Consider the following 106943-nt stretch of genomic DNA (forward strand, 5'->3'; position numbering starts at 1 on the left):
GGGAATAATTTCCTACACTTGTCCTTTTTTTTTGTGCCTCTACTGTAAAAAAACAAAACCAAAAAAAAACCACAACATGCATTTTATTTTCAGATTTTCTGCTTGCAAGCTGTTATTCATCCTTCTGTGCAGGGAGAAGGCAGAGGTGTTGGCGTTGGATGAGGGTTCAGCAGTAGGAGGGTTGTGATGAGGAGGCTCTCTGTGCAGCTGAAGGCTATAACATCCGAGAATTCAAATCATCATCACCATCATCATCTGAGCTGGAGGAAAAACTGATCCTTAAACCTCTTCTGCACAAGCCCCTCCTTGTAAACCCTCCTGACTCAAACTTAAAGATTGGCGCTGCCAGTCCAGCTGCAGCGGCGGCGCCTCGGTTTCTTCCAGTTAAACGACTTATATATATATAGAGATATATCTATATCTCTATATATATATCTATATATAGAAAAAAAAAAATGCCTTTGACTTTTAATTTTAAGACACACACGCTGCACCTATCCAGATGGAGAGGTTTTGTTGAGTATCTGCTTTAATGAAATGGTGTAATGGTCGTTAATAATACTCCAAAAACAAGAGCAGCAGCACCACTGGACAGACACATGGACTCGCTGGAACATCCGATGTTACAAGTAAGTTACATTATATTTAAATGTCGGATACATTTCCATTTAAAATGTGTTATAGCAGCAGATCAACTTTAGCTCACCTGTCCATTTCCTCGCTCCTGATGAAGTTCTGATTATGTAACCCGTTTTTTTTTTTTTTTTTTATTCTAAAGGTTGATTTTTTTTATTAAAAATGTCGTCGAAACTGCTGCCTTTAAATGTAACGTATTGTTTTATGTAAGACAGGTTGGTGTCTCAACATCTCATTCTCCTTTGAGCCAGGTATCTAATGTTTTAAAATGATTTCTTAAAAGTTAAAATTCTCTACTTTTTTGCATGTCTAGATAAAAAAAACAAAAAAAAAAAAAAAACATTTTAGTGCAGTGGAAGAAGTATTTGCATCATTCACTTATGTAAAAATAGTGATTACCACAATGTAAAAATACATCATTACAAGTGTCCTACCTACCTTTCAGCAAAGTTTACTAATATCACAAATATTCATAATGTACTCAATATACTGTTTTTTATTTATGTATTGATATGTAAGCAGCTTTTCAATTTAGTAGCTAATCAAGTAAATCTAATTTCAACAAATATAGTGTTGGGTGGTTTCTATTCTAACATAATATCATATTTCAATAACCGGTCAGATGTTTTGAATGAAAAATCATTATCGGCAGAGTAAATGTAGCTGTCAGATTAATGTAGTGTAGTTAAAAGTGTAATATCTCCCTCTGAATTGTTGTAGATTAGAATTAAAAACTAGCATGAAATATAAATTCGCTAGTACTTCAAATCATACTTGAGTAAATGTACTTGTAACTAAGTACAGCCTTAAGTAAAATATTCCAGAGCTCTTTCTCATGCAGCAAAGTGTGTTATTCAACGTGTATCGCGTCATTTCTATTCGGTTTATTGCTCTTAATTAAATCTCATCCTGTTCCTCCAGACTTTATTTGCAGCTCAAACTGTTCTACGCGATCGGCTCCTTAGAAACAGTCAGAGTATTTCTTTATATTAACATGCCACAGGGGAATAAAAGGCAGCTTTAAAATGAATTTCTGTTTTTCAGTTGCCCCTAGCAACACATGCTGTATGAACACTCGAGCTGAGTGCATTGGTTTTCCAGACACTCATCGTATCAGCTTGCATATTAAAGACCACCCACATAATTACCATTGTTTTTATGATACCTGTCATAATATTGCCCTTAAAATAAAACACTGAAAGCCGTACTTAACTAATTGAACTAACAGCGAGGCTCTTTGCCTGCAGTGAGAGGACAGCTTCACTTCTTTATCAAGCCTGTGTTTAAACCATACTCGCATGCCCATAAGTACAGTGAGAGTCAGTTTGCACATTGACAGAGAAATGATTAGTTACTGTTGGCTTACTGATAAATAGTTTAACTGTTTGGATTGCAAAATGCATACAAATTTTCCTTGAGTCCTCGTTGATGTTATGAAATATATTCCGGCCAACAAACAGTCCACAACCCAAAGATATTCAGTTTACCGTGATATTAAAGATACCCAGAAAATCATCAGATTCTAGATGCCAAAATTTTTTTGGCCATTTCTGCTGGAAAAAAAACACAAGTTGCCAATTGATTTGCCAAAAAAAAAGCCAAATATCCTCTGGTTCTCTGTTCTCACTGTAAACTGAATGTCTTTGTCTTTTGGACTGCTCGTTAGACAAAGCTAAACATCTGAAGACGTCACCTTGGACTTCTCATTTCTGACATTATACAGACCAAACTATTTAATTGATAGTAAAAGTAAACTGTAAGATGGACTCCTAGTTGGAAGACAAACACTTGTTTTTTTCGAGCTAAGACTGCTGAAGCCTCAGATTAGTTTCCTCTGTACTAAAAATAAATGTTTGTCTTTCATCTCTCACATTGGATGAGTGTTAGGAAGAGATCTCTTGGAGACCAGTGTAGACAGGAGGAACTTTAATAGCCTCAAAAAAACAGTTTCAATGAGTATATGCATAGGACCTCTTCTTTAACAATCTCACTCTTTCCTCTTTGGCTCTCTGTAGTCTCATGGCAAAGGAGCTCGAAGAAAAGCCAGATTTAAAGGTTCAGATGGCAGCACCTCCTCCGACACCACGACCAACAGCCTTGTTCGCCAGGTAAGGATGGCAGCTCGCTATTCTGAATTATTTAAACTGTGTGGTGCCCCCCCCCGACGCTTAGGGGTTAACTTCAACTCCTCGGTTGAATACAGCTAGGAATTTTTGTTGCCTGTTCTTCCCGATCCGTCTCTCCGTCACTTCTTGATACCTCTGTACTATCAGCTGTCAGGTAAATTAAAAAAAAAGGATAGCAAAGGCAAATGGTTCAACGCTAAGTTACACAAAGTAGAGGTTCCAAACTTCAAAAAGTTGTGTTTTTGACAAGGTCCAAGGGTATCTGATCATTCTGTGCACAATACAAGAACATCATAATGGGTTATAACATTTCCTGGGTACAGTTGCTTCATTCAGGAATGTAACATGCCCCAAGTGTGTGTTAATCCCTGACGGTAAATGCAAACCGACACAAGAGCCTGGCCTCAGTCATCATCATCCATCAGCGATGAGATGTGCATCTCAGCGAGAGCCCTCTGTAAACACCGTTGGGTACAGTATGTTAAGTGGAGGCCTGTCCTCCGCGCTGCATCCTCAGCGTTGACACAGTGGCCTGTTATAAAGCAGACCCCGCAAGGTACACGCTCAATGTGTCTGGTATTTGTTGAGCAGACCTGCAACGGACAAGGACGAGCCGGGTTTAAGGGATGCGCAGCCCCTGCCTAAATGTTTCTGCCTTTTTTGGAGGAAGGCGTGCACGGCCTCGTCTTTGGCACGGCAGCGGGCTGAGCAACGGGAACCTGGAGGAGATCAGAGTCTGCTTCGTCTCAAGGCCGCGGAGAACTTCTGAATGAGCTGCTCATCTTCAGCTCAACTGCTGACGATGAGAAATTGTCTGATTTTTACCACCACCCGTGGGAGCTCATGCCCATTCCCACAGTCCTGTCCCCAAAATGAGGAGTTCCCCTCCAGCCTGAGTCATAGCAGATAAACTCAATTAGGCTGAGAGTGAGCATCATTCTGCAGTGTAACACCACATCCGACAAATGATGGGTCATTAAAGTGAGAGACAGCAGAGGGATGTGGTGAGACCGGAGGAGTAATGTGTTTCGGGGTCAGCGAGGCCCTCGCATGCCGAGCACAAATGCCCTCTTTTAGATATTTGCCGCAAGAGGGCCCCAGAAATAGCAGACCTTTCCAGTAACTTCTCCTCTGTTTGGATAACAACGTAAATACTGTTTATCATTTGCGTTATCATAACAGCAGCTTTGATCTGACCTTATTTCTCTCACCCTCGTGCTCAATCATAGTGCCTGTGATTATTTTCACTTTTCACAGAAGAATGAGGTAGTAATGTTTAGATTGCTAAACTAAGGGAAAGAATGAAGCAAACCTTTGTGTGGCAATTGCACTTCCTATTCATCAATCTGTCATTTTTTGTATTTGTTTTATCGTTTCTCTCCTCACCGTCAGCCGGCTGTTTTCCAAAGAATGTTTGCCTGACTGGATTTTTTTATGTTATCGTTTGCTCTCCCTCCTGTCTGACCTGTTGTGGTTGTGCTTCATAGTCCTGGCATTTCTGTAGGCGTCTTAACAACAGCTAAGGCCCGTCAAGGCCGTCGTTTGATCGATCCGCCGGCGATCCGAGCGTCATAAAAAAACGGCTTTCATGTAAACGCATATAAACATCTCAGAAAAGACATGAATTACTCATGCTGCTGAGGGCAGAGGGCAGACAGAGAGTAGGTTGAGAGAGAGAGAGAGAAAGGATGGGAGACGTTCCCTGCGGTCGTGGCCCGATGCCCGGGGGAGTATGGAGGAGGCTGGGAAGGGTGGAGGTCCAGGCCAGAACAAACTGCTCAGCCGTGGGAGTAGCGAGGTCAGCGTTGAAATGGAGCTCTCCATTGAGAAGGAAGAAGGGCAGAACTGTCATAGATTTGTCAGCAAACTTAAACATCAGGTGGATGCTTTACTTATATTTATGTGTAGATTTGATCTGCAGCGTGAGCAAAGAAACGTCTCACGACATTTGAGGCGCATCGTCCATCTGTTTTGCCGAGGGGCTACAGATGCTAATAAATAGTATCAAGATAGGGATCATGTACTCTAGATCATCGTTTTAGCACTCTTCATGGATTTCCTTTTACAGCGCGGACATTAAAGTCAACCCGTTTCTCATGAGGCAGAAAAACGGATGTTTCAGCTTCCAACAAATGAAAGCTGTTACCTGTTTAATCGCCTCATGCTTATTTAAAGGAGCAGTCTGAGTTTTTGGGGAAACACACTTCCTTGCTTTTTTGAGTTCGATGAGAAGATTGATATGTAAATATCAATAAATATGAAGCAGGCAACCTTGTTTATTTAATCTGTATTAAAAACAATATGTAAATAGGAAAATTTGTAGGTTTTACGAACATTTTTTTTTTAGCTTGGAGCAGTTGCCAGGCAACCAGTGGAGACTCAAAGGAGGTTCCTTCAAGAAAAAATCCAGCACAGAACCACCGTCATCTGTTATTTATACTCTTTTTGATCAAACAAACAAGATATAACACGTTAAGTAGTGAGCTTTAGATGTGATGGCCTGGAAAGAGCCCAGCTAGCAGTCCAGTCCTTATGCTAAGCTAAACTAAGCTTCATAATTGGCTTACAGATATGAGTGGTTGGACTAGGGTTAGGGTGAGCTTGTTTTCAAAACCAGTTTTTTTTTGGGATGAAACACAAACAACATAGTGCTTTTTATTTTCTGATCACATTGGAAACTTAAAACTGCCTATAGGTGTAAATGTGAGTGATGGTCCATCTGTAGACTGGCAGTGTGTTTAGAGAGTCTGCCTTGTGCCTAATGCATCCTGGGATACGATCCAGCCCTCCATGACCCTGAATAATAATAAAGTTTCTTTAAATAGCGCTTCTCTAAAACCGAGTTTACAAAGTGCTATATAGAGAGTGAGACACAAAGAGCAAACAACAGGACTAAACACGAGGGGAAGAGCTGCTTGAAAGCAAGTCTACAAATGTTTTTCCTTAGTAGTGAATTTAAAAAAAGACTTTGTAAACATATTTTCTTATGTCAGGCTGTTCCAAAAAAGTGGTTCCTCTAAAAGTCTGATCAACTTCTTTTTTTTAGATTATTTGGCTGAGAGACTGATGGGCTCCTTTTGAGGATGTCAGCTTGCCCTCTGGCTCTTGTAGAGATATTATATTTAAAATGTGGTCATAGACACCAGGCTTCAGTTCTGTATCTGACAGGTATCATATAAAGTAAAAGCATACATTTGAAGGAAACAAAGAGAAGCAGGTTAAAACATGCCTGAACCCCTTCAATATAAAAGCAAAATATGTTTTTGGGCTCAACTTGAATGAGCTTTTGAAGCATTAGAAACAATAAACGGTAACAATGATGATCTTTTATGCTGTAGTTCAAACTGTGATTTGCATAACTCGCAGAGTATTATGTCATAATTAACCTCCTGCTGCTTCCCACACTCACACTGCTTATGTAAATTGTTGCACCGGGCTCTGAATCGCCTCCACCTCCATTTCTGTACACGACAGTGTGTCCTGATGTCTACGACTGCAGCAGCTTTTCCATTGAGCACATTGTTGCACGTCGACCCTCTGTGTCTGCTCCGTCTGTACATTCAGGGTTGGAGAAATGGATTTGGTGATGGAGGGCCGCCTGAGAGGGCGTTGTTAATGCAGGAAACTCTTTCCAGCTCTCTCCCTGATTGCCGGCATTCTTTCTTTTCATCATCCTCTAGATTTTTTTCTCTCTCCTCCATGTATAGAAAGAGGGAGCTTGTTTTTGGCTCTGATACTTATCAGATCTGGCAACCTTTGAATTCTTAAGTAACAGATACCAGTGCCATACGGTGGTGGTATGGAGAAGCTGCCACTGGAAATCTTGGAAAATTCAAGTGTAACGTCAACCCCGTAGACCTTTGCCGGAATTTTGAGCAACATATGTTGTAGTTTTCCAAGATATTTTTGGAGAGCCGTGTGTGTTTTCTGGCATCAAACTGTATTTATGATGCATGGGGTTAAATACTGTACATGTGGAAACAACTGCCACTCAGACGTCAGACATCACTGAAGCACCAGGCTGCCATCTAGTGGCAAAATAAACAAGTGCAGGTATTTAACTTTGTTAAAGAGCATCGATGTTTTAAAATCTGTATTTGTGTTGTACATTTCTTGATCATGGTAAAGCAGCTATGACTTCTGCCATTTGTCCCTAAGATTTCACATAAAAACCACCTAAATTAATGAATGTTTAAAAAATATATTTTGTGAGTAACAAGCAAATGTGAAAAAGAAGTTAAAAATACTTAAGCAGGTAAAATGTTTTGCTAAAATACTCTTCAGCAGTGGATGCCTTAAGTTCACGGTGACCCGAATCCAAGTTTCTCAGCCTCCACACTCGCCCCACCCTGCTGGGTTACAGCGAAAGCTTAATTAAATTGGCACTGTGTAAAGCTTCTACCCCCCTAGTGGACAAGTTCAATCCTTCCTGCTGTTGTCATGAGTCATCAAAGTCTTCCATTTAAAAAAATGGACATTAAAATGCTCCATCGGACATCATATTAAGTTATAAAGATGCAAGCTGAATGTTAATAAGCTTTTCTTAACCACTGAGGAGAGTCATGCTGCTGATCATTCTCCCACCTTTTGGATTGTTTTTAGTGATAATAAATCATATATCATTTGTGATTCGAGCTTGAAAACGGTGCTGAAATGCACAAGAGTGCTGCTCCAGATATTATTGATGCAGTTGTTTTGTTCATAAATAGGGCTACAACTGAATATTGTTATAATTTTTGTCTGTTCTTTTTTCTTGATTAATTATTTAGGACGTCACAATTTCTTGTCTAAGGTGACTTCTTCAGATAGCTTGTTTTTGTCCAGACAACAAGCCAAAAAATCAAGGATTTTCAGTTTATTACCAAGAAAAAGAAAGTTTAGAAGCTGGACAATTCATAAACTGCATACATACACTAAACATATGGCACAACACATCCTTAACGGTGTACTGAGAATGTTCATATTCACAATACTGCATTTTAAAAATGTAATCAGAAGATGGATGCATTTAATTAGCTCATTCTCATGCCTCGTGAGTTTGCTCCCGTCATCAGGTGTCTGCTTCCTCTGTGATTGATTGAGATTGTCTTCTGGGTAGTGATGGAGACTTAGGAGAAAGAATATACAGTATATGTGTTTGTCTCTCTCTGTGGATTTACTTGCTTCATCACAGCGGATATAACAGATATAAATGCAAGAATTGATGTGTTTTTTTTGATGCAATCGATTTTAAAAGTGCGTCTTGAAAGCATAATGAACCTAAATTAAACAGCATTTGAGTTTGTAGAATTGATCTCCTGCAGTATTTTTCAGAATTTGTCAGGAGGAGCTGAGTGATGACTTCTCAGAGGGAGACAGGCTCTGACAAATGACCCGATAGATAAGATTCCCTTTGAAGTTTAAGGTGCACATCTCTCTGTTTATAATGATGCCTTTCCATCACAGCGGACACATGTCAGCCAGTGAGTTATCGGCAGTGAACCAGAGAAGCTTCAATGTTGATGAAAAGCGGTGCCAGATTTATGTTGGGCTGAGTGTCTGTCGGACCGGAGCAGGAGATACATGCTACTAGTGTTCTGATACTATCGCTGATGAGCAAAGCTTTACAACAGGATGCACACCTTCTGCACCGGGCCACAATGCTGCCTGTCAAAAATATGGAAAAATACAGAATATTTCAAACTGTTTCCCAAGTATTGATACATAACACATGGGTACCAGCTACACTGTTTTGCTTGCTCTTATTTGTGTCAATTTTTCCCTGTGGTACCGAAAATGGTATCAAATATCAAAGTTTTTCAAGGTATCAAATCAAAGTTAGAAATTCTACCATTCTACTAGATCTTATACTCAAAATTGCAGTACGGTGTGATGGCAAAAACAAAATTTAAACAGGAGATTACAGTGACAACAAAAAAAACCTGAGAGTTTGCCAAAATAATCCATTTTAACTAGTTAAGGAAACCACCAGAACCAGATTGTAGCTATGTTTAGGCGCCTTACTATTTTGCATTGCCTTCTTTATCAAACCCCCTCGGTTAAAAACTATGATATATTGCAATACCAGATATTTTGCTTCCATAAGGAGCCTCCGCTTGGTGTTTTCACCAAGACAGATGTGAAGACAGATAGTTGAGTTTGTTTTTATCTCGATACAGCTCTGTCTGACAGCAGAAATCATGTTGTTGTTTTTCCTGATGCCAAACTACAGTCACTGTTTGGCACAAGATACAGAGGAACAACACTGATAGAGTGAATGTTTCAAGAGAAGAGACAAGCTGCCCTGTTCTTTAGAGTCAGCTCTGCACAATATTCAGATGGAGCCCACCGTTAATGACGCTGCAATAAAAGAAGATGACAATAAGGGTGTTATGGAAAGAGCCACAGACAAGTGCTTATACGCAGAGAGACACCAAAACACTGGCCATCTTTTACCCTTAACATGCCATCTTAAAGCTAGGGTTGGTAATGTTGAGAAAAATTTCCGATCCTAGCTTTAATGATCTTAATATCTTAAGAGTAATTCACTTTAAATAACATATGAAAGGTACTAATGTTTTTCAGTTAATCCTTTAATAACAAATCTGTGCCTAATAAATATGAGCAGAACTTCACTCTTGCATGTGGAAAGATTACCAACTGTTTTACTACTCACACCATCCAGTCAAATTACTCAAATGTTATTGAACTGAGTTGAAGCAGACTTCATATTGAATGCAACCCAACTGATGCAGCTTGTGTTCATTAAAAGTCATAATGTGTTTACTGCTACGCCTGATGATTAACATCATTCACAAGGAATGTCCGCTATTATCTTAGTATTCCTAGCATTCACATACGAATTGATGAATAATTTGCAAGACATTTAAATGCCAAAGGGCATTTTAAAATCATTGACATTCAGTCCATCACCCATGCTGTGTGCCCTTTTTGTCCAGATTAGATTAAAAAAACACGTCCACAGTCATGCTGTGTTCATGAATTTATCCTCTGCAGCTCCTCTCCACATGTGTCATTTATCCAACACTGAGGCAGAGGGGCAGAATGTGTGCACTTTTAGCTGACACAGCAGTTTACGACGCAGCAGTTAGGCTGCCAGTCAGTCTGGACTCAATCACCTGAGCGCAGTGGGGAAAGGGAAGGGTGGAGCGGAGGTGTGTGACGGGAAGTTACGATCACGCCAACCTTGCGCTCACGCTCGGCATGACTTAACTGTGGGAGCGACTTCCCGCTGCATCACAGATCTGCTTTGCTGCTTTGCTGCTCTCTGCAGAAGACACAAACTCTCTCTAACATGAAGAACAGTGCAGTTTATTCAGCAACCAGTAGCGATGTGAGCCTCTGTCCTAACCACTCACACAGAGAAAGTCTGAAGGGTAACGTAATGCAAATGAGGACTGCACGACACAAAGGGGAAAAAAATATAAGAGGAAAAAAGGGAGGCAATATGTAAAGAGGACTGTGTGTGTGTGTCTGTGTGTGTGTGTGTGTGTGTGTGTGTGTGTGTGTGTGTGTGTGTGTGTGTGTGTGTGTGTGTGTGTGTGTGTGTGTGTGTGTGTGTGTGTGTGTGTGTGTGTCAAGCTTTTAAAGCAGACTGAACCTTGGCTTAAGGGAGGCGGAGAGTTAAGAGGCGGCGTCTTCCATTAGGAAGCAAGGGACAGCGGTCAATAAAGGACACTCAGAACTCCACCTCCTTCACATGCTGAGGAGGAACTGTGTGTGTGTGTGTGTGTGTGTGTGTAAGTGTGTGACGATGCTGATGAGGAGTGTGTCTAAATCCACCAGCAGTTGAACCAGCGTGCCAGCCTCCAACTGTACCTCTCTGCCACACAGCACAGCAGCACTGCAGAGGATTTGGCAGCCCAGAGGATCTGCTGGAGCGGTTACAGATTTCAGGGGTGGGGTAAACACTCGAGCTCAAGACCTGCACCTCACTGAGAGCTCCCGGACACTCTGCCGCAACAGTCTGGAGATGGGTCGAAGATGAAGAGGAGGAGGAGGGGGGGCATTGGAATTCAATTTTTTATGAATCCTGAGAGTTTCTGAGTCGGGGAGCTTTTGGCGTACACGTGGGGGGTGGGTGGACTGAAGTAGGGGGCTGGTGTGGATCCGTCAGTCCTCTGCTCCCTCTGCTCACTCCTCCGTTAAGGATCTCCTCTGCCCCTCGTCGTTTCCTCTGCGTCTTTTGGCGTCCTGCAGCCCGGCTGGGCCGAGTGTGCCGGCAATGGACCGAGGCTGAGCGGATGCCGCTGCCTGACAGGGAGTCTGTGAGACGGCCGTCCGTTCCTCCCCGCCCGGGTCCCCTTCATGCCGTGCTGTGGGCTGGGCCATCGCCGGAGAGCACAGCTTCCATATGTGAGTTCAGGGCTCTGATGCCGATTTATCAGAAGGGGTGAGAGGAGAGAGTGTGCGTGAGGGAGATTAAGAGAAGGCGATGAAGCCGACAGCATGTGGAGACTAATGTGATTAAATGTGCTTGATTATGATTGTTTCCCGATGGGTTTTACTCAATGAATAATCGATTTGTGCCGGTGTTTCACTCAATGCACAACTTTACTGAAAAATGTCAGTGTTGCTTCAAAGCAACCAGACTGAATGGATCAGTGGACGCCTGCCAGCTTCCCCCCCCCCCTCGCTCTTCATCACTGTTCTCTGCTAGATCTCTATCCTGAACCGATTCTTGAATGCTGCAGGATTTAGCTGAAATATTTCAGCTACGTCGGCCTGACAGTTTTTCTGCAGAGCGCTGTCCCTGCCGCCAGCCAGACACGATAAATCTTTTATTTCATATTTATTCCGGGACACAGCGGAGGTTGTAATGTTATTGAATACAGAGGGTTCACACTGCAGGCACATGCTCGGTTGACAGCTACGCTTTATTTGGCTCTGCTGGTTTATTTCATGTGTCCTTTGTGTTTTAATGCCTGGCATTTAAAGCTGTGTACTATGATAATAAGACCACTGTGGCTGTTTGGTGTAATGAAATGCAGTCAGAGGAAAATGTGGTTATGCTTCTTCTAACAGGTATGACTTGAGATGGGAAATTTGATGATCCATGCGTTTTTTTGTTTTTTTTACTGTCCTTCGCATTATTAATTCTGTCATTCAGCAGCGGTTGTTTTCTGTAGACTCCCTTGTGTATAGCAAACAAGGAAGAGGATTATTTTCTTTTTAGTTTTTTAGAGTTTCTATTTTACTGTTCACAAATGGAACGATGCAAAATTTATGGATTTTCTTAAAATCTCATTCACACAATTTTCCAGTACTGCAGTTACAGGAGGTCCTCCCCAATTTAGTTTTACCACTAGATGGCCATGTTACACCTTTACTCTCACTCACACACACACACACACACACACACACACACACACACACACACACACACACACACACACACACACACACACACACACACACACACACACACACACACACACACACACACACACACACACTCATGAATACATAAACATACCATTTCCATGCACAGAGAAAATGTTTCAACGCCCTCAAGGCTCAGAAATAAAGTTTTCATGAGGTGTAATTTTATTTTAGGATTCCCAAATGCAAGACAGAAGCTCATTGGACAACATTTCCTGAGCCACATCAGCATTAGGTTGACTAAAACAGGGATAGGTCAATACAGGCAGGTCTGTGTGTTTTTGATAGTGTGAAGACATATTCCTATAATGTGACTTCATTATGTTGTATTACGGCTCATATATTAGTACTCAGCACAGTGCAAGGTTTGTATGAAGAGCAGCTACTGTCGAGCTGAAAGAATTAGTCGAACTTCTGAAGTTTAATTAGCAAGTATTTTGATAATCGATTAATCATGTAATCATTTTTCAAGCTTAAATGCCAAACATCTGCTGATTTCAGCTTCTCAATCTTGGGGATTTGCTGCATTTTTTTTTATCCTATCTTATATTAAATAGTAATAGTGAACTAAATATCAATTGGACAGTTATAATCTGTTATAGGAAATAGTGACAGCGAGCCATTTCTCACAATTTTCTTGCTTTTTATGAACAACAAATGGATCAATAATCAGTAGATTAATAATGAAAACAATCCTTATTGGCATGCCTAAGCGTGGCTTTGATGTACATTGTTATATAAGCGGTTTCACCCCAATTTAGGGGCTTGATCTTCCAAAAGACAATTAAGCTAGCTCCCCAACAAAACAAAAACAAGAAGCTACACCAGCACAATAAACATCAGCTGACCTTCATAAATGACACCTTCTGGCCTCACACAGACTGAAACTAATCTGAAATGTTTCAAAGTAGCTCCGTTCAATATGTTTTACCGTTGTGACATTTCACTTAACAGCACATAGTGTACAACTTGCAAACAATGTCAGATAATAATGCTGATTAATTTCTTCATTAACGGATTAATAGTTTGGCCTATACAAATATCATTAAATGGTGAGAAGGTCCCATCACAAAGGCCTAAATTCTCACTATTTAGAGGCTGGAACGAGGGATGTTTGCCGTTTTTACTTGCATAATTACTAAATAGTATCCAATTATTTTTTCTGTGAGTTTTTCAGCTTAAAACAAGATGCTCATGTTAGGTTTCCTGACTTCACGAGTTAACAAGGATCGCCTAAATGTTCAATTAAGCAACGGTTTAGTTCACAACACACTATGTGAGACTCAGGGCTGCGACTGAAGCACCAGTTGTGTAATATCAAAAATTCAGCCAAAATAAAGCTGCTTTTTCTTTTGAGCAGCCTTTGAAGAGGGACCCAGACTTTTCAGGCCCATTATGACGTACTCTGTCTAGAAATGTGGACTTTGAAGGGTCCAGGTCCAGGCCAACTTTGTCTCAGAGAAAGAAAACTGCGACTGGACCTGTCTGGACTACTATAGTTTGGTTACACAATCTGGTTTTATAGGGTGCATTATGCTCAATCAACATTTACTGTTCAACTGAGTAAGCTTTAATTTAACTGAGTGGATTAGTGTGGGACCAGCTGTTGATACTCCGCACCGGACAGTCTAAGCCTCATGTGTAAGGTGTTTGCATGAAAACAAACCAATCACTGTGTGTAGTACAACTGGCAACATATGTTTGTTTTTTAATTACTGTGCTCAAACTAAGCATGTGAAATTAACCAGTACTGTTTAAACCAGAGATTTTGGCTCACCGACGACAGTCCAGCAACTGTAGCCGGTCGCTGACCTTGAGAGGACCTCAGCTGCCGTGAGACGCCACTCTTTCTATGACACTCTTCTCACATGTTTCCAATATGGAGTACCAAACCGCCGTTTTACGTCTGAAATGGGGCAGAACGTCGTTCCGCTCGGGATGGAATGTGGAGCACGGAGACCCGGCCGGATGGGACTCCGTCTGACAGACTGAGTGGCCAGTCTCAGACACTCCTCACGGAAACTCAGCTAATTGAAGACAGAAGGCCCTACTCCATTCCCCCCCCCCCCGTTAGTTCTCTAGACTTTCCTGCTTGCCATGATGCAGCAGTAGTAGCCACTACTAGCGGTGAACTTAGAAGAGTACCAATGAAATGCACGGAAGTTTATCATGTATACAAGTCAGTAAACTGTGCAAAGTATGTGGCACCCAATGCAGTACATTACAATTACTATGATCAATAATCAATTGCAGATGGCTTATAAATATGTATATTTAAAATCCGTTAATTATTCTTATATTATTTAAAAAGTTTGTCACATTCCCTAAAAGCAATTCAAAGTGCTTAACAAACTGAAGGCGAATAAAAGCATTATAATGGCATTCAAAACAATAAAAAAAGATCACTAGAATCATTTAAATTCATTTTTCTGGGACCATGAATATATGCACCAAATATTGGGTATATATATAGATATTTCATGTGTTTCATAAGTTTAAACTTTGACCTGCTGGGGGCGCTAAAACTACCCCATAAAAAATTAGAAATGGCAGATACTGAGAGGTATTACACAAAACTCTTTAATTATTCCCAGAAAATACGGAGCTTTGTGTGTGAGTGGTGAGCTAATCTCCCATGGCAAAAGTGTGACCTGGAATTCCCAGTTTTCTGGGCTCCGGGATGCTCGCCCAGAGAGGAGTGTTGGGCCAGCGCAGAGCAGACTGGAGGAAGGTTTCCTTGGCAGCGGTTGTGCGTTCTTTCACTTTTCAAGAGAATATGGAAATGCCCTGAAACTGAGCAGATAATTGGCCGCAGAGGCCCTGAGGAATGTTTTGGATTTAGGTGGATTTTTACTGCTTTTGCATAATCCATCACCTCACCATGGGGATGGAAAGTGTGATATATATATCTGTGAAGGCCTATGTAGGGTATAGCTTCACTGCAGCCTGGAAACACTGATGTCAGTGGCACAGTTCAAAAGCCTCACTTGTCTAAATTTTCAACGTAAGGCTTTCTGCTTGTTGTCTTCTTGAAAATCCCTTATTTGGGGCTTCTTGGTAGTCCAATGGTTAAAATGCATATCACGTATCCCCAATATACCCAGTTTGATTCAAACGTATTAGGTTGGCTTTGTATTAGCTGTACTTGTGTTGCATATCATTTATAATTCTTTAAGTTTTGTTGTGTACATGTGTGTGTATTTTTTTAAATGTAGGGAAACTTTATTTTGTATTTTTTTTATTTTCTTTATTTGATTTCTAAAATCAATGTACAACAAAAAAGTAGTGGAATTAAAAATCGGAATAATATTTAAAATAGACATGACAAGAAATATTTTCAATCAAACAAGAGTCTTCAGCCACAGCCGGGGCTGATGGGAATATTGTAAGTTTCGCATGTATTTGGTCAGAGGCTAAAATGGAAATTTTTTAACTGATTCCAGAATTTACTAAATGTACAGACACTGTAGGGCCAGTGTCTGTAGCATACTGTATATTATGAAAAATCTCTACTAGTGTGCAGTTTTTTACAACCTGCTGCATGAGATATAAACATGTGAAGTACTTTACTCCCTGCAGTGAATGTTCATTTTATTCCAACGCGTCATATTGGCTGCCTCACTGCTATCAGTGGAAAGCAGCTGCTTTGAAGCTTGGAATTTCTGTGAGGCTTGCAGTTTTTGGCACAATCTATTCAGTAATTCCATTTATTAGCGTTACGTTACACTGCGGCACATGAATTCGGGAAGAAATATGTCAGTAGTAGATTCTCTGCTGTCGGTGGAGCTGTGTTTATTTGCTTCAATATATGAGAAGCTTTAGTTTACGGTTCACTTTAGTTCAATTGGACACCATAACTCCTCATATAGTACTTGCACATCTTTATTTTTCCTCTGTGTCTCCAGTAATGACCTAAAGAAGGTAAAGAATCTGCAGACAAAATTGACAATCATGCGATCATTAGAGAGATGAAGGAGCTGTGTGGGCAAAAAAAAAATGGCACCTCAGACAGGGGCAGCCAGGCCAAACCGAGCATCACTTAAAACAGGAGCAGATGTTGTTTGAGGCTAATTAACAGCGGAGAGAAGCAGACAACCTTGTGCACCAGAGGAGGGCTGCCAGCCCATATGGATACGAGAGACATTTAATTAGAGTGGCAGACGTTAAAAATGGATCAGGAGCTGTTTAAAGTCTTCCTTTAAAGACTCCTGTAACCTAAGATTGGGTTTTAATAGCCTACAATTTGTGTCATTTGCAGATTGTCATTAATGATTGAATTATATGATACTATATACAACTACAATTGTAGCAATTAATTAATAGTGTCAGTCCTTTTTCAAGCAGAAATGACTTGAAGTTCCAGCATTTTAATGTGAAAATTTAACAAATGTCAGGTTTAGACTGTTAAACAGACTAAAAGAGCAAATTGAAGATATTTCTGTGGCCTTTGAGAAATTATGAATGCCAATTTTCCACTGAATGATCAAACGATGAATCAAGAAAATAAGTTAGTTGCAGTCCTAGTAAAGTTTTATTTATTTATGAGTTTGGAAATGACCTACTACTATAAATATTAGCCTCATTTGTAGGGTTGTCTTTTGGTTTGACGTACTGGGAACTTAATTTTCCAATTGAAAGCACTGGTTGTGCTGCTTGTTTATATCCGTAGTGTTTTTTTTACCACTTCTGATCTGGAGATCTGTTTCATCTCTGTGCTTCAATTCCACTTAAGTGCAGCCACTCAAATCAGCAAGGATAGCTTCAAACTCTCCACTGATCTTTGACAAGTAATCCGGATCGACATGTGCAAACAGACGGGCACAAATGTGGAGCTGACGGAGAGGAGCTGATGGTGTCAGAGAGGGGGAGATAGAGCTAAAGTGAGTGAAGGGGGAGAAGATCAGGACAGCATCAAGAGGGTAGATTTAATTTTGGGTCAGAAAGCAATGCCACGACTGAAGGGATGAAAGAAAGAGAGAGGGAATCCCATTTTCACTGAGCTTCTTTTATCTGTCACGGCATTCGTCTGAGGTGAGCGATGAGGTGTCATGACAACAGGTGCCAGCCGGGGCGAGGACGCGTACCCCTGAGAGCGAGATGGAGGATGGAGAAAGAGAGGGAAGTGTGAGGAGGAAGGAAAGTGAGATCAAGAGAGGAAGGGAGAACAGATGAAACAGAAAAGAGGAGGTAACTACGGATGATGAAGACGAGGTCAATTACATGAAGTTCACCTCTGCTACTCCTTGTTTTTTTTGTTTTTTGTTTTTGGGTCTCTGGAGGTGTCATTGACCTGCCATTCAGCAGAGAGAGCCCCCGTCCTCTCCTCCAGAGAACCAGTATGTTCACCCTAATGCTTCTATAAGCTCACCCTCGGGAGCCGGCCACAAAGATCTGCTCCGCGATTGGGCGCGCGAGCTGAGGCTCAGCAGGGCGGGGTTAAACCTGCTGGGATGTTTCATATTCATACTCTGCGTGAATACATAATCAGTCCATCAGGTCACTGTGTGCTGTCAGGAGGAAGGGACTCTGACTATGCCAGATGATTCTTCTGTGATCTTCACTTTTTTTTTTGTGCCACGTCAAGAAAAAACTTTGTCATCGCTTCTCTTCCCCCGTGAAGTGAGAGGTGTGACCTTTGCTGACAGATGCTGGGTTCAGTCAGAGCCGGCGTTTTGGGTTGGCAGGTTTGCAGGGCAGATGATGACCTATGGCTGAGCGCGACGTGCCCCCCGGCCATCACCCCTGATCCCTCTCAGACCTGCCCACCTGACAGGCCTTGGGGCTGAATCCTGCTGAGGACGGGGGGCTCCTCTCTCCGCGTTGCCGGCCTGCTCTCGTTGCCATGATCAAACAAGCCAAGAATAAAAATGTCTCCTGGGTAAGTGAGGTGTGTTGGCGGAGTTTTTATCTTCTACTCTTGAACTACTCACTCCTTCTGTATGTGTGGCTTTTTTCTATCTAGGCTGTGCTACTTTCAAAACTACTGAAAGCATTGTAACATTTTGTGCATCACTATTGATACGATTTTCTGGTTTAACAGATTATGTAGAGACTATTACAGTATATTCCCATTGGTTTTTGATGCTCCTGTGCCCAGTGGCTATTCCAAAGAGAGGCTTAGTGATTTAGGTATTATATAACTACAAGCTACTACATGCCCACTTTATAAAATCTGGTGTGCCAACTCTGCCAGAGTTACAAGGAATGTAACTGATGTTGAGTTAAAATAAGAGACAAACTTAGGGCTGAATCTCCAAGAAAGTGCATAGATGTTTGTTTATACTCTGAATAGCAGTAGGTAAACTAGTATTTTTCTGTCATGTTATCCTAGGTTTCCTTTAACGTGTGTGAGTTTGCTTTCTGATTCTTTGCCAGTGCAGACGGATCAGGGGAGATTAGAGTGAGAGTGGCTTTGCGAGGATGAAATCAGCTACTTGGGGGGAAAAAGGGGGTGGGGGCAGGGAGGAGAGGATGTGATGGAGAATCCACCTTCTATCTGTCTGTGGACTTTAAAAAAACATTTCTCTCTCTTGATCCTTGCAGTTGTGTTACCTCCAATCACTCAGCTCGGCCTCTCTGTGTGGTAATCTCTCATGGTGGAGTCACTGTATGTCAGGTGCAAGTGACACAGTCATGGTGTGATAAACCTGAGGCTTAATTCTCCTCCATATATATATATATATACACCATATGTTGTGCTCTCCTAAACAGGCATTCATGTTTGACACCGAATTTGTATTTTTGTCCAGTATTTTCTACATGTGCACGTGTGCATAAATAGAGATGTACATATGTGTTTTCCTCCGGAGGGAAACACTGCTCCACTTTTGCTCAACTCACCCATATGCTGCATATGTCACGCTGCCACTCTGAGCAGCCCAGCCCTCAGTCCTCACAATGAACCTGATCATTACTGCACACATAGAGCTGGAAAGTTGAGCACCTAAAAGTAACTTAATGTCTGGTGTCATACTGTGACAGTGCTACATCTCAGTCTCAATAAATGATCAATTCATAATTAATGTAGCGTACTGGCAGGTATCAGCAGAGCAGGTCTTAAAACCGTTTGGCCAGTTTCTTATTTGGGGGGAAAAAGAAGAACTAACAATAAAATAACCCAAAAATGTAGTTTTCAAGGAGAAACCCACTGAATATTATTTGTGTAAGGGGGGTACATAGTATTGTACACATATAACATTTATCGTAATCTTCAGACCAAATGTGTCAACACTTTCTACATGGTCAAAGGATCTAAACAGGGAAGGAAATGCTAATTAACCCATGTTTGAACTGCTTATAACATCTAGTAACTCCCTTTCATTTCTCATTTCATATTCTATGCATATAACGAGACTGTTCAAACTGCTGATAATGACTGGTATGAACCTTTTCTTTTAGTGCAGGAAGTTACTAGTTGTGTCTTTTTCACACAGAGAAATGGGGGAAGGGACTGTGGCCATGGTTTTTGTAGGTTGTTCAAGGTACATTTTTATAAGGAAAGTTGGCATGAGGCTATACGAAATTTTATTAGTTGGCCTTTGACGTTGTTGGAGTGTGTCAGGGCTCTTTATGAACAACATACTGATGATGCCTTTTGCTAATAGAGCTTCACCAGCTGAGGGCCTGAAATGTAAAAGATTTTTTTTTTTTTTTTTTTAAAGTTTAACCCCTTGGGAGCATGTGTTCAGTTAATTTAATAGCAATGTACCCATGATATTATGATCATTTGTGTATGCGCCATATTCACTTTTTAGAGTATTACGCATTCCGCACGATTCCATATGTTGGGACGCCGTTTTCAGTGGCATTGTCCGTTTAAGTGCGGTGCAGAGTAGCGTCTATTTGTCAGCCAGTTTGGCACAACAGAGAGACTCAAATGTGCGGCCAGACAAAGTACAGAAAAAAGATCAGATTACAAAACACACAGAGGGGAGAGTGACTTATTTCTCTGCTCTGATGCCATATCCACTATATATTTACATAGCAAATAGTTGTTTGCTGCTATATTAATGTTCTGCCTTTCAAATTAAGCACCTTTTAAAACATAGACAACTAAATCAAGTTAAAAAGCAGCAAAGATGCCACAATGCATATAAGCAGCCTCACTACCTTTTCTTTTTAGCAGAGGAATGTCAACTTTTCCTGCTTTCTTGGACTTCAAAATTGGCCTTCTGTGTTGTTTGGAGAGCAGCGATAACTCCCTCAAAGAGGGCTGTGCAACTTGTGCAAGTATGTACACATTGGTTGTTGCAGACAGTCTGCACGCTGCTGCAGAGGAGACTATACTGAGACCTCTAAGACAACACCTTGGCAGGTTGACAAAATCGTAAGGAATCATATACCTGGGAGAGTAAATATCAGTGAATAATTTCATGAAAAGACAGTCGTTGTTAAGACACTTAGACTGTCCAAACAAAGGCCATACTGCTGCTAGTAGAGCAAAAATGTCCCGGTATGTAATTTAACCTCTTACCTCTCTTCTAAGTCTCGGCTTGCGTATTAAACCTAGTTATAAACATTAGTTGATTGTGCGACTGATATCTTTGCAGAAAGTGCAGATTCGTGCGATGCTGCTGTGGCGCCGCTGCAGAGCACTGATCCCAGGTATCTACTTGTCTATCCAATAAGCCTAATGACTTTGAGGGCCACATTCATAATGACATTGGTAGGCATTGCCAGGCGGATTAGGACTCCAGATGGTGCTGTTACTGCCTGACTGTCTGGCCGCAGATGTACAGCTGCAAGAGGTCACATGTTTTACTACAGCGGTCAGCGCTGCCACTGCAGCCCAGCAGCTCGGCATCACACAGACTCCTCAGTAACGCTAAAGCGGAATATCGCAAGTGTTCACTCACAAAAGTGTTTCTGGAGTTTTTAAGTATTTTTGTGCATGCTGTGTGTGTTTCTTTCCGCTTTTAAAGCGTCATGAAGCTGAGTTGAACATGCAACAGATGTCACACTATCAAATTAAAGCTTAATGCCCGGCCAGCTGAAGAAAACCACTTCAGAGCTGACCATGACACCGCAGAGCTTAAACACCCGATTGTGTGTGTGTGTGTTCGCTCGTGCACGCCTGTGCTATTCTGCTTGTGCCCATGTCATGTGTGTGATCCGTCTGAGAGACTCTTCACTCCACATGAGGCATGACACTAGCTGGTCGAGGAGCTCTTGAGGATGATAACGTCTCATTTCTACTCCTCTAAAAATCACCCAGGAAGTGACACCGGTAATATTTTGAAGAGCAACTGCAGCGAAGCAGTCAGTGTGATCCCTTTTTGACTGAGGCAGAGAGGTTTTTTTTTGTTTTTTTTTATGCCAGGCGTCAGCTGCTTGCACCCCTGGGTCATGGTACTCTGAACAAAAAACAGGGGATTTGCATAATTCATTACAGTCGCTGTGGAACGGAGAGGCGACACAGGTGTCCCGGGCATTGTGGGAGAACGAGCATGTCTAAGAAGCCAAAGGTAAAAAAACTAAACAACACACAACCTGTTCTTGTTTCTGTGTTTAATCAGCAGATTACTTCTCTATCCTGAGCTTGTATTATTAGTTGTAGCGCTTGCTTGTTTTTCAGAAAGCTTTTTGCATCGCTCTTACAGCTTAAAGAGTGATTTTTCTCTGTGTTGGCGAATTCTTTTCGGTGTGCGGTTTTGTTTGTGACGACGTCCAGTGTCACAGTCTGCATCCTGTCTGTGAGGTCGGTCTACGTCGGCCTGTATTGTAGGAAGTAAACCTTCGCATAAGTAGAGCTTAGTTTTTAATCATGGATTCACGGGGGACTGTGTCCGCCTTCTAGTCCTGTAGACAGGCATTGATGCTTGTAGGTGAAAGACAATCTGCTGGGTCATCTTTCTCCCTCTGTGTGTAGAAACCTGGAACAGGTCTGCTGAAAGAGTCTGTTCATGAAGCTAAATCCTATCTCTGAAATTTGATTTAGATGGTTTGGAGCAGCATGATTTAATCTTTGTCATTTTGCACAATGTAGGGCAGTATTTACCAACCTTTTGAACTTGTGATCCCTTGGCATTTGGGAAATTTTTGGTTTTGACTAGTTCTATTTCAAGTATTAGAAGTTTTGAAAATGCCGTCTGAAGTTTTTGTTATCTGCTAAGTAGTGTTAACATTCAGTGTCACTAAAAAAGCATTATGTGTGTATCTTATGCCTGACAAAAGCGTTGAGTGCATTTCCTTATCATAAAATACAGGTTTTTTATATTTTAAGTTGTGTCTTGTTTACATCCATCGTCTTCTTCATTACTGGGTTTGTTGGTGCATTACTACATTTATTTTTGCATTAACGCAAGCAACTGTTGACTGAAAAAAGTTGATGAACTGGCAGCCAGAATATGTATTTTGTGCATGTGTGTCCTCACGTGGGTCCATGATATTGACTAAATAAAGGACCCACTTGTAAAACATTGCTCCATATCGCTTTTAGTGGTCAAAAACTCCACAATGGAGCTTTTCAAGAGGTTATTGATAATCCATTAATTCACTAAAGAAAAGGCAGAGAGAAAAGAAGAAACCCCCTGATTTGCAACCACTAATAAGTAAGTAATAGGAAATATTCTAAGGTATAAAGAATAGATTTTAGCTGTTTTTCTGACCATGTTTCATGTCAGTCATTCTTTCGACTCTAAATCCTGGATTGGTTGGAAGGCAGAAAGCAGATTTAAATCTCCTTACTGAAAGAAGCAATCATCATAAAGTGAGTCAGGGGATCAAGTGGACACAAGCAATCACCCATGTGTGTGTTATTGTGTGCAGCGTGGATCGTTCCCTCCCTCCTGTAGCGATGTACAGTACACAGAGGATCATGTGACGACACAGAAGATGATCGTCTCTCGCTGAACTGCTCAAACTGTATGACTGATCAAGACAGGAGCCCATCAGTGATGTCAGAGTAGCACACCAAAGTGGCTTTGTTAGTCCAAAAGCGTACAGAAAAGCAGGGGAGTATACTGTATGTTGTCTGTTATGGGACAGAATATGTAATGCATCATGTGTTTAAATGCTTGGGTCCAGCGTTTGACTCATGCTTTTAACTATTTATTGTTTTTATATATTTAATGAGACTCTGGTGCATAATCAGCTGCTCCATCCTTCCAATATTTATCTTCATTTTCTATTACTAAAAACATTTTCTGGGCTTTCAACATTGACAGAGGACTTTCTTTACTGTAAACTGGTATATTCCGTCTCAAAAGAAGCAAGAAACAAAACGATGTTTTGATACTCTATTTCTCTTAATGTCAACATATCTCATAAAAACACCAAAACCAACGATGGACCGATATTACTAACAAGTGTTATCTGTGTATCCAAAGCCTGATATAGGTTAACACTCTGTGCCATAGACCTGAGTTTTGGACAGAGCCAGGCTTGTTGTTCCTCCCTGTTTCCAATTGTTATGCCAATCAAGGCTAACCAGCTGCAGGCTACAGCTAGATATTTAATTAACAGACAGGGGAGTTGAATTGATCTTCTCATCTCTTTTATATATATTTTATACTCCAACCAAAAAGCGAAGTCAATCAAATGACAAAAATAAGTTCTTGTTTGTTTGTCAACACAAGTGTATGTGCATGACATGTACATGTGCATCCGTACCCTTACCACTAACTTATCAGATGTGTGTCCGTCCATTAAACTAATTAAAAATGACCCCAGCTCTTTGTCAAAACCACTCGTGTGTACAATCATGCGGGTGTCTCTACTGTTTCGTTGTGTTTCACCACAGGGCAGGCAGTGTAACTAAGTGTGTTTGTCCACAATGTGCAAGTCCTTTGCCTGACCTGTGCACGGCTATATTGGTCACAACGATCCCAATTTGCCGGCTGAAGAGTTTTTTTCCTGTGACTCCATGTGGTCCAGCTGATGTGTTGATGTGCTCAGCGAGCGTAAAGTGACTCAGCGCCACACACTCGCACTGCAGCCGCCAAACGCTGCACACTGTTGGTAGTAAGTCAGCGCTTCAGAAGTCATCAAGTTTTTCCTCCCGTTCGCTGTCCACCAACTCTGAGCTCATGATCTTCATTCCCTTGGGCATGCTTGACAAGTTGTCTTTGTCTCCACTGACAAAACACATCTTGGGAAGGGTAAGCTTTACTCAATTTTCAACTACAATCTTTGTTGTAATGCAATGTTCCAATACCACATAATTAGACTGTGGTTTTAGATATCTATGCTGCAGTTGTACAGAAAAGTACAGCGGTGTTGTACAATGTGTGCAAAGGTTCGGTGCTATTCTCCATTTAAGCACACATGCCTTTTGGTGGAGTGGAGAAAACAGAAGTCGAACTCTAGAGTTGCTCAAAGAGGCAGCAGGAAACAGAACAGCTGGGGCTTCTATCTCTCTTTTTTACATCCTCCATCTCTCTCTCTCCCTTTTTTCCCTCCTTTCCTTTCTCTCATTGTCTGTAATTAGAGATGGTCCCATGGCTCAAGTGGCCTGGCATGTGTTGTAGCTAGGTTACCTCAGTCGGAGGCTGGCTGCCGGCCCCTGGAGGTTTCATTAGATGTGAATCTCGGTCCCAGCGGGCGCAGCATGTTCTCCAGTCTGATCTGCATATAATGCATCAGCATCAGAAGAGTCCTGCTCTGAATTCAAAGCTTGATAGAGTTGGGAATTTTTTAATGTTTTGGTTCTGGTAACAAAACTATTATTATTTTTAATGCCTTGCTTTTTGTAACAAAATAAGCTAAACTTCTTAAATACATTAGTCTTTAAAGGAATAGTCCTACATTTTGGGAAATGTGCTTATTTGCATTCTTGCCGAGAGTTAGAAGATCAATACCACACTCATATCGGTAAATATGTGGCTCTGGTCAGTAGCACATTAGCTTAGCTTTGCAACAGAGTGGCCTAGCTCTGACCTAAAATAAAAATATCCACCAATCAGCACCTCTAATTTAACATTGCATATTGTGTGTTCAATTCATATGAAAACCCAAGTTGCCAGGAAACCAGCAAAGACCGCACAGGATGTTACTGCTCCCTGCTGAGAAGCAGTTTTGCAAATTATAATTTTTACACTCTAGTTTTGGTATGGATTAAACAAACTTAATGTAATGTGTAAATTAGTCTTCTTAAGATGGACTTTGTTACCCTTTTGGAAAGAGCAAGGCTAGTTATTCCCCCATGTTTCTAGTCTTTATGCTAAGCTACGCTAACTGGCTGCTGGCTCTAGCTACATATTGACTATACAGCAGAGAGTGGTGTCAGTTCAGGCATATAACAGACTTGTAGTTTAATTTAAAGCAGGGCTTCTCAACCTTTTGTTAGTTTAAGCCCTCTTATTATTATTTAAAAAATCTGAGGACCACCATCCCAAATAAATGAGAAGAATAAAAAGTAAACTAAGCCTTGAATATGTATTATGCCACTTTCAGCTGTAATGACCCAAATAAATACTCTGCTTGCTCTCACCCATCAATACAAAAAATGACGTTTTGAATATTCATTCTTAACAAACACATTGCTTTTTGCGCATTATGTCCATGGCACCATTTCCTAATTTCCAGGGAAATTATTTATCCACCATCACATGAAGTCGAAAAGTCCAGGTTCATTAGTTTAAAAGGCTTCTTGGCAACGCAAAACACAATTTGGGGGGCCTTTCTGACCGATCTTCAATAATCTTATTGTGGTGTGTTATAGCCCATTAGTGATCTTTCCAGGTTTACTAAACATTCATAACATCATTTGTATGAATCATATAATATCAAATTTGATGGAAAACACAACACTGTTGATGTTGCTGGATATTGTTCCTGTCACTGACGAGACGCTCCGGGTGGGAATCAGTCAACTATCTCTGGTGCATTTTTTCGTCTTGTGTTATGATGTCTTCAGTGTTATGATCTTTTATTGATGTAACACAGATAAAGTCATGATCCTGAGTGCTTTTACTCTGGCAAGTGTGTTTGGCAGAGTAGAGATGTTTTGTTTTGGACTGTTTACTTTAATAGTGGGGGCCAATTTGGAGTCACACCAGCACGAAAGTGTTGGACTTCCTGATATGGAGGTAGAACGGCCTGGTGGCACGAGAGAGTGTCCTCTAACTGACTCTGCACTCCCTCTTGGAAAAAAAAGATAAATCAATTGAACGGTAGTCAATCAACACATCATTTGGCGGCAACAATTTTAACATTCTCAAAGCAAAAATGCCCAGAATATACTGGTTCCAGTTTGGCGAATATAAATATTTGCAGGTTTTCCTAGTTGTCTATGATACAAAAATGAATATCTTTTAGATGTTGGGTTATTGCTTGGACAAAGTATGTTTGAAGGCTTTACCATGCATGGGCTCTGAGAACTACTTTCTTCTACATTTTATAGGCAAATTTGTAAATAAATGAAATAATCTGCAGATTTATCAATAGTGAAAGTAATTGCAGCCCTAATTAATAGATAGAAAAAAAAAAGATCATTTAATCAGGATTAAACTTCAGGACTTATCTACCACAATGTATATGTTGTATTGTTTTGTATTTTTCTTATTGTCAACAAAACCCACGAAAAGACCACAACCAATATTGAAATGATCCTGCAAACAAGTAAACATATTGTTGTCAAAAAAAATTGCAAAATACATAAATGATAATAATGTTGTCGTGCTTGCAATTTTCAGGTATTCTTAGATTGTATCTCAGTTTATTGCACAATGTACACTAATGTGCATGTTTAGTAGATACACCTAAAGAAGTCCTGCAGTAAATCCTGCCTTCATGAAGGTTATAATGTTCAGTTTTTATAGAAACTGTTTCAGAAAAGTGTCGATACAAGGATTTAATGCAGGGCTGTTGCCTTAGGCAAAATGTGAGAGCGGCAGAATCAGAATTGTCTCTATCAGTCTCTTCATATTGCACAAGGTGACTCTTTTAGTTACTACATAATGAAAGGAAAGAACTGTCAGCAATGTCATTCTGTTTTGTGAAACACATTGGGGCGTTGTATTGATCTCCAATTCGTGGTCCAATTACTGAGTGCTGGTTCTTGAAAGCTATCCTGGTTAGCCTTTTGTGTGCCTGTCAGCGCGAATGCCTTCTGACGTCACTGTGTGCATGTGCACTGATCGATAAGCCAAAGGCAACGCCGGCACTCATTTCCCTGCGCTGGCAGAACTGGAAGACATTGATCTGTCAAATCCCGTTCAGAGAGTCCATTATGAGAGAGCTGATAATTGCTGCTGGTAGCGAGGAATGCTATTGTATCATTACATTATAGTAATTACACAAAATGTAGCAACCAATCTGGAGCATAACTTCATCTGCTTTCATATTCACAGTATGCTTATAGAGATGCTAAAACCCATCACATACCTTGAACACATTTAGTATGAGTGGCCTCAAATTATCAATAAACAAACATGTTTTTTTACACATTTGAACAAATTTTTTATATATTTCGTTGCCTTGCAGAGTGTTACTGACTTCACATGCAAAAGTCATTTTTAGTGAACATTCAGAAGCACCAGATCACACTTCTTGATCAACTGTCATCACGCTCAGCATGCAGAGGTTTCTGCCTCCAGGGCTGGACTTAATTATCGTCTGCTTTTCCCCTTCATTTACCTTGACCTCGCGTCGCCACTGCAGGGTTTGAGTTGGACTACATACTGGAATACATTTGATGTCTGAACCAATACTGGACTAAACAAGACTTGTTATTACGTCAACTTGGGCTTTGAGGATCTTGAATGTGAATTTTTGACATTTTGTAGACCAAATGAAAAACTCATCAATCGAGAAGATAATCTGGAGATACATTTTTAATGAAAATAATTATTGTAGGTGCAGTCCTAATATATTCATCAGAACTGTAGACAAAATGTAAGGGACACTCTCTCAGGATAAGAAGACCTTATCTGTATGGTATGGCATAGTATCGCAATATTTTGCGTGCCAATGTATTAATACACGGACGTCAAGTACCGATCTTTTATTATAAACTATTAATATTGCAAATACAAATTAAACCTTTTGATAACAATAGCTTTTTCAGTTCACTTCAGTATGTCTGCTTGACTGATGAACCCATTTTCCTGCAAAAAAAAGAAGTTAAAACCCTTTCTTATTTCATAAAGCAGATGTTGACAAACTGCATAAATTGTAGTTAAAAAAAGGTATAAAAAAAGTATTATTTAAGGTAATAAATTAAAATATATGTCATCGCAACATTCGAAAAGTTCGTATCAAGATATTGTATTCTGGCTTCTGGTGATTCCAACCCCCAATATCATAATGTAAATTTCAATTTCTTACAAAAAGACGTAGATATAGATGATTATGTGAGATTTTCAGAAGAAGAGTTTTTAAATAGTACAGAAGAGTTTTTTTCCCAAACTTCTGCATCAGGACTTGACATCATTGTTCTGGTGAAATGAGGATAACTATCGCACAGTTTGTCACGTGCCGCGCGCACACACACACACACACACACACACACACAGGATGATAATCCTCAGAAAGGGGTTAACCCTGATCAAGCACAATATAATCCAGGATTTAGGATGGGCCGCCCAGAAAAACATTTTCTCCCCACTGAAAAATACAAATCTGGGCTTTACGGGGATGTCAAATAAAGCTCAGAGCTTGTAGTTTTATAGTTGTATGGTCTTACAAGTTGGGCATAAAATGTAACTGTTTGGTTCTCGTCAGTGCTGTTCAGTCGCTCCACAGTGACCTCTGACAGCCGCATTCCTCTGTTATTACTCCTGTTAACAGGAAAATATGAAATAGTCATTTTTGTAAACTCATGACTCAGATGTAACAGTTTCCAACTCGTGTTTTAAGTCATGTTTTACAGCTGTGACATTACAGCAGCGTGGTTACAAAACAAACATCACAGCTTCAGATTGTCCGATGTCAGATCACAAAAAGATTATTTTAAGTGAATGTGTTTTTTGTTTTTTTTTACAGTAACCACTACAGTTTCTTAGATGCCTTACAGCTGGAGCTCTGACTGGTAATAGAAATCCGTCACTTCATTACTAAACCAACTTTTATATGGCTTTAATTTTATAGATGTAAGAGTTAGTGGTGAGTGCTTCCTTTTGTTTAATGTAAGGTTAACGGTGTAGCATCCAATGAACAAACGGAAAGTTTGAATGACTTTGGTCCCCTTGATGATGAAAGCAAATATGGCATTTCGTCGATGTAGTGAAGATAATTACTTCCTGACGTTTTTGGTCTCAACAACATGTGCCGAGACTATACAGTGAGTTCAAATCCTTCAGCGTCCCCCCCCCCCCCCACCCCCTCTCCTCAGAGTGTAACCTCTTTAAGGGAACACATGTAAACTCCCAAGATCACACACACTCACACACAGACAAAAAGCTTTTGCAGCTGCTTTTGGTGCTTTCTGGAATTTTTCAGGCCGGCCCTGTTGGCCAGAGATCTTACTTCCTAACTGGCTGTGTGTGTGTGAAACAGACAGTGTATATGTGTGTGTGTGTGTGGGAGGGGAGAGGGGCAGGGGGGCTTGTTTTTGGGGGCTGGAGGACGGTTGCGGCGCTCTGAAGGAGTGTTCTCCCAGCGTGGGAAAGACGCTGATCTTTTCTCTGCCTCTCAGGGACCAAAGTAGGCCGAAGAAGGTCTGAGAGGAGCTCTAACTTTCTTTCCACCGGCTCCAACTTTCACTGCTCGGACTACAGAGGCAAACCCGTACCCCTCTGGAGCCGGGGACAAGGGGGGGGATTTGTAGGAGCGAGGGAGTCGGGCTGGTAGGAGTTCCTGTGCTCCGAGAGGAGATGGGCAGCGGCTGAGATTTTCTCCCAGCCGGGGCTGAACCACAGAGAGTCGGGTAGGACAGAAATGTATCACTCCGGCAGTGAGGAGTCAGATCTGGTAAGTTTGAGTAAACATGCTTTCTCCTGCTCAAACAGTGTCCTTTTACACGTTTCTGAGCCTAACTTGGCTGTACCTCTCACTCTTCTTTCTCTCTACACTCTGAACAAAGAGGACGGGCTCGCACTACAGGAGAATGGAGGTTATTAGTGCCGGATTTAAAGGGGCGTAATCACACACTTCCTATTTTTCTACCTCGTCGCTGCTTTGCCCTGAAAGTTTGTAAGAGTCATGCTCACAATGTACAACTGTGACTCTCTCACCGTGTGCCGTTTAGAGGCGAAGACGCTCATTTAAAACATCTTGTCTGAATTTGGGAGCACCGCTGTATGACCATTGCTAGCTTAGATGGGAAGCTGAGACATTGGTTAACAAGCAGAGCGAGGGAAAGAAAGTAAACAGCAGGGGTAAGCTTGGTTCTTTATGTACAGACAACAGCAAAGGGCTCAAAACTTGGCTTTGACCTACAGAAAAAGTTTTGTCTTAACCACATGAGCCAAACAAAGATTCTCTGTAGTTTTTTTGTTTTTATATCTGTGTGTGTGTGAGGAATGATATGGTGATGAAATATTTTCCTGTGATAATAATTAATGTAAATGTCATCAGCCACACCCTTGTATTATTGTCTAATCAGCTTCTAAAAGCAAGTAAAAGAAAGAAATGTTTAAATATGCAGTTATCATTTTTAGTCCAGACACCAGATATGTCAGGCCGATTTCAAGGAAACTGGGTCCTGGTTTTAAATATTTAAGTTAGGCTTAAATGAAGAGTTGAAAAGATATACAGAGTATATTTTGTGTGAGACTGTCCGACTGTGTGGAATACGAAAAGGGGAACAAAACGGGTTAACCTGAAACCCGTCTGCAATAAAATCTACTTAGGGCTGCTCGATTATGGCATAAATCATAATCAAGATTATTGAACACAATTACTCATTGACTTTGTATACATCATGCATTTAGAAAGAATATTTTGTCTACATTTTAAAGTTAAATGCATTCATCTGGTGCATTTTGAGAGCAAAATTAAGAGACTCAATCTAAGAAGAGCTTCATGCTTCCTGGAACCAGATCAATTAATGCCATTAAATCATGTTATTTAGTGCCACAGTATGCACTTGTGTCTGTTGTGCGTCCGTGTTTCGAGAGTTTGTATGCAGCAGCTACTGTTGTGTATCTGTCTAGTTTATTTCTATTAAATGAGGAACTACCTGCTGCTCTCCTCTTCTCAATCTATCGCTGGTTGTTGTTCATTTAGTTCTGGAAAACCAATTACTCACAAGGACACATGGAGACTGTTCACAGTTTCCATGTGACATGTAAGGTGGGAGAGAAGTACAACACTATGTTTATTTGGATAATACATTTGGCGAGAGTATTTAACATTTATAAAAAATGACATAACATTGATTCAAGGTTAAGGTAGGATAGACGAGACCTTTGTTTTCATTTTGGGGGCATTGTTTAACTGATCGCTGTCTGCAGTATTGAGCTCGATATTTAGCTTGATTTGGTCCTTCATTTTATGTTAGTTGTCACACAAGCTTTCATGCTGAGGCTTGGCAGCGACCCGCAGCATAAAGTTATTTAACTTATATATGTGCACTTCCATTTCAGCTCACTGTAAGAGTTGCATTTTTGCTGTCATCTATGGTGCATGATGTTTAATCGCAGACAGCAGCGTAGAGCATACAACGCCACTTGCACAGAATGAGCAAAAAGTAATTATGAGTAATTTATTAATCTCATTGTGGCAGAATATATACAGACGATCAAATAAACACTCAATGTAATACAGTTTATTCAGATAACTCCGGCAATGGCTGCAACAATCAATCCATGTATTCATATTGCTGAAACAATGAATCAATTAGTTGATCAGCGGAAAATGAATGAGCAGTTTTGATAATCGATTTTTAAGCACCATTTTAAAAATGTCACTGATTGCTCATTTCTCATCTGTGACTATTTGATGCTTTTATTTGTCATATATGATAATAAACATTTTAATTATTTTGGGTTTGGGGCCTTTTGGATATTGTGAAGAAAGATTTTGAGGTTTTATGGAGGAAGGAATCTCTATTATTACGTTTAAAAAGTTAAAAATGACCTTTTGTTGTCTTTATTTAGAGAGAGGCTTTCATTTTATTTATCACTGAAATCTGGGAAATCCCCATGCCTCTGTGCCAACAAGACCAATTTTGCATTTAAATCACAACTTTTGCCAGAATTCGGTCCAGAGGATAATTTATCTCTATATGAAATAAAATAAATGAAGCTCAAATAATTTAACTCGTGCACAGTCCCATTTGTTGGACGGTCTGTTTTGCTCCACTGAAGATGGTTAGCAGCTCGTTCTGCTCTCTTAGCCAGTTCTCATCAATCATCCACAGCCTGTTCCGTGGACCAGGAAACCGCCGGGATATTGATGACGCAAGCACAAAATAGCAGCGCAGCCCCTGGGCCTCTCCTGCTCTATTCCCCTTGATCAGCCATCATCCTATTATGGTGCTGTGTTTCCACGGAAGGGAAGGAACCACGAGATAAACTGGATGTCACTGTGAGGGGATTCACTGTAAATGAGAGCAATGCCCCTCTAGAGACCGCAGGTGGGAAAGGATTAGCACATATTCTGCGGTTGTAGGGATCTTGTCACACTCCATTTGTCTTGTTATAACGTTAGATTTGAACGGCTCTCTGTGAGGTGCAACACCAAACTGCACATTTTAGTCAGAAGAGCCTAGAAAAAGGTTTAATCTGGACAGGTTTTTAGGGCGGGTTTACCAGTATTAAATCATTAATATTTCATGCCAGAATCTGAAATCTGTGAAGCTGATCACTGTTTAGGCTAGTGATGGCAGTACTTCGGTCCAGACTGAAATATGTCAACAAATAGATGGATTCAGATGAAGTTTGGTACAAACACTAATGATTGTCAGAGGATGAATCCTGTTGACTCTGGTGATCCCCTGACTTTTCCTGTAGTGCCACCAGCAGGTCGATATTATTTGGTTGTTAGTGACATGATGCCACGGCTGTCAAATGGAATACCATTATTTTGGTAGATATTCATGGTCATCATCTTCAGCTGACTTTTTTATAGTTTGTTTAGTGCAAATGTTAGCATGCTAGCCCCATGAATTAAGATGGTGAACTTGGTAAATATTATACCTGCTGAACATGAGCATGTCAGCATGGTCATTGTAAGCATGTTGGCATAATACTAATACTGAAATATTGAAAATACACGTAAATTGTATTCCTCATTTTTGATAATAAGTATTTAAGAATGACTGTAATTGTAATAAACATTGAACTATTTTTACCCCCTTTTTATGATTCTTTTTAGTATTAATAATAATAGGGGTGTCTGCACAAAAAAGCTTACCATGTGATCGGTTTCTGAGTTTCCAGCTAGCAACGGTGCGCTCTTAGATCATGTGATTGACAGCCAGTGAGTCCATCACTTCGATGGGATGATGCACTTATCTAATGCACTGGCATGTGGGATGCTGGGTAAACACTTTTTTCATAGGCCTGTCAGTGTCACCTTGACGTCCATGCGGACAATCCTTCCTTTGCCACGCCAAGGGATCATTACTCCTCCCCCCTCTTCTATCTCACTCCTCATTTCTCTCTCGCATTCAGGTTTTTCTTTCACACATGTACCGACAATCTGTTTCCCTTTTCACTATCTTGCTCACTTGGTTTTAATTCCTCTGTGTTAAATATTCGTAACCATTCCTTGTAGCAGTCACACGTCTCTCACTCTTGGCTGTCAAGTCTGCTCTCATTGTCTCCGTGTGACGCCATTTGTGGACCGATGATTTAATTGACTTTATGTTGCACTGAGGGAAGTGGCAGTGATGGACAGATGGCTGGGGAAAAAAAGAGGCTTTGTTTGCTGCCAAGAATGATTCATGCCAAGCCACAAACTGCGAGCACACTCGCTCAGCCCATTGTCAGCCCTCTGCAGTCAGGCTACAGTCCGTCAGCCAGAACTGAACATGACTTGGCACAAGCAGCAATCTTCATTCTTCAATCATGATGCATAATGTGAGGTATACTGTGCCGTCTGACCACGCTGCCCCATTCGTTACACTGCTGACGCCCGTCTGAATTTTGGCTGCTTTGATCATTTCAAACCCTAGTACATTTTGACTTGGTTTTTAATTCCTTTTATATTACAGGATGATGGCATTGCTTTAAGTTTAATGCTAACATGCTCACAATGACAAAGGCATGATTAGTGATAATGTTTACTATAAGCACCGTCATAGTTTTGCGGGTTAGCATGTTGATATTTGCTCTCTTGAGTTTGAGTCCTTATCAACATATGGTAATACTTCCATCACTGGATAAAGGTGATTGGATGGAGAAGTCTAACCTGATCCGATCTCAAAGATTGGTGCCAATCAAGGCTTTTTTTTACTGATTACTATCGGCTTTATTGACCTGTGGAGGCTGATCTAATCCTTCGTTTTACGTCAGCTGTCACACAGGTGTTTTTACTCGCAGAGCTTAAATGCACAGCAAATCAAAGAGCTCAGTCGCCATCAATTCGTCGCTGCCGGTCTCTCCTCCACTCCACTGAACTGCTGTGTGTGTAAAAATAGGGGCTGAGCGCCGCATGAGGCAAAGCACCATGCAACCATAAGCGACGATAAAACGCAGTATGAGAGTCTGTTCAATTATGTAATTTACCATATTTATGTGCACTTTCAATACAGTAGGAGAGTCTCTTGCGTTTTAGTGTCATCTATGGTGCGTGTTGTTCCACAGCGGTGGAGATCCGACGAAAAACAAACTGCAAGTGCAATAGAAGCACCAACAGCAAAAAGCCAAAAAGAGTAGTTTATTAGTGTAATCGGTGCAAAAGATGCACAGACAACTAAAATAAACAACAGAATACAGTTCATTCAGGTAATTTAGATACCTCAGGCAAAAACTGCAACAAACACATCAAGGAACAGCTTGAAAGCCGACATTATTTTCTTAGTGCAATGCAGAGCTGTTCAGTTGTCAAGCATATGCAGTGGATTGTTTCCAACTTTAATATAGTGTGCACAGTGCAGCTTTATTATTTAGGAAAATAGAAGTATCATCTGGGGACTCTGTATCATCAGATATTTAATATTAAATCTGGATTGTGGAAAAAAACATGAAGTATAACATAGTCATGAAGATAGTCACAAGAACAGAAGTGACTTTCGCCGTTAAAATGCGTCAGTCACTTTATAGTCACAAATGCTCAAGATTATTGTGTAGGAAATGAAAACTAGAGAGGCAATAAGGCCATTTGTAATCTTGAGAGAGAGTAGCATAATAAGGGGTCAGACTGGGATGGGAAGAAATGAGGAAAAAGGTGAAAAGTACTGCGAATGGGAGAAAAAACTTCATGCCGAAAGTGGGAGTGCAGTGTGTCCTGTGTGGAAGGAAAAAAGCAGCAGTCTTTACTGTATGAAAAAACGAAGTCCTGACAAGGACTTCTTGACCATGAGAGCACTTTATAACTTGCACAGCCGTTGTTTTCTGCATGACTACAGCTCTCCATTTTTATAGTGTATATTTATAGAGAGTAGCTCCTATAGCGGCTAAAAATGAAACTGGAAGCTTTCACATTAGGTAGACATTCCTCAGTGTAACGGCTTCATCCACTATAAGTGATTTTGTCAGATGCAGGAGGCAGCAGGGACTGAATCACAGCCTCCTGTTTGTGGTAACAGCCACAGTGATTTGTAATGGTCTGATGTAATGATCGCCTTACCACTGCTGCATGTAGAGGTCATTGGTGGTCTTACAGCAAGGACCTCTGTCCGAAATAATCAATTTGAGCGGTAGAGTTATCACAGGACCATTGCCCTTTAAATTCGCCAGCCTCATCTCTCTTCCTCTGACCAAAGCATGAAGACGGCCAACTCTTCTGTTTGTCTCTTCTGCCAATGTTGCCAGTGCATATTTGCTTTAGGAAGTAAGATTAATAACGGACATGGATTCTGCATGACACAACTTAAGTTCAGTGCCAACTTTTAGCACCAATGCATGAGGAAGTGTGCTGCTCAGGAGTGGATCGGACTTCAACACTGCAACATTTAACATATTAAGTTCACCATTAAGGGAAGGCGTGTTTAAGCAGGAAATTAGAAAATTAGCACATATCCAAAGAGTTTTACTGGCCACAAACAAAGGTGGACAAATACTAATTTTGACCGGATGATGGCGCTTGATGATATGTCAACAATCAGTCAGTAGAATTCACCCTGTGGAGAACAACAATATCAATATCAGTATCAAATGTCATGGTAATCCATCCAATAGGTGTGATAGTTCGCTCAAAATCACAAATGCCGATGTTCATAGGGGCGCTAGAGGAAAAGTCATAGGATATATATCATCTGGGAAGAATGAATGTCCAAATTTCGTGCCAATCCATTAATTAGATATTTCCCAGAATAAGTGAACACTTAAATCTGCTGTTGACCATAGAAAAAGTTAAGGAACCACCAAAGTCATTAGGATTCATCCACTGGGAAACGTGGAATTTTCATGGCAATCCATTTGATAATTGTTGAGACATGTAATTAAAAAACTAAAATATCTTCAAGTCAGTGGGAGTCATCGGTACAAAGTTTTATCTTAATGCTTCAGATAATTGTTGACATCTTTCAGTTTGGACAAAAGTGGTGGCATTTGCAACTTTTTTCCTGACAGGAGGAGCGTCCTGTACCCGGAAGATTTTAAAGTTTATTTTTTAAAGGAATCCATCGTGCAGAGTTGTTTTTAAAAAAAGACACCTAAACGCTGCTACTTTGAATGGAGCTGTGATTCTTAGTCTGCTGGGTGATCCCAAATTTATAGCGCCTCTCCTCACGGGTGTAAGCGTATCATACTGCTGTGAGATTATTATTATTAGTGGCCTGTGTGTGGGTGACACAGTGCTGTCAGTATCAGTGTGGCATCGGGTCCAGAGGTCAGTCCCTGTCAGGCAGCCGGAGGCTCAGTCTGTCGCTCTGATTCTGTGTCAGTGTTGCTATCGGAGGGCAGCCTTCACAGCTCCACCACTCTCATCTTCGGGCTCCACAGCTTCACGTTCAGAGCATCTGTGCTCCGCCCCAAGACCTCTGGAGGCTAGTGTCGACCCAGCTTATTGAAACATATGTGACCATCGCACGATTTCTTGGCAAAGCTATGGATTGGTGTACTTTTTTTCTGTCGTAAACTTCTCTTGAGGTGATTAGAGAGCTTTTTTTCCCTTGTGCACTATTCCCATCATTTCTATCAAAAACATAATCTACCTAAGGTAATTGCCCTACCTGTTAGGCTAATTGGTCTTAATGAGCCAAAATCACATTACCCTCCTTCAGCCTTTCCTTTCATGTAAGACGTGTCATTTTTAAGTGCACATGTCTAGTTGAGAAGACCCTGAGCAGATGGAGGCGTGTCATTGATTGGTTATGATAGGCACCACTGATTAGTATGTCATCCTTTGATCTACATTTAGTGCTCCTCGGGGAGCGACTTCTTGCCATAAACCAGCGAGCCCATTTCAACCGCCAGTCCCACGGGCCGATCCCTGACTCCTCTGACCTCACACAACCTCGTGACGGGTCAGACCGAGAAGCATCGTGCGTCAGTAGTGCAGCAGTGCAAATAAAAGGGACATTTTGAATAATCCTCCCGCAGTGTTTAACTTTGGCTGTTCCTTTTGTGAGGATGGGAAGTTTTTAATTAACGCCGTAATTATTCTCATTTTTCCTGTGTGGCTTCGTTATGCTCCGCTCATATGTAATGAATCACTGCTGTTCTGACAGGAGAGGATTTAGAGCAGCTTTCACCCCAGAAAACCTAATGCTGAGAGGGAACAAGGGATGATTTGAAAAAAGATAGTATATAGTAAATCTCTGTCTTTGTCTCAGACACAAGGATACAGCACACCTACAATACTCACTATTAGGGCTACAACAAACAATTATGTAAATAATCGAATAAGCTAATTGTTTTCTTGACTGATTTTCTAAAATATGTCAGAAAATAGTGAAAAATGCAAGATATAATTTGAGTGTGACCAACAGTCCAAACCCCCAAATATTCTGTTTACTATCATGTATGACAGAAAAACGCAGGTTTAAAGCAATTTTGCTTGCAATGGTAGTTCATTTCAATTAACTCAATCAGGTAGTGATTGATGGATGTAATCGATGCAGCTCTCATTTTCATATTTTCATATTTGCTGCGGATAAATTTCTCATTTTGAAAAAATGCATATTCAAATCACTCATTTTGTCCAACCAACAGTTCAAAACTCAAATATGTTTTTACAGAGATATAAAAGATACAGAAATCTTAAAAGAAACACAAATTAAGAAGCTGGTTGCAGCTAATTTGTTGAATCTTTGCTTAAAACTTACTCAGACTATTCAGCTCTAGACAACCATTTAATCTGAAAAATACAGATACGAATTTATTCAGGTGCAAACACTGCAGTCAAATCCAAAATATGAGAAAGCATATTGTGCTCTAAAGCTCATTGTCAATTTAACTTGAGAGCCTTGTGTGTTTTGTGTCTATTTGAGCAGCGCTGTATGTAATGCATGTATGTAAGCTATTGCACACCAGTAACCATTCAGAAATATGAAAGGAAACATCCAGTCCGTGTTCTAGAGAATGTTGTTGAATAAATCTTTCTTGTTGCTTTACTCTCCCCAATGTTATTACAGGCAGATACAATTTTTGAACGCAGTGGTAGGGGGTGTGCGTAAATTATTTTTAACTTCCAAATGAGGACATGAAAGGAAATGTCTGAGAACCGGTGCATGAATCAATAATGGGAATGATTATCAGCTCAAAAATGATCCACGATGGAAGTGAGCAGATTTTTCTGCAGGAAAAGAAGCCTCTCATCTCTGAGAGCATTTTCGATGTGACACTTATTTGTTCCTATAAACGGCTCATAACGGGGGGGAATGTAGTGCGCAACTAAAAAGAGCAAAACAGCATGCACAGTCGACACATAAACATTAACCATACAGCACATGCACAACCCATCTCTGCAGAGACGCAACGAGCAGATGGACCGACTGTGAGGGCTAAAAAAAAATAAAAAAAACACATGAGGGGGAGTGACAGAGACAGAGGAGAAGGAGGGGTTGGTAAAGACGGAGGTAGAGAGGCAGAATCCCTGAAGGAGTGTGCATGACGTGCACAGACAGCCTGAGACACAGAGAGCGAGATAGATGGAGCCTCCAGCACCTGAGAGGCAGCGGCTTCATTAGCATCAGGAGGAGAGTCGGTCACAGTCAGCCACGCCAGGACTCGTGTGGATAAACTGCTGTTATCCATCGCTTGTGGAGCAGCACGCGGGGAGGCTACCTCGGAGAAGGAGGAGGAGAAGGAGGAGGAGGAGGAGATCGAGGATGGAGCCCAAAGCTTGAGCGAGAGGGCTGAGAAGCGTAGCTGCCACCTGACTCATACTGGGAGCCAGCATCAGCACCTGCAGCGGCAGTCCGAGCACTCAAGGAGACTGGAGCAGAAGGAGGGAGAGAGCTGCTGAGATTATGCGCGGGGCAGAGAGCTCCTGTGGATTCCCCATCTTTGGCAGCAGCAGCAACAGCAGCAAGAGGAGGAGCAGGAGGATCTGTGGCTCTACAGACAGCAGCAGAGCTAACTGGAGCTGCAGCAAAACAAGGAGCCCCAACTCCACAGCTGTTTATTTACCCAGAGAGGATGGTAGCATTTACAGCCAAGGTGTAACGGGAACCAGCTGTCCATGTTGCCACGGTGTTGAATCTACCTGTAGCCAGAGCAGCGACGGCCGCTGCAGCGCTGGTGCAAAAGTGACCACAGCGGTGCAGTCAGGTGTAGTTGTAGCAGCAGCAGGGGGGGGCAGTGGCTCAGGACACTGAATGACCAGTGTGGCTGATGAAGGCCACCTGGATCCGCCTGCTGAAACGAGCCAAGGGAGGTCGCGTCAAGAGCTCCGATGACTGTGTAAGCAGATAATGAGTGTGTTTACGTCGTCTGTGTTTATGTGCATGCGCAAGTCTGTGCGTCTTTTAGTTCATCCATCAGTCCGCAGTGTTGGGGGTCAGTGTGGCTCGGTTATGTACTGCCTGTTGATGATGAGAAGCTGGATGTTGTCATCAATTATGGCTGTCAGTTTCTGGGCAGAGCTCCATATCACCTCCGTCTGACCCACTGGGACGACGTTCTCGATCACGCCCCGTCGTTAGCCGTGACCTGATGGAATAATCATAACAGGTATTTTTCTCCCGCACTTTCTCAAAGCCAAATGTAGCTCGTAAAAGAGAGGCTATAAGCTATGAGAACGTGCAATAACATGCCAATTAAGGTCAATTATATCTAACCAGAAGGTTGAAGTGCTGCATAGTCACACTCAAGCTTGAGCAGCGTTTGACACATAGTTCAGATGCTTGTTGATGTTTTGAAAGCTGCTGGGAGATTAATATGGTCACGGGTGTGATTACAGCAAAAGCGGCACATGGGTTTTTAATGAGCCTGCTTTCAAATGAGTTATTTATATCAGGTACAAAGTCGGGAGGATGAGAGACACAGAGGAAATTGACAAGCAGCAGGGTCTCATTGTGAGCTGGAGGACATGAATATGAATAACCTTGTATTATGTACGCTAACAACGCTCGTATAGTCCCTTTACACCAGTCAGGTAATGTAAGTGGAGACGACATCCTCCTTTGTATGTATGTGATGGCTGGGTAATTCTCATCAGGCACAGAGTGAGGGAGGCTATTTTTAACTCAGACAGCAGAGTGTAATGGTGCAGTGAGATGAATGAAAGACCTTGTGTGGGTGGCATAGTAGCGTGCGAGCAGGTAAGGATAAGGTTCGCACTGCCTTCACTTAGTTAAAAAAAAAATCCCCTCTTTTAATCTGATTTGTGTTTAACTGAAACTGATAAACTGTGCTGTGAAATTATTCTGCAGTCTTTGTGCAAATCTGTTGTATTCATTCCAACATCCACAAATGAAATCATAAAACTTTTCTTTAGTTTTTCATCAGTATTTCATTTCAGTTAGCTGTAAGAATCAGCGCTGTCCTATGTTTTGTTTATGCTAATCAAAATGTTGTTAAACCCAGAATCTCACTTGTTGGTATTTATTTTTATATGTATATACGTTAAGGCCATAAATATGATGGATCAACTTTGGTGAACTAACATCTTGGTAATTTGCTTATGTTTTTCCCACATAAATGAAGTGGTAGCTAAATCTAGTCATAGAGGATAAAAATAGCAACAACTAGTCATGTTATAGGTTAGCTAACAGAATCATAATATTTTAAGCTTAAGCTATCTATAAAAAAATCACAATTGAAAAGTATTAAAATTGTAAATGAATACATGATATAGATGTAAGCCTTAAGAACAGCTTTTGTTTGTTAGTTCTGTGTATTTCCCTCCTTAACTTTCCCAAAAGGCAGAGTTCAGTTTTTAGGTTGTATCTATTATCTATGTCCTTCTTGTTGTTTAATAAGACATTATACATCCAGTAAAATGTCTTATTAAAGACCAGTCACCCAGAAAACTTAAAACCTTTTTCTTCTTTTTTCTCTTTCTTTTAAACTTGGAACTGTTCTGTAGGACTAAACTGTACACACCACTATGGACTATATAGCAATAGCGTGCATGTATTACTTTAACTACCTCAGCAAATATTTATGATCTGTTTTCATGCACTGTATACCACGATTAGTGATGCACATGTGTGTGTGGTGGTGTGCACCAATGCACTGCGCTCAGGAGTGGGTCTAAGGTCGTAATCGTGTGTGTTTTGCTTTGTGTGAGTCTGAGTATAGTGGTGTGAAGAGATCTGTTGCAAAATATCACAGAGAGACGTACTGCGACCTGGTGTTCGCCAACATTTCCCCCCAGTGTATCTCACACAAGGATCACAACAAATCTGTAGATGAGCAGCTGTGAGAGAGAGCTAAGGATAGAAAAAGAGCTGCTGGTGATGTGATTCTATGAAAGACTGTTTGTTTCCTTTGGCATCCTTTCTCAGAAAAAGAGGAAGTGTCCTTCATTTGCTACAGATTCAGATTCCACAAGTTGTTGCAGTGATTGTGATTGATAGTAGAATCACATGCCTGCTTATTTTTATTGACCATAGCCTCTACAGTACATTCATTATTTCACAAAATCAACTGAGATTCCTTTGATGATCAGAGCTTAACACTTCAGTGTGTGTGGGCTTGTTCGCACATTTGTAAGTTGCACATCAGATGCTCAACTTCAAAAAGTTGAACATTTATTTGAAGAGGAAGCTCAGTGCAAAGCAAATGAAGTCCTCAGGATGCTGTGAAGCCCGCTGCTTCTCTAACACCTGTCATTTTTAAAGTGTGAACACCAAATGTATGTAGTGTGTGTGTGTGTGTGTGTGTGTTTTGCTTAAGTGTTAATGTTTGTGTCTGCAGGGTTCGGCCGACTCCTACACCAGCCGTCCATCAGACTCCGATGTGTCCCTCGAGGAGGATAAGGAGGCAGTGCGCAGAGAGGCAGAGCGACAGGCCCAGGCACAGATCGACAAGGCCAAGGTTGGTGTCCGAAACCCGGCAGCACTAATACTAATACTGGCAGTCACTCTGTCCAGTCTCCTACATGCTGAAATGTGCTCTATGGGAGGGCCAAAATTCAAGATTTAGACTGAGAGTGAGAACATTTGTGACAAGTGATGACTTTTTTGTCTGTTTTAGGGTTAAAGGTACTCCTGCAGAGCTTTTGACCACTAGAAGGGCTAGTATGTCTTTACTATTGACAACTGGACAAAGAAAAAAGAAGCATAGCAATGTGCCTGAAAACACAAACATGAATGCAACTGTTGAACAATTAAATGTTTTTTTAAGAAAATGCTCTGCAAAGGTTTTATGACCTAGTATAACACTTTTGTTAGACCTCAAGGATACACCCAATGTGTTTCAGTGGGAACCAAGGAATGCACACAGACTTTTTTAATTTGCAAGAGGCATGTAGTCGTGATAGTGAGGGGCAAGATAATGTGTATGTCAATGAGGGTCCACCAACAAGTATAGAGATGTGTTTGCATAGACTAAAAGTGGTTTATTTTGCTTGAATGAATGATGTCCGGCATCACTCAAATGATAATGTAGACTTTACACTGGTTGGTTTGTTATTGGAAGATTGAAAGCTGCATCGGCTTCCTTTTTGGTCTGATTTTCTTAGCCCTGCATATTTATATCTATTTTTTATTGTTTGTTTCATTCTGGTAAGGGGCTGTTAACCAGTCAGAATTTAGTTGACTTGAGAGAAATGGTCTAGATCATAGCTCTAAGAAGACCAGTCTGATCAAGGTTTCTAAATAAAGTTGGTGTAATTTTCACTTGTATCCAAGCTTTCTTATTGCTGACTTCGCCAGCTTATCAGACATTAAAACAATAATGGTTAATCATATGTTGTTATATGGGTTGAGATTATCGGGAAATGCTGGAGGACTGACAAGGTGACTATGAGAGCAGCAGGAGCCGATTCATCTGGCTTCCTCTTTAGATGAAGGAGGGTCTGTGAGGGTCTTCTGATGTGAGAAGGTTAGGGGCCTCAGAGGGCTCGGCGTCACTGTTTATCACAGCCAAGCCTCGCCTGCTCTGCTCTGGGCCTCAATTAGCAGCATATAAACAAACACAGACACGGCAGAGCAGGCTTGCCTTTGCGCGACAGGAATTGCAATCAGCGCTGGCTTCCACAGAATCACTCTAAATCGCCGGCACTGTTGAGATTTATGCCTTTTAATCTTTGGAATAATTCAGCTTCATCTTCTGAGCACAGTTTGTTCTCTTCCTGCTTTACAGCTCATTGGACAGCTTCTGTTTTGTCTCATATTAATTCAAGCAAGTGTCTGAAAAATTGGTTTATTGTCTAACAGCTAGCGCTCATTAGCTGTATATATGCTAAGCTTTCGGCTATCCATCCATTTTTCTAGCAGACATGTTCCTCCTGCGCTGTGTTTTGAGGTAGCTCAAAGCTGGCAAAGACGGATCATTCCTGCTGATCTATGTTGTTGTTTTCCAGAGTTACCCTCTGCGGCTCACTAATTAAAAAGATAAGTTGGCTTTATAGATAACCTGGCATAGATTACCCCCGCTGGCATTTTTACATGACAGATGACTGCTAAAAAATAGCCTCTCAGTGGGCTGGCCACCAGAGAGAGAGAGAGAGCAAGCTGGGGTCAGAGGAAGTGCAGACTCTCTGACTGTGAGCCTTTATGGGCAGTAACTCACAATGACTTCCGTAACATACCGCAGATACTCGTAAGGAGTGGGGATAGAATTGATGCCTATAATGTTGGCTTAAAATACCTCTTCACATTACATTACATTTATTTGCATATACACACAACAGATATTAAATAATCTCTGCTGTTTCTACTTGAACTTAAACAAGCACTTTCTTAATATAACACTTAGTTCTTGTAGTACTAGTCAGTCTGTGAAAACTGCTGTAAATGTCTTCTATGGCTCTAGAGAAGCTAGAGGTCACTCCAAATTTGCAATGGAAAGGCTGTGCTGCAAACTGGATGAATGAAGTTTGTACTGTGAGGCAATTACAGTTGTTATATGGTGATCAATGTTGTGTATTGTGAGCAAAAGTGGTTCCTTTTCAGGGGGATGTAAACTTCTTCTACAACTACAGCTGTGGCACAAGTTGCTTTAAAACTACAAGGACCAGTGTCCCTTCCAGTCAGCGGTTATTTCAGCTGACCTCTTAAGTCACCTGATAAGTGGCACATATAGACTGATGCCATGAGTAAACACAGAGACATACTGAAAGTGAAAAGGAAGTAGACGTCATTGTGTTGGTCATAATCAGTATCATCTGATCACCAATCAGATTGTTTGATTTGATCTACCTGCTTTATAAAGTGGATAATTTAGGAGCTTAATAACCGGATATTTCTTTTAAGAGTTGGTGGAGACCAAATCAGAGCTAAAAGAAGAATGATAATGCCTCAAATGTTGCATTTACAGGTTGTTTATGCTGGCTACAAATGGCCAAAGAGTCAGTTAATGCAGGTTTAAATTAATTTATTTTTTTGTATATGGGTATAGATAAGTAATGGGTCAGAATATATTACTCTCACTTTGTCTCTCAAGCTTTGGATACCACGTGGTACTTGTTGAATTAGTGCACACACATTACAATTACCATTAAGATATCATAGAAACTAGTGACTAACCGGTAGCTGCAGTGGCCTTCGTTTATAATTACTTACTTTGCATACTTGGTATACTAAAGCAACCTTGGATAATTGTGTAAATATATTCCCACATAAATGAATGAAGGTTATGGCTCCCTTCACACCATATAGTACATTGTACAGCACTCATAACAGCCTAAGGCCAGTTCCCGTAGCTGAAGAGAATTCATTTCAAATCGATCCACAGCATTCAAGGTGAAACAATGTGGGAATCTTGATTCATAGCACGAGATCCTGTGTGTGCTGCTAATGGAGAGGTGGGTGGTATGTTACATAGCAAATCAGCAACAGCAAGGGCAAGTGTTAGTGTCAGTCAATGTAAGCACAGAGAGGACAGGGAGGTATTATCTATAGAAATATTCATGTTGTGATGTGATATTGTGACGTCGTGTTGTGTTAATTGGCTGTGGTCCACGGCGCTCCCTCCCAGGGTTCCCAGTAACATATAGAGCTTCTCTTGAGCTGGTTATCTCTGTCTTATCATTATTTTCTTATCTCCACAAATGTGTCTACCCTCACTTTCTGTCCTTCATTCTTTCCCGCTACATGGTCTGCTATCCTTTAGTCCATCTCCTTTCCTTTCTTCTCTTTTTCCCCCCTCCTCCCACGCTTCCTACCCGGTCTCTAACCCTCCGCCTCCGTTCTTCTACCTCCCTCACAGCAGTCAATATGGCATCCATAATGAAGGCCTGTGTTACATAAGAAGCAACAGAGCAGTATGGGTTTGGTCAGGAGATGTAAAGCTACTCTACAGCGTTGTAAATGTGCCATTATGCACAAATCCCGCAGTCACCTGTTATACACGGAGGCATGCAAGGACATGTATGTGTGCGTGATCGCCTACAGGTTCGTAAAATGATGTTAACCTCATAGAAAGCTTCACCTGACACGCAGCCATGATGGATAAAGGTGAGGTGAGCAGCTGGGAGGGAGGTAAGAGGCGGCGGTCCATGAGATACACACATACGTGTACTAATGGACCTCATACCATCATGCAGCCATGTGACTCGATGCATGCAAACGCCAAGGACGCTTTGTCCTCTACGGGTCCCGGCGCTGCACATTGGATTGTATGATTTCATTAATGGGGATGTCATAAGCGTGCACACACACACACACACACACACACACACACACACACACACACACACACACACACACACACACACACACACACACACACACACACACACATTCTGCTTACAACCACTACTTCATGGAATATTTACTAGTCAAAAACCGGCCAACTGCATGTCTCCACCGCACCGAACTGAGCCTTCTCCATAGCTGCCTGCTCCCTCTCGAAAATGTCTCCCCAAACACCCGAGACTGCACAAATATACCCATGTTTAAATCACAAATCAATACTCAACTTTTTGAGAACTGCTTTGAATGTGGGATTCATCTTGTTTGTTGTTAATATTTAGTGTGTTGTTTTATATGATATGCTTTTAACTTATTTAAGTGTCTTTGGGTACTATGAAAAGCGCTCTATAAATAAAATGTGTTATTATTATTATTATTTGTATTATTATCGAAGGCTAGAACATGTGCTTAACATCTTTTAAAAAGTTATACTACAGTCTGTGTGCTTCAGGTTGCTTTGAAGTTCTTCTGCCCTCCAGTGGCCAGAAAATCTAAATTACTGCAGCTTTAAAAATATAGAAGATGATTTTCACTTGCTTCTAATCCAAGTCAACTTCAGTTTCTTTAATTGAGTTACACAAAACTTGATACTTATATAGATAGTGTAGATCTGCCTTGCTTTTTTACTTCAATTGTAATAAATTGAATTGGTACATTTTATTATAAGGTTGCTTTGGGGAAATCAGATTGTAGGACTAGTATGACGCACTTTGAAATAATTTTGCTGATTCTGTATGAGGTCAAACTAAAGCTACAGCATCAAAGCTCTGATCTTGTGGTTTCAATTTGGCTTCCAGCTGAATATTTTGTTCCCTTCCTCTCATCTTGCTCTTTTTTCATCTGCAGGTTACTACTTAGTGTGTGAGTCTACCCTGGGAGATTATTCTAATCTTACGTCCCTGTGCATTCGTTTTTGGCTTTTCAGCCGACTTCTCTCATGCTTGTCACAAAGTCAAAGGCAGAGGGAAAATGTAATCTGGGTTAGGGCTTGACCGTGTTGCCAACTGTTGCTGCCATCGCCGCCAGGCTGGCTCCAAGATTATGTCCAAAAAAGCATTTCATGTAATTCTGAAAGCGTATATATGTCTAAGAAGGCTATATTCTGCTCTTGTAGATATCTATATTCAGACGGGGGTTTGTCCGTGAGCATATGGTTCTCCCATTACATTCTTTCATGACGTGACCTTATTAAATCTCATTCAAATCCGTTTTTTTGTAGAAATTTAATGCGTCACTTTGGGCAGAGGAGATTTGCTTTTGCAAAAACATCTATGTCTGGGAAGAAATAAAGTTGCTCTCTCATATATGGACCGTCAGTTGTGTTGGCGGTTATATAAGCGGCTTGCAGGAAATACATAAAACATTACATTATCTGCGTGCATTATCTGAATGGGTTGTTTGACCCAAAGAGGAAGGTCGTCAGTGATCCGATCGGAAGGCCGGTATTGATTCAACCATTGCAATGATTGCGGGACTGATTTATGATCTATTTACACGAGCGCTGCTACTCAGAAGTATGCTTAAGACAGGAGTCCTGTTCTACTATCTGTGTCGGAGCAGTGATTGCTGCAGACACTAACATGTTGCATCACTCTGAATTGTAAAGTGTTTTAGCCTGCAGCAGAGAGACAGAGCAGCAGCAGCCAAATCATTCAAGGAGAGATGCTAAGTCTGGATGAGTCAGAGACTACTTGTATCCCTCACCTAGGGTTATTTTTAAACCTCGCACAAAGATGAGATTCACAGCTCACCAACCGTGCACAAAAAGCAGTTAAATGAATAAGTATTCTCTCTCTTGTGGGTTAGGATATTAGGATACAATTACAATTTATATCTTTTTACACAGTCTGACATTTGCATTTATCTCCCTCCTTTTTTTTCCCTCCCGGCAGACCAAACCAGTTGCATTTGCTGTTCGCACAAATGTCAACTACAGTCCGTGTCACGATGATGATGTCCCCGTGCCCGGCATGGCCGTCTCCTTTGAGGCTAAAGACTTCCTCCATGTCAAAGAGGTGAACTTTCCAATCAGAGATGATATGCAAGACAGAGACGCTGATGGGAATGAGGAGGAATTCTTGAGATAACTGTCTTTACTTATTCTGTGTAGAAATTCAACAACGACTGGTGGATAGGACGCCTGGTGAAGGAAGGCTGTGAAATCGGTTTTATCCCCAGTCCAGTGAAGCTTGAAAACACTCGTATCCTCCTGGAGCAGAGAGCCAAACAGGGCAAGTTCCACTCCAGGTAAAAATCCCTCATCTGCACTAATGTCCTCTATCTTGGCTGCAAGGTTATCTAAAATTAATGTAGACCTTTTAAGGATTGATTTTCAACTTTTTCTCTTTTCAGCAAATTGGGAGCAAACTCATCCTCTAGTTTAGGTGAAGTGGTTCCTAACTCACGGAAATCTACTCCTCCTTCGTCTGGTGAGTAGCTTTACAGGCAACTTAAAAACTCCAACTTTGTGCTTAATAGTCTTTTAAAACAATTTTCAACCATTGAATTCACGTTGAAGGTAAGATTGTACTTAGATTTTTCATATTTTGTATTTTTATCACCAATAAAGTTGATATTTTCCTGTAAGTTATGTTCTAAACGCCATAATGGTACTTTTACATGTTTCATTTGCTGTCGATGTTTAGTAGAACACATTCTGTGCTCCCGTTACCTGTGACCTCCTGTGTTCATCTGTGTGATGGTGGTCTTATCTGTCTGTGTGCGTAGCCATTGACATAGACGCCACAGACTTAGACCCCGAGGACATTGAGCCTTCAGTCAACCTGCGCTCCCCTAAAGCCAGTCCAAACACTGTCATGTCACCTCTAGCAAAAGAGAAACGAATGCCCTTCTTTAAGAAGGTAAACTCCGGACTACCCAACCCTCTTCTTCTTCTTCTATCCGTCCGCTTGTCTCTGACTAAAATGCCTGCTTGGCCTCACTCAGCACCCGTCCTGTTTGTCTACAGCACCGTCTTCGTCCCTCGGCGTGCGCCCGTCCGTTGGCATGCATGCCTGTTCTTAACCTCTCTCTTTCTCCTCTTCCGTCTCACCAACAGCTAAGCAGAAGCAGAAGTCGGTAAGTCGTGGCGTGCGGTGCACCAGCTCAGCAGGTTCTGGGGACGACCTCTGTGGTCTGAACTGTACAAAACCCTCTTTAGATTCAACTCTGTGCTGACCTTTAACCCCACTCACTGCTCCTGCAATCCTCTGTGTTGTGTTTGTTTATGTGTTTGTAAGTGAACTTGTAAGTGATTGTGTGAGAGCTCAGTGTGAACAGCTTTTTAATAAGCTAGACAAAATCTGAGTTTTAAAGGAACAGTACAACATTTTGGAGAAATACGCCCATCAGCTTTCTTACTAAAAGTCAAATGTGTAGATCAGTACCACTCTCCTATCTTCCATTAAATATGAAGCTGGAGAAAGGCGGCAGTTAGCTTAGCATAAAAAAAAACATGGAAGCAGTTAGCCTGGCTTTTTCCAAAGGTAACATCATTTTCATACAAGCACCATGAAAGCTCACTAGAAAACATCTTGTTTGAAGTGTATTCCCAAAATGTAAACTATTCCTTTAATTTTTTGGTTGGTCACCATGTAATAGAGACCAAGTCATTGTGATTAATAATATAAACTATTAGTTTATATGGTTTGCACTTGATGTATTTAGCCTACAAACATGGTTATAAAACGTTTAGTTTTTATTTGTATCAGTGATGGTAGCACTAAAAGCTATTTGCTAAGGAAAATCAACATCACAACATTCACATCTTTATTTTTTCCATGAGCACAATATATATGTAAAAAGGGGCCAAATGCATCTAAAAACAAAAAATATCCTCACACATCTAAAATCTAAAAATCAATTATGTCAATTTATTTAAAAAAGTACAATGCTAATACATCAAGGTTTGCCACGACTATTCTGACATTAACAAAGTAATGCAGGGTTGAACTTAGACTACCAGAAGAGCCACATTGTGCATTAATACCCTCATGTTAGTCACCAGTATTGTGCATCAGTTCTCATAACATCCCAGGGGAAGAACAATGACGACAGCAAATGTCAGGCAGAAAGAAAATGTTTAGAAGTGGAGAGAGAAAGATGAGCGAACATAAAATGTACTCATCATATAGATGACACCGACTGAGAGAGCAGCGTGAACATCAGGACAAATAAGGGGAGAAAATTAGTTTATTTAAAAAGTACTTTGTGGTTGATAAGATAATCAACAGTCCGCTCTTCAACAGAGCTTATTTCATGCACCTTGATTGCATTATAAAAAGAAAATACATAGAGACTTTTGGCTCCGTTGTGCTGCCATATCCACACAACGTTCAAACCTGCTGCTCTGCCAGACAGCAGCATCATGTTCACTGCCTCGCTGTCAGACACATACAGAATAAATAAGCAGTTTACGAACAATTAAAATGAATTACAATGATGTTATCTCCAAAGTTATGACTTCTTGTCATTTAATTTTTTACCTGTACCAATTCTTATTAGCAATTATTCAGATTTTAATATTTTCTGTCTATTGACTGACTGATTAATCCTCAAATAGTTTTAGCTCTAATATCAAACATCTTGTGAGAATCACCTTTTTATGATTTAGATTTCAAACTGAGGCTGTCACACAAAGCGAGCTCCCACTTTGTCCCAACAGCAGTGAGCTAGTTTTTCTCCCCGTTTTCTAATTTTTAACACGTTTTTCAGTTGTCGCTTCTGTTGATCTTCTTTGGCTTTTTCAAACTGACAGACTAACCTTTCTTGTCACATGGCTTTACTTTTTATTCAGTGACATCAGAACCATGAAATGAGAGGATTTGTCTTAAGACTGTAATCCGTCATGAAATATTGCAGTTTTACTGTAAGCTGCTTTGAAGTATCGATAACGTGATGATGTTAAAATTTCAAATCTCCAAATCTATTACATAAATCAAAGCTTGTGTTTTTTGGCTATCTGGGACATCCCATTTCATGGTTCATAATGTTCCAGTGCTTTTAAATCTAGTCTAGGTCATTGTTGCTCCAAATCCCTCAAGTGATTTGTGATGGTGAGTGTTTACTTTGTCTCCATAAAGCTTTTTCTTCTTGTCCTCTCTTCAGGCTGAACACATTCCTCCGTACGACGTTGTGCCTTCTATGCGGCCCGTGGTTCTGGTTGGACCGTCACTGAAGGGCTACGAGGTGCGTGAAACATCTGACATCTCAAACACAAGATTGTTGGGAAATGATTGGCAAATAAATGTGTCCATTTTTTTAAACTGTTTTTGTCTTAATATCTCCCTACATGTCCCGTTCACAGGTGACAGACATGATGCAAAAAGCACTGTTTGACTTTTTGAAACACAGATTCGAGGGAAGGTGAGGCTCCCTGTGACCTTTTTTAAAAACACAAGCTCTCATTCTGCTTCCTTCCTCATTCCTCCTCTTTCTCTCTGACTCCATTTATCTGTCCCCCGAGGTTAGCCGAGGGAGTGTGTAACAAGTTTGTTTGGCCTGGAGATGTGTGCTGCTGCTTTAAATAGGCCCTCTCCATGTCCTTAATAGGCCATAGTGGCCCTAGAGCAGAGCAGGATTCTCCTCACTCAATGTTGAGTCCATCCACCCATCTGAAGCAGAGAGGCTGTGGAGTTACTAACACTAAGATCCACTCAGACCACCAGCAGCTGCAGTGGCTGCTATTAAAACCCCTTTGAGTCAGGTTCTTCAGAAATGGTGTAAAGGGTAACATCCCAGACTCTATTTTTCTGTGTTTTGTACAGTATTGAGGGAGAACGCCGCAGACGGCAACCGCTCACCGTATTGTACGTCCACTAAAAGTGCTCATAATTGCCACCGAAAGGCTCAGATTAATATCATATCAAGTGTCTGGCAACTTTATGAGTACAGAGTAATGAAACTTCATACTTTCACTTGATCCAGTTTGTCCGCTCGCTCGGAGAAGCTTTGTCCTGAAATATTGCATCGCATTCACGTTGTCGAAAATCAGCCAAATAATCTGCCATGATATAAAAAACCTTTTAGATAACTCTAAGCTACGCTCTTTATACAACAACACATCCAGCTCTGCTAACTTGGTTCTCCAGCTCACTCTCTTTCCATCCGTTGTCTTCAATTCCATTTCACTATAACACACATTACTTTTATACAAATAGTTATTACAAGTGACTATGGTTAAATGCATGCACAGTTATAAAGGTTTTCACTAATGTTAGTGAACGGTGCAGTTTTAATTGTGTAGAGCTACTGGTAAAAATAAACGTTGTTCTTTTCCTGTTCTCCATCTTTGACAACTTCTGCTAGCCACAATATCTTACCTTACAAACATTTAACCTATGAATTGAAACCCTGTTAAATTCTTGTATGAAACAAGTTATTGCTGGCCAAAATCTTCTATCGTGATAAAGGCCAATTTATAGCTTGATTACAATTTGGGTCATGATATAGCATGTTTTCTGGTGATTCAATAAATAAGTAAATAATAACGTGGTTTGGTACACTCTTGTGTGGGTTAAATATGACAAATGAAAAGTACTTTTTTGTTATTATCAATTTAAATGACCCAATTGTGTATTACGATATCACGGTAAATGATTATATCACAATATTATTCTATGGAAAGAAGATAAATTATCATTTAGTAGATTCAGAGTGAGAAATTTGCAGCTGAGTCAATATTTTTCGTCTGGGAAAAGTGTTAAAATTATGAACTTTTGCGTAATAATCAACAATCAAATCAAACTTTGTCATCCATAGTCAAAGAACAGGAACCCCCTTTTTATCTGCACCTTTGTTTTCACTCTCAGGCCCTCCTTCTCTATCATTTGTCTTTTATCTTTGAGTTTTTATAGCTGTTTGCTTCTCATTTATTTTATGTCTCAATAAAAAACAACAAGATTACGTGTTTGTCCTCCTGTCTCATGTCAAATAAAGTCCATGATATCAGGTTAACCAAATATTTTTCTTGTGCCTTGTTTCAGAATATCAATCACTCGCGTCACGGCGGACATCTCTCTGGCCAAACGCTCAGTCCTGAACAATCCCAGCAAGCACGCCATCATCGAACGCTCCAACACGCGATCAAACTTGGGTAAGTTTGTGCTAAAAAATCACCGCTATGCCTGGGAACATCTGGTGTTTTGATTCATAATGTTTTCAAGGAGACCAAGCTTATGTGAAAAAGGAAGGAAACGATTACAGGAACTCTTGAAAACGGTAATGATATCTCCCGATGGCCGGAAAGGCCTTGGCCACTTTTCTTTTGTTTGGAATGAAAGATAGAGCATAAATGCAAGATAACAAGTTCAGGAACTGCTCTGATTTGATTGATGTTGATGTGAGTTTAGATGTAATTAGAATGAAACAGATTCCTGAGAGAAAACTTTGCCATGTATCAACTTAAGCTTCAGTCAGCAGTTGCAGCAGAGTAAGAAATACCAGGAAAGGTGTGTGCTGGATACAGGAACTGTATAATATTAAAAAAAAATTATGATTACAAACACTACTTTATAAATTTTACCTTTTTCAATGGTGTAATGCTGCTCCAGTTAAAAACTCTCCTCCATCTCTACTGCCTTTTCAGAGGCCTTTTTCTCCATATTTCACCCAAAGCTTTTAAGTTCAAGCAAGTGCCACTTGGAGTCTATCCAGTCAGTTACATTTATCTTAAAATAATATCATCTTAACAAGCCATTTGTTGCCCTATACAGCCTGAAGTCTTCACTTTCCCCAAAAGAAATCTGCCTAAAGGTCGAGATTTGTAAAGCTGTTTCTGATGCAGATTAACTTTTTCATAAAATGTTTTGAAGCAAAAGTGACATTTGCTTGATGTGAGTAAAGCCTTCCTTGCTTTCTGCATTGGAAAGAAGTGAAATCTTCTATCCCCATTTTTGCATATTTTAGGAAGAAAATGAAAAATTTGTGACTCATCCGCAGTCTGAATGAGCTGTCAGGCTGGAATGTTTCCATGTTATCAGTTTACTTCAGACTTTGTCGTGACTGGAAGTCATGAAGCTTGGCCATGATTCCTCTCAGACTGGGAATCGTGCCCCGCTGTGATATTTGTAGGATAGTTTTGCAGTCACGGCGTCATCTGTTGCAGTGGAGGCTGTGTGATATAACAGTTGGTATTTTTGTTAGAGGTAACAGAAGATACCCCGCTTTTTCTCCCAGATCTATCAGTCTCTAAACATGGTCCCTAAACTCACAATGTTCTTTGAATATTTAAGGTTTCTATGAAACAGAGAGAAACGAGCCAACCGAAAAGCTTGTAAGTTAGTAAAGATTTATTGAAAAGGCACTTTTCAAAAGAATTGTCACAAAGGACTTGATGATCATACAGGCACAAAACAAATAAAGATAAAAGCAACAAAATAGAATTTAAAAAAGACTAATTCTGCACTCCAGTTTCCATAAAGAAACCCTCTGGATGTATCCTCTGTACTTCTGTAGGAAAGAAATGAAGTTGAACCTCTGCATTGACTCCCATTGTCATCTTTCATATTCAGCTGAAGTCCAGAGTGAGATTGAGAGGATTTTCGAACTGGCCCGGACGTTACAGCTGGTGGTTCTGGACGCTGACACCATCAACCACCCGTCACAGCTGGGGAAGACTTCCCTCGCCCCCATCATCGTCTACGTCAAGATCACCTCTCCCAAGGTGAGTACGGTTAACATGTTTGATCCAGAGACAGAGCTACATAATGTTCCAAGTTAAAAGGAAAACTAGCTGTGGTTTTAAATACAGCATGTTTACAGCAAATGCTTGGGAGGACTGATTCATCACTTTGACCTTCAGCGTGACTAATAAAAGGCTCGTGATTCAGTGATCAATAAAACAAAAACAGTCATTTGGTTCCAGAAAACGAGAGCAAGCATAGCTAAAGAGGGATGAGAAACAAGCTTTAAAGTGGCATCAGTGTGAATCACACTCACAGTGGGATTAAATAAACTGCTCTTTACCACCTGTTCTATGAATTACAATCTGTTGCCAGCTAACCTTAAAAGTACTTTTACAAGTTATGATATAACTGTATAAACATGTACAAGTACTCTGGTCATAGTCTTAAGTAAAAGTACTAATATAACAATGACAAGTGAAAACCCTACTTAATGTGAACTATCGGCAGTTGAGTTGCATTGTGGATTATGTAGGCATCAGGCTTTGACAAGTAAGATGAATGCTTGAGTCTGATTAATTTGTGATTAATTGAGTGCAATGCTTAATTAGTAGATTACTTTTTAATACTAATGCTGTGATGCATAAGAGGCATTTTAATGTTGCAGCTGGTTAAGATGGAGCTGTTTTAAGTAGTTTTATCCGACTTTTCCCAACCTAACCAAGATAAATCTAAGTGGTCGTTAGATAATAATTGGGGTTGCAAAGAGTTTTGCTTCATGAATCAGTTTTCCTTTTCTTTGTACTTGTCTGTAGTTTTCATGCCTCAGATCCAGTGAAAGCTGTGGCCCGATGCATTATCTTTTATGGTTGTCCGTCCGTCCGTCCAGTCCATTTTCCTGAATTTGATATCTCAATAACACAAAGGGGGAATTTCTTTTAATTTGGAACAAACATCTATCTGGACTCGAGGATAAATTGATAAGAATGTGGTTGTCAAAGGTCAAGACCTCACAAATCCCATTGTTTTTGTGAAATGTTGAATAATTTAAGTCTTTGGTTAGTAAAATAAAATAAAAAAACTGAGCCACCAGGCTGCACCAAAACAATTACCTGTTAGCTTATATCCAAGTACCTTATATATTGTACATCTTAAATGAAGTGGGGTAAAAAGTACAATATTTCCCTCTGAAATGAAGTAGGGGTAGAAATATAAAGAAGCAGAAATGAGAAATACTAAAGTAAAGTTCGAGATCATGAACTTAATATACTTAGTTATATTCCATAACTGACAGTAAGAGCTTTAACTTCTAAGAAGCTATCTTTTTTGTCTCTGCTAAATATAAAATTAACTTGCATAGACTTGAAAATTGCTCTCAAAGCTTAAATTCAATTTTGTTTAACAAAGCCACCATGACCTTGTCTCCTTATTCGCCCTCAGGTGCTGCAGAGGCTCATCAAGTCCAGAGGAAAGTCTCAGGCCAAACACCTCAACGTCCAGATGGTGGCCGCTGACAAGCTGGCTCAGTGCCCTCCTGTAAGTCTCTATAGTGGACCCAAACTACCCAACGCTCAGCATCTCCAGGGTTTAAAAAAAGCTTGAGTTTTGTTCTTTAGAGATAGTTTTGGCTTGAGGTTTCAGTTTCATGCATATCTGAAGCGAGATTTTTTTTTTTTTAAAGCTTTATTGTTCGTGCCAGTTCTATTTCTGCTCTTCAGTAATCTGCTTAGTTATTATTTTAGAAAATGAAGCAATCACCCCGGGCTTGTGAGAATGCAGGCCTAATTTAATTCAAATAGCAGTCTGTATCTTTAGGGAATCACTGTTTGAGATTTTCTCAGAATGAATGCCTAATGCTATTTAATTTTAATTCAGCGGTCTCATTCTAAAATAGCTCTGACATTTTGTATATATATATTAATCAGTAGGATTTCTTAGTAGATAAATTTAGATTTCTGAAAACAGTCCTAGTCTTTTATTGTGAAATTCCACTACAGCACCAACCATTTTCTTTAACGCTGTCTGCACCCTTCCCTCCTTCCACAGGAGATGTTTGACATCATCCTGGATGAGAACCAGCTGGAGGATGCATGTGAGCACATGGCTGATTACCTGGAGGCCTACTGGAAAAGCACTCACCCCACCAGCTGCAACCCCCCCAACCCCGTGCTAACCAAGCTGCCCACAGCCACCCTGCCCTCCAGCCCGGCCCCGGTCTCCGGCGTGCAGGTACAAGAACTGATGCCACAGAGAGGTCGGGTAAAACTGTAGCAAAGCTGTGCAGGTGAACGGGAAATTGCAGGAAGTGACAGAGGCAGTGCTAGAGGGCTAGAAAGGGAGAGAAGGCTTTCAGGCTCCGTTTTCAGTACCCACACTTATGGCATTTTATGGCAATTTAATTTCCACATAATGAACAATAAGTCCGATCAACCATTCAGTTTTACAAATACAGTCACATTCAAGGGGTGAGAGAAGTAATACAATAATACAGCAATTGCAGCTAGTCAGAAGCATGAAGGTCTACTGTAGTAAAATGGACTTTACATGGTATTATTTGGAATTATAAAGGAAGGATTATTTTATTTTTTTAACCCAAAGCATTAGGAAAAAAGTATGCAACAAGTGTGGATTAAATGGATTGCGACAAGGAAATTCAGAGGCAGTAGACCTGAAGTGAATTTCTATTTTTTACTAGTAAATATGATGCAGGATAGATTGGCATTTTCATTGTATTATTTTGAGTGGTTTAACATTACTTTTCAGCTAATGTCACATATCTGAGTGAATGCTGTATAATACCTTAACCTCTACCCCCTCTCTCCATCCACTGCCATCACAATGGGAAATGTAAGACTGAAAATGAGGAAAATCCTGATATTGATGAGGAGCAGGATTGAGCTTGACATGTGATTGCTAGTGTGGTGAGTGTGGAGAGGCGCTCAGATAAATGTTATTTACACTTCAGGTGCCAGAAATCCACGAGGACTCAGTCTTGATCCTTCAAACTAAAAAACACAAAACACCTTGAAGTTTCCTTTGAGATTTTTCTCCTCCAGGATTCAATAACCTTCAATGGGTGGTTGATAAATATTCAAGCAGTGTGTGCGTGTGTGTGTGTGTGTGTTCAAGCGTGAGCGCATACATCTACAATATGCACCAGAAGCAGCCAGGGTGAAGTGAATATTAATCTGCAGCATGAGGTGTGTGTGTGTGTGTGTGTGTGTGTGTGTGTGTGTGTGTGTGTGTGTGTGTGTGTGTGTGTGTGTGTGTGTGTGTGTGTGTGTGTGTGTGTGTGTGTGTGTGTGTTTGCAGTGCGTTTATTTGCTTTCTGTTACCCGACTGACTCACATGTGTTAATGACCTCAGGGCGGCATTGCAGAGCAGAAAGGAGATAAAGCGTTGGTGGAGAGAAAGGGCTCCCGAGAGGATCACCAGCACCATCATCACCACCACCACCACCACCAACACCAGAGCCAGGACCAGGCTGATGCCGACGCAGAGGCTGAGGGGGAGGGCAACGAGGAGGAGCGGCCTTTGAGGACCGAGGCCTCCAGGAGAGCCCAGCACATCCACCACCGTTCGTCTTCCGCCAGGACTGAGCAACACAACCACCATCACCACCACCACAACAGTCGAGGGCGGGGCCTCTCCCGCCAGGAGACTTTGGACTCGGAGACGCCCGAGAGCAGGGAGAGCCGAGAGAGCCGAGAGAGCAAGGACTCTGCTTATAATGAGCCTCGCACTCAGCTCCGCCACCAGGAAGAAGAGGAGGAGGAGGAGGAGGAGGAGGAGGAGGAGGAGGAGGAGGAAGAAGAAGAAGAAGAAGAGGAGGATGAGGATCTAGGGGAGGGGCACCCCCAGCAGCAACAGCGTTACGAGCCACTGCCCCACCGGGACCACAACCACCATCACCACCACCACCATCACCGTGGTGGGGCGGAGGAGGCCGGCCACGCAACGGGACACCACCGCTCTAAGGAGCGCGAGCAGGACCATAACGAACGGAACAAGCAACGCTCGCACCACCACCGGCCGGCACGAGACCACCACCACCACTACTACGACCGGGACAGAGACAGGGACCGAGAGGGGGAGGTGGCTCCCAAAAAGAGGGGTGAGGCGGGGGAGTGGGCCAGAGACTCCTACATCCACCAGTGACCGACCAAATCCCTCCTGAAGCTCATTCGGACTCTTAACCATTCTGTTCTCCCATCGTGCTGCTATACCCTGAAAACCACAGCATCCTATTTATGTACACTTCCTTTGTAAATGCTGTTGCAACCTTTTTTCAACGGCAGGATTTTGATTACATAGATACAAATATAAATATATAAATATATGTATGTGTGTATCTATGCATAGACGTGGTTTATGTGTGGATATGCATGAATATTCTCAAAATATGCATATTTTAAACCTGTGTTTGATAAAGCATGACACAAAAGCAGGATTTTTTTTCTGTACTGAGCTGTGCTTTCTGTGATTAGCATTTTTATTTTTTTAATTGTTTTTATTAAGTTTGCTTGCTACCACTTGAATAATTTGTTCCTTCAGACTACTGCTAGGGTTGACTGCAACGGTTGACTAACCAAGTGAGTTTGATGCTGTTTTTGCAGCAGTTCTTTGTTTAACAGAGTAGTTTTGTCAATTTGGGAAATACTCATGTTCGCTGTCTTGCTGAAAGCCACCAGTTTATTAGGTACAACTATTCCAAATAATGCAGTCTAACACAACAGTCCTGCAATACATCCTACTGTAATGACGGTTATAATGTTCAGATTTTGTTTGAATTGAATTTTATGATAAATTTTCAGACTGCAGTTTGCGGTGCTGTTGAATTCTACTACGTTGTTATACTTGTTATACTGGAAGGTGTTTCTATTATTCTATCCACCCCATTTATACATATGATGGTAGTCTAAATAACAGAAACAAGACTGTTGTATTAGACTGCATTAGTTTTTTTCTACCTGATTAAATGACAACTGAGTCTAGATGAGAAGATCAAAAACATTGAAAAATGAAGCTACAGCTAGCAGCCAGTTAGCTTAGCTGAGCTGGAAACAGGGAATTGTCTGTATAAAGTTTAAAAGAAAAAACATCTTAATTTCACAAACTAATGCTTTAAATAAAGTCTGTACAGAAAACTAAATCTAAACACAACAAGTTGTGGTTTTACAGCAGGGTTTAACTTAAGCTAACTGGCTGCTAACACTAGCTGCAGGTTCATATTTTAAAAAGATACTAAAGTTGTATCAATTTTCTCATCTAACTCTCAGCCAGAAAGAAAATTAGCATATTCCCCAATGTGTCAGACTACGCCCTTAATTTTATGTTCATCATTTATGGCTTAGTTCCTTTTTAAAATTCTGCGTCCATGACTTTAGACATTTGGTTTTAACATATTTAAGCCTCGCTCGAGGTGCACCTTAGTCTTGCTTTCCAAGACAAACGAGTTCCACAATAACTTCCTCTCTTACATGCAGTACTGTTCTCTTTGTATGGGTCCAGAAACATTTTATAACATTGATACACCCTTTATTCCGCACTTTTACTGATTCACGTTGGTTTCAAGTGAAATTTGATATGACATTGCAACTTTACCGTAGATCTACAACCGAAACTCCATAAAGGTTAATCTTTTATTATGTCTGATTCCCCTTTTTCTAATGAATGTTGATTAATTCCCACTTTAACTCCAAAGGATAAAGAATGTTCATTTTAGGATATCTTCTTTAGTATAGTAAAAGATGCATTTGCAACTCAAACAATTCAAAAGTGTTTACCAGACAAGTTAGTTTTGTCTTCTACCATTTGTTCACTCCCCTGACTAACTCAATCTATTATAAGAGTCAATGACGTTGGATCCACTTTAAACCTTCGTGTATTAATTCAAGATACTGAAAATCTGAATTGAGCCGACTCAATGCCCCTCTCCGTTTACAAACCGACCCTGTCCCCTCACTTTCTTTTTGATTTTGCCTGACAGTTGTAATTATTAAAACCAAGACTCCATTTCTATGCTACATTGGTAGCACTACAGATTTTCTAACTGTGTACATGTGTTATGTACATAATGCATAAATATAAAGAATAAAGTTGGCGACAAAGAACTGATCCCGAGGGAGAAGGATTTGATGTGTGCTTTGTCAGAAGACCCAGACAAGAGGAGGAGAGCGGGTGTCTATAAATAGTCATCTGAAACTCTGCTGAAAAATTGAGGTAGACTCATCGGGCCTTACTCCTGAGTCGTCATGACAACATCGACATGAACAACAATACTGAGGGGATGCATCTAAAATAGCTTCTCCACACACACACACAGACGCCTCCAAAATAGACAAGCGCTCACGGAGGTGCAGCTGATTTGATCTCAGGATTGTAACGTTGTTTAGCTTCGATGCAGCAGAGAAAAGAGCAGCCATTTTAAACAGCAGTCAACATACAGTGAAACGCACAGATGCAGGAAGGTGACGTGCAGCTGGCATTCCCAGACAGATGTGTGTGGATGGACATATTTGAGTATAATGGTATTTCCAGGAAGAGGGATTGAGCTGAGGTCATTGTGAAGGTCCTCAAAATGCTGCATGATGGGAGAACAGGCCAGATGTTTGTGCGCTGTCAGCACAAATCTATAAATTCCGTGCAGATTAAAAAGGGCAACCATGACTCAATTTGCACTGAATAAATTAGTGACGAGTATGTAATTTGTATTTAAACCAACGTTTCATGAGTGTTATCATGGGATTTGTAGTTGTTTAATATATAACGAACAAGAAGAGAGATAAATCTTATTTTTAAAGGAAATTTTATTTTGAAAAAAATACATTTCCTTCATGTGGATGAACTACGAACAGCAAAATCTCTCTCCTACAAGCAGCAGGAGTCTTAATTAAAGCTCCCAGTTGTCTCCATCGCCACTTAAACACACTAAATGTTAAATACCACTAATGCCCTTTCTGCACGCTACTTCCTGACCCCTGAGATCCAGCGAATCCACCGTCACCGAGGCAGCTGTGTCGTCATTGTTGTTATGGCGATGCAAGCACTGCTGCATTTGCCAATACTCATTCAGTCTCCATCCCCACGTGCCTCCCTCCCTCCCTCCCCCCTCTCCCCTGCCCTCGGTGTTTATAAAGCTTATCCCTATATGGCCCGCAGTTTCAGAGAGCAGCTGTTAAGAAGCAGATGCTGTAAACAGCACAGTGAGCGTCTTTGTCAACACTGGCCCCGTCAAAGCACACACAGTGCGGTAATATAAACACTTTTGTTCCCGTCTGCAGTCTCGTGTGAGAGCTGATGTTGCTGTAAGAAAAAAACAACATTGCCCCTCCAGTCAGTTTTTCAGGAACTTTGCTATAAAAAAGCCGATGGTGTCGCCGTCGGCTCTGCAGGCGAGGGAGGCTGCCGTTCCTGTCTGGTCCCAGATCAGCTCAGGACTGAACCTCTGGAGGAGGCGCAGCTGCTCCGGTGACAGGCCGGCTCCCAGCATGCCCTCTGCTCCGATGTGAGGCTCCTGGAAACAAGAGCGTGATTTGGTGAGGTCTCCTAACGTCTCTCTTTTATATTTGTGAGTCTGTCCAGTGTTTTTTTTTCTTACCTGAGGCTGAAGGGTGAGGCAGGGGAAGGTGTCGAGGGCCCAGGCTACCTGCTCCTCATTCTCCGCTAATGTCACTGTGCAGGTGCTGTACACAAGAACCCCACCTTTCTTCAGCAACCGCACTGCCTGTAATACATGAAGACCTTTTTATTAAAGCGATTATAATCAATATTTTTTACAACATAACACAATGAGGAAGTGGTTACTCTTAGTGATGACTTATCCTCAGCTTTACGGAGCATTACTGTGAGTTTTAGCTTGTTGTTATAGTTTCCGGTCTACAAACTTTACTCTTTTGGTCCCTTCTAAAACTCATGGCATAGTTTTTTGGCTAAACTGTTGTAACACTGTCCACTACCTGCTCTGCAGACACAGTTAGACACCAGCTGGTGAACAAAGTGGAGCGCTTAGCCAGTGAATATTGGACTTTAAGTCATAGCGTGGCCGGACAAACAACTTCTAATTCATGACAATGTTGTTTTGTATCTGCTGGATTTGCAAAATAAGCAACTGTTTCCTAACAGTCCTCCAAAGAGGCTAACAATGAATGCAGGTTGAACTGTCTCAAAGAACTGAAACAAAAATAAGTCTTTCTTCAGTCTTCATACTGAATAACTTTAAGGAGTTGCGTGTGAACCCTGATGGAGCACTATATGTCACTGGGATAAATGACATCCTCTGCACTCTACAGGACTCTAATCTCCCTCTACTCATCCATCTGTTGGCCATACTTAAAGCAAAACCACTCTAAAACAGATTTCACATTTGTTTTAGTAATATTTATATACATTTGTATAAAAAGTTGTGATAGGCTGGCGACCTGTCCAGGGTGTACCCTGCCGTTCGCCCATTGACAGCTGGGATCGGCTCCAGCACCCCCGCGTCCCTTAACTGGATAAGCGGTTACGGAAGATGGATGGATGGATGGATGTATAAAAAGTAAGCTCAATGTAGAAGTAGAAATACTTTCTACAGCAGCATTTCTGACTCCAAAAAAAAGAACTATCATTTTATTTTGTAATTGGTGACACATTTTTCCATTCAGAGCTGAAAGCTACAATTGCAATTTTATTTAACATTTAAAATTTTATTTAACATTCTAGTGTATAAATCAAAATGGTCAGTCCCACAGAATCTGTGGATTGGGTTTTAGAAAGTCACATGATTAAATAAAAGTAGGTGTTTGTGACTAATGTAATAAATAATGTAATATTGTTTTACTTCCATTCACTGAACCTCCCAAGAAACAGCTTGAAACCCTCCTTGGTAGTACTACTACCCACTTTCAAAAAATCTAGATAAGAGCAATCTATCCATCAGTCACAGCTAAAACTATAATTTAAAAATATATATAATTTTGAGGTGTATTTTCCCTTTAAGTTGTTGTTTAAATTGAGCAGTATAATCAGACAGCAGTGTAATACATGTCCAATGCTGCCATCCACTGGTCAAACTGAGTAACTACAATTGTGATGAAGCACTGTGTGTGTGTGTGTGTGTGTGTGTGTGTGTGTGTGTGTGTGTGTGTGTGTGTGTGTGTGTGTGTGTGTGTGTGTGTGTGTGTGTGTGTGTGTGTGTGTGTGTGTGTGTGTGTGTGTGTGTGTGGGTGGTCAAACCTACAGCGTGGAACAACTTGCGCTGCAGTGGCTGATAGGAACAGATCTCCTTCAGGCTCCAGGTACAGGACATGTTGGGTCTCTGTCCGAGTCCGCTACAGGGGGCGTCCAGAAGAACCCGGTCAAAGCTCTCAGGAGGGAAGGGAGGTCCTGGAATACGTTAACAATACAGATGTTATATATACACATTATACATATTCATTATTTATTTGTGTCCCTTCTGTCACTCTGTACCTTCAGCTCCCTGTGTCGGGTCGCTGCTCACAGCTTGAGTGCTGTTAAAGCAATAAACTTTGATTGAATGTAAATTCAACATTTGGGCATTTTGACGGATTCGATCGATCTTATTCCGGATCCTGTCCAGAGCAACGACCTCGCCCTGCGGGAGACAGACAGAGACAGACAAAAAAATAATTAATAAGCATTTAAAATCATACTCAAGTTAAAGTACAGTATCAGCTAAATGTACTGAAAGTAAAAGTACCTCAAAACTGTACAGGACTTAATTAAATGTAGTTACTTTCCACCACTGGTTATTCCTGCAGATAGAATATGTCCTCATTAAATCCACGCTAGTAAAACATCTGTACTAGTGAACTGAAAAAATGTAAACCTAAATGATTAACACAGACATTTTTATTCTAAGTATAACAAATGTTGTATTTATTTCAGGACTCTTCTACTGGATTTATTTACATTTTTTACTTTGTTAAATGAAAGCTGGTAATCAGCTTATTGTATTACTATTTTCATGATATAACATTTAACGTGTCTTCTTAACGGAGGACAAAGACACAACCAAAGTTAGCTCAGGAATCCTCCTTCTCTTAGGAACAGTCATTTTCTAGATCAGTGGTTCCAAACCTTTTTGGCTCGTGTCCACCTAAATGTCTATATATGATCTTTCATCAGAAGTTTGATAAGTCCATGAGCAGTTTAACCAAAAGTGTAGGAGCAAGACGATTTTTTATTATCAAAGATCCAATTTATCGTCTTATTACCCCCCAAGAGTTATCTTGCGACCCCTATTTTGGGAACCACTGCTCTAGATTTAGCTGTATATTAGATGTGTATTTTATAGACTGGAACCCTCAGATTTAAACTCTGAATGGTAACACTGATCAAACATCTGTAACTTGTACCTGATCCCTCATGAGTGCAGCGATGTGGCAGGTCTTCCCTCCGGGTGCAGCACACATGTCCAGGATCCGTTCCCCAGGACGAGGCCCGAGAACGTGTCCCACAACTACAGAGGGAAGGTTCTGCACAACATGAAAAAAACAACACATGAGACGAGGCGAAGACAGTGAATCCCTCTGTTCTTCTATACTATTTATCTTATGACGCTTTAATAGACAGGAACAGTCATATTATTACTCGATTATACATTCTCATAGTATAAATACCTGTAGGAATGCCAGGTTGGGTAGAACACCATCAAAGGAAGGACTCTGGTAAAGTGGCTCTACCATCCGAACACCTATTCCTCTGAAATAATAGACGACAATACGTTTTCCTTTTTGAATTTGAAAACATAACCATTATTGTTTGACCCTGAGGATGACTGGAGTGTGGTTGATACACAGTTGTCTTGCCACTATAAGAAAGGGTTTTTAACATTTGGAATTTTTCAACCACTTAAAGAACTAATTTGTCCCCGTGTCCATCAAAGTCCTAAATGACAGGCTAGCTAAAGCCCGACCCCCTTAATGCTGCCTTTTCTCTTAACTGTAGACACTTACATTTTCTATTCTAAGTAGACAAGGCTGCTCTACTCTTTCTGCACATATTATGTACGACGGGCAGTGTGCAATTTGTTGCTTAGAGGCCGTCTGGGCATGTACTCTATGTTTGCACGCACTATGTAAGATAGTACATGCAGATATTGTGCTGTCTTATCTGATCTTACTTGGCAGGTTCATCTGTGCAGAAGATACTGGAGCGGCCTATTTGAGCGACTCCGTTTCCAACAAACACTCGGTTTCCCTGGAAGCTCGTGGCTCCTCTGGTGCACCGACCATCCAAGTCAGAGAGGACGGACACCACGTCTCCTGCCTTCATGTCTGAGAACAAAGAAACACGAGTAGATTGCATGCTAGATAACCACCATTAAAGTATTGACTGACAGCATTTGTCTTTGAGTCTCACACTTGGGGCTGGCGACGATCCCCGGTACGAAGACATGAGCGCCTCTCAGTACGGCGCTGCCACACAGAGCACCAACCACCACCTCCGAGCTGAGCTGATGCACAGGTCTGAGAAACACGAGAGAGAAGGGAGACAAACACTTATACATCCAAGTCTCATAGGAAAACCTCAGACTATGGCAATGTATGGTTCATTTGGGTACTGGAGATACAGCATATCATGGCGTGCATTGAGAATTAAATGCACATTTTAAATATTTTCCTTTGTTTGATTGTTTGTCTGCAGGTGCATCAAAAAAAAAAGGGTGGGGGCGGTTATAAATGTTCTAGAAATGAGGCGGGTTGCATCACTAGACTTATGAAAATGCATATTTTAGAAAATGCATGTTTATCACGTTTAAAAAGCTGATGATATGCTTAAATTAAAATGCAAAATATGCAAAGCAAATATGTAAATATAGCAGTTGGATAAATGTGGTGGAGTAAATGTATAAAGTAGCATAAAATGGATATATATATATATATATGTGCAATATATACTCTGAACTCCTAAAACAGGACAGAGCAAGAGTTCATTATTGTGCAGCTACTGTATTTTATTCTTATCTCTTCGGATAAAAACACATACTTTAAAAATTGTGCACAACTGCAATTGTTGCACAAAAAGTTTCCATGAAATTCCATGTGGGTTCAGCCTCAGGAAACACCCGCCCAGTGGTCATACTTATATGGTAATTTAAGGCTAAGTGTGTACTCCATAGAGCGGATTTGTCCAACGTTGTTCCAGCATTCCTTACATACCTCGGACCATCGACGGGAAGGAGCAGCACATCTGGAATTCTCGGGTGAGGAAGAATCTGAACCTCCACCTCCTCTGCTGATGAGCTGCACATCTGCTGCTCAAACAACAACAACAACACTGAATGATTAGGATTCGACTGACCACCGCTGTGGCTACTTTCCTTATTCCCTCTTTCACTCTCACTTTTTTCAGCTCTTCTCCCAACTTGTGTCGGATCTCTTCCAGGGGAGCGAGATGAGTACTGGCCCGAACACAAGTGTAGGAAGGAGGGTGAGACAGACATGTGAGCAGCTTCTGGAAGCGACATTCTGCCTCCTGATGGCCGACTGCAGCTAAAACCTGAACGCAAACAAGATGACGCTAAATTATGAGATATAAACAATTAGAGAACAATCAGGAATTTGGTTGATTTCAAGTTTCAGCCTTCCAAATTTAGCATAAACCCCCAAAACGACCACCTTACAGTATATTAAGGTAAAAAGAAGATTACTTCCATCTGAACCACATCATTCAGGTCATCTGATTAAACAGAATGAATAAATACTTCTCAAGACCAGAGCTATAACTGAGTACATATACAGTATACATAAATCAAGCACATATCTGCAATTTACTTTCTACAATTTCACAGAAACATGAGCTTTTTAGGGCTTATTTTCATATTTCTCAGTCCAAAAGAAAAGAAAATGGGCTATAAAAAAGGCCTTTAGACAATAATGTGTAGAGATAAAATTTGAAGAACATTAAATCTTTTTTTGAAAGCCAAAAGTTTCTTAGGGAGGGTTCTACTGGTGGAATGTGTACTCATAACATCAGTTTATCTAAAATCTAAGCTACACCGTGAAGCTTCCCGCATCATCCCTGTGTTATCTTTTCCACTGAAAGAGAGGAAGACATCTCTTTTTTATTAGGTGTATTTATGACTCTCCAGAATAGAGAAATCACATTTAAAGTCCTACCTCCTTGTTCAAGAAGACACTCCTGAGATAATCAGTGACTTCTGGCTTCAGCGAAATCCTTGGAAAAATAGACATTTCTTCAATCTGCACAAAGAAAATTATCAGATCAATAACAAATAAAAAACAATGAATCATGATTGATAAACTGCAGTAGGAGAATGTAGAATAATTTGGTTACAGTTTGGAAGCCTCTCGTGTTGATTGGATGAGACTAAAAATCCATAAATGGTTAAGACTTGCTAACAGTCTGGCAGAAATTCAAAGAAGAAAGACACCTCTTTGCAGTGGCTTATTCCCACAGTAAAGAGGCTTATATACTGCTACTACAACTACTAGTAATAATAATTGTTATTATAATATTTTACCCTAAGAACTCAATGACCGTAAGTGGGATCACTTTAAACTCAGGTTAAAATGTTTTTTAAAGAAGAAGTAGTAATGTTTGATCTGGTGCATTCATTAAATAAATGAATTATGCCAATAGTGTATTGTAATACAAATAGGTACATGCTATTAAAAACAAATACAGTTAGATCAAGGAGTAAAACTATTTAGAAAAAATGTTATAAATAATTATTAAAAATAATAAATGTATGTATTTTATGAGAGATCTAAATGACAATTTAGCACGTAATCCTTCTCTATTATTGGCACTGTCTGATTTAAGTATAACACGTGAAATATTAAAATAACAGAATCAATTTGTGGTAAATACATGAGTAAGTGACCCATAACAATATTAAACAAAACCTATAATAGACCTTGGCTATTTAACACACACACACACGTGTCACATATATTATCTGAACGCTATTAAATCTATTCAACTCATTTATTCATCATAAAGTGAAGAATGATCAGTTAAATTGTCAAACATAAGTGTGAAGGCGATGCAAAGGCTTTGGTAATAATCTTTAGGTACTCACGTTCTGTGGAGGCATGGATCGGTTGTGTTTTGGCAGCTACTTCCGCATACGTCACGGGCTTGGTCACATGACAGCAGTTCATAAATGAAAGAAATGCAGCCTGTTGATTACTAATACTTGTAGGATATTTAGGTGTTTATTAATAAATGGATCATTACACACTACAGTAAGCAGATATAAGGACATTTAAAGGGCTTATTAACGTACACTACAGTTGTACACAAGTATAACTTGTCATATGAAGACATATTCTATAACAATATTGTTAATATACATTAATAAACTCTTATATCTGCTTACAGCTACAGTATAGTTGTAGAGTTTGTATACTGTTTACACGTTCTAAATACAGGGACTTAAAATACAGTGTTTAAGCCATGCATAAAAACAAAACTCTTACTTAAACTAACAAAAAAGAATCATAAATCATCATAACCTCTCTTTGTTATATCTTACTGTTTTGTGTTATTGTATATTATTTTTCACATATGTCTGTATAATATATAATATATATAATATAATAAAATAGTCCTTTATTAGTCCTGCAGCGGGGAAATTTACAGGATTACAGCAGCATAGATAGCATAGAAGTATTTTAAATAAGTAAGTAAGTAAGTAAGTAAGTAAGTAAGAGAAAAAAAATCCACAATAACTAAAAAAATGAAAATAAATACAGACAGAATAATTATAGTTATAGTATTGCACAAGTAACCTTTAGAATAAGAACTATGAATTATAAATTATAATTGTATAATTTAACATGTGTTAATGAGGTACAGTACCAGTCAAAAGTTTGGACACACCTTCTCATTCAATGCTTTTTTGTACATTGTAGATTAATATTGAAGACATCCAAACTATGAAGGAACACATATGGAATTATGTGGTAAACAAACAAATGCTCAACAAACCAGAATATGTTTTATATTTTAGATTCTTCAAAGTAGTTGAATGAGAAGGTGTGTCCAAACTTCTGACTGGTACTGTATATATATATATATTTATATATATTTTATTTATTTATTTATATATATACAGTACCAGTCAAAAGTTTGGACACACCTTCTGATTCAATGGTTTTTTCTTTATTTTTATTTTTTCTACATTGTAGATTAATATTGAAGACATCCAAACTATGAAGGAACACATATGGAATTATGTGGTAAACAAACAAATGCTCAACAAACCAGAATATGTTTTATATTTTAGATTCTTCAAAGTAGTTGAATGAGAAGGTGTTAAAAGCCTCCTTGTCACACTTTTAAAGTGTTGTTTTTCAAAGCAAGCTCTTTAAAAAAAAAAAAAAAAAAAAAAAAAAGCCAAAGCGCGTAACCATGACGCGTCACACGCTCTGACGTCATCACGTCAACCTGACGCTAACCAAAGAGCTTGGGTTGCTTTTTTCTCCTCCTCCTCCTCACTATCTGCAGCCAGCGGCCAGAAGAAGCCGCAGTTATAACCCGTGTGGCGGCTCTAACATTAACCTACACAGCTCAGACAACAAGTCCACACACATATATGTAACCGTGCACCATTGTTTTTAGCACGTCAGCTACGTTTAAGCCGTAACCGGACCGCATGGAGTCCGCGTTCAAAAGGTCGGCGAGGTGTTGTGCGGGACAAGAGAGCATCCAGCTAACGTTAGCTAGCCGCAGCTAGCCGCGGACCGCACGGCGAGGAGAAGCTCGGTGCTGCTGCTCACTCCACGGACGGACACAGAGGACGTCAGCCTGTAAACAATGGGCCTCATATTCGCCAAACTGTGGAGCTTCTTCTGCAACCAAGGTGGGTGTCACTGACGTCCCCGCTGGCCGCTGAACCGAAGCTAACAACTGTTAGCCTGTTAGCATAAAGTGTGCAGCAAGACCCATAACAACAGACTGAGGGGGGAATCATCTCACTACATCTCACCTTTCAGGACTCTTCATGTTGCATAACTTTCCAGTGACTTTCTACATATTATTATTAATATTTATATTGTGCAGTATTTGTATTAAATGTGATTGAATTGTTGCTTTGTTTAACAATGACTAACTTGTGTGAAAGGGAAAGTATTTATGCAAATAAATTGAGTTAAATACTATAACGAATACAAAAAGAAAATACATGTGGTATGAAATATTGTTGAAAAAGCATTTTTACAAGATATGATTTGTAAAATATAAGATTAAGGAATATCTATTTGTTCTTTAAGTAGCCTTAAGGAATAAACTTGGCCACATTTTTACAAGATATGATTTATAATAATAATACATTATAAACCACAAGAGAAAAAAAGGATAAAAAAATGCAATGAGTGAAATGATACTGTGAAATATTCAGTGTGGCTTCAGAGGTGGATACATAGTGTGTGCTTTGTTTGATTACATCTGATGTGAGGAATCAATTCAGATACATTTAACAGTAGTTTTCCTCCTATATGTGAGTATTTATTTTGCCGTAGTGAGGGAAAAGTAAAGTTTTTGAGTGGAGTTGAAGCAACAAAGGATTTGGGTCGATTGCAACTGAGTGTTTTCATATTCTGCTTTACTCCAATGGTCATTATTGTCATTTGATGGTGAATATATATATATATAGTACCAGTCAAAAGTTTCGACATACCTTCTCATTCAACTACTTTGAAGAATCTAAAATATAAAACATATTCTGGTTTGTTGAGCATTTGTTTGTTTACCACATAATTCCATATGTGTTCCTTCATAGTTTGGATGTCTTCAATATTAATCTGCAATGTAGGAAAAAATAAAGAAAAACCATTGAATGATGAGGTGTGCCCAAACTTTGGACTGGTACTGTATATATGAATCCCTCTTGTTTAAATGCCTTTGGGCTGTCAAGCATTCTTGGCAGGCCCTAATTCTGGATTACACTGTTCCAGGTGTCAAATTGCATTCGCTTTTAAGAGATTATAGGTGAGGGCTGAGTGAGTAGAAGTTAATTACATGTATACAACACCATAATTAAATCACCCAAATAGTGCTGGCAATGGTGTTTTTAAATGTGTCTTGATGTTATTTTATGGCTTTTATTCTATTCTGAAACATTTTTGCTGCAGTGTGTGTGCCACAGAAAAGCGGTCTCTTAAGCCTGAGGTGCAGTGTCACCACTTTAAAGGGCTCCATTTTGTGGCACAAGACCAAGACATCAATATCAAAGATTCTTGCATGCAAATATGCATTTTTTTCTGCGTTTTCTGGCTAATATCAATATTTTTCTTTATAATTCTGCAGAATAAACGCATTACTGTTTTGGAAAATGAGTAACCTTTAAGTGTTCTGCTTGGATAGTGATTTTCTGCAATCCAATGGAATAAATCATTGGTTGCTATTGTTAACATCTAGTTTGTTCTCAGTAACATTTCAAAGGAATGTGACCCAACCCAGGGTAGATGTTCTAGGTAATTACATGTTTCCCAATGTACTAGACTGTTGTTCTTTCCGTTATCTCATTGACAGAAGAGCTGTATGCATGTCATATAGGGGTCTATATTAAATTTGAGTTTTGATGACAATAATTGCACCAATTTAGTTGTGCTATCAGGATCGTCACAGGGTAAGTCATCATTAAGGAAGCAAAAGGCATCCAACACCCAATACAGTGCACAGAGACTGACAGAACTGCGAACCCTCTGACCAGACTTCCTTCCTCTTTATCTGCCAAAAGCCTCGGAAGGCCGGAAAAGTCAAAACACTAAAGTGGGATATTTTGGCACGTCCGTGTCAGCCCTGATTCTGCATTTAGTCTGTGATGTTTGTCTGCTTCACCGCCGTCAAAGCCTTTACTGTTACAAACTGTGCTAGCTGGTTTCTTTGAATGGAAAGAAAAATTCCTGTAGTTTCAGCGAAACTAGGGGGGGAAAAGGGGTCAGGAAGTTTTGAAATAAGTTCAGCCTGTATGAATTTGTATAAGCAGCAATGACTGACATGAATGCATTGTATAGACTGACTGCAGATAAACTCAATGACGTGTTTTTACAGTGACTGACAGAGAGCAGAATTCATCTCATAAGTGTTTTCTTGATAACAATGTCCTCTTGACGTTTGTGTTCTTTATTTGTTTTGCAGAGCACAAGGTGATAATCGTCGGACTAGATAACGCAGGGAAAACCACCATCCTCTACCAATTGTAAGTAGTTTTATTTATACATTTTACAGTTGGAACTTACTTTAACTCAGAAAAAACTCACTTTATGATTCTGTTTTTTTAAGTCTGATGAATGAGGTCGTCCACACGTCCCCCACTATCGGAAGCAACGTGGAGGAAATAGTGGTGAAGAACACTCACTTTCTGATGTGGGATATAGGAGGACAGGAGTCTCTCAGGTCCTCCTGGAGCACCTACTACTCCAATACAGAGGTGAGAAATACATGCAACGCTGTTGGGAACACATTTTGTACACCGTGTACTACTTTTCCAGCAGACGAGGGGGAACGGGAGTATTGTCCAGCAGCAGGTTTTTTCTTTCCTGAGCGTGGCAGCTGGTGTGTTTGTTCAGCGCACAGACGGCAGCAGGGGCCGCCCAAGTCAGAGGTCACCCTTTCACAAAGGGGCCCGTCTAAAAAGCGAAGCGAGGGTCAGCCTCTGTGGTGTTTTGGAGAAAGGAGAAGAAGAACAGGAGTGTCATGGCAGAGGCAGATGTGTCTTGTTATAGAGGGGCTCTCTACAGAACCACATGAATTAAACGTTCCTGATATAACATCTGCCATGACATGGGATAGTGGTGTGGATTTAACCCGCATTTGACCGTTCATACCACGCAACAGGCCAGAAGGAAATACAAATACCAGGCCACAACTGTTCACACATGACCTGACTCCTCAGCTCTTGCTCTCTGACACGTCTCTGTGAAAGAGCTGAAACGATTTGTCTACAGATTGTATATTATTCGACAACTATTTTGGTAATTGATTTACATTTGTCTATAATTTTTTCAAGCCTCTCAATTGTGAGGATTTGCTTCGTCTCTGTCTTATGTGATAGTAAACTGAATATTTACGTTTTTGACTGTTCGGATAAAAACAAGCAATTTGAAAATGTCTGCTTGCTCTCTGTGATAAATTTCTTTGCTTTTTTATTAAGCTGCCACAATTATTCAACTATTTTTTATAATTGATAAAGCGTTTTAGACTTTTTTCAAGCAACAATTACGAATGCGTTTTCAGCTTCTAAGATGTGAGGATTTGCTTGTTCTTTGTTATATATGACAGTTAATTGAATAACGAATAATAAAACAAGCAGATTAAAGACACATTTAAAACGTTAATTGCACCATTTTAAAAACAATTTAAATAAAATATTGATCGCTTAACTGAGAAAATTGTTAGTTGCAACCATACTTTCAGCAGTGTATAACATGAGCTCATTAGTAGTAGTATACTCTACCAGCCTTTTCAGTTAAATTGAGATTTATGTCAGAGAAGTACTTTATATTTGTTACAATAGAGTTACTAGGAGCCCTACAGTTACTATAGGAACCATATATTGTATTAACCCTGCAGTTACTATGGTAACGTCACTCTTTTGTGCCAAAGTGTCAGACTCGTGTAGATCCCTGGCTGTGATTTGGGTCACAGTAAAGTTGGATAACGCGTGTTACTGAAACCTTTTTACTGAGTCGTTTAGTTTAAATGGCCTCTTTCACATCTCACCAACACCAGCAGGCCTTTGGTCCTTTGTCATAAAGGGTCACTCTCTCTCATTCAAAAGGGGGTTATTAACATAGCAGTCACCAGTAGCCTTTGTGAGGCCCTTGGCCCCGGAAGTAACCAACCGCTGTGCTGCATTTCATTGCTGTAAATGTCTTTTCTGAAAAGCGGTCAGTAAGTGTGATTTTTAACATCCCGCTCTGCAGTTCATCATTCTGGTGGTGGACAGCACAGACAGAGAGAGGCTGGTCATCTCTAAAGAGGAGCTCTACAGGATGCTGGCTCATGAGGTAAAAAAACCCCCCAACATTTTAACATCTCTGTGTGTGGCCATAAGGAAGCAGACTACACAGACTCTGTTTTTATAACGGGCTGTGATTTTTCCACCAAGGATAGCCTCTTCCACTCTGCTTCATTGTTTAGAGCTTCAGAAGGTGGCAGAGAGCGATGTTATGGTTTCATTGTTCTCTTCGTTCTTCCCCTCAGGACCTGCGGAAAGCAGCTGTGTTGATATTTGCCAATAAGCAGGACATGAAGGACTGTATGTCCGCGGCGGAGATCTCCAAATACCTCACCCTGAGCTCCATCAAAGACCACCCCTGGCACATACAGTCCTGCTGTGCACTTACAGGAGAGGGGTGAGTGCTTTATGTTGATGTGTATGGATGTGTGTTCAGAGTGACATAGTCAGCAGGATTTTAATTAATTCAGTGATTAGACATTAATGAAATTCCATCAAGATCCCAACCCTGACCAACTGACAAAAGACCTTGAGTTACTCTCATTATACAGTCAATAAGATAATAGAAAAGAATGAACAATATATTGATTAAAAAAGATGTATACAGATGTTTTGACAAGTTACTCTCTTTTGTCCAATCTTGAATTTATTTAAAGTATATGGCAGCAACATCACTGGTTTTAATAAGTTGTTTTTGTACAAAATTAGGACGAGAAGAGAATAATTTAAGGAATTGAAGCTCATCAATGTGCGTTAGAGGGATTTAAGTATGGCATTATCTCTATCTGTTACTAATTAATAGGGTAAAGAAAGTGATATTTTAATAAACATATTGCTTGAAAGGCATTGCATTACGTTTTCCGTTCATAAAAGATGTCACATGAATGTCATCCATGACGTTAAAACCCAATAATACCCATAAATATTTAATTTAATGTTTTTTATTGCACATTGATGTCTGCGTTTACTGCACCACCTGTGAACAAAAGTAGAATGGATTTAATGAATAACACCTAGGCTTTTGTTTCACACATTTGAGACTAAATCCAGATGTTTAAACCCGTCTTGAAGGGCTGCTATTAGTTCTGTAAACCACCAGATGTCACTGTGTGTGCTGAGTTCAAAGCCCCGGAGCTCCAAATGTTTTTCTCAGCCATATAGGAAGAAAGCCTCATTAAACTTTATTTGCCCATCAAAAGTATATTGGACACATTTTGTGCAGCCAGTGTGGAAAAAAACCTGCCATGATTTAAGTGCACTGAAACATCCTTAAATATATGATTTCTGTCCATAAAGTTGGTACGTTCTTCCTCCACTGACGCGTCTTCATTGTTTTTCCAGTTTATGCCAAGGCCTTGAGTGGATGACTTCGAGGGCTGGACTCAGATAGCCCCTCCCTCATCCATCAATGGCCTGACTACCTGCACCACCTGCACGGTGGCAACAACAGCTTCTCTTTACTGGTTTATTTGTACTTTTTATTTTATTTTTAAACGATAAACTTGGGCTTTTGACCTCTGGAGACGGCACAAGACAGAGGAGCATTGACGCCTCCCACAACTTAAATGTGTGTTAACAGTGGAGCTGGAAACAGTGGAGCTGGTGTTTCTCCCCAGAGGATGAACCAGAACTGATGAACTGACCTGGTCATCCGGGGCGAGAAGTCGCTTTTTTACAGTAAAGGAGGAGAAGAAGATCATTTCAGTAAGTTAAGAGTGGGTCCAAGTGCAAAGCAGGGCTGCACTGGACGTGATTTACACTAAACACATATCATGTCATACCATATCAAGAGAATGCCATAAACATCACGTTGGTGCAGCTCTTAATATTATTATTATTGTTATTATTTTTACTCTATAAGTTTCTTCATGTTCAGGTAAACAATTGACAAGACGAGCAAAGGGATTACAAGCAGTATTTTGAAACCCGTTTTCATGGGAATGGTGGCACAGGGGAGTTCTTCAAAATAATGTTCTCATCAATTTTTTTCTCTTTTTTTTTTTTTTTTTTTTTTTAGCACACACATAAATGTCTGTTACACATGATTTCAGTTTCATAAGCTACATCGTTGGTGGTTATTCTCACACTAGAACGTATTGATGCCGTACTGAAATGTGGTCAATTACAAATCTCCTTTCTTTATTAACTTTGAGTCTGTACTTGTATGTAATTGAGCCAAACGGTGTGAAGGGTTGTCATGCAAACTTTTTCTTAAAACTGACCCTTTAGCCGTTTATTTAAAAAAAGCGTAAAAATGGCCGATACATCACTACTTCAAGTACAACACTCCGCTTTGATAACAGTATTTTAAATCTAAACACTTAAGTTTTGTCGACGATGCGTAGTGATTTTTATTTAATTTTATTATTTTAATTTTTGCTTATTTTAATTATTCTTTGCGAGTTAGCATCTTGACTGTTTTTGTATTAACATATGATCATTGGTGCTCTGCAGGTGTCTGAAACTGATCCACTGCATCCTCATACAAACATTTAAATTACTTTTCTGAAACCATTTTGACCAGTATTTCTCTTTTGAACATTTTGTACTTTTAAAGAACGGGATCAGAATAAGCCACCATCAAGTAGAGGACACACGTTTATGGGGTCGTTGTTACTCCTTAAACATTCTGGACTTGCAGGTTCAGTGGTTTAGTAGCATTACAATAATCTTAATAAAATATTTTGGCCATCATATATTTCAAACGTTGATCCTCCGCCTTAACCAACGCTGTTGTGAGTGTTCTTGTGAATGAAGCTGACGGTCTGCTTTTTTTTTTTTTTTTTTTTTTTTACCCTTGTCTCCCTCCTTTTGACCCGGTGTAAGAATTCCTTGAACTTGGTGACAGATCGATGCACGCGTCACTTTGAAACCATGTCTACCTTTTTAAAAGTTCCCTAGTGGCCAAAAAGAAGACGGTGCATGAGTTTTAATTGAGTCTGAATCAAAGTGGAGATGAAGACCTGGTGTCCATCTTGGGTTTCTGGGTCTCTATACTTTGTGGGTCAAGGTATTTTTACATGAAAAGGTTTACAGCTTTTTACCTTGATCTCACAAAACAAGGGAACCGCATTTCAGTCAGTGTGTTGGTGTTCAGTCTGGGTCATGTACAGAATTTCATCTTTTGTTTTCAATAAAAGTTTCTTTTGAACTTTGAGTTTGAATGGATTTGGTTTATTTTTCAACATATTTGAACTTCTGGATCGGGGTAAAATAAATATTTTACTTACAATGTTGGGCTAAATGTTACCTGCCCTGCATACTTTTCTCTAGAAAAAATGCTTAAAAAGGTGATTTGAGGTGTCGATTGCCAATTTCAAATGGAAGAACCAAGCTTAGTATGATGCAAACACCGGTTTATTTACAGCAGTAATATATGAAACGACGCACAGAGCAACTCCTCACCACTGTTAATGAACATAAAAAGGAATTCTCAGTTTTAAAAAAACATATCAGCCAGTTTACTGTAATGTTATTTGTTTTGTCATTATGATATACTATATTATGGATTTGTTGTGATTTATTTTGACGTACTATACTATTACTTTTTTTTTATTTACATTTTTTAGATATACTGTACTATGACTTTTTTCAGTCATAGTACAGTATATAGTAAAGTCTTTTTTGACAACTATACTATAACTTTTAATTTTTTACTTTTGTTAACATACTTTACTGGGACTTTTTTCATCCTACTAAACTAAGACTTTTTTGGGTTTTATCGACTTTCCTGTACTATGACCTTTTCATCATACTATGATCTTTTAATGATTTTTTTGACATACCATACAATAACCAAATTTTAACATTATACTATGACTTTTTTACCTTTTGTGACATACTACATTGTGACTTTTTTAAAAACTTTTTTCATCATACTATACTGAGACTTTTAAGGGACTTTTCTGACATACCATACTATCCCCAATTTTATACATATTATACGATGACTTTTTACCTTTTGTGACAAACTATAATGTGACTTTGAAACTTTTTTCGACATACTATACCATGAATTTTTTTCAACATGCTATAAAATGACTATTTCATCTTATTACATTTTTTTCACATACCATACTATCACCAATTTTAAACATATTATACTGTGACTTTTGTGACATTTTTTTTTTTTTACAATATGCTATAATATGCCCTTTGTTAGTTCTTAAAGTAATAATAGTATAGTATTTCATAAAGTGACAATAAAATCATAGTATAATATGTCGTAATGTGTCAAAAGTGTTGCACACACAAAATGTTGTAATGAAGTCACCGTCTGTTGTAAAGAAAGTCAAAAATATCACAGTATAGTATGCCCCTAAAATCTTTTATAAAAGTCATGGTATAGTATGTTACAAAATGTCGTAAAAACATCATTGTAGAGTAAAATTTCGTAGAGTGCATATAAAAATAATTCCTGTGCGTATATGTTTAAGAAACTAAACCGTTTATTGCCAAGGAGGATTGATCATACAAGGAAATTGGAAAATATTATTATTGAAAAAATAACATGAGGAATGCTTAAAAATATATCTGTTCTTAAAATGTCTTTGGCAGATTGAACTTCTTGGGCTGCCGTAGGAGGTACATCTTCGGTTGTTCTTTATTTGATGACAGAAGCTCCCATTCCTGGATGATGATGTGCCCTGGATGTCATAGTACATGACATGGAAACCTTGTACTACACATCAATCTTCACAGAGAAGATCTTGGTACAGCTCTTATGCATTAACACAGTCATACAAAAAACATTATCACGCTACCGTGGAGAAGGAAAACAATGTTGTGTCTTCACGATGGGAGTCGGGAAAATCTACAAGGTCCTATCTTAGCCTCCAGTGACCCATAAAAAAAAAAAACTCCCAACACAAAACAAAATAGTAATTAAAAGGTCATAGTATGTCGATAGTCATAAAAAAGTCATAGTATAGCATGTAGAAAAAAAAAAGTTATAGTATGTAGGAAAAAAAAGTCATTAAAAAGTCATAGTATAGTATGTAGAAAAAAAAAAAAAAAGTCATAGTATGTTGAAAAAAAAAATAAAAATAGAAAACAATAAATCAAGTATAGTAGAAAAAAAAGTCATAGTATGTTGAAAAAAAAAAAGTCATAGTATAGTATGTAGAAAAAAGTCATAGTATGCATAGTATAGTAGAAAAAAAAAGTCACATAGTATAGTATGTTGAAAAAAATTAAATAAAAAGTAAAAAAAATAAATCATAGTATAGCACGTATAGTATGTTGAAAAAGTAATAAATAAGTCACAGTATAGTATGTCGCCAGAATTGATCCTGCAGACTCCCTGTGATTAAAAACCAATGACTAATATTCATGCGCTAAATGAAACATAATGGAAGAGATTTCAGATAAGTGATTTGGTAAATATTTTCACTCAAGATTACTTTGATGGTCCATTAGACCTAAACACATAATATCAGGGGAGCATCTGGGCGTCAATAGTGCAGACCCCAGGCTGATCAAGATTTACAACCTTTACCCTCAAGCTCACAAAGAGAGGGAACTGAATTTAAAACCGTCAGTGATAGAAAGTAGTTCAGACTAAAAGAAATACATGACATATACTTACAAGCCTGGGTCAAAACGCCCCATATCTTTCTACTAGAAAGAAAATGCCAAACAAGGTGATTTTAGTGATTATGTACCTTATTCAAAAGAGGAGATCCAAGGCAAGTAGGATTCAAACAGTTTATTCTCATCTGCAGCGTAATCGCCAATCAAACGAAGCACAGAGCAGTCAAGGAAAAGACACAACTCTTAACCACTTGTAAGGAACGTAAAAGGAGATTCTTAATATCTACAAAAAAAAAAAAAAAAAAAAAAGTACATTAAAACAGACATTTTACTGTAAAGATTTTCCTCTAATTTGTATTATACATTCACTTTTCAATGAAGCCTTTTCACTGAGGTAATGAGCAAAGAAAAAACACTGGCAAGACAAGACGTTTAGAAACGGGGATTAATCAGGAATAGATTAAGGGACAGTGAAGAAAAGAAACAAACTTGATTTAGACGACATATAAAGTTAAACATGGAACTGGATAATAGGCGATTGAAACATAACAATGGTACGTTTATCAAAAACTTATGTTTTCTAAGCTGCAACCCAGGTGCCTCGTTTCCTTGGCCGTGCCCTACTGTCTAAAATACAGACGAGCGTTCGCAGTAATAAGATTCAACAATACAAGCTTCAGTTATAAATGCAGCGGTATTTTTAAATTTAAAACTCAGTGCTGAAGAAAGTTCTCACAGTAACATCACTGTCACACATAAAAAAATAAAAAGCAACACACACACTGATAGCAAACAATGGAACAGCAGATGAGTTCTCCGCTGATGGGTCAGCCAGTCTTAAAAGGGTTTCTCATGGACCCAGAACAGATCCTTTTCGAGTAGGAACATCATCTTAATCTGTCAGTCTCCATTAATGCTGGTGCTTTCTGGACTCCTCTTTGTGACATCATTTGCAAGAAACTCTGCTCGCTTGCAGTCTTTGTTGGCCACTCATCCATTACGAGACCTTCCTTTTTCTCAAGCGTTCATGAAGAGCCTCTTTTGGAAATGTGGCAGGTTTAGAGGAGCTCATGTATGTATGCATGTATGTATGTATGTATGTATGTATGTATGTATGTTGTTTTGAGCTTGGGGTTAAAATCCATACTGGAGAAGCTTTGAGTCTTTAAAAAATAAAAAAAATAATGTCCACCAGCTGTACACATATCACTGCCAGCAGAAGAGAAGGCTTCAAACATGCACTGGTCTAAAGCGTGAAAATGGCTTTGGATGAGGCAGCAAAATCCAAAAAAAAAAACAACAAAGTACATGGGGTGAAAAATGAGGAGGAGGAAAAGCCTAGATATTCTTTGGCGTGTCCATCTGGGAAATTCACACGCACAGAACTCTGGGGAACCTGGGAGAAGAGAATAGAAATGTAACTAATTAAAATGTGTCCATCACAGAAGAAATGCAGTGGCACAAGATATCTGCCATGCTATAAGCAAAACACCATCCATCCTTTCATATTACACAATAAAAAAAAAAAGCCACCTCCAATCACTTTCATATTGTGAATCATATCAAAATCAATAATAATCCAACCTGTCCTCAGTGAAGCCGTCCATTTCCTCCTCGTCATCCAGCTCCATGTCCAGCTCGTTGTCGAAACAATCACGGCCATAGCCACTCAAGACGCTGCAGGGACAAAATATTTTTACATCATCATAAGAATGCATGACTTTTGTCCTTTTCTGGAAACAGGTACACAACTCTCAATAAGTGAGTATTTCAAACACTTTTATTTATTTATTTAATACTCTCCGAAGCTACTTGCTGCATTCGATAAACTACTTATAATGTCAATGGCATATAGTCATCATAGTTTAGTCATCATAGATGCTAAGTGGATGAGTGTGCTGCGAATGCTGACCTGACGGAGCGACATGTGAAGAATACAATCCTCTTGAGTTTCTTGTTGTAGAAGAAGTAGTTGAAGGACCAGAGGCTCCCTTCTTCACCAAAGGGGTCTGAGTCCAGATCAGGGTTGTAGCTAAGAAGAAAACGGCAAACTTAGAACTGGCTGAACTCACAGATTTTCAGTATCTGCTATACAACACACGCGTAGGTTTGTATACACACACACACACACGTGTATGTTTGTATACACACACGCCTACCTGTAAATGTCACAGCCCTGCAGGTTGATCTCCTGGTCGATGGCGTTCCAGAGCTCCGGCCCCAGAGAGTTGAACTCCTCTCCCACAGCTGAGAACAGGCTGCCGTTCACGGCATTAGCCACCTGGAGAGAGGTCATCGTCAAGTAATTGTTGAATAAAATACTTTTTTTCCCCCCCCAGGAGGGCAGACTCAAGCTAAAGAGGAGGACACTCACCCAGTTGAGGCTGGGCTCTCGGCTGAACTCGTGGGCCCGTGCGGCGCTGAAGTCGTAGTCCGGTCTGAAGGACTCGTTGAGAGTGGTGATGAGGTAGAAAAGAGTCTTCCTGCAACACTTGTCACTCAAGGGGTTCTCACCGTCTTCACTGCTCTTCCCCAGCCTGGACAGAAAAATATGAAGAAATTAAAAAAGGGAAAATAAATCCTTAAATAACTTATCCACCTATTGATTAAGGTCTTTAGTGCCCCCCCTGGTCCTTCATTGTGGACTGCAGTACTCACTGTGAAGGGCTGGTGGCGCTGGCGGACTGAGGGGGAGAGAGGGCCTCCAGGACGTGGGGCTCCCCCTCTTGGCAGAACTGCTTGAACATATGTTTATCGTCTCCTGCCATCTTACAGGAGTAGCTCTCCATCCTGCAGGGGAAAAAATATATATAAATGAATAATATAATACCATGTGCAATGTTTATTTATGACCTAAATGAAGTGGGTTGTAAAAAATAATGCATTTCAAATACATAGAGCCTGAACTATTTCTGTCAAAATGTACTCCACAGAGGTTATGGAAAAACAAGAAAGTACTGTGGGTTTTAATATGAAATATTATAGAAAACCTGCAATGACACAGACTACTTTTCTTTGTTTTTGTGTTATTCAGCTCCAACTTTACCACTTTTAAATGTTACCATACATTTGGCTAAGCGTGCACTCTTGCCACCTTTGTTATTTGTGGAAAATAAAAAAGTATCAGCTCAAATTTGGTATTGAAATTTAAAAAGATTCACCCAAACTGAACTGAAAGAGCTCTATAACCTCTGACTTTTTTTTTTTTTTTTACAACCAGATAGCCCTCGTCACAAGTCAGGGCTGAATAATTCCTGCATTCTCCGTTCATGTTTCTGGGTCACACGCCACTGTAAACCGATATGCAAATGGGCCAGAGACGTGCAGTTGTTTATTTTGCCTCCTCATACCTAAGGGTTATGCAAGAGCAAAAAGGTTGCGCAACTTAAGATATGCAGACCGCTGAGACACTCACTGGCCTTGGCGGCCTAATTATAGGGACACTGGGTGGGAGCAAATACCACAGTGGAAACAACTGCCCCGGTTTTTCCACTCATAACACAGCTGACCTGCCGACAAACCACGGAGCAAGGAGATGACACCGGAGCGGAGTGAAGATTATCAACAAGAAAAAAAAGGTTATTTTTAACCTACTGCAGCAAGTTCTGTTAACATCTGGTCACAACACAAGCAGCGGGCTCACATATGTGGTTCATGTGGTTTAATGGCTTTAGTCATCAGTGCACACTCTATTTATGCACTGTCAATTGTTGTCCGTACCAAACAAGGGGCCTTTACACAGAACACCAGCTGTGTTCTCTGGAGTTTAGTTTTATTACGATTGTGCAACCTTTAAGTGCAGAGCACTAATAGTGTCTTATGTTGTTACAACATGTTCAAATCAAAAGCTTGTCTGTAGAAAATATAAATCTGCTAGAAGCCTGATGGGTACATCTTTAGTTAAAGCCTGCAGCTTGCAACTCCTGCTGCCATGATGAGCTGCCTCAGTAATCCTCTAAGCAGCCTAAACACCAGCAGCCTGGGCAGCTCCAGCAGCACTCAGCTATCATGTGGTATTATTGTATGTGTTTATGTGTGCATACAGACGTGCCAATAACACCCTTCACAACCGTCTACTAATAGCCACAGAGCGGTGTGAGAGGACACCATGTTGTGCGTCAGCCCAGGTCACGATCAGTACAGAAGCTCGGTTTCACCACCCACACTCAAAACCCTGCAGTCAGACTGGGCTGCATAACTTAACATCCCACTGCCCTTTATGTAACTGCACTGTCACTGTATCTGCAAGCAGGCTGAAGGCCTTACACAACCTATGCCAGAAACATGCACTGTAGGTTAACTATTAACTTCCGGTGTAGGCTCTAAACGTTTGGCTTCTAGGTTAGCAGTCTGTTATCACAAAGTTGCATAACATGCAGGCACTGCAGGTTTGCTCTATTACCCCTGTTCATGAGATGCGTGATTTCTGAACTGCCAGTCGCACCTCTCATACACTTTAACCACGGTTAATGACATCATAGCTGTCAAGGTTTCTACTGTGTAAGGAAAACCTCAGTTAAGGTTGACTACAGTGGCTCTTGTTTTGGTATAAACACACAAAGTCTGACTGTTGTGTGGACGTGCTACAAAGTCAGCATTACTGAAAATAGAAGCAGTAAAGCAATCTGCACAAACACACCAGGAGAGGTTAATTGTGTATGCATCTCCTGCGCGCTAATGTGAGTGTGTTTTATATGTGTCAAACCACAGCTGAAGCTTGTCTGAGGGAAGCAAACCCCTGGAAAATAGTATGAAAATTCTGTAAATACCCAATTTACCTGGCCAAATTCCTTGTATGTGTAACGTACTTGTCAATAAACAGCTTCTGATTCTGATTTATCCCATGATATTAGGATAACAGTTTGACAACGTGTCTAGATATACATGTTATACACACACAAACCTACATAGGTTGTTTAATATGGCAATACAATCTTGGCTGACTGTGGGCCTTACCTGCCAAGAATGCGAGACTCTCCTGTTTCAACACACAGCCGAGAGCTGAGGGCTTCAAAGCTGGAGCTTTCCAACAGTTTCATTGCGATCTGTGCAAAAATCAAACAAAGGAACATAAAGTTAATGTTAGTCAACCATCAAAAAACATTAAGCAAACTTATTTTTAACTGTACTTACTGAAAATGTAAAGATAAGATAATCCTTTATTATTATTATTATATTTCTTTATTGATCACCATGGGGGAAATTCAAGTGTTGCAGCAGCTCAACTACACAGACAATAAATACACATACTATACAACAAAAGATAGAACAGGAATAAAAATAAACAGTTAAATTTAGTTAAATTTACAAGATTACAGCAGCATAGAGAGACATTGTTAAAAAAATGTTTTATAAATAAGTAATAAAAGTACTAAACAGGATTATTAAATAAGTAAAAACAAATTAAAATCCACAATAACTAAAAAATATTGAATATACAGACAGTATTTATAGTGTATTATATTAGTGTAAAGCTTGTAACGGTACCATGGTAATGGTTGCTGTGTTGGTTTAATTCCTAACCAACCTTATTAGTAAAGTCATTAAACTAAAACGAAAAACAACAGATGTCAACATAAATAATTCGCACTACAGCGGCCCGTGAGGGACAATCCGCTCTCCCGTAGACCACCGCCCCTCCCCCACCGCCTTCAACACAAGCTCACAAATCCTCTTCCTGGTTCAGAAACACGTCGATGTTAAAGCATAAAGTCACTTACCGAGTTATTTTATCAGCACAGGCAGAAAGAAACAGAGTCCACCCGTAGAAACTGGTCTCCTTAACCCCAAAAAGATGAACGATTCGCGCTTTGTTGACCCGCTAATGCTAGGTAGCTAGCTTGGTTAGCTTTGCGATGCTAACAGTGTTTCCGCTTCACAGCTGCGTAATTAATTCACACTCGAGTTTAAGCATCTTACACAGGCACTCGGTCGAGGATGCGTTATTCTGAGGCCTTTTAAATTTATAGAGAAACTGCTCTTCCCGATTAAATGCGACGAGATTAAATCCAAAGACTGCTGGCGTCCGTCGGAGTCTGTCTGCAGCGGCATCCCTCTCCTCCTGCGTTCACAAACACGCTCGTATTGGCTAAATCAAGTCGCCTTTTTCTAAGCGACTCGATCAGAGAAGTAGCAACAAACAAGCCACCTATCCGGGGAATTCACCGAAACGGGTCAGGGGGGTTTGAAAAGTCGATTTATGTCAAAACAACGCGTCTGCTCTCACGAAAACAACGGGACCTACTGTAGAGCAACCAAGCCCCTTTTTGTTTATATACGGTTGGGTGGTGGCCACGCCCACTTTTCGTTTTTTACAAATGCCCGCTCGTGATTGGTCGTTCGTGGAGATGACAACGAATGTGATTGGTTGGATCTTGCTCGGTCAATTTCTAGGCTAGAATTGTGTTAAATGTCTTGACAGTTTATAGCAACGCAGCTGCTGGAAGGGGAACAGGAAATTCAGAGTTGTTTTGATTGCTTTTGAGATATGCATGTTCACTATCTGTCTAGGATTTACTTATAAATACGTACAGATGCATATTTTCAGTGTCTTTCTGCATAAAACACAAAGTATATATTGATCTGGATCTATTTTCTTCATTATACAATTGTCCAATAATGTCTTTGCACACCAGTACCCTGATTTTTTTTAAATTGAGATCACATCTATTTTACCTTTGCCCTGAGTGTTGACAAATTGTAACATAAGATAAGATAAGATAATCCTATCATAATAGGGAACTTTGCTTTTATATGTATAGCTTTTATTATTTTATTGTTAAACACCCTGCACTGAACTAAATTGCACGAAATGTGCTGATGCAGGCTCAAGCAGCAGGCAGCCACAGTATGATCATCTGACGAGATGACAGATTTTTTTATATTAGCCGACTAGTGGAAGCTATGGAAGTCCATTTCGCCAGTGAAACTGGCAATGAAAACTTAGCCTTGATAAAAAAAAGAAATCCACCAGTAAGTCTCATATTAATGAGATAAAAAGTCGTATTAATGAGATAAAAAGGAATTATTATGAGATAGAAAAGTATAATAATGAGATAAAAGTCATAATAATGAGATTATATAGTCATAGTTATGAGATAAAAAGTCATAATTATAAATTAAAAAATCGAAATTATGATTTCATTTCATAAAAACTCATAATTATGAGTTAAAAACTCATAATTATGAGTAAAACAGTCGAAATTATGAGATAAAAAGTCACAATGAGATAAAAACTCGAAATTATCATAATAATGACATAAGCTTTGATAATAATAATTTATATGTATGTTTATATTGTCAAATGTCACCTATCTATTTCAATGATGAGAAGATACAGTGATGTGTGTGTATGCTTCATAACTAGTAACTAGTGTGAACTAGGGCTCGTCTAATATCGTACGCCAAGGCATGGGTCAGGAATACTGACTACGTTTTTATATGCTCTTTGTGACTGCATATTATTTGCCTCCAGGAAGAACTTAATGAGGTTGTATTGACTTTTTATCTCATAATTATGATTTATTAATCTCATAATTTCGACTTTTTAAGTCATAATTATGACTTTTTAACTCATTATGAGTTTTTATCTCATTATTATGACTTTTTATCTCATAATTATGACTTACTGGTGGATTTTTTATTTTATCAAGGCTAAGTTTTCATCTTATTTTTTCTTTCACTTGCTGGAATGGGCTTCCATAGAGGCCGCTATATTGCACACATAGTAAATATCCATCAATAGAATGGGTATTGGACTAGAATTAACTATCAATCGGCCCAGTGGCCTAATGGATAAGGCATCAGCCTCCGAAGCTGGGGATTGTGGGTTCAAGTCCCACCTGGGTCGAAAATTAACATATTAGCAATATCATCGTCCAACCCTTACTTCACCTAATGAGGTTTATACATCACAAGAATAACAAATCTCAAACCATTCCAAACAAAAACATTCAATAAAGCACTGGACACTTTGATGATCAACCCAGATTCAATGTGATGTATTTTATTGAAAGAAATACAAATGACATACAGAATTCTCTAAACATTATTCGTCATTTGTTTGTCAAGTCTGAGTGATGTAGTCAGAGACATTCTCCAGACCTGAGCACTCATTGTCCAGGTACTCTAAGATCACATTTCCCCCATTGTAAAGCGGCGTTTCTTGGTGAGCCAGCAGCGAGAGTATGGTGTCGTCCATCTGGAAAGCCTCGCCTGTCTGGGGATGACATAACCGCAGCTTCTACAAACAGAGAGGAGAGAGGCGTCCTGTTAAAGTCTTATTCAAAAAATATACAACATGCTATGCTTCTTTTTTGTATGTGTATGTATGTTTAAAATGAATTAGATGTGGAAGAAAACATGGCTTCCAAGTTCAGCAAAATATTTAATTCCTTTATTCTTTTGCACCTTATTGACTATAAACCACAGGTGTAGGTAACCTTGAAAAACAACTTGTGAATACACAGAAATCATGTTCTGTAAAATGATTTAGTGCTCATGCCTACAGCTGTTTGGTTAAAACTGGTTAACCCAGCTTCTTCTTAAACAGGATAGACTCTTGCTGCTTACACCAGCAATGCACGTGTGCTAACAGGGTTGATCTATGTGTAGTTGAGGAAGGAATCTCTTTTTCAGCTTTACTGTTGACAATCCTCTTTTTTATCTTATTTTAAAAAAGTGGAAGTTATGGAGAAGACAAGAAAAGGGAGTCTAGGCAACAAGGGAAGCAGATCAGATAATTGATGTGTTACCTTGGCTGTCAGTACATTATTGTTGTTCTTGAGGCTAGCTAAAGAGGCTGCGTAATCCACCACTTTCCCCACACTCCACTTTGAACAGAAGAACATCGGTTGGCTGGAGTCTTTGGATTCTTTAGGAAGATAAACCTGAACATAGGTTCTCTCCGTCTGGAAAGCCCCAAAAAATTTGAAGTAGTAGTCAGTTGGATAAAGTCATAAACACAGAATAATACCCAGATGTTACACTGTAGATAATATCAATATGAAAAGTTACTATCACATTATTATTAATGAAAGAAATCGAGACAGAATGGAATGTACCTGTGGCAGCCCCTTGTCTCCTGCTGCATGCAGCTTCAGTTTCATTAATGCTACCTTGGCTGCAGTTGCACTGTTCTTTGCTCCTCTGCGTCCTTTACTTTTAGATACGTCCTTTGACTCTGAGTAGCCACAAGAGAGAAATATAAACGCAATCCAAATGTCAGTAGGTTGAGGAATGCAAACAGATGTCCATTAGTTATGACAAAGAGGAGAGCATTTTTGTTTAATACTGATCCCATGTGGACAAATAAGGAATCACAGAAGAAATCTTGTCAAGATGGAAACTACCAGTGACGGTACTACATCGTAACTAACCAACAATCTTTTGCACCAGCTCTTTGGTGGCTGCCATTCGAGGCTTTTGGACCTCCAACTTCTCACACTTGTGATCATCTTGATGACGATGGCTATAAGGAAAGAACAAGAGAAACATGAGCCTTTCAGTTTACCAGTTTCATAGATATAATAGTGATATGCTTCACAAAATGAGGTCAATGTAGAAACCCCTTTCCTTTAACTGCTTCTGTATGAAGTAGGAGCTCGGATGCACTGTACAGATCAACACAAGTAATGTTGTTTTATTAAAAAAGTTGAAGAAAAAGAGAAGAAACTGTAAACTTACGGCAAACAGAAATGTTTTTCACACTGCGGACATATTACAGGCAGCAGTTCTTTTCCCTTGCAGTCTTGAAACGAGCATGGGTAACTTGTGCTGCCACCCACAGTCTGGGATACCTTTTTCACTGGCTCCTGGAAAAACAAAAGAAAATATTAAAACAACCCAGCCAGTAATCTAAGTAACAAAGGAATGTTCCCGTAGTTATCTTATCAAAGAAGGACATTAGGAATATGTAATCAACAACACAGTGTACCTCTGAACATAAATGGGCCTCTCTGCTTCTGTGCTCAAGGCTGTAAGAAACAAACAATGTTCTTTTTCACAAAATCAACTTTTTCAAAACGATGGCTTATGTTTGGTTGTTAAAGATTTGTCACCAAAATATGTACCTAAATCAGCTGATATCAGATTAAACGTACTAGTATTTATGCAAATCATACTTGTTTTAAAGGCAGTACAATCTTTCTTGAAGTTGAGTTTGTATTCAATGTGAAATAACTAGTTTATCACTTAGTGTAAGAGATCTAAATGCTTCCTCAAATTTGGACATTTCTTTCCACTAAATGGGGAATTCTTACCAGAAAACACCACTGCAGAGCTCACAGACAAATGGAAGGAAATCTAAAGAAAGAACAAGAACAAATTTATTCGTCTCAAGAGTTGAATTCAAAACCAGACTTTGCCATCATCTGTCAAAGCCTGTCTATTATGTACAAGACATTTAGTTGAGGTCTAGGAGTCATTATGATAGATATAGTCCCGCAGCGGGGAAATTTGCAGGCTTACAGCAGCATAGAGTAGTAGAAGTGCACACAAGAGACATAGTAAAGAAAGACAAGATAAAAATAAAAAAAACAAGTATTATAAATAAGCAATAAAAACAGTAGAAAAACAACAATAACTGAAATATAATATTTACAGACAGAAAAAACTATTTTAACTATTATTGCACAGTGTAATGTATTGAATCTATATCTATATCTTATATCTATCATATGATATATGATAGATATAAGTATTATGATAGATATAAGTGCATGCAGCTGCTGCACAGTGAAGCTGACTCATTTCACTTTCTCTAGAAAATATAATGAAAGCAATGCACCGTTCCCTTTGCAAGCCTTTTTATTAAATACAATAACTGAACACTGGTGTCCGACCAGGATCAAAACGCTTTAGTTCGCGGTTCCCTCGCTGGCTTCCGTAGCGGGCTAGCTAGCTGACAGGCTAACACAGCTAACGCACCGCTCTGTGTGTTTCATGTAAACAAATACGTCATAAGAACATCACATGTCAATATATTTGCTTTTCGGTTCTCAGGTGGAGGTGAAACGGACCGTTCTGACTGCAGGAATCGATCTGACAATGCTTCCCAATGTCTATCTCAGCCATTACAGCCTGCTGCGGGTGTCAACACGAACTTTGACCCCAACAGGGAAACCACGTGACTGAGATTTTTTTATTTTTTATTTTAAAGTTTCACTCGGTTATTTTAATAATTTTTTTAAATGTGTGGCACCGTATTATTTTACTTTTAGATTAAAGTTGAATGCAGGTTTAGTAATATTTTTTTATTTTTTATTATTTAACAAAACACTTCCGGTTTTTTTAAAACTCAGTGTGCAACAGAGCGGAGGGAGGGCGTCAGGTGTCACTACGTCACTCAGGTAAGGGTGCAAGGTGTGGTGAAAGGTGCGTTCACTGGCTGGTTTGAATTGAAAGCACAAAGCTCGTAGATCCGGAAAATCTGCTCGTAACACACCCGCCTGTTAAAAACAACACATTGTGAAGTAGGACACAGAGGACTGGGAGAGTTACATTCACACTTTACACTAAAAGCTGCTTAAAAAAATGAGCAAAATCGCGAAATTATTCAAGGGGAGCTCCAGCTCCAGCTCGAGCTCATCGAGCTCCTCGAAGTCCAAACACCACCGGTCGCGAGGAGGACCTTCACCACAAGAGGCCATTCACAAACTCAGGGAAACCGAGGAAATGCTGACCAAGAAACAAGACTACCTGGAGAAGAGGATAGAGCAAGAACTAATGATCGCCAAGAAGAATGGCACAAAAAACAAGCGAGGTATGATTTCTATCCTGGTCTGAAAGTTTTTCTTTGACACAGACTTTTATAATGGGCCCCAGGGTTCAGAAATGAGCAGCCTATTGTAAATATCACAGTTAAACTCTCTACAAGTATTAAATAAGATGTTAGGAGCAACAAGGCACCCAAAGTCATAGCTACACATACTTCCCAATAAGATCATTGTCCTACAGGGATTTGTTTTGGTGAAGCAAGTACAACAGGTTTGTAACAAGTGAGGTTACAGATACCAGATTAAAGGAATTGCATTGAATAAATAGACTGAATAAGTTTCTCCCCCTGTGCAAGAAAGCTTTAGTATTCACTGTTTTCTCAGTTGAATCAACTCAAAGTACAAAAGTACAGACAAACTAAAGACAAAACTAAAAATAGACAAAGGGAGTAACCTTGGTATTATTTGTCTTTGAACGCCCAGCACTAGAAGTTCTCAATGAAATAGCAGATACAAGGTGTGAATTTAAGACAAATAATCATCGTATATTTCTTTATCAGCTGCCCTGCAGGCCCTGAAGAGAAAGAAGCGTTTGGAGCAGCAGCTCACGCAGATCGATGGCACGCTCTCCACCATCGAGTTTCAGAGGGAGGCTTTGGAGAACTCGCACACCAACACCGAGGTCCTGAAGAACATGGGCTTTGCTGCCAAGGCCATGAAGCAGGTCCACGAGAACATGTAAGAACGTGGCCTTTATAAGCAATGAAATATGATAAAATATTTTCATTAAAGTGCATCCTCTTACTTTGAAAGTCTAGACATTTGGTGCAATTATCCGTTTAAGTCCTGGCATGATTGTATTTTGGTATTGAGTTATTTTTCCTGTTCACCTAGCTCATTATCAATTTGACTTTTGATACGAATAGGAAACTGCAAAATGATTTTACCTAACTATTGAAATAATATTTAGTTTTATTTGTAAAGCTACAAGGAAAATCATAAAATCAGGACAAAATAATGACAATGAGGGTGCTGTCATAGGTGAACTCTAATCAGTACTAATATCCAAACCTATGAATGCACACACATAATTTAAGAATTCTGTATAAAAACAGAATAATTAATAAATGAAATGATAATCATGTATAATCTAAACTCTCTTATCTCTCTCTCCTCTCATTTTCAGGGACATTGACAAGATAGATGATCTGATGCAGGACATCAATGAGCAGCAGGACGTGGCCCGAGAGATCAGCGATGCAATCTCCGGACCTTTCGGAGAGACATATGACGAGGTTAAGATCCTTTTTTATTTTTTTGTTCTGCCATCAAAATCAACTTTCATAGCATTCACTCTCCTCTTTTTTGACACAACACATATTATAAAATATGCATGGTACTTTCTGTGTGATGCATGCCAAACTGTGACACTCTTGTGTATGTGTTTTCTTAGGATGAGCTGCTGGCAGAGCTGGCAGAGCTTGAAGAGGAGGAGCTTCAGGACACCATGAAGAGTATGGGCGGACTACCCAGCGTGCCCAGCTCCAAACTGCCTTCAGCTAAGTCCAGTCACCGCGCAAGTAAGTGCAACACTATATTGGACGGCAAATTAATACAGTGTAAACACTAAGCATTTCAATTTCAAATATATTTTTATTTTTCTTCCAAATATTTGCAGTTTTTTTGTGCGTATGGAACAAAACTTAGCTTTTTGGCTAGAATTACTTATAACTTATGGCTGTGTATAATTTTTAAACATATACACTTTTTAAAAAAATGTTTGGGGTGGAATTGTATGCCCATATTAATCCTTAGTTGCACCCTTACCCTGATGAATGTTACATAATAATTTGATTAAATTCACCGTTAACTGTTTCTTTCTTTTCACAGCAACCAAGAAAAGGGTTGAAGATGATGACGACATGCGTATGCTGGCATCGTGGGCAACTTAAGTACGTTAAAGCAGCCTGAATGTAATCCGCCAGATCGCTCTCTTTTTTAAGCTTTATGATTTTTGAAGGTTTTTAGGGAAAATGAAGAGCATTATACTATATTTAAAATAAGCTTTTTGCATTGGCTAGTCATGTCACTTTACATGCTATATTTATCAATAAATATTTTTTTTGTAGTGTATAAATCAACAAACTGTATTTTCCTGTCTTTACATTGATCATTCTTACTTTGCCTGTACATAATTCACCACTTTTGAAGGCCTAATGAAGAAATAATGTGGATATGAATGAATGTTTTTAACTCATAGAAGAGAATGCCTAACAGTATCAGCTGTAAATAAAGTCTGATTTTGCATTAATGCTGTAAATATATTACTTTCTCGCTTGCTTCCATGAACTTTCAATAATAAATCAGTACCCTATATATTGTCTAATATTTGTCTACTTTATTTACAGTTGCTTGCAAATTAGATTTGTTTGGATTACAAATGATACTACATCATGTAGTCATATATTCTTTGTAATGTATAATTATAAATCCATATAAGTAATATTTAGGTTTATATTCTTAACGATGAGTGTATATAGTGTATATTTTTGAAAAAAAATACATAATACACATCTATTTTGTAGATTGCATTCTATTGGCCAGGTTTTTGGTATCTTGAGCATCTGATTTTACATTTAAAATGATAAAGAATAATGATACAAATACACAAATGAATACATGCAATACAATAGTTATTAACATTATAGTTATCAACTATTTGGTCACTTAAACCTATTAATTATTGCTATAAATTAATGTTTTATCTGGTTGCACCACCTGACGTTTCCCAGTTGTGCCACCTGATAACATTAATAATGACAGGATTATGGCTGAATAATTGCCTTTTTACTTCAAATACAAAAAATAATGCAAGTCAAAAGTCTCTTTTGAAGTTAAAGTAGTAAATATTTCATATTATCATAGTAATCATGTTCAGTACATAGCAACTAGAATAGGCTACAGTGCAACGGATTGATTAGATGGACAGACTGTAATGGATTGTGATTGAGCAACAATTAAGTCTTATTTTGATATATTCATAAAGAAACACCAAAAAAAAGAAAACAACTCATTTAAAAATATTTAAATGCATAAAATAAAATGTATAAATATTACATTACATACCATTAAATGAAACGCATAGCAACTGGAATGCACCACAAGTTCATACTAAATACAGCAATACTTTGTCGAAACTTGAATGACTTTGGAACTTGTCACAAAATATTTCAAAACATTTTGAACCTTGTAAGGTATGTTGACCTTACAAGGTTCGATTTAAAAAAATCAGTAAATAATCTAAGAGCTTGAAATATAATATCATCTAGTGTCATTCCTTGCAGTTGCGCCACCTGACATTTGCAACATTTTTCAAATTATTCAGGCATCTACTTTGACTCGTGCTTTAGTTTTTGTTCTTGTTAACAAATCCATACATGTAATTTTTAAATACAATAAAGAGTTATATGAAAATATAAAAGAAATGTAGTTTTACATTGGTTGTACCACCTGACATGGAAAGTGTACCAGCCAACCTATAAGTTAAAAGTAGCTGTTTTAATCAATATTTGAGAGGGATCTTAAAACATTTTCACTCAGCCATAAAGGTCAGTTGAGTTCCTCTTGATGATGCTATATCCTGGAAACTTTTGTGTACTTTATATTAAAATAAAAGTCCCATATTTACAGTTGTGCCACCCTGACATTTGAAGCATGCCTAAATTGCTTTGAACTATAGGTATTTGTAAAATGTAGTTAATTTGAAAGATTCTAACAATAAAATCATGCCACTGTATTAATTCTTTATTTATAATCATTAAAATAAAATCTGTTCATTTGCTGGTACAGTATTTTCAGGGTTTGAGATGCCAAAACATAAAAGAATATATATTATTTGAATGTACTGAAAATGTGTTCAAACTCAATAGCTTTTATTGAATGAAATGATACATGTCATGAATTAATGAAATTATTCTAAAAGGAAATAATGGGCTCGGACACAGAAATATGGACGTCATGTCACTGACCCGTATATTTATATTATATATATATACATATACAGTACCAGTCAAAAGTTTGGACACACCTTCTCATTCAACTACTTTGAAGAATGTAAAATATAAAACATATTCTGGTTTGTTGAGCATTTGTTTGTTTACCACATACTTCCATATGTGTTCCTTCATAGTTTGGATGTCTTCAATATTAATCTACAATGTAGAAAAAATAAAAATAAAAATAAAGAAAAAACATTGAATGAGAAGGTGTGTCCAAACTTTTGACTGGTACTGTATATATATATACACACGTGGACAAAATTGTTGGTACCCTTCCGTTAAAGAAAGAAAAACCCACAATGGTCACTGAAATAACTTGAAACTGACTAAAGTAATAATAAATAAAAAAATATTGAAAATTAACTAATAAAAATCAGACATTGCTTTTGAATTGTGGTTCAACAGAATCATTTTAAAAAACAAACTAATGAAAATGGCCTGGACAAAAATGATGGTACCCCTAGAAAAGATTGAAAATAATTAGACCATAAGGACATGTTAAACTAAGGTGTGTCCTCTAATTAGCATCACAGGTGTCTTCAAACTTGTAATCAGTCAGTCTGCCTGTTTAAAGGGTGAAAAGTAGTCACTGTGCTGTTTGGTATCAAGGTTTGTACCACACAGAACATGGACCACAGAAAGCTAAGGAGAGAGTTGTCTCAGGAGATTAGAAAGAAAATTATAGACAAGCATGTTAAAGGTAAAGGCTATAAGACCATCTCCAAGCAGCTTGATGTTCCTGTGACTACAGTTTCACATATTATTCAGAAGTTTAAGGTCCACGGGACTGTAGCCAACCTCCCTGGACATTACATTTTACATTACAGTCATTTAGCAGACGCTTTTATCCAAAGCGACTTACAATCAGTAGTATATTACATATCATTCACCCATTCACACACTGATGACAGGCTACCATCAAGGTGCCACCATCAGACTCTAACTACATTACATTACATTACAGTCATTTAGCAGACTAACATTCATCATCCAGTCCACACCGATGGCAAGCCTTCGGGAGCAACTTGGGGTTAAGTGTCTTGCCCAAGGACACATCGACTGCCGAAGCCGGGTATCGAACTACCTTGCTCTCCACTACGCCACAGACGCCCCATGGACGTGGCCGCAAGAGGAAAATTGATGTCAAAATGAAGAGACGGATAATACGAATGGTAACCAAAGAGCCCAGAACAACTTCCAAAGAGATTAGAGGTGAACTCCAAGGTCAAGGTCCATCAGTGTCAGATCGCACCATCCGTCGCTGTTTGAGCCAAAGTGGACTTCATGGAAGACGACCGAGGAGGACACCACTGTTGAAAGCAAATCATAAAAAAGCGAGACTGGAATTTGACAAAATGCATATTGACAAGCCACAAAGCTTCTGGGAGAATGTCCTTTGGACAGATGAGACAAAACTGGAGCTTTTTGGCAAGTCACATCAGCTCTATGTTCACAGACGCAAAAATGAAGCATACAAAGAAAATAACACTGTACCTACTGTGAAACATGGAGGAGGTTCGGTTATGTTCTGGGGCTGCTTTGCTACATCTGGCACAGGGTGTCTTGAATCTGTGCAGGGTACAATGAAATCTCAAGACTATCAAGGCATTCTGGAGCGAAATGTGCTGCCCAGTGTCAGAAAGCTTGGTCTCAGTCGCAGGTCATGGGTCCTCCAACAGGATAATGACCCAAAACACACAGCTAAAAACACCCAAGAATGGCTAAGAGCAAAACATTGGACTATTCTGAAGTGGCCTTCTATGAGCCCTGATCTAAATCCTATTGAACATCTGTGGAAGGAGCTGAAACATGCATTCTGGAGAAGGCACCCTTCAAACCTGAGACAGCTGGAGCAGTTTGCTCACGAGGAGTGGGCCAAAATACCTGTTGGCAGGTGCAGAAGTCTCATTGAGAGTTGCAGAAATCGCTTGATTGCAGTGATTGCCTCAAAAGCTTGTGCAACAAAATATTAAGTTAAGGGTACCATCATTTTTGTCCAGGCCATTTTCATTAGTTTGTTTTTTAAAATGATTCTGTTGAACCACAATTCAAAAGCAATGTCTGATTTTCATTAGTTAATTTTCAGTAAATTTTTATTTATTATTAATTTTGTCAGTTTCAAGTTATTTCAGTGACCATTGTGGGTTTTTCTTTCTTTAACGGAAGGGTTCCAACAATTTTGTCCACGTGTGTGTATATATATATATATATATATATATATATATATATTTTATTTATTTATTTATATATATACAGTACCAGTCAAAAGTTTGGACACACCTTCTCATTCAATGGTTTTTCTGTATATATATAAAATTACACCTTTGTATTGTTATCTGACATCCGTAAGGCTTTTATTTTGAAATGTGTTTCCGGGTGCACCATCTTTGCAGTCCGGGTACTTTCACGCTGTCAGCGGGGAGAAGGAAGTCCTTATTCCGGCAAACTATCCGCCTAAAGACGAATAAAACCTGATTAAAACCTGATTAAAACCTGAATCAGGATTAAGACAGAGTATGGAAGCGAGTAAAGCACTTCAGACGGAAGGTGAGCTGGAAACTTTACTGTCTATAACTTATACAATATACTATTATACTAACAAATACGGGGAGTTTCCGTGGCTATTAAAATGAGCGCTAAGTAGGCTAAACATTACCTCCCAGACCGGGATGTGACACGTTTCAACACGTACTGTGTCACGACGGAAAAGGAAATATTGCATGTGTCTTATTACCCTGTTATTAACCTGTATAGCCTTTATTATCATGTGATTCTAGCAGGGCTTCATGGTTAATGTTAATTGATTTTGAAGTTTGCACGGTAGACAATAAAAGGGACACACTTCAATACACATTACATTGGGTTGAACTAAAGTGTTTAATTGTCAATTAAGCCATTAGTTGACACAAAATCATGGCTTAACTCTCAGATGATCAATTCATTGTTTTGGTAATCTTGAATCAAAATAAATGTATTTAATCCATTGATAATAAAAAATAATAAGATAATTTACAGGATTACAGCAGCATAGAAGATAGTGCAAACAAGAGACATAGTAAAAAAACAAGATAAAAAAATAAGTATTATAAATAAGTAAATGAGCAATAAAAAACAGTAAAGAATCCACAGTCACTGAAATATTATATAAACAGACAGAAACTATTATAACTATTGTATTTCACAGTGTATTTGTATTTGTAATAGTCAGCTTAAAGACAATAACAACCTTTATCAATACTGAAATATATGAATTTACTGACCACAGCCAAGGATGCTACTGGACCGGGAGAGGCCAAAAGGGCAGCAGCTGCAGCCAAGGCGGCTAACCGCCTGCCTGAAGTTCGTCTGGTGGTGCTTGGATGGAGGTGGCCGGGGAAGAGCCTGACTGGAAACTCAATCTTAGGCCGAGAGGAGTTTCACTTGGAGCGGGCAGCCGAGTTCTGCGTGAAGAGAGAGACAGAGGTGCTGGGGCGCCAGGTGACTGTGGTGGACACTCCCGGCTGGTTCTCGGCCCAGGATACACCCCCCTCCTACAAGCAGGAGTTGGTGAGGGGAGCGTCTCTTTGCCCTCCAGGTCCACACGTCTTCCTGCTCGTCATCCCCGTTGGCATGTTCACAGAGGTGGATCGCGCTCGCATCGAGGAGCATGTGAGCCTCTTTGGTGAACACGTGTGGAAGCACACGATTGTGGTCTTCACCTGGGCGGAGGTGTTGAAGACCATTTCCATCGAGAGGTACATTCGCAGGGAGGGCAAGGAGCTGCAGTCGGTGCTGGAGAGGTGTAAGAGAAGGTACTTTGTCATTAATAACAGCATATTCGGGGAGCATCCCCAGGTGGGGCGTTTGCTGGAGAGAGTGGAGAAGGTAGTGGCAGAGGAGGGGGGCTACTACAACCCAGAGGAGGTGGAGAAGAAACCTCTGGATGAGAACCAGAATCCAGCTAGAGAGGGCCGGGAGCTGGGGGCACGGCCCAAACAGAACTCTGTGCTGAGTTTGCCAAAAACCACGGAGGTGGAGACGCTTTCAAGTGAGTGATGCACATATTTGGGCGTTCAAGAAAGTCAAACTGGTGGCTAAAAATGTTGAGTTTCTTTCTTTTTATTTCAAGATAACAATTAAAGACCATCAATATATCTAAGACATCCCTATGATAGTGACATCACAGTAGTTTGGCTGTGAATTAAAGTAGTATTAATGTAAAATGGAGCCCTGTTAATAATGCACTGTGTTTTATTCTAGCTTAAACAAGCACTCTTTGCTGATGGACCCTCTCAACCGCAACCACAAGAAGGAAAAGGGTAACTGAAATTTCACTGCATGTACAAACCAGCGTATCTTATTTATTTTTTTAATCAGAAATGTTACTGTGTGTTTTAGTTGTCTGTGTTCTTTATGACTCTCACTGTGATGATTCAGGAGGCCTTTGCCACATAAACACCCTTTTTTTTTTTCACCCTGTCCAAAGATTTATTCTCCAATGTTTATTTTGTTCTTTAGTTTTGAAGATGTTCTTGTTATAATATCTTGAGGGTTGTGTGTTGGGAGGGATTTAATTGAATCCAAAACAAGGAAGCACAAACTGTTACACATATTGACATTTTTAAACCCAATGTGTACACTCCTTAGTGTCGGCGAATACAAACGGCAGAACTGCACTACTAAATTGTTACTGATATTTTGCCGATGACTGTTAAGGGAATTGCTTTTTTGACGATTCCCATTTGTTGTGACCAAATTGTAAAATGCTTTTCTCGTGCTGCAATGTTTATTACTCTCTCAGTGGACAGTTATAAAGCACACGGGCAGTTATTGATTCTGTGAGTTGCCTTAAAGCAGTGAATTTGTTTCCCTTAAATGGATCCGTCACGTCTATAACACTGTGGCAGAGGGATATATTTCAGGAAAGGATGCGCTACCACAAAGAGCTGCACTGGTCAGTTTATTAACTGACAGAACTTAAAACTGCAACTATTATAATAATCGATTTATAGTTCACATTTTTTTAAATAATCAGAAATGGGAAATAATTCCTTTTTTAAATTCCTCAGTTGTCAAAGTTGTGTATTTAACTAAATATTTTTGGGTTTCTGAGTGTGTCTAAATAGGTGATTTCAAATCATCTTTTTTGGCGTTAGGGGACTGTAATGGGTATTTTTCAAAACATTTTGACATTTAAAAAGGCATTTTTTGACAGACTAAACATCAATAAATTTATCGGAAAATGAATTGGCAGATTATTTGATGATGAAAATAATCTTTAAATGCAGCCAAACTAGCGTGTGCACCTGCTTGAGTACCTTAAAGGACACCCAAACACTGCTGGTGTTAACTTACTCTTTAAGGGTACAAGCAATGTGTTTGGTGAGAAGCACTGAATGTAAACATAAAGACAAAATCACAAAACAACCAGGCACCTTTAAGGTTTTTGTTTGTCGAAAAACAAGAAGCTGGTGTAGTCTTTTGCTCTCCACAGACTATACAGGCAGTATGGAAGACTCTCTAACTCTTTGTTATGGTGTACTATTATTGGATGTTGGAGTCAGCTGGTCTCTGGACAGACCCACAAATCTGAGGACGCGTGTAACCGTTTTTTATAGGTCCTTAATATCTCACTGTACGGACCATCAGATGACTCGGGTAGTGTTACATCACCATCCGACTGGCCCAGTTAAAAAACATACAGTAATAACCGTTACATACTGTATTTGTGTGACCCGGTTGAATCTCTCCAGCACTACTTCTCTTGTGTCTGCTTTTGTGGAACTTGTAGAACTGGCCGAGCTGGCCGAGCTGCAGAAAGCACAAACCAAAGTAGTGAATCGAGTCCTTGAACGTATCCCTCTGCTGCAGATCATGTGACTCTTACTTGGGAACACTGCTCATTTAGTTTTAGTTAATTCTTGAGAAATACAGGTGTGAATCAGGTACTGGTAACATTGCTTGAGTGCCTGTTAGTTTCAAGGACCCTGGGACACCCGGTGAATACGTTCACAAAGAACGACTGTTGTAAAGAAACCCAGCGAGGCCCTGAAGGCCACCATTTAAACAAACTGACTCAAAGCCTTTTATCGTAGGAATGCTGTAGATACTGTTTCTGTAAAGTAGCTGTCAGTCTTTTCCATGAATGTGTTTATACTCATTAGAGTTTAGAGCAAATCCAATGCTGTATACTCAGGAAACAAATATTTCACCAAGTGTGGGCAAATACAGACCTGTTTGTTGACATTTAGTGCTGAAATATGATACAGGAAACAGGTCCGCTGTAGACCTATTGTAAACTAGTGCCTGAACTCAGTATTACTGACATATCTTTGCCTTTTTTTTTTTCAGGGGTTTGACAAAAACAACTCTTGGAAAAAGTACTTTAACACTGCTACAGATGTGGGGCATACTGTATTTGATTAAATGATAAGAGGTTTGATAATCAACACTCTGATATGAGTTTCAAAGCAACATGGAACCACTAATCCACCAATCAGAAAACAGCAGAACATTTTCATCAAAAACATATTTATATAAAGGATGACTGAACACAAAATGAGGTCAGGATATAGCAGACGTGTAGAAAACCTGCTATTGGGTGTGCAACCTCATATAAACCACCTTTGTAGCAGTGTTCGTAATGGTTATTGGGTTACTTTTCAAAGTCCAGCATGTGAATCAAGTTACTCTTAAGGAACTAATGAAGGTAACAGAGTCAACTCTACTGGGCTTCTGTATCATCTGTAGGCCTGAGGCTTATTGTCTTATTGTAATGTCTTGTTGGCCCAAACTATTTACTTCTTAGAAATGCTCTGTGTTGTTCTTCTACTAAGCATAAATAAATGTATATTTTGATCTAACTCTATGTGGTCTGTTCCTTTGAAAACAATTACAGGTGAGCTTAACACCAAAACGAATCTCTTTACTTTCTAAACTATGGGTTTGAGTGGAATTTTATTTTCTTGGCTGTAACTGAAGGCGATAAACGTTAAAGCTATTGAGGCTATTGGCTTTAATAGAAAAGACAGCTATTAAGCTAAATAAGGCTTCAATTTACCTATTTTCTTCATTATGGATTAATATATAAATAGTTCAGTTAATGAAAAAAAAATCTTAATTTCCCAGAGCCTATGATGTATTGTTGATAAGTTGTTTTATGTGACCGTCGGTCCAAAACCCAAAGATATTAAATGTATAATCATATATGACAAATAGAAGCAGTAAATCATCATATTAAGAAAACCTGGAGGCAGAGAATATTTGGCATTCTGCTTGAAAAACACAGAAACAATAATCAGCCTTTAAAACTGTTACCAGCTAACTGATTACTCCACTAATGGCCTCAGCTCTAACGATGGAAAACTAGTATAATAAGTAGCCTGCATATAAGGAGACATAGATGGTCTTTTATTACGTAAAAAGACTCGAAATAAACTGCTATCACAAAATATTAGATATGTTTATTTGAGGTAATAATTTAGAAGAAAATGAATCTATGTTTCCTTTATGGACCACTAGGTGGCAGTAGAACATCAGGTCACAGAGACGTTGGGACATGTTTACAACAGCAGCAGAATGACTCACAGCGGTTATGACCTTGTCTTCAAAATATTAATGAACTCGATTTGGGGAATGTAATAGCTGGGCGTCGTAACAATTAACACCCACTTATTATTGTTTAGAGGCAAAATGTGCTTTGTCTTTATGTAGCACACTTCATTACTTCCTGACTATCCTGGAGTTATTGTTTTACTGCCAACCATTATAGGAGTTTAATTCTCTCTTCGTCCTTTGTGCTACTGCATGGTCTATAACAGAGGTGGTCAAACTATTTTGATTGTGGGCCATAAACTGGAAAGTAAAGGCAAAGGAGTCACAGGCTTAACAATAGTAAGTGCGTAGTTTTGAAAATGTGTTTCCAGACCAGCAAACCAAATGAGCCATATAAAATGTATTTCCTATCAAAATAATACGCAACACTACTTAACAGTTAAACATTTGAACTTACAGTAGTTTATTGGCATGCTCACATATTTAAAAAAGCAACTTCTGTATCTGTTGCTTTCGAATTTAATTTAAATTAATTAAATACCTTTTTAACTTGAACACACTGCATGGGCTAAGAGCCAACTTAAATATTTCTTTGTTATGTGAAAATCTGTATGTAAGGTTTGAATAGGCAGAGGTTGCCAAATATTGGTTTCTGTTCATGATCCAAGCACCCACTTAAAAGATTAAGATGCAAATGTAAATGTAAATCTGCCTGCAATAACAAACAGGACAAGCTGCAGTGGTAAAGAATTGTTTCCTTGCCAAAACAGAGATACTTTTACTACATTTAGCCAACATAGTGTTTAAACTAGGATGTGCAATGTACAGTGCTAAAGCCACATCTTTGTTTATTTAAAAAAATTCAGGTCTATATATTTTCTTCCTTCATGCCTTTTTTGCTTTGCAGTCTTGTTTATTACATTTTCTTTCTGTTTCTCTCTCATACCAGTCTTTTTTTCACTGGTATGCTCTCTTTCAGGGTCACTATAGATGATATTAAGTAAAATAATGCACTTTAAATCCAATGCTGCATGAAGCAGTGATTGACTTGCAGAATTATTATTGACAGTCAAAAACTGGATTTCCTCCAAACTAATCTGCAAGATCTTAATGTAATTTCTTGGCATGCATTTTTTAATTCATTAATGTGGCAGTCCAATGCATTTCAATTCCCCCGCTGTACAAAGTTTCTTTGTTGTCCTTGTGCTTTGAATGCAAATACACACAAATACCGATAAATGAAACAATGGAAGTGGTTGTATATTAAATGATATCCTTCTCTCCTATGGTGCTGTAGAAATATCACCAAATGTACACTTAAATGAAAAATCTGAATTTATACCCAGCAACTGGTGCAGGCTACAATAGCAATATTCAGAGGATGTTTTTGTTTTTTAACAACATTGTTTATTATTTCAAATGTAATCAAAACAACAGTAGTTACAGGAATTACAGACGGCGAGCAATGATACTGTGTGATTTTTGAGTCTCATTGTGTGTCATGATAAGATAAAACAAGGTCACAGTTCTTGTTTCTTTATATTTAGCTCAGACAATCGGGCCGGTTGAATCTGTAAGACTGAACATCTTTCATGCCGACCCCATGAGTCAGAGAAAAGCAGTAACATATCTCAACAACACCACTATGCTGCTATTCGTCATCTAAAATAACATTGTTAAGAAAGTGGGAATTAAAGTGATTAGTCAAGTCCAGTGAAGCAAGCGAAGACGTTGCTGTTTCCATGATCAAAGTGTTTCAGCTTTTGTGTAGAGGTGTTTTACACACAAACAAATCCGACCCTCGGCCACTTTCTCAGACTGCATTTTGACAGTGAATATAAAAAACACTTGCAGTTTCAGGTGGCAGTGAACACAAGCAGATGTGATAAACACACAGTCTAACCAATTACTCAAACCTTTGCTCTTGCGTTTTTTTAAAGATTAAATAAAAGAAATCACCCTCAAAACGCTTTAAATGCTGAGTATTTCTATTACTTCAGCTACATCTCAAACAAGTGGAGCAATGCAAACAAAATTTGAAGCTTTCCGTGCCTAGTTACGGTTGCTAAGCTACGATTGGACAATCATACTTGCATTTAGAGAACTGTCTGATTTGTGAAGCAGTTTCAGGTGTCAGTGAACACGAACATATGTGCCAAGCACTTGCAAGGAGTATTTCTCCGCAGGGGTCAATTTTAACAATATTAAAGAAAGTATCTGTATGCATGAAAAAGCCTGTTAAACTCGTGCTTTCTAAACCCTGATGTTAAAAAGGAGTTACGATGAGTCATAAAAGAGGGTTTGAAAAGCAGGTGTTTGAACTATTTAAGTCGATACCAATGAGACCACGTTAGCTCTCAGAGTGGCTGCAAAGAAAGGTCTACGTGCAAGGTTTTTAAACAGCCAGCGAGTCCTTGATTTGGTATTTGTGCATGGATCTTGTGTGCATCTTTGGGTGTGTAGATGTCCATGAGAGTGTATTTGGAGGTGAAATCTGAGTCAGCTGTTTGCTAAACCCCGCCCCCTTAGTTACCAACCCCGCCCCCGTTGCTACCCCAGTTAAACTTTCCATTTCAAACCTATGAAGTTTACAATGATAACATGGCAGATTTACCATCAAATGTAACATTTTTGAATATTCTTTAAAACAATACGCCACTAAGCAAATTAACTAGCTAATTAAGCTAACGTTAAGTTCACCTCACAAGTTTGCTCTTTTGTTTATGTTTTTTTAAAGATTAAATAAAAGTAACCACCCTCAAAACGCTTTAATGCCGAGTATTTATCTTACTACAGCTACCGCAACAACATGTTGCACAACTCAAACAAAGTTTGAAGCTTGCCATGCCTAGTTACGATTGCTAAGCTACAATTGGAAAAATCATATTTAGGAGGCGGGGCTTAGAGTACTGTAAGAAGTGTATAGCAGTTTTTTGTAAATGGCTGCAAAACATAACCTGGTATGTCCGGGATGGTATGGCTGCTGAGGCTGTGAGGACGTTGAGGTAAACACTTGAAAGTATGATTCTGATTAGTCTTTGGTCTCAATGTGATGAAGACAAAGTGGGAATAAAAAAAAAAAATCCAGATGATTGTTATTTTATGTATTTACAGTGTCAAACTGAATTTGTGTAATATTGCACGTTTTAATTATCAGTAGAATTCCAGG

At 39.5% G+C, this 106943-nt stretch overlaps 7 protein-coding genes and 1 non-coding gene across 12 annotated transcripts; 5 read left to right on the forward strand and 3 right to left on the reverse strand.

The window, feature by feature from the left end:
- The first annotated feature begins 545 nt into the window (after positions 1-545).
- Positions 546-61232, forward strand: cacnb2a (calcium channel, voltage-dependent, beta 2a). Of its 2 annotated transcripts, XM_054623095.1 has the most exons (14): positions 546-629; positions 2652-2744; positions 42440-42559; positions 48273-48395; positions 48491-48627; positions 48733-48809; positions 49108-49241; positions 51487-51567; positions 51686-51744; positions 53364-53473; positions 54891-55042; positions 56442-56537; positions 57048-57230; positions 58368-61232. In XM_054623095.1, the coding sequence occupies exons 1-14, from the start codon at positions 546-548 to the stop codon at positions 59157-59159; spliced, it is 2241 nt and encodes a 746-aa protein (XP_054479070.1). In that variant the 3' UTR covers positions 59160-61232. The 2 variants fall into 2 exon arrangements, with proteins under 2 accessions (XP_054479070.1, XP_054479071.1); XM_054623096.1 differs by lacking the exons at positions 546-629; positions 2652-2744 and adding an exon at positions 29911-29993.
- A 1011-nt stretch (positions 61233-62243) lies between these two features.
- nsun6 (NOP2/Sun RNA methyltransferase 6) lies at positions 62244-69105 on the reverse strand. Of its 2 annotated transcripts, XM_054623097.1 has the most exons (12): positions 69052-69105; positions 68126-68209; positions 67350-67505; positions 67166-67260; positions 66366-66472; positions 66127-66280; positions 65624-65705; positions 65360-65479; positions 64452-64596; positions 64222-64367; positions 62602-62727; positions 62244-62517 (listed from the first exon to the last, which is right to left on the reverse strand). In XM_054623097.1, exons 1-12 carry the CDS (start codon positions 69064-69066, stop codon positions 62338-62340), a joined length of 1410 nt encoding a protein of 469 aa, XP_054479072.1. In that variant the 5' UTR covers positions 69067-69105; the 3' UTR covers positions 62244-62337. The 2 variants fall into 2 exon arrangements, with proteins under 2 accessions (XP_054479072.1, XP_054479073.1); XM_054623098.1 differs by lacking the exon at positions 67350-67505.
- Positions 69106-70484: 1379 nt separating this feature from the next.
- On the forward strand, positions 70485-76939 carry arl8 (ADP-ribosylation factor-like 8). The gene is made up of 6 exons (XM_054623100.1): positions 70485-70836; positions 73116-73176; positions 73260-73407; positions 74903-74986; positions 75183-75334; positions 76279-76939. Exons 1-6 carry the CDS (start codon positions 70791-70793, stop codon positions 76325-76327), a joined length of 540 nt encoding a protein of 179 aa, XP_054479075.1. The 5' UTR covers positions 70485-70790; the 3' UTR covers positions 76328-76939.
- A 3690-nt stretch (positions 76940-80629) lies between these two features.
- On the reverse strand, positions 80630-86701 carry maf1b (MAF1 homolog, negative regulator of RNA polymerase III b). Its single transcript, XM_054623099.1, has 8 exons — positions 86190-86701; positions 85426-85514; positions 83128-83259; positions 82844-83006; positions 82629-82750; positions 82382-82501; positions 82054-82146; positions 80630-81865 (listed from the first exon to the last, which is right to left on the reverse strand). Exons 2-8 carry the CDS (start codon positions 85506-85508, stop codon positions 81841-81843), a joined length of 738 nt encoding a protein of 245 aa, XP_054479074.1. The 5' UTR covers positions 85509-85514; positions 86190-86701; the 3' UTR covers positions 80630-81840.
- A 1544-nt stretch (positions 86702-88245) lies between these two features.
- trnar-ccg (transfer RNA arginine (anticodon CCG)) lies at positions 88246-88318 on the forward strand. Its single transcript has one exon. It is a non-coding gene; the product is annotated as a tRNA-Arg (tRNA).
- A 122-nt stretch (positions 88319-88440) lies between these two features.
- On the reverse strand, positions 88441-91571 carry zfand1 (zinc finger, AN1-type domain 1). Its single transcript, XM_054623232.1, has 8 exons — positions 91488-91571; positions 90729-90771; positions 90404-90443; positions 90154-90281; positions 89847-89938; positions 89532-89650; positions 89223-89378; positions 88441-88711 (listed from the first exon to the last, which is right to left on the reverse strand). The coding sequence occupies exons 1-8, from the start codon at positions 91540-91542 to the stop codon at positions 88535-88537; spliced, it is 810 nt and encodes a 269-aa protein (XP_054479207.1). The 5' UTR covers positions 91543-91571; the 3' UTR covers positions 88441-88534.
- Positions 91572-91777: 206 nt separating this feature from the next.
- Positions 91778-94550, forward strand: chmp4c (charged multivesicular body protein 4C). Its single transcript, XM_054623204.1, has 5 exons — positions 91778-92230; positions 92744-92921; positions 93370-93478; positions 93637-93763; positions 94074-94550. The coding sequence occupies exons 1-5, from the start codon at positions 92002-92004 to the stop codon at positions 94133-94135; spliced, it is 705 nt and encodes a 234-aa protein (XP_054479179.1). The 5' UTR covers positions 91778-92001; the 3' UTR covers positions 94136-94550.
- A 4105-nt stretch (positions 94551-98655) lies between these two features.
- On the forward strand, positions 98656-103072 carry LOC129110822 (GTPase IMAP family member 8). Of its 3 annotated transcripts, XR_008532296.1 has the most exons (4): positions 98656-98788; positions 99507-100268; positions 100481-100539; positions 102572-103072. XR_008532296.1 is itself a non-coding variant. In XM_054623048.1 (3 exons), exons 1-3 carry the CDS (start codon positions 98758-98760, stop codon positions 100483-100485), a joined length of 798 nt encoding a protein of 265 aa, XP_054479023.1. In that variant the 5' UTR covers positions 98656-98757; the 3' UTR covers positions 100486-103072. The 3 variants fall into 3 exon arrangements, 2 of the variants coding, with proteins under 2 accessions (XP_054479023.1, XP_054479022.1); XM_054623048.1 differs by having other exon boundaries at positions 100481-103072; XM_054623047.1 differs by lacking the exons at positions 100481-100539; positions 102572-103072 and having other exon boundaries at positions 99507-100276.
- Positions 103073-106943: the final 3871 nt, after the last annotated feature.

Source organism: Anoplopoma fimbria, chromosome 21, assembly GCF_027596085.1.
Source record: "Anoplopoma fimbria isolate UVic2021 breed Golden Eagle Sablefish chromosome 21, Afim_UVic_2022, whole genome shotgun sequence".
Classification (NCBI taxonomy): domain Eukaryota; kingdom Metazoa; phylum Chordata; class Actinopteri; order Perciformes; family Anoplopomatidae; genus Anoplopoma; species Anoplopoma fimbria.

Bases quoted from the DNA above. Each gene is read 5' to 3' on its own strand.
- maf1b (XM_054623099.1), bottom strand. From the start codon at position 85,508: ATGAAACTGTTGGAAAGCTCCAGCTTTGAAGCCCTCAGCTCTCGGCTG. The intron at 83,007-83,127 runs GTGAGTACTGCA...TTTTCTGTCCAG, and splicing joins AGCGCCACCAGCCCTTCACA to GCTGGGGAAGAGCAGTGAAG. The intron at 82,751-82,843 runs GTGAGTGTCCTC...ACCTCTCTCCAG, and splicing joins GAGAGCCCAGCCTCAACTGG to GTGGCTAATGCCGTGAACGG.
- chmp4c (XM_054623204.1), top strand. From the start codon at position 92,002: ATGAGCAAAATCGCGAAATTATTCAAGGGGAGCTCCAGCTCCAGCTCG. The intron at 92,922-93,369 runs GTAAGAACGTGG...TCTCATTTTCAG, and splicing joins AAGCAGGTCCACGAGAACAT to GGACATTGACAAGATAGATG. The intron at 93,764-94,073 runs GTAAGTGCAACA...TTCTTTTCACAG, and splicing joins TAAGTCCAGTCACCGCGCAA to CAACCAAGAAAAGGGTTGAA.
- arl8 (XM_054623100.1), top strand. From the start codon at position 70,791: ATGGGCCTCATATTCGCCAAACTGTGGAGCTTCTTCTGCAACCAAG. The intron at 73,408-74,902 runs GTGAGAAATACA...CCCGCTCTGCAG, and splicing joins CCTACTACTCCAATACAGAG to TTCATCATTCTGGTGGTGGA. The intron at 75,335-76,278 runs GTGAGTGCTTTA...TTGTTTTTCCAG, and splicing joins TGTGCACTTACAGGAGAGGG to TTTATGCCAAGGCCTTGAGT.
- nsun6 (XM_054623097.1), bottom strand. The intron at 64,597-65,359 runs GTACAAGTTACA...TGTCTCCCGCAG, and splicing joins CTGCACTCATGAGGGATCAG to GGCGAGGTCGTTGCTCTGGA. The intron at 62,518-62,601 runs GTAAGAAAAAAA...TCTTGTTTCCAG, and splicing joins GCCTCACCCTTCAGCCTCAG to GAGCCTCACATCGGAGCAGA.
- cacnb2a (XM_054623095.1), top strand. From the start codon at position 546: ATGGTCGTTAATAATACTCCAAAAACAAGAGCAGCAGCACCACTGGAC. The intron at 55,043-56,441 runs GTGAGTACGGTT...ATTCGCCCTCAG, and splicing joins TCAAGATCACCTCTCCCAAG to GTGCTGCAGAGGCTCATCAA. The intron at 56,538-57,047 runs GTAAGTCTCTAT...CTCCTTCCACAG, and splicing joins AGCTGGCTCAGTGCCCTCCT to GAGATGTTTGACATCATCCT.
- LOC129110822 (XM_054623047.1), top strand. From the start codon at position 98,758: ATGGAAGCGAGTAAAGCACTTCAGACGGAAG. The intron at 98,789-99,506 runs GTGAGCTGGAAA...TACTGACCACAG, and splicing joins TAAAGCACTTCAGACGGAAG to CCAAGGATGCTACTGGACCG.
- zfand1 (XM_054623232.1), bottom strand. From the start codon at position 91,542: ATGGCTGAGATAGACATTGGGAAGCATTGTCAGATCGATTCCTGCAGT. The intron at 89,651-89,846 runs GTTAGTTACGAT...GTGGCTACTCAG, and splicing joins GCTGGTGCAAAAGATTGTTG to AGTCAAAGGACGTATCTAAA. The intron at 89,379-89,531 runs GTACATTCCATT...GGGGCTTTCCAG, and splicing joins GAGACAAGGGGCTGCCACAG to ACGGAGAGAACCTATGTTCA.